Source organism: Pseudopodoces humilis, chromosome 4 (genome assembly GCF_049639895.1).
Source record: "Pseudopodoces humilis isolate 2021_Gansu_Grassland_sample_001 chromosome 4, ASM4963989v1, whole genome shotgun sequence".
NCBI lineage: Eukaryota > Metazoa > Chordata > Aves > Passeriformes > Paridae > Pseudopodoces > Pseudopodoces humilis.
In genome coordinates this window covers 38,232,308-38,341,198 of record NC_142203.1, presented here as the reverse complement: position 1 = coordinate 38,341,198, position 108,891 = coordinate 38,232,308, and the positions used below count along the sequence as shown (strand labels likewise).

Here is a 108,891-nt window from a genome sequence, read left to right as displayed (position 1 = left end):
AAAAAAAAAAAATTACTCATGTTAAAATAATTGTATCCCAAGGTCAAACTGCAAATACACTTCATAACTTTCCAAAACCACATGCTTAATGCTTCAGATAGTACATGTAGCTTCTAAAGAACTCCAGTGATGGATGGGATTAACATTGTGAGCTGGTATACAGAACTGTAGGTATTGGGAGTAGTACAGTGCACTGTGAGCAACTGAATATCTCCATATTTAACCTATGCTGCCCTAATGTACACATTATGTTTTGTGATGACTTTTAAGGGCCTAGCAGCAGAGTAACTTCTTTACATGGATCTTGTAAATTTTTCTAGTGCCAACTAATAGATTTTAGATAATCGGGGCAACACAAGAGAAGGAAGAGCTTAGTTGATACCACATCTGGTATTTTAACTGTAGTTACCAATAGTGTTTCATGTTGTAATAGCCATAACCACAGAGAAATTAACTTTTTCTCCAGATCCTGCTGCTGGAAGAGAAAATGTGCATATAGAATGTACCAGGCCTAAAGAGCTTAAAACACACTGCTTTTCAGTACACAGTCATAGGTATTGTGATATATTTTTAGAATAATTCATGTAGCATGTAAAACCAGTTCTAAAGTAATCATCTGAACTGTAGTGTCTTAGCAATATTAAATATGTTTACTTTTCATAGTATTTTGATGCAATGCTGCTAGCTTAATGTGTGTTTTGGTTTGACCCTGGCTGGATTCCAGGCACCCACCAAAGCCTCTATCACATCCCTCTGCAGCTGGACACAGGAGAGAAAATTTATTGAAGGTTCATGGGTTGAGATAAGGACTGGGAGAGATCGCTTACCAAGTACTGTCATGGGAAAAACAGGATCAGCTTAGATACAAAGTGAATGTATTACTGACAAAATCAGGGCAGGATAGTGATAAAGTAAAATAACCCCTTAAAAACAGCTCCCTGCCACCCCTCCCACCTTCCAGCTCTGCCTCCTACCCCAGCAGCACAGGGAGGCAGGGAATGGGGGTTATGGTCAGTTCATCACCCAGGGCTTCTCCCACTGCTCAGGGAGGGGAGGGACCCCTGCTGCACTGTGGGGTCCCTCCCATGGGAGCCAGTTCTCCGTGAACTTCTCCAATGTGAGTCCACTCTGCAAACTGCTGCAGTGTGAGTCCATCCCATGGGCAGCAGTCCTCCCAAAGCTGCTGCAGCCTGGGTCACTCTTTTACAAGGTACAAGTCCTTCAAGGACAGGCTGCTCCAGCATGGGGCCTCCCTTGGGTTCACAGATTCCTTTGTGCATCCACCTATTCCAGCGTGTGTCTCCTCCATGGGCTGCAGGTGGATCTCTGCATCCCCACGGACCTCCATGGGCTGCAGGGGCACAGCTGCCTCACCATGGGCTGTGCCAGGGGCTGTGGGGGAATCTCAGTTCTGGTGCTTGGAGCACCTCCTCCCCCTCCTTCTGCACTGAGCTTGGTGCCTGCAGAGCTGTTCCTCTCACATATTCTCACCCTACTCACCTCTGGCCACAATTACATTTGCACTTGTTTTTCTTTGTTAAATCTCAAAGGAGCGTTATCACCACTCCTGACCAGCCCAGCCTTGGCCAGCAGCATGTCCACCTTGAAGCCACCAGGGACAGGCTCTGCCAGACATGGTGGAAACTTCCAGCAGCTTCTCACAGAAGCCACCCCTGTAGCACTGCCCCCCACTCCCCCAAAGCTTGGCTTTGCAAACCCAATTCAATGCATTAAAACATTAATATTTTAATGTAGAAACAAGAAAAAGTTCTCTCTGAGAGTTAAAGGACCAAAATAATGAAACATGATACAACCTATAGTCATATCAAGTACTGCTTTTTACAATAAAACATACCTTTTATCACACATGACGTAAGACAGGAATTGTGAAAGGATAGGGAGCAAGGATTCAAAAGAAAGCAGGAAAAATACCTGTTCTATCTAGCTGGTTAGACTCAAGAGGGAAATGACAATTACAGAGTTTGAGGATAGTAAACTCTTTCAGAAATAAAAACAACTAACTCTGTACCAGAACAAAACATGACAAATAAAGATGAAAATAGGTATTCTACTTCTTTAAAGCCTGCACTTTAGATTATGGCCTTTAGGTAGATAATAACAAACAATCACACTGCATGTAATTTTATTATGTTATAATATGGACTTCATGTAAAAACCTTAACAATGGTAATAATATCTTTCATCTAAGTCTTTATTATCACATTTTTCAAGTTTCTGGATCTCTTTTCTGAGCATTCAGATTCTACTCTAGGACTAACATTCACAACCCGTGAGATTTTCACTGCTGGGACTGAGACCTCTTTGCAGTGGGTGGCTCCAGTGATCTGACAGTGCCCCATTTGAATCCCTACACACACCACACTTACACTGTTAGATGACCTTCCTTTGCCATCTTGACCCCACATTTCCCACACCAATGTCCCAGATACTGAGTCCTTGTAAGTATTTTGGTTGTGATGCAGCGACTCAGTAGCAGCACACACTGTTTCTAAGGAATCCCTGGGCTTTTACATGCTTACAATCTTTGTGCCCACCCTCTATGCCCCTTGCACTTGTCTCTCGATCCAACAGTGATATTTTGGCTGAGGTCTTCTCCTTGCTCATTGGGTCATGCAGAATCTCTAGGTGACTGGCCACCCCCACCCCTACCAGCTAGCACCACAGGTCCCTGTGCCCTTTGTTAGCAGAAGGTCAGTGCCTGTTTGTGGCTCCTTTGGTGGGGATCCAGACATTTGCTGCCAGCCAGGACATAATGTCCAGCTCACATACAAAGCTCTCAGCATTAGGTGTATTCCTCTACAAGTGTGTCAATCTTTGGTGATGCAGCTCTCTTTTTGGTTTAAGATTTCATGTAGATAGTTTTGCTTAGTAGATTTATGTTGCTGGAAAACGTATGTGATGGCTATATCCTCTAAGTGTTACCCTCTCTACCTCTTCTGGCGCCCTGCCCCAGAATGGCACCTTGAGCCATGTGATGTGTTTGGGATGTTTCTCCCTCAGACAGGAGAGATGTAGGCACTAGAAAATGAAATGTCCAGGGATGAGAAAGTATCTGTAAGAAAGATCAAAGACATGATGACCCTTGTTGGTGGTTAGGTACTTAGCTGTAAAGGTCAGAGAAACACCAGTTACTGTTCTCAATTCTGTATCTTGTAATTAGGCACTTTTGCACCTTGAGAAAAAGAAAAGAAAAAAAAAAGGAAAAATAAACAAGGGCTCTTTTGGTAAAAATGCCATATTCAATATCTGTACCTGTTAGGCAACCTATGTAGCATGCTGTTCTGTCCATGTGAAAAATCCACTTGTGGAAAGAATGTAGATGGAGTAGCCACTTAGGCAGGCAGCCCTCATCTTGATTTAACATGAGTCACTTGCTGCCAGAAAGGTTAGCCACCCATGCATAGTGCTCAAATTGTGAGATTCAGGCTTTGCATGTAAATAGGCAGTTGTGCCGAAGCCATCGCTGCTACTTTTTGGTGTAAAATTCCAGACACAACATTTGGTTACACGTTGACAGTAAAATTCAAGTTTTCCTTGTCTGCCTCTGTTGTTTGTGTAAGTATGTAGCTTGACAATCACACACTGGTTGCACATAGTGAAAAGCTGTGAAAGGAATGAGAAGGAGGTGTTTTTACAAACAAACTGTGGGCCTGCTGGTAGATAGAACAGTAGATAGGTGAAAGAAGCAATGGTAGGAACCATAAATTCCAGAAGAATTCCACTAATTGACATAGACTGTTACTCACCCAAGGCTGCACTAAATTCCTGGATTTAGAGAAAAAAAAATGACACAAAGAAAAGGGCTGTGGGGGAGAGGATGAGCATTAGAAGAGGTTCTGTATTAGGCAATTTGGGAAGTCTGTACCTCTCAAGTATCTAAGACAATGAGGAAAGAGAGAAGGAAAAGGGGTTCAGAAATTAGGATAAAAAGGAGCTGCATCCCCCAGCAATTTGAGAGTTGCCATGGGAAATTGCCCTGTGACCTCTTCTTTTATTAATGAATAAAGCTATGGGATTCCTCTGTCTGCTTTTTAGACATAAACCTGTGGCACTGTGGATTAATTTTCCTGACAACTGCAAGCAAAAAAGAGATTGCAAATTACTTTTATTTATCATGCAAGAGTTTTAATCAGTTTGGAGGCTGGAATCTCTTACAGAAATTTTGGTTTGATTAACAGATCAGAGCATCAGAAAACAAAGAATTTTTTTAAAGCTTTACATTAATTTTAGGAAACAGAGCAATACAGATAAAGACAAGATAAATTTATAGCAAACAATGGATTTGGCTGTCATTGTGGAATCTCTCTGAGCAGTTAGACTTTTTTTCTTTTGAGGCTTCATGAAAAAAAAGCCAAATCCCACAGAACATCAAATCTCTAATCTTACTGCTGAAATATTTCTGAATTCCTCGTATTCATCCCTCTCCAGAGACACTATGACCTTCAAAGTACCTATTAAAGCTGCAAGGACATTTCAGTGAGTGATGGCACTGAACCATGATGGTTGTCTGTTATCTTTCATAAACAGCATAATTTTGATTCAAACCTATATTGAATCAAATATTCATTTTTGAATAGAAGAATATTTAAATGAAAATATTTCTAAAAATTCTAAAAAACTTTCTGGATACAACGTGTGCCAAGGAGACCTAATGTAGATGCTGCAATTGATACCAAAAGGCTCCAAAAAGATCTGCAGAGATTTGGTAAGTTTTCTGATATGCTGTAGTAATGTGATGGTGTTAATGTCTTTCTCCAGATTAGTAGAGGACAAAATAGCTTTCCAGTTCCCTTTTCACACTGAAAACACACGAAGTTTCATCTTTCTACAAATCAAACCAACAATTCAGAGGCAAATAAGGTTGATCTAAGTGAACATTTCTCGTACAATATATTATTACTTTATCACATTATTGAAAATTTATTCATGAATTTTTGTTAATCATAGATTTTGCAACATAAGAACTGTGCAGAAATAATGATATTTTTCCTTTGTTGACTGTCACCCTGAAAACTCAGCTTCTGAGCTTGCTAACATCGTTTTCTAAGGACTTTCCCAGGACAGTAACTGTTAACATAGATATGTGTACATTCCTTCTGTTACACGTCTTGTGATGGGCATCTCTCATGGCCAGTGCAGTGAGAAAGTGTTATCCTGACCATCCAATCCCTGGCCGTGGTCAGGAGCCTATAAATCCTGGGGGAAAAAATAAACTTTCTCTTCCTTTCACCACACCTCGAGCTGTGTCCGTGTGATCTATTCATCTTCAGCGGTAACAGTTGACTTAAGTTTTTCTGTTTTTAATTTGAAGCAGTTCAGAGCCTGAGAGATTTGACTCAATTTACCAGGATTTTGTAAAGCTCCTTGCTAGCAGATAATTGCCTGAACTTACTGTCATTAATTCCATGAAAAACAGTTTGTGATCTCTTCAATGGAATTGAAACTTGAAAGAGCACTAAGTCCAATTAAATTCGTTTTACTCTGCAGTAAGCATGCCCTGCAAATGTGTGTCTACATGAAAGCCAGGAGAGATGCAATGAATATGTTCAAGGCTTGGAATAATCCGTAGAGGATATACACTATATTTTGTTTTACAGTGGTGTGCATCTATCAGCAGATGCACCCCAAATGAGAGAACAGGGCTGTCTTTAATCCTTACTTTTGAAGCATAGCAAAAATTCTGATTACAAGTTATTGTAATAACGATAAAATTTATTTCAAAGCAAGGTGCTATTTACAGTGAAGTTATCATGATAGAGTGTTAGTTTCCCATGAACTATCAGAATAAAGACAGTCTCATCACAGAAATCAAGACTGCGATCGCCATTCTTTGGGCAGTTGTGGCTGAAGTGCTAAGATTTTGTTGTTACTGATAAAAGAGGAACTGATATTTTGCCTACCCAGGTGCCCGTCCTCTGCGGAAAAAAGCAGTTGAGTCTCCTGGCATTTCACTGTTGGTCATATTTATTGAGAAATTTTTGAGACGGCAAAAGTACTCACACCTCGGTCCAGAGCTGTGGGCAGCCAACACGGCTCCTACAGGGGTGCTGCACTAAAATCTGTTACCGTGGGGGTTAGAGACTGCCCCACCCACGGCTTTGGCTGGACGGAGCAGCTCTCCAAGCTAAGCTGTGAATCCGTGCAGCGCTGCGAGTGTCAGCTGGTGGCAGTGCCACCGCGCGGGACAGCGGCGCTCGCTGGCGGGATGAGCACCACTCCTTTTCTCAGCAGAAGAGGCGTTTCAGACACTTTATGGTAACACGAGACTACTTTATCCTAGCGTGCGGATGCAGAGATACAGCAGAGCTACCCTTGGGAGCTCCCAGTGTAGCGAGCGCCTCTGTCGTTGGTGTCACTTGTTACGGGATGCAGGTTGTACCAAAAGACCCGCGGCGACACCGTTGTGTGACAGCACCACGTTTGAAGTGCTTGCTGCTAGAGAATGTCCCCAGACGGGACGGGGCCCGCCGGGACTGGGCGCCGTGCCCGCGCCGTGCCCGCGCCGTGCCCGCGCCGTGCCCGCGCCGTGCCCGCGCCGTGCCCGCGCCGTGCCCGAGGAGCAGCAGACGCGGCTGTGGAGCCACCGGGGCGGTGGGGCGCACACCAGGGGAGTAATAGAGTGGCGCACCGCATTGGTCAGTGAGTGTAATTGACAGCTCCGGCGCTGCACGTTAATTGGCCGAAGCGGGTCACTGGGGGCGGGGCGAAGCCTGGCGCCGGGATTGGCTGCTCTATTACTCGCCGGTCGCGCGTGCGGGCGGTGGGCGGGCTGGGCCTCGCTTATAGGGCGGTGGTGGCGCGGTGGCGGCGGGTGCGCTGTGGGCTCCATTGGCTGCCGGGTCCAGGCCGGGGCGGGGCTGTGGGAAGGTGCGCCGGGCCGCTGGGGCGGTGCGTGGGCCGGGCCGGGCCGGGCCGGGCCGGGCTGTGGCCGCGGTCGCGGCAGCTCGAGCCCGGCGTGCGCGTTGTTCCGGCCCCGCACAGCAGCAACAATCGGAGGGGAGTTGGAGGGGGGGGGTGCGGCGGCTGCCGGAACGCGGACAGGGGGCGGTCAGGGGAGGAGAGGCGGCCACGCGGATGATGACGGGGCTGGTGGGCAGCCCGGTGGCTGCCGTCATGCAGGCGTACTTCGCGGGCTCCGTCGCCAATCGCTTCTACCAGCCCCTGGACGACGAGTCGGACCCGTTCGACGTCCTGCGCGACGCCGAGCGCCGCCAGCAGCAGAAGAAGAAGCGTGACGAGGCGGTGGCCGCTGCCAGGAGAGCCGTGCCCGGCGGTCGGGCTGGCGGCGGCAAGAGGGACGCCCCTAAGGAGCGCAAGCAGCCGGAGGTCTCCCCTGGACTCTCCCCTGCGGCCCTGCCGCAGCCAGGTACGCGGGCAGCGCCTGGGCGGGGGTTTTGGGAAGCCAGGTACGGCGGGACCGGCGACCGGTTTTGGGAAGGAGGTTCCCGGCGCTGCGGTGCCCCGTGCGGCGTGGGTGGCCGTGGGCTCCGCGCTTCACCGACCCCTTGGCAGCCGTGGCGGGGCAGGGGTAGCGCTGTCATAGCAGGGCTGAAAAAACCCGGTTCCTGTTGTCAAACAACCCCGGTTCCTGGGGTTGTCGTGGTGAACGCACCTGAAAGTCCTCTCAGAGAAAGCAGTGACACTTGGACACGGTCCCGACACGACGTTGCGGAGCGCTCTCATGCTAGAAGGCCTTTGAATATGTAAACGAAAACTTCAGCAATATCCCCAAGAGACAAGTGCAAGAGCTTTAAGTACCACGCCACGGCATCTATAGCTTTCATGCTGGTTTAGCAGTCCTGTTGCTGTCTTTCATTACTTGTCACCCTGGACCGTATACGGCAGTGTCTGAAGTTTCCAGGCATGATTTCTCGGTACCTGTGAGCTTTCTGGCCCTTTCAGTGTCTTCAGAGTTCTGACTTCTCCAGAAATGCTTATTTTGCCTTGAGCTTGCATTGGTGGACCAGCCTTTGAATAAAACCTTATTTTCTGGGGTAACTCTTCAGCACGGTGTTCAGGAATGGTCAGCTGCTAGGTTTTGATGTGTAGTGTTGCTTGGGGAAAGAGGGAGTCAGTTGGCTTTTGTACTGAAATGTCTGTGGCAGTCCTCTTTGCAGTTGGAGGCTTTGTGGGCTATACCTCCTTGCATTTTGAGCTGATTGTTACTACTTACCTGGTATTGAAATTCAGGTTGCTGGATTCAATATCTAAAGTATCTGAGAACTGATGGATTGTTTCCAAATATTGAGAATATCTAGAGAAGATTCTGGTTTCACCCTCTTGAGTTGTAGATTCCCATTCTTCTGCAGGAAGCAATGAAGCCTAACACATAATCTATTATTAAAATATTTTCTTCTGGTAGTAAAAGCTCCTGTTAAACTGTCAGTAATTGTTCTGTGTGTTTTAATGCCCTAGAAAAAGGCCTGTGAACTGGGGTTGTTGCTCCATCAAGTCGATGCCAGTGCTACCTATTATATTGCTTAGGCTTACAAGTCTTACACTCTTCCTAACAGCAGTTAGTTAATGTATTTGTAGCAGTTTGTGGAGCAGAGAATCTGTCAATGCTAAATACATGCTGGATAATGAGCACCTTTGTAGAGGAAGGTATCAACAAGTTGTCACTGTCTTTTTGGGCAGCTATATGAAACTAGTCTTTTTGATGTTTTTCTGCAATTATGTGACCTTGTCCCCTAAGACCAGTACTCAGACTATAACAGTTTATTTTATTTAAAGGTTACTTTACTGTGGTTGTCAACAGAAGTTGAAGGAGTCTGTTCAGTGAACAGAAAAGTCTCATTCTTTGTTCTGATGAAAGAGTTCTTCAACAGGAACTGGTTGTTATCAGTAACTTACCAGGAGCATGGTGGTGTGTGAAGACCATCCTTTACCCCCTGCCTGCCTATAGGTGTCTTAATTCTTGGCAATACCCAGGGGCCTTGTGGAGTGTCTTGACTACTGTAATCTTGGTGTTAAGAAATCTCTTTTCTCATACAGAGACAACAGGCATGTGCACAGTTTTTCAATTTCCTGCTAACTTAAAATGGAGAAAAGACTGCAGACTATAGTATCCTTAGTGAAAAGGCATTAAGATCTATTTTAAGAAGAGTTTCTCTTCTATATTTAAAAATGCACTTTCTTCTTGAAACATAGCATCTGTTCTGGATTTTGTTTATCTTGAGCTTGTTAGGATGTAAGGATTACAAAAGTACAGTGCTTAAGATGCTAAACCAGTGTGGATAGTCAAGACTTGGTCCTGACTGTGTGTTCCTCCTTTGAATGTTCTGTCTTAGCAAGTCTGCTTTGAATTGCAGAGAACCCTCTGAGTTAGGGTAAATACACAAATGATGGTGTAGCTGACAAATGTTAAGCAAGTGGCATGTTCAGAGAAAAATCTTGCTGTTTTTTGGAAGGGAGGGGGTCAGCTCTTTATATGGGCCATACAAAAGTTGGTTTGTTACACAGGCTTCAGCCAGGAAACTTCTGGATTTTATAAAAGATTCAGGGCTCTATCAATTTAACAGTTCATAATGACTAGTCTCTGGGGAACATCCTTGTACTCCCACAGTTTGGCACAAAGTTTCTAATAACAGATGCATTGCTAGAGGAGTGCAACTCTGTTACGGGAAATAATTAAGCTTGATTAAAATGACTAAATTGTTAAACTAAGTGCTAAACTTTTAATAAAAAAAATAAAACAACACACCAAACTTAAGACTTTGTTTCTAGACTTCCGTAGTGATTTTTTTCTCTCTGATTTTGGGCATAACTACAACTGACTTAATTATATTTATTAGCACAAAATAGCATGTAGACCCATCTGAACAGCAGAATCAGATTCTGGTGGTGTTACAGTTGAGATGATGGACCTGTATTGTAGTGTTTTTGGAATCATCTTATCACAGAGCAGGGTTGAAAGGCCATGTTGAAAGGGACCTCAAAGGATGCTCTGGTCCAATCTTTCCTAGGAAAAGCAGCCTTGAAGACCTCATCTGCTACCTTGTCCAGTTTCATTTTGAAAGCCTTCTTTGATGGGGGCTTAACGCTAAGAAGGTTTTTTTCAGTGTAAGGTAATACCAGAAAGAAATTCTTAAAACAGATGAAATCTCTTCTTGCACAGCTTGTCCCCACTGTAGCCTCTCACCTTCATGAGAATCCTTGTGAAGAGAGCCTTCATTATTGTAGCTTTCCAAGTACCTGGGGTACTATGATGTGGCTTATATAAAGCCTTGTCACAGGGGAAGAGATGTGCTCCTTCAGCCTTTTCTTATAAGACAGACTCACTAACCCTTTCATAACTTTTACAGCCTTCTTTTGGATATTCTACAGCCTGATCCGTCTTCATAACCCTCCTTTGGACTTCTGTTTTATCTAATTGTTAGGGTGTTTGCCTGTTTGGACTACAAAAAGTCTTGTTAAGTTTAATGGTTTTTGTTTTATTCTAGTATTAATTCTTAAGCATATTGAATCTGTAAAACAGGGTCTTTAGGAAGAAGACTAGATGCACTTTGAGTCTATCTTGTTATATAAGAAGTTTTACAGTAGTTGGAGATTTTTTGTGGTATGATGTTTTGATTTTTGAGTGGAAGGTTTAGCCACAAAGTTCCGTAAGGTAGCTTTTTTTTTTTCTTTTATGTAGCTCTGCACTGAGTTTTTCAGAGCAGGTCTTACCAAATTTCTAGAGATACTTTCAATTTAAAGCAAACCTCCTGAGAGGACTTGGCCAGCTAATGCAATATTTTGACCTTTAGAATCCAAACTATTTATTATGAAATGACACAACTGTAAGGAGACAACTTTTTAAGCTTTGTTTTTTATGGAGAAAATGGAATCCTATTTCATTGTTTACCAAAACTATACTGTTGACCTTAAAGGTGTATTTTTTATCTTCTACTGATGGTTGTTTTGTGATTTTTAGACTGTATTAGCTGAGGATTTCAGTAAAGGCTGGTTGAAGGTATTGCAGCTCTTGTAATTGCACCACTTGATGTTAACTCGGTTCATTCTTACCACAGTGACCAAACTGCATTTGCCAGCTCTTTATTCAAAAGGCCTAGTTGCAGAGCTTGCATTCTTTACCAGGCCAGGAAAATTAAATTTGATGATCATGCAGTAATACTTTCTGTTCTTTTGAAATCTCTAAACTGTCATTGCTAATACTTCTAAAAGGATTTTTTCTTTCATGGAAAGATTTTCTGGCTTTTATGACTGTCTATGATGACTCTGGTAACATTTATATATGGCTCCTGAATACTGTGCTTTTGAATTTGTGTGGTTTTAAAATGGCATGGAAAGTTGCTATGGAATTTTATCTTAGACTGACTGTAATTTTCTTATTTTTAAATAGTTTATCCTGCTAGGATGCTTTCAACTACAGTGTCATAAGGATTGTCTAGAGGAAAGTTGTGGTAGGCAATTATGTAATTCAGTGAGTACTGGCACACATGAAAACAGAATGCCACAGGGTAGAGTCTAACTCCATGTGTCTCTTCGGTGTGTTGCTTGCAATAGCTGAAGCTATTTTTTTTTTGTGTTTTGGGATACTCTTATTCTTCTGCAAATAATGTGATTAGCTATGCTTTAATTCATGAAATTAATTGTTTGAAGTTTGGTATTAGAATCACATGGGCACACACATTTATAGGTGATAAAGTGAAATTGCTTTTGGGGTCTTAATTCTTCTACACTCTAAAATAGAGCAAAATAAGTGCCCGAGTGTGAATTGCCTTGTACTATTTACAGTTATGAAGTTGTTGTAAAGGAAGATTAGTTGCCTGTGTGTAAGTTATTAGAGAAGTTTATTCACCCCAGGCTTCCCACAGCTGAGTCTCCAACATCCAGTTTCTGGGGAAAAAACATTATTAATTTTGTGGTACTGAAACAGGGGCAGCTCAAGCTAGGTGCCTTACCGGGGGGACCCAGAACAAAGAAATGCCCGGGATTTTATACTCTTACAACCTAGGCACCTATTCTTTGCACACTTCACGCACCTTGCATTCACCTCTTACTCCAATGGTGATTTTTGTTTTGGGGTGTTCTTGTTCATTATCACATTATTTCTCTGTAGCTGTTTTTATCTGGATGGGTTGCAGTTTCTCATGACAACCATGACTTAATCTTTTAGTTTGCAGTGGTCTCAGAGCCTCCTTTCATTGTAGCTAAACAGTAGTACAAGACTCATTCAGCATTTCAAGGTGAAAGTTTGCAGCTTGTGGCCTAAAACTTCAGCACTTTGCTTGTGCTAAGCAAAATTTCTTAGACAAAAGAATTCAGCTAACTAAACTCAGTCTACAACAGTCCTCCCTTTGTTAAGCTTTCCCACTATTGTCAGAAAGAAATCATGAAGTCTTTCAAAGCATTAAATTCCATAATGTCACATACAGTGGTATTACAAGTAACAGGCATAATATCCTAAAGCTCTAACAGAAAAATGAGGACATAGTAGGATGGTATATGACCATTTCCATTTAGGTTCTAATTTGGATTTCTGTGAAAATACCTTAATTAATACTTCAGTAATACCATTTACCATGGGTTTTTGGTTTTTGTTTGTTCTGGTTTTGGTGTTTTTTGTTGTTGGTTTTTTTTTTTTTCTCAAAGCTTTTTTGCATTTATTTAACACATTGGGTCAACCACTGATCTCCAGGAGGCTGGTCCTGAGTGTAATTGTTTGCCAAGTACTAGTCTTGTATGACAACCTTAGATGTTGGTGAGGGCTATTTCCCAACATTGCATAATATCCCAGAATACACTGCTCTGAAGCTTCAGGCCATTCATTATAAACCTATCTGACTACAACCTATCTGAGTTATTTTGCATATATTTTGCATTTTGTTGGAGTCTTTTGTCTGATCTCAAGAGTGTACTGCAGGAATTTCCCTTGGAAGCTTAATAGCTACCAACAGATAGATTTAAAATCCATCAGAAATATGATTTTTCTGCTGAAGCAAGGGACTTTTTTTTTTTTTTTTTTTAATGGCACACTCCAAAAGCTTACTTAGACTCAGTGTAAATAGTGGTGCTTGCTGGTCATGTCACTGTAATGCTGCTTTTGCTAATTCAATTAATTTGGCCTCTTGGGCAATCAGCAGGGGCTGTAGAGGTTCAGTTTCAAGCACCTCAAAGTTTCTCACCAATGTATAGCCTCTGTGTGTCTGTTTACATAGTATGATGATCCATTGGTGAGCAGTATTAGATCTAAGGTCTCTAGAGGCTGATTTACAGTATTGTCCATAGCTGGCTGGTGTGAAACACCTTGTAGCAATCATGATGCGGCTCACTGTTGGAAAGAACAAATAGCAGAATTGCTGACTTCAAAACACGGCATCCTTTTAAAGTAATAATAATCAAATTAATAATTTCAAATTCAGAGAAATTCATGTTTTGACAGGACAATCATATTTATCATATTGTTTAAGAATCAGTTCTACTTTGTGTTACACACACAATTATGTGACCTATAACCAATATTCCTTTTATGGCTTGGAATATCCTTTCTTGCTTCAGACTCCAGTTCTACTTCCTCTGGCTTGATAACTTCTTTCAGTGGTTTACTTAACTGCCCTAGCCCTGGTAATTGGGGTCTTCAGTACCCTACTGTACCTAAAAAATTCCTCACAATTGTTTTCTTTGTTGCTTTGTTTGGTCAAGGTATTTCTACCAAAGCTTTGGACCTATTTTGGGAACTTTGTAGTTTTGAAGTATACTGGGAAGAAGGATAATTTTTCAAAGGTGGAGGGGGTTTCCTCCCTTTTTTTTTTTGGGGGGTGGGGTGGTGGTTTTTGTTGTTTTGATTTTTTTGTTTGTTTGAATGGGTTTTGTTTTGTGTTTGTTTACATTTATTTGTTTTTGGTTTTATTTATTGATCCAATCCCAAGTTATCAGTTTCAGTAATCAATGCTGATCTTACTCCACAGCTTTGTGGCTGTGGTTTTCAACAATTCTGGTATTTTTTGCTCCTTTTGTAAGCTTTTGGTGATCGCACCCCATGCTATAATGATTAGATCTATCCATTCAGGCAAAAAATGTAATTCTGCATCTCTGATTTGTCAGATGTCTCTTTTTATGCTGGGGAGTCTTCTGTCAATGTGACCTTTCCACAAACACTCTTTTTCCCATTTGCTCTTTGCAAGCAGTTACCTCCCTCAGCTTGTGAATTGCATGCCAGCTGCCACCATCACATCATAATACTCCTTACACTGGGGAGCAGGAGAAACAGCAAGGTTTCTACTTTAGCTTATAGTCATTGATAGCAGTTGCAAGTTGGGCTCCTTGTAGTATTTGTCCAAAGTCAAGGCTTTCTACAGAAAAACTCTTCTAAAACAAAAAATTTTAAAAAGTCTAGAGCACATTCTCTCAGTACAGGTCAGTGAAGAGCCACAAAACTTAGAGAGAGACCTCTTTCCAAGCAAAAGTCTCGCTTGTTTGAGGATAGGTGATGAGGATAGACGATATGGATGGAGAAACTTGTAGAGAGCTAGACAGCAACACTGGAAAGGCAGCTACATTTTGCTGTGTTGTTTTAAATCTGTCTGTTAATACATAGATATCCAGTGTCTGGGAAACCAGGCAATGCAGCTTATAAAAATACAAGTTCTGCTTTTCCATTTGCAAGTTCTGTGTATATACTTACTAAAAACATTTCTCTAGAAAACCTTATTGAAGTGCTGTAGTGTTAGCAAAACTAATACTAATAGTGAAGTGTTATTGTGGGGAAAGTGAGAACTACTTGCATGTATTTGCTCTGTATGATCTAGAGTTTTAACAATATCTCATGAAATGGAGCTTTTTTTCTTTAGTACTGTCTAGTTCTAGTACCTGGCAATTCTAGTATTTACAGATCCTTTCCCTCTACTAATACTTCAGCTGCTTCTTCTCAGAAAAAAAAAAGCTAAATGTGATGAAACACTTTAAACATCAGATTTCTTTTCTGATTCCTCAGTTTAGAAAATAAAGTGATAGTCAGTTTAGCCAACAGACTGGGCTTATGCAGTAACAATACAGGGAAGCTGTGGTGGACAATGGTGGGACACATATTCAGGTGAATACAGACTACAGATATAATTTTAAGACACAGAAAAACCACTTTGAACTGGCTAAACTAGGTAAATAGGGAAGAGTGATCTTCAGTTTTCAGAATTGTGTTTGTAAGGCCCAAAGTAGATGACCCACTGAACTCTAAAGCTTTTTTTTTTGTTTGTTTGTTGTTTTTTTTTTGTGGTTTTGGAGAAAACTGCATACCAGACTCTATATACAAGCAAGCAGACAAAATTGGGGTGCACTTGGTGAGGTAGTTACTAAGCAAGCATTCAAAGTACCCCAGTTCTTTAAGTTATGATGTCAGTGATATACATGATGGCTTATGCTTTGTCTTGATTTTGTTGCTTTGGTTTTTTTGTCCTCAAAAGGGTAGGTGGCCCTTGAGCTTTATAAATTAAACTGAGTCTGTGTTAAAGCATACACGTAGCAGAGGACTAAATTGTATAGCTTATCCTGTCACTGCTGCCAGGCTTCAGTTTGGTTTGCACTTACATGCAGAGCTGAAAGTCGGGCTGTTTTTTTGAACTGATTCACAAGCAGGTCACACAAACTTCCGCCCTGAGGGTGACTTGTCCTACTAGAGAGATACAGGTGCTGAATGCTGCTTTAATCCACTACTTCATGTCTGTCAAACCAATTAAAGATGTTTTTATGGCACTTACTACCTGTATAAAATAGTCTTTCTAGTGTTTAAAATCCATCTGCAGTAAATGAAGCCACCTGTTAGAATCAAAGTGAAATAGCCTGGCACTGAAATTGGAGTAGAACAGATGTCTCCATCCAGCATGCTCAGTGCTGCTGGCATGTAATACACTGACATGTCTGGCAAGAAGACTTGTTTTGATGTACTTCTAAGCAGTACTGGATAATAGAATGAGACACTATATTTTTAAAATGTCTTCTTTTTTTGGTACTGTTTTGCTAACTCTAAGGAGGTCTTTGAATCTCAAGGTGAAATTGAGGTTAATACTAAGTATGTAGGGATGGGTGTCTGACTACTGCATTTTTGACAAAGGAATCTTTTTAGAATAACTGGTGCTTCTGAAAGCCAATGAGAGGATCAAAAATAACACCATAGTCTTCTATGCATTGTTGTACATTCAGATCCAAACAAAATAACTAAAATGAGGTCAGAAATTAGTAGTAATTTTTTTCCACAGCAAGATTCCAATTTAGAATTAACACTTACGTAGTTGGTAGTGTAGTTGAGATATGTGTAGACCAGAAGTTTCCCAGCTGCATGTGCAATTCTGTATCTTTTATAATTTTGCTTTATGTTAAAATGTCTTGTTCTGAAAAGCTTACTCAGAAACTGATTTCAAAAGTTGTCATTTATCCAGAGATTATATCATAATTTGGGTAATGCAAATATGCTTAGTGTTCTAAGGATCGAGTAACTTAAAACCTTGAGAAAAGAGAATTACTGGAATATATTATGTCAAGTGGTTTGTAGTTTAAAGAAAAGTAAAGCTGGAGTTGCTTCTGCACCATATATAAAACTATCTTCTCTGTACAAATATGACTGTTCTTATTGCATAACAAAAAGCTTTATTTACCACTTACTCACCAAGTGGATAGCTCTTTGAAGCTTTCTCTTTACAAATGGTATTAGACTTCATCCTTACCACCTAAGCTTTGATAAAAAATTTTCTTATATAGGCATTTCTATGGGGCTATGAATTTATTTGCATCTTAATATTGCGACATAAAATAGCCTTTTTTTCCTCTCTATGTTCTAGCAACAGAGGTACAATAGCCAGCACTGTCACTTGTCCACTAACCTGAGTACAGTAATCTGCTCAGCATTCCACAGGTACTTGTGGAAACAGTAGGTCAGTTTTGTTTGAGATCCATCTTTCTGTTCCTTGATTAACTTACACTATTGGCTGAAAAAGGTGTTGGTTTAAATACAGAGGCCTAGCAGACAAAAAGACTTGCTTGCTTCTGGAGAACTTGGTCCCAGATAGAGATCAGAATTTGGGAAAATGGGAAAGGAAGGACATAAAGAACTTTAATTTTCTGCTACATGTATACAGGTTGAGTGTAAAACTTCAATTCATTCTATTATAATTCACAATTTCTTTCCATTGTCCAACCTGATCCTCCCCAAACCCAGCATTGGCTGAACAAAACTCTAAAAAGCTTAAATATATTTTATCTTGGAATATGTTTATGTTCTAGAATTAGTGGTGTTAAGTAGTTCTACTTACTGTTTGGGTCCGTGCCACCTGAATTCAGTGACCTTTACTGTTGTTGAATGCTGCTTTCTTCCACAGAACAGCAGTGTGAGGAGATAGCCTTGTGCTGGTTGTTTGATACTGTGGCCATGAGTTTAGATTACCTCGAGGCTCAGGCTTCTAAACTGAGCTCATCTGCAGGAGGTGTGTTGTTTCACAATCAGCACCTGTCTGTAAAGGGTCCTTCTCTTTCCCTCATCTTCATTGCTTCTGCTGCTATCTTTCGATTAATCTTTTCCACTGAAGCTTCTCCACCTCATCCTGTACGACACTTTGATGATCCTTGAAAACATGAGAGAAACAGGTTTTGTTCTCCTTGTGAGCAAAATGAGATTTTTATTTAGACTATGTTTTCTGGAGATCTCTGACATGTGTCAAAACCCATAGTACTTTGCAGGTTCATCAATACAGAAGGTAAAATAAGTATGTGTCTTTTAAAATTTCTGGCAACATTAGCTATAAGGACTTCTCATATTTTGGTGGACTTGGGTTTGGAGGTATAACCAACTCACCAGAGTCAGTAGTTTGGTAACTGCAATTGTGTTACTGTTGAGCTGTTGGTAATCCCTGCCTGTGTTTGTGTAGGCCCAAAGCGAGCACCCAGGCAGGGAGAACGACAAGGGTCTGCTAACGGAAGTACAGAGGGGAAGCAAGACAAAACTGAATGGAGACCATCTTTCAGGGAATACTGTCCCTATGGAACACAAAGACAAGTGGAATTCTCAGTGGAACGGTATGTATCCTGCAGAGAAAACTAAGGTCTCTCACAGATGATCTGTGCATTATTTGTGTGCAGGTTTTTTGCAAGACTACTTACTTCATGCCTGTTGGAGCTGTAGTTTCAGCTTCCTTGGGGTTTGAATTGGAACGTTTTTGTTGAACGTTAGAAATATAAGACAAAACTGAAAAATGTAAAGATCTGAAAATGTACCCCCTAGTCAGCAGCATATTTATAATGTTTGTTTCTGAGCTCACACAGCAAGCTTTGCAGAACATGTGGGAGGTTCCAAGTTGGAACTTGCTGCTTGGACAGTGAATCCATATTGATTTTGCTTTCTTCATAAGTACTAGAAGATGCCACCTAAACCTTTAATGCTTCAGAATGTGGCTGTTCTTACTTTATACCATGATAGTTGATGTTTAACAAACTGTCTGGAATTTTTAGCAGTTGCATATAAATATGGGTTTAGATATTATTGCTTGATAAAGTTGTGAAGATTTGACAGTTTTATAATGTTTTCTTTAATTTCTGTAATGTTTTCAGTGTTAATAACTGATGATCTTTCTGTTCCTGTGTCCTGTAATTATTCCTTCAGAGTTCTGTTTATGTCCATTTTTAATGACAAAACCAAAACAGCTGAAGTGTGTGCTGTATAAAGATGCACTCTAAAAATTGTGCAGTAGCTGTTATATATTGTGTCCCACAGCTGCACAAATATAACAATATGTTTTTTTTTCTTGTTAACGGTTCTATTAAAAAAAAAAAATCTGACTAATTATCTTCTTTTTAGACTAGTGGAAAGATTAGACTATGAAAGACCAGTAAGAGGTCGTGGTGGAGGAAGAGGCAGAATGAGAGGCAGAGGAAGAGGTCGTGGATTAAATGGAAGTTCTGATAGATTTGACCAAAGAAGAAAACGGGAACCTGTAAGACAAAGTGGGCATGATAAAACGTAAGTGTTCTGTGTGTTGTTTCTAACTTGGTATACAAGTAAATAATAATCAGCACTGCAGTACTGTCTTTTAGGTATTCTGTTCCCTTCTGTTATATCCAGGTTGGCTGTCAAAAAGTCAACGGTCATTAAAAAAAAAAGGAAAAAAACCACTTAAACTCAGAATTGTTTTCCTCTCTAGAGGAGTGAAAGCAGATGACAAAAAGGGTGGAGGTGGAGCTCATAACTTCAGAACAACTAAAGATGATATGAGATATGCCATATACTTGTGCCCATCATAGATCGTATTTTTCTGTGGCCTATGTTAGATCATAATTTTCAGCAGTTTCATGTCCATTTTGAGCTTTAAAAGCATGACTTTCTATTATTGTTGTAATTGATGTAATTTTACAGTTTTTTTAACTTGGCTCCTTCATGATGGTGAGATTAAATTGAAGCAAAGGCATTATGATGTTTGTTCACTGAAGACTACCAGAATCTTTTGAGTGGAGCTGAGTTGTCTTTTAATGGAAATAAGCTATTACTTTTCTCAATAGTCAGATAAGTGGGACTCTGGTATTTAGTGGAATTGTTCCAAAATGCTAAGATTCATACTCTGTTACTGGGCTTTAAATCCATTCTCTTTTCTGGAGTTTTATGGATAATTTCTAATTTGCAAAACTGTAGTACTATTCAGTGTGTCTCTGAAGGTAATCTTGAGCTGACTGTACCACTGAAGTACATTTTAAAGTGCTAGAAAAACCAGTAGCAAAATATGATTGGTGGCCACTTTGAGGTAAAAAAAAAAAAAATCAAGAATTTTCCATTCAGTTCTGTGTATCTCTTAGTGGTACTGGTTTCTGTTTAGATTTGTAAAAGCTCACTGATTATGTCGGCTTTTGTCTATTCTTTGGACCTAGCAATACATTACTCTTTCCAGTAGCTTTTGTTCTCATATACATCTAGAACTCTTTAATTGATGGCTGATGAAGGATGGAGAAAAGGCAATGCTTTGAACTTATAGCAAATATCTTTGGCCACATACCCATTCATTGACAAAATTGTTTTAAAAATAAAATTTTATTTTAAATAAAATGAAGTTTTAAAACTTAATGGATTCAGACAATCATGCTAAAAGTTTGAAAAATACAGCCTTGGTGTGTAATAGTTTTTGGGTCTTGATATTCCAAATTCTTCTGAAAAGTTATACTAACTTCTCTCCCTTCTAGAGAATTTCATATTACAAGTAGATTGGTTAGGTAATCTGGCTTTTCAAAGGATCAGCTAGGTTACATTATTCTGAACTGATAGTACAAAACTACCTAGCAGAAAATTATCTTCTTTAGGATATCAGGGAAGGCTTCATGAACTTAGAAGGTATTTATTGGCCCTTACATATTTTCTCCCTAGTTAAGGTTTGCTGGTTTTTTGGTTTTTTCAGTTCACTAGCATCAGAACTTATATCAATGTTTTTTTGTGTGACAGAGAATTAAACAATTTAAAAAATTAAAGCTCTCTGAACTGTTCTAAAGCATGTCTGTGCCCTAATTGTGCTAATCATGCATTGAAGCTAAAAGGTTTTAATTTTAAATGTGTGGCTGCTACTGCAGTGAATGATGTCATTTGACAGTGAATTAAAGTCTGTATTAGAGAAAATGGAAACTTCAGTTCTTTAAAAGAAGTAAAAAGGCAACCCCAAATGTCAGTGTTATATTGGCAACTTATACTAATCATGATTAGTATTCATTATTGAATTATTTCATCTTCATCCGTGCTTTTTTTTTTTAAGGAAATAGAAGTTGTCTTTTCCTAATATTACTCATTTTGTTAGTTGCTCAACTAGTCACTCAATACATCTTTCTGATTATAATCAAGGAGTTTTCCCTTTTTTTCCTCCTTACCAAGGAATTCTGGTAAAAGTAATGTATTTATTATGTTTTTTCCAGTGTGACTCAAGACTGTTGTTTTGTTTTGTTGTGTGTTTTGTTTGCTTACTGTTTCAGTGGGACAGAACAGACTGCATCTATGGAGGAGACAGTGGAAACTCCTGAACAGCCAGGGACATCTGAAGGAGAGCCTCTGAGCAAGTACAGTTAGACAAATATTTTCTTTCTAGATGCAAAGGAAACAATTAACTCTTAGGGATGTATGTGTATTGAGGGGCACACTTGAAATGTGAACTGTGAAGTTTTGCTAGTGCACATATTTAAAAATAGAAAAGCTTTGTCTTTGTAAGTATGGAAAATGTGTCCCTAATTCTAATTAAAGCTTGATTTATACAGTTGGAGACAGCATTTAATTGCACAGTGATGCTTAACTTCCTAAGATTTGGTGATAATTTAAGGAGGAGCTACATATTATATTTTACCTTTTTAAGTTGTCTAATTTGTAGAAACTACCATGCTTTTTGATGTTCTCTGAGAACAGGTATTCAAGGTGACCATGCAATCATACAAACACATTTAAAATATACTGAGCTACTCTAAGTTTGTATTCAGCAATCACTAATATCATGAAGATATCATCTATTCATAAAATTCCACAGCAGAACTTGGAAAAACTTTCTGGAGAGAAGGAGAAAAACTGAGAGAGAAATGTGCCCCTTGTCTTCTGTCTTTCATTCTAATCAGTGTCACAGTAAATAAATGAACAGCGGCTTAAGAAAAATAACTGGATAGTCTTTTCTAAGTAAGAGGCTTAAAGAATAATTAAATAGCATGTGGTACATATCTCCTAATGAATGAAAGATGGTCAGTGCAGTATGTCAACCTCTTCTGTTCCTGTGAAGCCTTTTCTACCTCACGCAGCAGCTCCAGATATTAGTGATATGGGTTTATTTCTTAATTATAAGGCTAACTAGACTACAAAAACTGTTTTATATGTTCAGGTTGTTTAACCCTGTAAGAATCAGTTGATACAGCTTTGATTCTTTAAATTTTAGAGTAGGTTTTAATATATAGCTAAAGGTGTATACACATGGGGAAGTCTGTCTTTGAATGACTTATGACTGAAAAAATGTTTCTAGGCTAACTTGAATTGGATGGGCAGTGTAGATACACTGGCAAAAATGCCCTGTATTAGCTAAATATGAAAACAGTTATTCAGCTTTTTAAAAATTTTGATTTAGTCAGTTGCTGGTACCTTTACTTGTTTCACACTTGTACTTGTTTCTACTTCAATTCAAGCTCTTTGTAGATTTGTCCCAGTATCGGTTCATTTTTGAGCTTAAGGCATGAGAAGTGTATACAGTGGAGAAATAGCCTCTGGTGGAATCTGGCTGTTATCTTTAACTCTTTCATCTTTCTTAGAGATCAGTAGGTATTCAGTCAGACTGGGAGCCTTTCTGGAGATTTTACTCTTGTTTGTATTTTTTATTTAAATGTTAATTTAGGCATAATCCACTGAAATTCAAATGATTCAAAAAAGCGAGTAACCTACAAGTACATAATTCTGCACTGTGCACTCCTTTCAGTGCAATAAATACTGTTCCAAGGCTTACAAATCTATGTATAAAACATGAGTTACAAAAATCTCCCTGCACTTACCTTTTGGGGGGGTGTCAGCTTGGTTACTGTATGTATTTTAAAACAGGAGACATTGTGTAAATAGTGTCTAGGTCATTAGGGATGGTTGTAGAGCATACACCTTAACAAGATAGAATTGTTGCTATTTTAATGTTTACAGCAAAAGCTGGTAGGATTGTGTTCAGGCTTCAGGTTGTATTTAAAGGCTTTATGTGCTTAGGTTGCTCCTGCTATCCAGCTAACACAAATTAGGTTACCTTCCGCTTTTGCTACAGCCTCAATATTATAAATGGCTGTGTGTTTGCTTGGACTGCTGCTAGGGTCTTTCTCGTTTTGACAGTAAAGTGACTGTGAGGAAACTGTTTATTTTCTACTGCTTTATTGCAATTCTGTGCTTGCATTGAGAAGGAGATTGGGTTTGTTTCTTCTCTCATTCTCTTTCTTGTTGTGTTTCCATTTAAAATTACAAGTAAAAAAATGTACTTTTGAAAGTTGGGAATAACCTGTCTGCATGAAGATGGTGTGTAGCTTTCTGATGTGGCACTGGCTAATTTCTATGCAACTCCGGAAAAGAAGTTGTGTGGGCTTCTGTGAATTATGGGATCCTGTCTTTAGGACACTGTTTTGCCATTCCTGAGCTTCTATTTGCAGAGTATTGTAGGATAAGCAATTCTTTAATACTTGTGTAATATAAAGTTGTTTATTCCCATACCCTCAAATCTTCTTGAGTGTATCAACAATGTTTAGTTATATAATCCCAAGCTGCATGCTAATATAGCATCTCTTTTTCACTGCAAAAGGAAAACCTAACCTTAACTCTGTATAAAAACCACAGGTAGTGCAGTAATATAAACTTTCCTCACAGCTGCTTTCAGTTGAACTTTCCTTCACCATTCAAACAATGTAACACACTTGTGTTGACCAATTCAAATTAGATTTTTTTGTTTTATTCAGTATAACAAATGGGCTAATCAATTCCTTTTCCTAAAGGGATTTGCAGAGCTTATATTTAATCTTGTGAGGTTTTTCTCACATGATAGTTTTCCTTTTTGATGGGGCCATATATCATTTTGGTTACACAATAGGAAGCTTTATCAATTTATCTTCAAGATTTTTCAGCTATTTATCTCATTTGTTTATTTGTTTTGTTGTTGCTTATTGATTTTTGTCATTGTTTAATGGTGACATAAAGTTATTCATAGATCAGGCCAGAGCTTTGTAAGTATTTGATTCCATGTTTTTCTTCCAAAGTAAGTTTGTATAATTGTTTGGTCTTACCTTGTTTAACTTTATATTTTTCTATAGCTGGTGGTAATGCTCTTGTAAATTATGTTTAGTGGAAAAGCTTCATGTCATTGACTTCTTGATAAAAGCTGGCTAAACATTTGCTTTGTGCAGCTGAACAATACAAAAACTGATCTGAGAGAGACCTGCTGTCATTATTTTTAATGATATGAAAATAATAGCTGAGCTAAATAGCATTCCTTTCAATCTGCCTTTCTTCTGTTAAAAAGAAAAGATATTTTGTTTACTGTCTGCACAGTAATCAAGGCATAGTTAACGCATTATTGTCATCTACTGGAGACATTGAAGCCAGAGGAACCATTACTGAAGGCTCTTATTTAGTGATTGGGTAGGACTTCCATTGTGAATTCAGTTTGTTCATGTCCAGAGATTCTGCTTAGTTGTCTGGCAGTGTTTTGTAAGCATGATTGCTGGTGTGCCAAGGAGCTTATTAATTTGATTACTGAAAATGCAAACCAAGCAGTTACTAAAAGTGTGTAAGGTTAGAAGGTAGAAAGTAATGCACAGAATGCACTTCCATGATGGCTTGGTGCTCAAAATAACTTGCTGCAGTTGAGTTTCTGTCCAAAATGGGATATGCAGGTTTCTGTTGCTGTGCTTCACTCATAGGTGTTTCCCCTTGGGAGTCTTGACATCCTAAAACAAATTTGTACTGCTAATAACCTAGCAGTTAAAACCATCCTTTGGAATGAAAACCAAAACTGTACTTTGCAGTTGAAAAACTAAATATTTGCAGAGTAAATCCACAACTGTTTCATTTGGAACTGTCAAGTGAGTGTTTTTGATGTATGTGTACTTTTCAAAGCAATAGCTGTTTGCTTTTTGAGAGCTCAAGTTGCTGTGTGGTCAAATGTCCTCATAGTATCTTATGATCATAGCAATTTAGACCTGAAAGGGGTCTTTCAGGCCTGAGGCACGACTAGTTTTCATTGTTGCTTCTCATACCTGTCTAGTTGATTTTAATGTACTCTGCTAATGGAAAAACTGATGTCCCCTGATGTTCTTTCTAATACTTAGAAAAATAGAAGCTGCAATGTTAGTTTTTTTTTCCTCCTGGATGTCTTGCCTTAATGTCATGGATATGCAAAACTTTTTTTAGCATTATGTATATTTCCTTTGCACATCTTTAAAGGCTTCCCATGTACATAATGTGTTTTAGACTTGTGTCTTGCAGTACTATTGTGGATTTCTCACCTCTTCCCACTCAGAAGACATTCAGTTGAGATGTCCCACCCTACCAGCAATAACATCTGTTCCAAACAAAACTGTTGATCTGGCTCCTTATGATATATAGTATGTTGTTGAAGAAGGAACAGATACATGACTGCAGTGCTCCTGCAGTCTGGGGAGTTCGGGTCCCTCTTTCAGAGCTTCCGCCTTACTAGTGGCTCTTTCTGTGTTTGGATGGCTGATACTTTTGCCTGAGTGTACTTATTTCTAGTTGGTCTTGGGAGTTTCTGGTGATTGTTGTTTTGGTTGCTTGTTTTGAAATCGCTGGGTCACTTTAGCATCTTGTACCACTGAATGGTTAGCCATTCAGTGTTCTTGAATACTTGCACTATTGCCCTTCTTTTGTGCAGTCTTTGTGCCACAGAAAATGCAGTAAATAATATTTTACACTGTTAAATGGCCACTCATGATTCTTGGTTTTCTTTTGCAAATTGACATATTGATAGCTAGTTCTCAAGTAGTTTTTGCTATCAGTTCTGCATCTTTCTGCAACTCTTGCCAAGGACTGAAACATTGTCTCTGGAATGTGGTGAAAAGTTCATGGGAGAGGAGGAAAAAAGACTTCCTAAAGTTCAGATATGTAATTTACTGAGGTAGTGGCTTAGGAAAAAATTAAACCAGTATAATAGAGACACTTTTATTAGTTATGTTTCTCTTGAATTCCTCTGAGTGTTTACCACTAGTCTTGTTTTTCCAACACTTATTCCCAAAACTGAAGCTTCAGATAATTGATCAGCAGTTACCTGACTTATTACTCTTGAGGACAACAAATTGAAGTATTTTGGGTGCTATGTGTTCTTAGTGCTCTTACAGCTGCAACAGTATCTGTTGCTATTTTTCCAGAAGTAGCTGCTTCTTTCACCTGTATGCTTTTTATGTTACTCAGTAAACTGTTTATATTTTACCTAACAGTCCTTCTAATACAGTTCCAGATCATAATGAGTGTGGAACTACAGACTGCATATTAGTCTTTTAACCTTGAATTTCTGGTTGATAAAGCTGGAATTTTCAAAATAACAGGGCATAAACGCATGTCAGAGGGCAGGCATGTAGAACAGGACTTCTGTATTTGTTATTCTTCTGTGAAGTTAATTTATAACTGTGTTAATCCTAGAACTAAAATTAAGGGCTGCTTTAGTGTTCAGTTATGCATCTCCCAGTCATATACTGGGTGTTTAGAAAAATACTGTCTAATTTTGACTGGCAATAAATATGAATGCTTTGCTGCAGAATCAGGTAAGAAGAGAGACCAGGCCTTTTCCTATATAGGCTAGTTCTGTAATGTACAGAACAGTCCAAAAAATGTGTGTATTCCAGTGGGTTGCTTGTATAACTTTAAAAACAAAATACACATAGTCACTGATTGTCACTTGACTCTGCATCTTTCCATGATAAAAAAATTCCAGCTTACACCTAATAAAGTGTATATTTACATCGTAGAAATTATAATTATTTGGTAGGACTGTGGAACTATGACTAAATGAGAAAAACCAAATCTATCGTTCTTCCACTAGACAGGTTCTAATGAAGGGGCTTTCCAGAAAAGCCATTGCTAGGGAAATACTTCGTCAACTCCAACTGCTATCGTAACACATAGCAGTTTTCTGTGTAAGGAGAAATGGTATCTCAAGCATCTTAAAGTAATCAGTGTGGGCTTTCCTGTAGTTCACGGTATTTGACCTGTTTATGGAGCAGACAGTTATAGTGATGTAGGAAGTTGTGCTCCCTGTATGTGATGCTGGTTAGTAGGAAATAGCTTTCTGTAGGTATTGTTAAATATACACCTGCAGTGTTCTGAAAGCTGCTGTCCTGGGCAGGCCTGTTGTGGTCAGCAGAAGAAAAGTGGCAGAAGAGTACTCAAGCAGTGTTCAGTGGAAGTTGTTTTTTTTTGCTTATGTGTCTTGTCTTTGTGTCTTACAGACATAAAACCTTCTGTCTTTACAGTTCAAAAATATGCAAGGCAGCCTCTGACATATTCCATGTTTTTCTAGGACATATCTTTATTGTACTTAGTGACAAATGAAAATTTGACTAGGATTATCTGTTTTTGCTAAGTGATAAATAGTGTCTGCTTGTCTATTACTACATCTGACCAAAAAATTCAAGGAAGCATCTTGTGAAATTAACAAAGGAAATGTTAATAATCACCTGGAAGATCCCATGGTGTTATCATCGTATGATGATCATTTTTGTTGACTGAAAGTTACACTGAAACTTGAATTAATATCATATTGTCCTTGTGCAGCATAAGGCAATGAAGGAGTGTTTTAAAACTGCTCTGAGTGTTTGGTTTTTTTTACCGTGGCTATATTGGCAAGGAGTAGATCCACTGTTAAACCGTAGGGTTAAGAATATGCCAGATCAAAAGGCATGATTTTATCTGGAATCTAAGTGCTTGAATTCAGGATGAGACTGGATGAGCACTAATACAGGAGGCTGCAGACAGCATTTGTTCATAAGATTAATTTCAAAGAGTACATAAATATATACTCTAAGTTACATTAAAGTAAAACTATCACATGAAGTTTCTGTGGAGAGTAAGTGAAATTGGAAACAACTTGGTGAAGAAACATTCTAAATGTTTTGTTTAGTATTACTACTGTGGAGATAAGTGCTCTTGTTTATCCTGGAATGTTGCAAGCTAACGTTTTTTACTTTAAAACTGTAAACTTCTAGAGCTGCTGAAAGAGAGCCAATGGAAGAAGTGGTTCAAGAAATGACATTAGATGAGTGGAAGAATCTTCAGCAACGGAATCGACCAAAACCTGAATTCAACATCCGGAAGCCAGAATCCACTGTTCCTTCCAAAGCAGTGGTTATTCACAAGTCAAAATATAGTGACGATGTAAGCACTGCCTCAGGCATTCTATGAACTCTCCTTTATGCCCAGGGTTAGGAAACTCACTCTTTTTTTCTATTAGCTAGTATAATCTGAATAGTCAAGAAAACAGTATCTAAGCTTTATCACTGCAATGACATGTGCCCCAAAACTGGCTTTAAATTGTGTGTTCATTTTTTTGTCTCAGATGATAGCCCATATTTTCCATGCAAACATGTAATATATCAAGTTGTTCTACCTTATGTCTCAGCTGCTGCCACTTGTATAGGTCTCCGGTAATGCTGCTAGAAAAACTTGATTTATGAAGCCTGGTTTACTATACACTTCCTTAGTTTGAATCCTGTTTAGCTTCCTTGCCAGTATACACTTGCATGTATCTCATTGTGCACTTGGAAAAATTATTTCTTTTTTTTTTAGGGTGTGTTTTTTTGGGTCCTACGTCTTAGAACTAACCCTGGAGAGCTTGTGGTGCTGTAGCGTGCACTCCCTCCCCACTTCCTCTAAATTTTACTCCATGATATTATTTAGATTGAAATTTCAGGGAGAACTACTGGTTCTGAGGAGAGAGGGGAAGCTTCTTTCAAATTCTAGCTGACTTAGATTTCAGATTTTGGGAGTCACAGAAGCATGTGCATATAGTCTAGCACTTACTTTGATCCTTGAAGTCTACATGCATTTATGAATACACATATTTTCTCTAGTTAGAATATTAACAGCAAAACTTGCTTAATCACTTCAGATCATTGAGTCTGCATTCTTTTTAGTGAGACTTTTTTGGTCAGGGTTGCCATTATCCCCTCTTTCTTTTAGACAGGTAATGGTAGGGGTGGGGTGAGCATCTTTCACAAACTCCAAAGAGAGAATACAGATGTGTGAAGAATACACACAACTTCCTCTTCCTTTTACCCAAAAAGTTTCTGTTCTGGTAGTGTCAAGAGACCTTGTTAAAATGAACACAGAACAGGAGGTACAGGAACTGTTTTATAGGCAAGTGAAATCCCTGAATGAGACACTGAATAAGTGACTCATCATTATAAAGGATGAGTTAACATATACTTTATTGCCCAGCATAACTTTAATAGGGACTGTAGTAATAATAGTCTGACATGCACTAGCTATTAGAAACACACAGTTAAAACCACAGTAATCTCATAGCTGCAGGCATGTAGATGAATACATTGATTAAGTAGATTTGGTATGGCCTTTTATCCATTACTTGGAGATAACTGTAGGAATAAGTAGCTGAGGTCTGATGCTCTAGCTCCTTTGAAAACCTCCTAGATTATATTTCTGACAGACCTCTTCAGTGTTATGGAGTTGGTACAGAAGCTTTTGTTGCCAGGAATCTCTGAGCCAACAAAGAACTACCTCAGGCATCTGAGAAGCTGCAATTACCTCATCTATGTTAAAATCCTGTACATGTTAAGGCCTGTCTTCTACTCCAGATACCATCTTGGTTTATCTACTGCTACACTGTAATACAAGTGTGAATGTGTATTTGGGAGGGGAGAAGCTCATACATGGAAACTGTAGGCTTTAACCAGATCTTCTCTTTAGTTGCGAAAAGAAGACTTTGAAGATGATTCTCATGTCTTTCGAAAACCAGTGAATGATATAACTTCTCAGTTGGATATTAATTTTGGGAATCTTCCTCGCCCTGGCCGTGGATCAAGAGGAGCACGAGGTGGTCGTGGTCGTGGCAGAAGACCTGAAGAGACAGGACCTCGACCAGAAGTAGTGGTAATAGATTTTATGTTTGGTGTTGGGTTTTTTTGTTTGTTTTTGTTGGGTTTTTTGTTTTGTTTTTCTGTTGTTGATGGTGTTTGTGTGTGTTCTGTCCTTTTCTGTGTAAAAGTTTGATTTCTGTAGTGACAGAGTTGTTTCTAATTCCTGTCTCATAGTATGTTATCCTGCATACTGAGTTCCTGGACCATATTATGTTACTTGAAATTAAATACTGATTCAGGCTCACAACTCTCAACACATTTAAAAAGGTCTGATTACTAGATGGTCTAAAGATTACTAGAGGAAAGGATGCAGTGAGTTTTGATATAAATTGAGAAGTAATTAAAATAACTAAAGGCTTGTATCTCTTTGAAAAAAAATCTGTGTGATATAATAATACTTTTATTACTGACAGTGAGGTCAGTAAATCTGTGATCCTACAAATTGATTTGAGTGTTCAATACAACCATTATAAAAATCTTCCACTTACCTTTTCCTTCGGAAAAAAAAGCATTTGCACACTAGAAAAGTGACATCTTTATTCTTCATACTAACAGAAGCTTTACTGTGACTAAAATGCTTTAAGACCAGGAGCTTTCAGAATAATATAGAAGTGTTAATGCATTTGTTTCATCTGGAAGAAAAAGTTTCTTTATAGTAACAGATCAGAGCAATTAAAACTACAATATGTTCATTGGTTCTCGAATGTAAAAATATAGTAATGCTGCTTCTAAAAATATGCAGTATTTTTCTTGAGACTACTTTACTTTTTTCTTTGTTCACTGTTGCAGAACTTGTGATCCTCTGGTTCTCTCCAGGCAGCATTATAAAAACATTCACACTGAAAAGAAATTATAGTAGTCACAAGATCTGAGATAAAAGTTTGTGATAGAGATGGATACAATTTGAGTAGTAGTAGCATTTGAGTAGAAGAATGAACCCTTTTGAGGGTAAAATACATATACATATCTGTCAGATACTTTTGAAATGCATTCATTTTTATAGAACTTCATTGCTTCCTTTATAGGTACAGCTTGTTGCTCCAAATCCTGATGATCCTGAGGATTTTCCAGCTTTAGCTTGAAGACCCATTGTGAATGGTGGTATCTCAAAGTTGCTTTGTAACTATGAAGAGACCAGTTCTATGCTGGTGTGGATTAAGGAAGCCTGTTTCCTTCTGAAAAGTTTTTTGGTGTTTGGTGTGGAATGATTGCAGCTGTCTGCTGATAGAGTTGGGTTCTGGAAACATGGGTGGACTGGGGTCCTGTCACAGGTTCCAATGTCTGCCTCTATTTGTGAAACTTATGGGAAGGCTTACAGTACTTCCCTATTAGGCTTCAAGTGAAGTTAAAGGGAAGAGTGTTTAAAAATGTACATATAGAGATTATATCAAGTTCTCCATGACACCATGGTGAAATGTAAACTGTACAACATGATCTACAACTGGGACTTAATTTCACTGTACATTTGAAAGCTGTTTCCTTTGGGTGAAGTGTATATTTCAGATAGTTGCAAGTTGCAGTTCTTCAGAGTCTGGCAAATAAAGAGAAGTGCACATTGCTTTGGGTTTGAGGTATTATTTTAAGAAGTTGGAGTGGTAGGTGGAAGCTTTTGCTATTTGGATGTAGTCTGAGGGAAAAATAGTGGGGGGGGGGAACCCCAAACCCTAAACAGCAATCTGTACACCAAAAAAATTGAACATCTCTCTAAATTGAAGTGATCTTTAAAATCAAAGCAGCACAGATGCTTTGAATTAACACCTAAGTCCTACTTCAGTAACAAGATGTAGTCTGCAATTACTTTGAAGATTAAATAAAATAAGAATATTGATCTAAAGACAGAACTGTATTATTAAGAAAGCTTTTAATTTTAGCAGGGGCAACTAAAATGTTTCATGCCTTATCAAGAAATATGTGATGATGGGGATGAGGTGCAATGTTCTTTCATTGCAGCTTTAACATACTTGAGCCAGACTTTCTGTTTACTGTCCAAGGGGACACTGAGAGTCATTCTGGGGGATCTGAGAGAAACAAGAAAATGGTGCCGGAGGTGATGACAGAAAGCAATGAGAGCACAAGCACACTGGACCTTTTGGAAGTAGCTGTCAGCCTCAAAGGAGTCTTCAAATGCCTACTCAACTTGAACACATTCTTTCAATTTACTGGGAAAGCAGATGACTATAAACCTTTCACTTTCCCAGTTCTGTGCCTACTTCTAAGCAGTCTCTGAGATCAAATAGTGGATGACACTTAGAAGAAAAGAAAATTTTGCTTTGGAGTAAACTTTAACAGTACTCACATTCTTAAAAGACTTTTCTTACTAATAAGGCTTTACTCAAATAGGATGTAGTCATCCTAGAAAGACTCTTTTCTAATTGCTCCAAACAGATGGTCAGCAGAGTAGCTCAGCCCAGAGGATTTTTTTTTTTACATTGTTAAATTACTTACATGACAATTTTCTGTTACATGAGATTTTGTATTCTGCAAGTTTATCGTACTGGCACACAGAGATGCTCTGACTTGCAGTAGAGTAGGAAGAACATCCAAAAGCAAAGTGCTGGTGTTAGAGGAACCCATGCTGCTGCTATTTTGAGTAACTGAACTGGATGAAATAATGCATGACTACTTCACTTTGTAGTCACAAATAAGTTATTTGAAATCATTGCAGTTTAAGATTTACCTGATGCTGCCCATTTTACAGGTGTTGTGGGGTCTTGGAATCTTTCACTTGTTCTTCCCTTCTTGTTCCCATTTTCCCACTGGACAGGGAAGAATGTGTCTGAATATTTATTTCTATTTTTACTTGCTGGGGTGAGTGTATGCATAGAGATGTGGAGAGCTTCTTTGCAGGGCTTCCTTCTATTTCCCATCATGTTTTGAATGTAGCCTTCTATTCTACTAAGACCTCTTCTTGCTAAGGAGAGTGTTCATATACTTAAATGTAACCCTCCCTTTTTTCAACTAAAAATTTAGATCTTTGCTCAATCTGCTGTGATGCATTCAGTTTAGTTCTGACTGTTCTCTGGGAAGGCTGAGAGAATTGCTTTATTTTTCAATCTCCTTCCTGCTGTTGCAAAGTTACTGTTAATTCCTCTAAATCTGATCTGCCTTTCAAAACAGAATGACAAGTAGGTCCTTTGGGGAATGCTTTAAAGGACTTGTGAAAATCTATCTGTATAATCCTCTTTTGATCAGCAGATTATTAAACTCTTGGTTAAAAGGAAAAAAAGGCTGGTTACAAGACTGTTCAATTAAAACTAGAATAAACTAACCAACCAAAACTAAAAGATACAACCCATCCAATCCAAAACTTTGTAAGAATGAGATTTGGTGTAATTAATTACTGCTTAAACTGCAGGTTTCTTGGAACACCTATGTGTGACAATTTTATTTTTCAGTCTGTCAGACTTGAATATGGCTTAAGAGTTTCTCTAGTTGATGGTATATCCAAGTGTAGAAAAGAAATTATTAATTTTAAGTGATGACAGTGATGCAATTTCTTTGCCTTGCTGTGTTAACAGAGTTGTAAATCTGTCATCTGTCATATTTCAGGTACCAAAATAGCTGTATCTGTTAAGTACAGATTTGCTGCTGTCACTCCTGGTGTAGCTTTTACTCCTTCATGTAAAGCAGTTGGCAGCAGGTGTAAATATATACACACACGCTAGTAGAACATGGCATGCATATTAAAAAGAGATTAAATTGTGTTGCAGATCTTAGTCATGTTATTCTTTAATGCACTACTACCAGTTACTCTTTGGGTTAATGTACTGAATGGCCTAGGAAAAACTGCTGCATTTCAGGTTGAAATTTTAGATTCATGCAAGTCACAGTAAGTTTGCAAAGAAAGGAATTCACCTCTCTCCATGACTGTCATTTATGTATGATAGTCTGTAGTTCAGTTGAATCATATGCAGTACTATGGTTTAGGATTGGCAAGCATATATTAATATGAAAGTGCCTTTACAAGTTAGAGGACAGAAATGTATGTGCTTAAGATAAGAATACCAAAGAATGATTAAAGACTCAGAAGTAAAAATCCCTGAGTTGATAAGTAGGAAAATTGGGCATTTGAGCCTATAGGAGATGAGCTTTCAGCTGGTTACTGAATTTTTTGGTATAGAAACAAGCCTTGTGTGCTTTGGGCCCAATCGCAAAATTTATACCTCTAGTATGCTTATGCCATTAAGATTATTCTTAATCCTGTATTACATAATTTTCATATAACTTTCCTTGTTTTTTCCCAGAGCTGTCACAGGCACATACACACACATTCATATAAAAAACTGAATATATGCGTGTATATACACACATATATATATATGCAGTGTTGGAAGTAATGCTGTGCTGACTCATTTTCAGTGGATCAATAATTGAATGTGAAACATGATTATCTTTGCATAAAAAATACACTTCCATTGGTGAATAATGGGCATGAAATCAAAGGTTGTTCTCTCTGAGTAGTGTACGCTGAGCAAGTACTGAACAGTTCGTGCTTGAATGGGGGCAGCCTTCAGTCTTTGGAAGAAGTAACAACTGTTACACTTTGGTTGTGTTACTTAGAATTTAACTTGAAATACTTTCTTTCTGGCGTTTTAATTCTCTGAAAACAAATGCCTTTTAAAATTTGTGATACAAGTGTTGCAGATAGCTGTGTCTTCAGTGCAGCCTTATATACTGCATCACATTTAATGATAGTGTTATGTTGGAGATGTTCCAGCCTTAAATAAATTGAGTTAAGTTTCTGATCTCCCTGTTTAGGTAACTAGTTACTAGTAAAATTGGTGTGACTTCATAATCTGTGTTCTGTTGTCTCTATGATGTTTTACAGCTAGTTAGCAGGCCTCAATAAGCTGTTGCTTGCTTTTAGCAATAGCAGTTCCTCTGTCAAGATTTGTACAGTATGTTTGAATGAAAGATACTGAATTTTGTGTACTGTGAATTTGTTCTGCAGTTGAATCAGCAGGATAGCTCTGCCAAAACATAAAAATAACAGCAAGATACAATTTTTTTTTTTCTCATGCCAGAAGAGAATAATAAGCTTGTCAATATACTCCGATCCAGGAATTCTGTATTTGTTACTTGTTTGGTTATATTTCTGTTGCTTATGGATTGAGTGCTGCTTTTCAGAGTTTTTGCTGGCTCTAGCAGAGACTTGGAACCTTAGAAGCTATTGTGGGAGAAGTAAAACCTAGTAACCTTTTTAGTGAAACTGCCACCAGAGTGAAAGAAGACCAGAGGCTGGAAAGGCCTGATCAGTGGGAGGAAGAGATAGAACTCAAAAAAAAAAATCAACCTTTAACAGCAGTTCACTTTACAATAGGTATGATGCTGGTGTAAAGCGATGGACAAAAAGCACCTAAAAGCATGAAAGCAGAACAAATACGTGTCGTAAGTACTGCCTAGAGATTCAGTTCAGTGAGCATGCCATTTTGGGAAATGATCAATAATAGCAGAACATGAACTCAGGAAGAAATGCAAGGAGGTCTAGAGAAAAGCTGTGTTTGAAGGAGGGATAATGAGGAGGCTGAGCCCTTCCACTGAGTAGAAAACAATGGAATTATTCTGTCATCTTAAAAGATTGGCATCAAAGCACTGACAGAGGCAAAAGCAAGCTCACAAGGGTAAGAAGAGATGTTTCATTATTTACCCTCCTGCTGTTGGCATCACTCTCTGGATTTTCTTGCATTTGTAATAGCTGATGCCAAGGGTCTGTTTCCATTGTGCTGTCAGGGTACAAGGACTTTAGGGTTTGCCACTTTATCCTGTTAGTGCTGTAACTGAGCTGCAGCAACTGGCATGGTTGGAAAAGCTGGGAGGTGGAGGTGCTAGTGACACAGAAGAGCTTTTCATTGCTGCTATGCTCTTATGCAGCAGGGCTACCATGCTGATGTTGAGGGATCAAAAACGCCAGTGGCTGCTTGGCCTGTCTGGACTCTTTCAGCCTTAAGAACTAGGACAGATTTTGATAGGGAGGACATGGACCAGGAATGGAGTTGTTTAAAGGACATACTTTTTAGCTGCCTTCTCCCACCCCTTTTGTGATGGTCCAACACTTGACAAGGCTCTTGGAAATGCCCCATGGATGGAGGGTGTCATATTTAATACCAGATTTACTTACTTGAAGATGGTTCATGTCATGTGGCATTTCTGGTTTAGAATGACATAAAGTGTACTGAAAACACAAAAACATAGTATTATTCTTAATGTAGCAATTGCAGTACACAGATCAATCACAATTCAACTCCCTTTACCGGTCCCTATGAAAGACATCCTCATTGTCACCATGTCAGGCGTCCCCAGGTGTCAAGAAGGAATGGGAGGGTTGATCAGTTGAAGCCCATTGCTCACTTTGATATTCCTATGGCGGTTGTCTGGCTTTTATATATTCATACATAATCCTTCTCCCCATAGTGGCCTGGTCTTTATTCTTACTAAGGAAGTACTGGTTGATCCACTCAAACTTTGATAGTCATTTGTCCAAAATAAAGGCCACCCTATGTTCCCTTCGAGTTGAGATAAAGTCATCTTTGCAACTGCTTTGGTCCATCACTCCCTGAGCTTCCAAAGCACATCACCCTTGTCTGTGTTCTCTTTGCTTTATTCCATATTCAGGACTTATTAGTCACATCCATATGAAACCAACCCCAAAACCAGAAGTGCAGGTAAAAAACATCTCTTCCTCAACAAACCCTTGGTAAGGTAGGTTTAAAGCATAGGTTCTCTATAGAACCAGATTCAGATTTCATGTATAACAGTGCATCCTTTTTGCTATAGCACGTTTTTGTCTACTGTTACATAAGCAATGTAGAAACTGGATTGCAAAGGAGGCTAAATAGACCGAAACTGAAGTTACTCAGAACTACTGTGAACAGATTATTCTTGCAGAACATTAACTTCTCAGTGGAATTGTCTCAGGCCCCTGCTCAATTTTTCTCTGTGGGATTCTTTTAGTCCTCTGCACTCCCCTGCCCAGTGCCAGTGCTCCTAAAACTGCTAATGATGTGATAGGGGTTAACTGTGTTTTCCTGTGGGCATCACATGCATAAATTAGTGTTCTCCCAGTCAGAACCCATTGTTCACGCTTCATCAGGCAACCTGTTTGTCAGGAAAAGGTGCTTAAACATTCATGTAAATTTGGAAAGGTCGCCTTACGACAGAAGAACACAGATTTTCCAAATATCAAACTATCTTTGAGGCAAGCAGAAGTTTACTTGCTTGTCAAACTGGCTCTGCTTGGTGTGTGCGAATTCTGTGTTTTCTAATATGGGTAAGGTAAGGGCGATAAGTTTTTCAATTGGTCACTATTTTTTGCTTTTTGGTATTTTTTAAAAGACTAAGCTAGGGCCCTCACCAGTGCTTGTGCAAAAATCAGTGTTCCTAAAGATTTCATTATTTTGGGAGGTCTTCACTGTCATGGTAAGCAACAAAGCATATAGTATTTAAGATGCTGCCTGTTTCTAAAAATTAATACTATATAATCAGAGATGAAGGAGAAATAATCACTAATACCACGCTGCTCTGTCTTACTGTGCTTTTTTCACTGTGTAACAGTATCCCAACAATTCAAATACGTGTACTGTTTTCCAATGTGAGTTCCCAGAAATGTAGAGCCAGAAAGTCTCTATTTTTTAAATTTTAAAAATGTGTTTTAAGAATCTGTTTTAATTAAAAGGTTTTCAGGCAGCTGAGTGTGTTGTGTTTTTTTTCAGTGCACATAATAGTCAGTCTGGTACAGATGGCTTTGTGATCATACTGGAAATAAAACAGAAAAAACCCTTCTAATTATTTTTAATTTTACACAATTCATGTTTACACTTCTCACTATTCAGTATTTTCTATAAAATGCAGTCTGCAGTATTTTCAAATGACACAGAAATGCATATTGAACTAATTAATATTACAAGATAATATGAAGCTTTATCTTAAAAATACCTTCAGCAAAATAAACTTTCATTCTGTCAATCCTAATTAAAAAAATATTAGAAATATACAGTTTAAAAATAATCAGGATGAACAGTACTGATTAGTCAAAAACTTTTAGACCTCGATAGTCTGTGTTTACCCATGTTTATATATGACATATGACAGTCTGCAAACAATTAATATAAAAACTGCAGTGCAACAAACTGGTGAACATCACATGTATGTTTTGTTATTTTTTTTTTCTATCATCTCTTACTGTTTTAAATCAGCAGTGCTTCCTCTACTGTCATACTGAGGCAAAAAGACAGGGTCTAGGTTAACATCTGAGTGTTTTTGATGCTGTAATAAAAAGTAGAAATTTCACCCAAGATATTACAGCTTTTGAATATGTAGTATATTTTGAGTTAATAGATTGAGGGGGAATCCATCTGTCACATTTGAAAGAGAATTTCTAAGCAGAATCTCCTAACTGCTGACAGTACAAACAACTTCTGTTGTACAAAGGTGATGCAACTACCACAACATATTCAATTTTGGCATGTAATACTTCACAATACAGAAAAAAATCTAGAAACCAAAGACTTCCTCATCCATGCCCACTCTTCATTCTTTTACCTAAAACACCTCTGGTATGGTACATTAAAAATGTTATACAAGGTAATGAAAGTTTGTAACAAACTAAACAGTACAATTGGAGGGGCACAATGAAGTAATAAGTTAATTTTCCATATAAGGCTGTTTGGAAAGTTAAAATGTAATATCCCTTTCACATTTATGTGTTTTTCACCAAGGTACTGTGTTGTGGATGGGGTATCCTGAAAAAGACTGATGCCAAACATGTAGTTTTGGTTTAGCTAGAGTTGCTATTGTTTGTGCACTAACATTATGCACTAACATTATAAACCTAGAAGTGCTAATGACTCTGCTAGTTACTTTAAATGAGGCAAATTTTGATTTGGAATTTGGAAGGCGTGAGATGGAGACAAATTAGTTTTAGCTTAAAAAAAGGATGCTAAAACAAGCAGCTCAGCTGAGAGAAGGGCAAAGCCAAACACAGAAAATATTACTGAATCTTTATTCTGATTCTCACTTCACAATTTGCATCCTTTTTGCCTTCCAAGACCAGAATTTTGTTCAAAAATGAACAGATTCATGTTTGCACAACAGACCTACTATTGTGGTTGCCTGTATGTAAGCTTTTGCACAAATGCCTAACTAAAAAGACCCACCCAACCAAGAAAACCAACCTGAACCCCGACTAAAAAACCCTGACCAAACAAACCAAACCCAAAAACCTCTAAACTGCAACAACCCCCAAAAAACCAAATAACCTCCCCCCCAAATCAACCAATCCCATTCAAACCCTAAGGAATTTTAACTGCCTTATCAGGATGATCAGTCTCTCTCTTTTAGAAGCTTTTTATCTACCAGAAAAGGGGGTGAAAAGGGAAGTTTAAGAAGAAAACAAAAAAGATATTTTCAGTCTGAGCCTTCAATGATCCTTTATTTTGCATTAACCCTTTTCTTTTTAATTTGTATTCATATTTGCAGATTTTTGTCTAGCTAAGCACATGGATGTTACCTGTAAGCTTGCTTACATTTCACATCCTGTTTCCTCTACAGTTCATGATTCAAATGTTTTAAAACCACTGTGTGATGTTCATACTGGCACTCAAAAGTCATCAGCCAGCAGGAAGCTTAGTTTCTATTTAAAAGGATGTGGATTAAAACTAGCCACTGCACATCTACATTCATTGAAATAAATTTCCCTCTCTCACAGACATAATATGCATCTTTAAAAACTTCAATTATTCCAATACTAACATTTCAGATTTCTCCATTTCTTCCACTTTCTATTGTAAGAGTCATTAGATCAACTGATTTATATTTAAGGCTATGTGGTACCAGCCCTCATCTGAGGGATATGCAGCTATAACCATCAGCTGGTGGACAAGGGTACATCAGTTTTGAAATGTCATAATGTGAAAAGTAGTAGGAAAAAAAAACCCACTGTAGTCCTGTAGGGAATGAAAATTTCAGTCTCAAGCAGATTCCTCTAAAAATTACACTGCTTTTTAACAGAGATAAATTGTAGTTCTTAAAGCATTAGCTGTCAAAATTTTTACCTGCCTCTGAATTCTACTACCTCAGTTGTATGGCACCCTTATTTTCCCTTCTTTTTGTGTGCTGCATTCTTTAAGTGTCACAAAGTAAAAAACCAGCATTGTCCAGGTTACCAGGTGTACCAATCAAATCTGGGGGGAATTCTTACCTTTCATATATAGTAATTTAAAGTTTCACCTAAAGGACTTGACAGGAAAAGAAACAGCAATGACATTTCAATATGGCAGCACTGCTTTAAATGGTAGTGTTTCCTCCCTCTTTAAAATCATACCAGATTTAAAGCAGTTATAACTATTTCAAAGAGCAATTGGTTGTGAACAACTAAAAAGCTGTCACTATTACAAACAAGTTAATCACTCACAATTATTTTTTCCTAAATAAACCACACAACCTTTGACAATAAAGCACTCTTTGGTGGACAATAGTTACATTGTGTACTCAATACTGCAGCTTCATAAAAAACTTCATACAAAGTAAGAAAGAACAGCCAATCAACACAGGAGAGTACCAATACTGTTAGAAAAAAAAAGCTTTTGTGGTTGATTCTCAGACTCAAGTGAAGACTTAAGCCCAGTCTGAATGCAGAACACAGATTTATATACTTAAAAGCTCCCACCATCTGGTGGTCAGCAGCTAAGTGATTGCCATCACAATTCATACACATGCATCATATATACTGGCAAGCCCTCTTTATAATAGAGAGCTTAAAATATTTACACCTGAGTCTGAATGTATGTAGATTTTGTTGGTTTTGAGAAAGTGTTAGGACGGTAGAAAAAGGTCTACCAAACATGTTGACAGTTCATTTTATTCTACAGGCAAGAAAGAGGTTGTTCTATTTCATTTTTTGCTGAAAAATACAGCCAAAGTGATCTTCCTTGAATTGCATCAAGTCCCTTCTATATCCCCTTCACTCCTGAATATCCTCTTCAAGACTGGTGGCTTATTCAAAATTCAGCGCAATACTGTTCTAGTCTTTGTGATGGATTGGCTGTTGAAATAAAACGTATTTGAGGGAAAAAGTTAAAAATTACCCAGTATGTATTTCAAGCAAGCATTTCTGGCAAGGTAAAATGAGCAAATAGTACTTCAAAGAAAGAAACAAAAAGTAAAATCACTGCATTTAATAACACAGTAATACTGATTGTCAAGAATGCATAGACTAATCTGATCATAGACAATACGAAGAAAATTTTGTTCCATATAGAAATGCAAAAGGGGATTCAAAATACCATAATTTCATTAAGTGCATTTGTGTAAAGCATTCCTTTTCTTCTTCTCCCTCTGAGGTATCAGACCATAGGAAAAGTAGGAAGAATAGGACAGAAACACATTTTTTTAAAGCTAGGTTTAGATTATATATAGAAAAGTTCTGAAATGATGTTTTTTAAGTATTTGAACAAGAAGGCTGCTTTGTAATATCTGGCAAAGAAAAGGCATATGAGATTTTTAAAGTGTATTCCTCTTTGTTAGCTTTTGTGATATTCCTCTATACTCCATTATAACTTTTGTTATATTTTGTAGTAACTTTAATTGCATTCCTTTAAGCACCTCTACCCATCAAAATGCCTTTACCACTCAAGATTTAATTTCTAAAATCTATACTACTTACTATAAATTTAATTTTAATTCTGTTCTGTGTGGTAACATGGAAAAGACCATTTAACTTGTGTCTTATGACTCCGCTGGTTTGGATGTGTTCACCTTGTTAAAATACAGACAAGAACTTCTTGGTAACTGGCAAATTTACAAGGAAGATGTCTTAACTGGAGAAATAAGGGCATCCACAGAGAAATTGTGTGTTACAGGCTAGCAATGTCATTTCCTGCAGTTCAAAAACAGTATTAATTCAATCACAAGTTATATGTTATGTCCATCAGTACTTTCTTTTGTAGAAGGCACCTGATGTCTAAAGATGTTCCACAAAGGAAATGCAGTGAGTGTTACAGATGGAATTGAAATTCCCTGCACTTTCTTTAAAATGCCAGAATAGTGTTTTAGCTGTAAATAGCTGTTTTGGCTGAAAAATCATTCTGGAGACAATCCATGGTAATGTCTCTTTAACAGTCTGAAGATGAAGTGGCAAATTAATTCCCTAGCTCTGCAGATTATACTGCATTAGGATGGGTCACAAGCGTGTTTCACATACAGAAAGAATTGGCTAAAGTGACATAAAGCAGAAAATGAGATTGATGTAAAAATGGTGCAAGAGTTTTCCACTGGAATGTATCAGAAAGAAAATGAAAGAATAAGGATACATAGTAATGTCAGAAGTTCAGTGAAGTAAATTAAGTCTTGACAAAGACCGATGTTGGTTAGGGCAGGATGTCAATATTGTAGAAAAAATTATTCTTCACCCTGCAATCCACTTGATCTGGATTAAGTTCAATAAATCTGAGCACTATGAGGTAACGCAAACTGCTCATACTTCAAGAAATTACATGAAAAAGCATGCTTAAAAAATGCTATAGGAAAAATAAAAAGACACCTACAAGACTAAGAACAAAGTACGGCATTCTAGATCCATTAAAATTATTTGATCATACCAAAACACCCTTCAGAGGGACCAGCACACAGTTAGCCCTCTCAGATTATAAAACAATTAAGAACTACATAACTGTGACAGAAAAAGGACAAATTTGATTATTGAATGTAAATGTAAATGTAACTGAACTTTTCAGACCTCCAAAGTCAGAAGAAAAGAAACGGTATATGGTGAAGTATTTGGGGTAGAAGTTTTAAAAAATCCATTAAAATATGAAGGAAGTAATTTGTGAAGTTTGAGATCCACCTGGTCCTTGGCCTTCAGAATCGTAAATCTGGCAATACACCTAAAGGACTTCTTAAGAAATTAATGAAATCTTCTGTGAACTCTATTTTAGGGATGCTGTTTTCTCCTAAGGAAAGGTATTTACATCTCACACAAAACAAAGGTCAGCTTGGAGAAATGACTTCCAGGAACTGAAAATCTCTCTTCAGATTACACACATGCATGAATGCAGCTACAAAATGCTGCCAGCAGGTTAGGTTAAAACAAGGAGAAGCATGAAGAATTAAAACAGCAGGCAGAATCCCAACAAATCTATTTGACCAAAACTGATGTGGTGAAAATCAGGCAAAATGGAGAAAAAAATCCCAACCAACCAAAATAAAAACCTGGAATAATACTATTGATTTTTAGTAAAATACCTATTTCAGAAAAAAAGATATTATTTTTTAATATGTTGTTCAATAAATCAAAACAAAGTCACAGCTAACAATTGTCTGAATAAAATTTACTGCAGTCTACTGACTATTTCCACTGATTAACAGAGCAAATTTTTCATAACTTCACTACCTTCAAGGTAACAGAATGAAGAAAGAGAAAGATGAACTCTGTGAGGAAAAAGCTGCAAAACAACTTAAATTTTCAGTGATATTTATAAATCTAGCCACATAACATAGGAAGTAGTTATGTGACATCTTTTACTCTTTCCAGTCAAAATCTCTTCAGCACCTGACAGACCCATTTGAAAATTTTTCACTAAGAGTTTAAGACAAATTCCAGTAAATTGCAAACAATGGAAATTGTCTGGATATTGTTTTAAACTATGCTCTCAGGCTCATCTTTTAATGACCTGGAGAGTTGCCACAGAGGGGTGTGATCACATGCATAGACAAAGATACATAGCAGTAGTCTGGCCATATGCTTCTGGGCCAAAAGGCACTTTCAGTCTTGCATAAACCCATTAGAATTTAGAATTTCATTAAGCTTTATCAAACAGGTTTAGTTCAGATTATCAGCCATGCTCTCAGTAAAAAAAAAAAATCTCATACCAGTATACATAAGCTTTTTATACACTTCACCTTTCCACAACCACTGCATTTCAGTTGTCTATTGAATTTTTCATAGTTTTGACTTCATGCATTTACTAGTATTTGACTTAATGCAGTGAGGAATCTTTCCATCTCTTACTCCAGGCAGAAGGGTTTCATCATGTTACCAGAATCCCTCATCTTCAGTAATTCTCACTCACATTAGGAATTCCTACATAAAATTCTCAAACTTGGAAGACTGAGCAACATAAATAAACTACCTAAGATGTAAGGTTCCAGATATTTTCAGTACACGACACAAACCATGTAATTGTTTCTCACTTTCCACTGCCAGGAGAAGGAGCCGAAGTATGGCAAAGCTCCTGCCAGCACTGGATACAATAGTTCAATGTATTTGCCTAGAAAACGGTTACAGGATCTGTAATGAGGGTAACTCTCACCTTTTTAAACTGTTTTTTCTTGCAGCAGACCTGGTAGTTCTTTTAGTAATGTCTGTACTGTCAGAAATGCTAGGTTCAGAGGTTTTATTTTTCTGAACACTGGACTGCAGAGTTACTCTGTAAAGAGTAGGAAAAAAGAAAGATTATATAATTGGAAAGTTTCTAAAACCACTGAAAGTAGGGTGTTACAGTTGCAATAGGGCAAACAAGTATCAGCTGGCTTCTCACAAATCCTTCCACAAAGCAAGCTCATCTGCCTGAAACATCCTTCTCTTTCCTAATATCCCTGTTATAATTAGGGTAATGTGATTTATTTTTATTAGGAGCATACTGATTTGCTTTGCTAGTTGGTTTTCTTGGGCTTTTTTTGCTTGGAAAGAATCAATCAAATTAATAGTTTTGAATTTTGCATTAGGTATTTGGAAGACAAAAATACCCAAACCAGCATTTTAAATTACGCCACAAATTACAATAAAAAACCAAAAACCAAAAAATCAGCGTTAAAATCTGAAGTATGCAACAAAAACAAACATTATTTTCCAGACTGACATAGAACATACAGAATAAATTCAGAATAAAACCCAAGTAATTCAGTTTGTGAAGATCTAGCCTAATCTCCTTCAATTAACCATGAGATATCCCCTTTCAAATAAGAGAATCATTGCAAATATTAGCATTTTGCTCTTAGAGGGAATTCATGCATTTGAAATATTCAAAACTCAGCTTTATATGCTGGTTGTGCTCAAATTCTTCTCTAAAAGAATCTAATGCAATATATTAACTACTTCTTAAACAGGCAGATAAATCCTAGTGCTGTTTACATTAAAAAAAAAAATCCAGATTGTGAAATGCAAACAACTATTTTTATCCACCAGACAACTGGTTCACAAGAAAATGAAGTATTTTCCTATATGCTTGTAGTGAAATTATGATACTATGCAGACAGAATGTGACAACTGGTCAATGAAGTCCATGGATATCTATCTATATGCTTCATTTTATACATCTGTTTTCTATTCCAGCTGTGCAAGGTTCCAGCTATGAAAGTATGCACCATTTTAGAGATTCTGACCTAAGAGTAACTTAGATACTACTCTTTATTCTTCTGCTATTATCAGACCCTTAATTTTCAGTGGCTTCATTTCAGTCCAGTTGTATGAGCAGATTACATTAGACTGGAAATCAAAACCTTCATTAAATTGTGTAAGTTAGTCTGGTCGCTTAGTACTCTGAAGAAACTGCTTTCACAGAATCCTATATATGAATACTGAACTCTAACTTTTGGAGCAAAAGTGAAGAGGAATGAATATATGGGGAGAAAATACACATTTATATATTCATGTAACATACTCAACAGAAACAGAAATGGAAAAAAACCTCCAATGTTTTCATTGTTTTATATCGGCTTGATTTCAGAATTAGAACATGCATTTGAGATAACACAATTTCATCTAAAATATATTCTTTATGCAGTAAAACTGATCAGCAATGTTATTTTTACTATACACTTCTTGATTAGCAAACAAATGACTAAATAACCACAAATTTCAATTATTTTTTGTACTTGAAAAAAAATCTCTCGTAATAGTTCAGCTTTGCAAATTATTGTCACTCAATTTGCAAATGTTCAAACAAAACTGCCAGTTGCCCTGAGGTAAGATTCAAGGTTTCTAGTACTACCAAAATGTAATGCAAATTCTACTGTAAACACAGGACATTCAAAGCTGAAGGAATTGCTTTCACAGGAGGCAGAAAAAGCTACCCCCTGATACCTTCAACCTCATATCATACTTCTTCAGATAGAACAAATTATTTTAATGAAAATGTCTTCCTTGCATGCCCAAGGTGAAAACATTTAAAACCTGAAAACTTATGCTATAGTTTCTATTGTGATTGTAAAATAGTTTTAACAGGTTCTAATATTAAAATTCTTTCTTCAGTGCCGCAGTAATCATAGAGAATGAACAAATGCAGTCTACCACACTTTCAACCAAGCACTAAAAATTACAGCAGTGGTGAAATAAGACTTGCATTATACCTTTCATCTGGTCTGATAGAAACTCCTAGAAATGAATGGAAAAGCACAAAGTCTGCTTAACCTCATACCATTTAGTCACTGAAACAGAAACAAATCATAGCACATACTGGTTAAGTAGTGCTCATGCAGCCAGAAATATGGAAAAATCATCTTTTCTCCTTAAATACATACATTTGGTCTTTTTCTGCATAAAATGCATGCAATATACATATAAAAGAAAGCAGAAGTTATTGGAATGTGATCTTTGTAATCTTTCTCTCATAAACACACATTGTTTATAGATACCAGAAGTAAAGAAAATTGGTCCGTGTGCATGGCTTAAACCCATATACTTATCTAACATGAACTGAAACATGAGCCAACAGTGTGCCCTTGTGGCCAAAAAGGCCACTACTGTTCTGGGGACCATCAGGAAGAGCACTGCCAGCAGGTAAGGGGAGGTGATCCTTCCCCTTTATTCAGCCCAGGTGAGGCACACCTGGAGTGCTGTGTCCAGCTCTGAGCTTCTCAGCACATGAGAGACACAGATCTGCAGGAGAGAGTCCAGTGGAAGGATATGAAGATGATGAGGGGACTGGACATCTCTGTTATGAGGAAAGTCTGAGGGAGCTGGGTCTGTTCAGCCTCCAGAAGAAACGACAGAGGGGACCTCTTCAATGTCTGTCAGTATCTGAAGGGGGTGTCAAGAGCCAGGCTCTGCTCAGTGGTGCCGAACAATAGAACAAGAGGCACTGGGCACAAACTGATGCACAGGAAGTTCCACCTGAATGTAAAGAACTTCTGAACTTAACACCTGTACTTCTTTACTGTGCTGGTGACCAGGTGCTGGAACAGATTGTCCTGAGAGGTTGTGGAGTCTCCCTCACTGGAGATTCAAGAACTGTCTGGACGCAGTCCTGTGCAATGTGTTCTGGGATGACACTGCATGAGCAGGGAGCTTGGACTGGATGACCCACTGTGGTCTATTTCAACATTATCCATTCTGTGACTCTGTGAAGCACTATGAATTATCAAGATAGCGCTTTGCAAAAACACTTAAATATTCATCTTTTCAACATATCATAAGGTAGCCTTTACTTCCAAGAGTATTTCATCTTATCCATTCAAAACAAAGAAAGAAAATAAAAGAAGCTATAAATAGAAATGTGACTTAAAATAAAAATAGCTACCATGAAGCCAAAATTACCATAAAAACATCCTTGTAAGTTTGCTGCATTTACCACAGAGCATTACCATATTTACCTCAGAGCCAGCTGTGAGCAGGTAGAATCTTTAACGTCATCTGCTCTTCAGTTGATATGTCATTTTTACACTTCACATACCTGCAACTTTACTGGCCTACTCTACAGTAAAGAATAACTGAAATCACTGTGAACAGAACACTTGCTAAATTATCACACAGACATTTCCAAATCAGACTAGAATTCTAGACTTTCAAGGCTGATAGCACCTCAAGGAAAACAGACAAGGTACCATTTACACCGCTGTCTGACATGTTGTTACAAATAAACACCCAGAACTGCCTTTGAGCCTGACAACTGTCAGCTGAGAAACAGCAACAGTGCTATCACAGCTTTCATTAGAATGTTACTGCATGTATGTTAAAGGTGAGAGAAGAAACTAAAGTATGGAATTTTGGTTTAACACAATTAGACTAACAGCCTTCCCTTGACAGCAGGTTCAATAGATAGCTTTTATAACAGATGTGAGATAAAGCCACGGTAGAGGAAATCCTGCCAAAATGTCAGCATGAAAAAAATATCCAAAACTATGTTAGAGAAGTCTAAGATCTCAGGACACCTACCTTACTGCTTTGTAGCTGTTGACATAAAATATTATGTCATACAACTTTCAGAAACACCAGCAAACACATCTGATGTACACAAAGGTTTTCTAACTCAATGGAATATGATAAAAATGAAAAGAACCACAACCAAACACAATAACAAAAAACCCTACAAAAACCAAAAAAGCAAAAAACCACAAAAACCCCCCAAACCAAACCAAACCCCAACACCAGCAACAAAAACACCAAAAAACAACAAACCAAAACCAAACCAACAAACAAACAAACCAACCAAAAACCCAAAAAACAAACCACCTAAAACCTCAGGCTACAGGATGCTGTAATAGTCACACTATTAAACATACATACTAAGAATTTTTCATCTCCAGTTCATTTGCAATGGAAACATCACTTGGTAGCTCTGATCCTAAATACATAACACAAATAGCAGACTAGTTTATTCATTACTTTCTTATTCAAGCTAATACCTTGACCTTTAAACAAATAGAAAGTTGTTTAAATGAAACACTGTTTGTGTCAGTAGCAGCAACTTTTAAATAACTCACAACTTTTTTCAGCATTTAACTCAGTGCAGGGTGGAACACAGGCACACCACCAGGACACAAAAACCCAAAATCCACAGCCTGAGACAAAATCCACAAAACTTGAATTGCAAACAGCACAATACACATTGGACAGAAATCAAGCCACACAATAAGCTTCTTTTAAAATATGTGATTGCAATATCCTAAGCACAGATAAAGAAAAGAGAGGTTACACAGATGCATGTCTTTGTCTGCAAAAGGCATTTTAGTCTTGCCAACCAATCTGGGCAACCTGTCTTACAAGGTCTGTCAAGTGCAATATTGCTTTCTCCTTCATCACCTCATGATTTTTAAGAAAATAGACCTGAGACCTCTACCACTCTTCCAAGACATTAACAGGCGACAAGTGACTCATAACTCCTCAGCATATAAGGCTCCAGCCAACACAACTTCCAGGCTAGCCCAGATTGATCCATGATCCTTGCTGATAATTTGATCTCTTAAAACACAAGAGATTTTAGCCACAGAATGGAAAGTTAGGCAAGCTTTTAAGAAAAGCCTAAATGTTTTCCCTCCCTATACTTAAACCAACATTGTATGATTGTAATCTTGAAAATCAAGCAGCAGCACCAGTAATTGGAAATTCACAGCAAATGGGAATAACCAAATTGCTTGCATCATATCACATCAAACAGTCTTTTTTCCTCTAGCAAGGAAAAAGTGATTCTAGTTTTTTGACAGAACACACACACAGTAAGAGAAAGAAAGGATGACAGTTGACTGAAATTGACCTTACAGCACAGTACAGCAAAACAAAGCACAGATTATTTCACCTCTTTAACCTGTGCTTTAAGTTTAGCTTTTTAGTATGTGCTCAGAAACCTGAGGTCTAACTCAGAGACCACTGAGAAAAGAAATAGTGCTTCATACAGTGTAAAACTTAGAAAATATACATGCAATGTTACTTAGAATAATGCTTCTCAAGTATCTTATTTGACAAAGTTAGGGAGAAAAATTAAGCCGAAGTGATCTTCTTCATCATTTTTTTCTCAAAAAGAACAGATTAAATTGACCTCAGTGAAGGTTAACTGAATAGCTAACCTGTCCAAAGTCTCCCAGTTCTTGTTCTATAGTTATTCAGTAGGTTAGCAGAAAGAGTTTCATGCTTTTTAAAAAGTGCAGACAAAAAGTTGCAAGGCCAAAGGTAAGGATGACAGAAAATCTCAACCTTCATACCTTGTCAGGAGAGAATTCCTATACTTACTTAGTAAAAGACTTTCTGACCATTTTTTAAATCTGAGAGCACCAAGGCTTCAAGCATTCACCCAAAGTAACCATTCTACTTTGGGAGTGGTGATGACAGAGGAGCTCCAGGGAGACTCAAAAACAAGGAAAAAAGTTCATTTGCATTTCCTGGCAGTTCTGCATGCTGTTGGAATTTTTGTTTGACCAAAAGATGTAAGTTGTCATTTGATGAAAACACTGCACCTTTTAAGTAGAAGCAAGTCACAGAAATCACTACAGCTACTCTGATGAAAGTGAAGAAAGAGTGGAAATTGAACTCAAGGAACTGATGTTATTAATGTTTTCTCAGCTGCTGAATACAAGTAACAGAATAAAGGAACGTAAGTAGTCTCCTAAAGCTCTAGAAAACATAATTGTAAGCAAAGGATGATGAAACCAGACTTGCTGGGTAAACAAGTGAGCATCGTCCTAACACTGCAACCTGACCCATCTTCTCTTCTGTCAAAAAGGTAAAGGAAGTCATGTTTTATGCCATGGCATATAGTATTTGATCTCTTTGTAGAAACAAAGACCTACTGACATTTCTAACGAATTCTAATCCTTGACATTTTATGGGAATAAAAGAATGTGTTGGGAAACTAGCCTACTTTACAAGTTCATGAACTTCAAAGTAAAATTGAAGCTAACATCTGCATCTGCAATATGCAAAGGATAGGATCGTATTTTAAAGCAGTACTTTTTCTTTCTTACAGATAATTTTGCTTACGTACTTTTGCTTATCTGCAGAGAAGAAAAGCTTCAAAACTAAAAATTATTTTAACTATAAGAGCTCTTTGCCTTTGTATATTGCAAGCCAGCCATAAAAATCACTCAATTATTCTACAAAAATATACACAAGAATGTAACAAAGCCAGAGCAGTGAAATTCACTCTTGCAATAAAGCAAGTAAGAAATATGACATGAAAACATGCAATTGTGAGACATAGTAGACAGAAAGTGTGAGCTATTGTAGAGAAATGGAATGGGACACTTACACAGTGGCTCTCTTTCAGGGGATCCTGATGGTTACTATGTTCTTAAACCATCTAGACAGAATAGCAGGCTGGGCAGAAGGGAGCCACAAACAATCCACCAGATGACAATGCTACACAGTGTAGACACCAGCATAGCTAGGAGCCATCTAAAAAGGGATTGGAGGGGGAGGTAGAGATGAAAAATAATCAAAAGCAAAAGCTATTGGTGCATTTTAGCTTGTTTAAAGTTCTTCAAAAGGAAGAGGCTCTAAAAGCTTTATAAACTTTGCCAAGCATTTCTTACTTTCTATGACTAACAATCCATGCAGCCATAAACTGCCAGTGTAGTACCCATGAGCTGCTGGAATCAAAGCAAATCTTCTGAAATCCTCACCAAAGTCACCTATTTCAAAGAAAGTCTGTATCACTCTTGGAAATAAGTGCACACATCTCTGACCACTTGCAGCCATCTCTAAAGCAGTTGGTTTAGCCTGAATTCACACATCCTACTTCACAATCATACATTCTGATAGTAAAACATTACATCAGAGACAGGTAAGTTTGCAGAAACAAACAACTTATGTAAAAAAGTAGATGATGGGGTGTATTACCTTTCCATGTAAGAACCAAAAGCCAATTCATAATCCTTTGCCTCAGGATTAATTAATTAATATTGCTTCTCAGAACACACAAAACATCCAGTCATCAGCGCATAAAGAATTTATACAGCCAACTTCAATACACAGTCTATAGAAATCCCTTGTGACTTGAAAGTAAATAATGCCTCCACATTTTAAAGACTGTAACTGTCCAAACTTCTGGTGCTCTTACTTTGCCCTCCCACCCCGCTTCTTTTTTCCTTGGAAATAAAACTACTTGGAAGATTTAGAATTTTCTTTTTGTTTGCTTAGATACAATTTCAAAATTAATTTGAAATTAATGCAACTTCACTGCAAGAATAATTATTTTAACAGACTAAACTAAAAAGGAAGGAGATAAACACCTCTTGTAGTAGAAAAAACTTCTGACTCATGTAAGGCAGCCAAATATTCCTTGCAATAAAACAACAGTAACACAAATAAATTTATGAATTTACACATACATTTTTCACCAAAATTTTTCAAGTTGCAAACCATAAAAATAACTCAGGGGAACAGAAAGAGGTAAATTGAAATTCCTTGAGCAACAATGCACAATGTAAAAACCAGACATAAGCTCCAGGTCAATTATTTTAAGTCTATACAAGTACCAGCTAATTAGAGCGGACATGTTGCATAACATTTCATGAGCCAAATAATATTTTAATAATAGATAGGTCTTGTATTAAGAAGGTATTAAGACTATGGTTCTGAATAGATTACCACACAGTCCACATTCATCATATGGAACATATAGGAAATGTGGGGCAATTAAGTACTTGACAACTAAGGCAGTTCTCTGCCTTGGAAATGAATCTGCAACATAGTCATTTTTTACCGTGCTATTTGAGGTAACTGAGGTGATGTGTTTTGGCATTTTTTTAAATGTCAGCTGGGCACAGTCATTGTTCTGAGTATGTTGTTTCTTATATGGCTGTCTGTATAAATGATAAGCATGAAGAGAAGACAGTAATTTAAAAGAAAAGCAGAAATCAGACATAGCAATGTGTGAAGGTTTCCAAATATATATTCCTTTACCTTCATCACATTTTTACTACATGCTTCTCACTTTTTCTAAAAGTCTGATGACAGTGATGATCTTAAAAAAGAATTAAAAAGGAAATAAAAATGCCAAAAAGGTAGCAGCATCATATCCTACAGAAGGACAACACAACAAAAGTCAAGTTGACTGTAGCCTGTGACTTTGGTGATGTGTCATCTGCAGAAGTCTGACAGCCAGGGGTCACCACTCCTTTCCTAGCAATCAAATGAGATCCAACAAAGTTTTGCAAGTGTTGCATTCTCTTGCAGTTTAAGGGCAGATAGAAAGATTTCGTACCTACAGTTCCTACAAGCTATAACAGATGCAAACTGTCTTTTACAGGTGGTGTTTCAGGAATTGCCTAAAATGAAGAGACTACCAGTTTCACTGACAGAAATGCACTTCATTGTTTACTGAAACAGTGACTACTCGACCTTCCAGATCTAACAGACATTATCACAAAGCCACAGGACTTAGGGAAAGTTTTTTTCCAAGGGGAAGAAAATGAAAGGAAACTAAAAATCCTTCTTTCAACTCTTTTAAAGTAGCTGACTACTTCAAACACCAGCATGTATCTTATTTGAGCCAATCAAACAAAACCACTGTCATATTCTCTCATTTTTATACTACCACAGAAAAGGGACTGTTTTGTGATTAAATTAAAAGTAAAGCATCCAGAAGTGCTATAGGAGCTTGTAAAGTGCTGAATACCAGGATCATAAACTATGCAGAAAGCTAGAAATTCAGTCATGTAGTTCTTCAACCAAATTGTTCTGCCTCCTCAGCATTCACCAAGCCTTCAAAGAGATAGTGAATCTCATGTTTGTTTCAATGGAGTAAAAGCAGCATTGATAACAAACATTTGGGGACAATGGGAAGTATGCATGAAGAAGAGGATAAAAGTGTTTCTGGCATTTTATATATTCAGAAACTGACTTACCCTAGTGGAGATGCAGTTGGAGCTCTTGCTTGCCTTCTGCTTTTCAGAGCACGAAGCTTATCCCCTTGTGTTAAACAGTTTGTTTCATCATCATCACTGTACTGGATAAGTGGAGGAGGGAAAGGGATAAATCAAGATTAAATATAGACACTTCGATATTTAAGAATTAACCTTATTTTAAAGTTTAAAATTAGAATTATCTCAACAGGATAAAGTCAAAGGAAATTCACTTGCATAAATATAGTTCTGCTCCTTCCAGTTTCCTGTTTGCTGCTTTTGAAGCTGTAAACCATTAAGTGGTGTCATGAATTACATGCATCAGATTATTGTCTGAATATGTTTAAAGCATTAGAGGCAATATATTATAAAATCTTTTCTTAGGTACAGTATGCTCTTCACTAAATACAGCATTTCCCTCCTTCACTTGCCTTTTCAAAACAGCAGTACTGCCTTTTCCAAAAAGCACCATTAAAAGGTATTACGGAAGTTGCAATTACTTAGAAATTAAAATGAGAAAAAAACCTCACCCTCTCATCCCCTCCCTTCAAATACACACAATGAGGCAACAGACAATCTAAAACGAAATCAGTATTTTTGATTGCAGAATGTGGGTAATTTTTTTCTATTATTGACCTAAAACTACAAGACTAAAGCATGATGATGCTCCTACTTCACCTGTGTTCTGAACTCCATTTTTCATAATTGCTGTCCCTAGTTTTTCCCCCCCATATTCTTTTATACAAAAAGGGTGAACAGAAAAAAAAATTGATTAACAAAGTTTTAGTGTACCCACAGGTTTTTTCAAAACCTGAGAGATTCTCAACAGTTCCAACTTTTACAAGAGCACAATATTTGGATGGTTACCAGTTCAATGTCCTTTTGGATGGTTCTCCTGTTTCTTGTGTTATTAATTGAAATATCATCTACTCCTGACAGAATTCTTGTTACAGCAATTTTATGGTTTCCTTTCAACTTTGCACGGAAAATATCCCCTTCTGTCCAAAGTTCTGCCTGTTTGCTATCATAACATGGAAAAAAAGGCCCAAAATACAACAAATTAACACTGAAGATTGTTAAGTGTACAATAGAAGAAGAAGAAGAAAAGACATCTAGATTTATTTTTGGCAATAATTTACACTCAATCTACTTACTCCATCAGGAAGTGCTGCTGTGGTCCAATCACAGAACCAGGTCTATTTATCCTGATCCAGGCAATAGTTTCAGCAGCTGTCATCCGATAGTGCTTCATGATGTAACAAGCAATAAGTGTGCCAGTTCGTCCAAGACCAGCTGTGTAAGATAAAAGAATGGCTTCTTTTATATATCCGTCTTCATCTGGAATCTGCTATAACTACAGACCCTATTACTTGGACCAGCCTAATTTATCAGAACCAACCTCTACTTATCAAATACGGTAAGGGAAACTTACTCTTCAATCTTTTTCTTCATATACGAGGCTACTAACACGCTGTTCATATTTTTTTGAGTGAGTGAGGTAACTTTCCAAAACCAGCAAATTCACAAATGTCAAGTAAGTTTAGCTAACTTTATTTACCTATCTATCTATGAGTATATATGAAGGTATGGGAATGTTTTTAAGCATGGGATAAAACAGTTGGTTTTTATTTTTTTTTTCCAGAATTCTCCCAGCACCTTCTTGCAAACTAATCATACATTGCACTGAAATCAGATGTTCTTCCAGCCCCTCCTCTAATGAGTCTCTTTAACTCTGAAGAAAAAGGCAAATTTTGCAATAAGCAAGCCTGACCACTAGCTAGGATAGGCAAGAAGTACTCCAGAGTGAGAAACCTTATTTAAAATGGCCCTCAAAACAGTTCTATTTACCTTGGGAAAGATGAGAAGCAAAAGAGGACAGCTCCAGCTAAGTGGCGTCTCTTGTCAATCACTCGCTGTACATGCAAATCACACACAACCTTCTCTCATTTAACAACTGACTGATCAACACCAGTGGTAAAATCGTCTGGATAACACAACACAATCACAACCACAACCACACAGCACTTTCCATGACTTGCTCAGCTTTAGAAACAGCCTACAAGCATTCTACACCTCCTCAAGAGTAAGTGCAGGCTAGACACCATTAGTATGACATCTACCAAAGAACCCCTTGAGTTGAAAACAAAGCACTTGTATCATTCATAGTCAGCATTCTGGCATAACCAATTAAGTGATATGCCTGAATTTATCACCTTGGTGAAGAATAAGAGTATGCACTTGTTCCCCCAGAGTCAAGATGCTGGTTTCAACAATTCTCTCACTTTCCAGTATAATTCTGTTAAATGCAGCAAATGGATGGCAGAAATAGGAACAAAAATGCAATCTTTGCAAGTCCAAAGCAAACAGGTTAAGAAAAGGCCCTTCTACTTCAACCACAGCATTATTAAGTACACTAGTGATGTGAAGTTGTGGAGAAGAAATGTGTGATAGACTATTAAAGATAGTGTTTGAAGGGAAACATACTGCCCCTAGAACCACATAAAACTGAATAACTATACTAGCTGCATTGGCCAGGCTCTTAAAATCTTCATAGTCAAACTCTGTAGGAATGGATATTCAATGCATGCCCAAACTAGTATAACAAGCTTCTGAGGGATAACGGTTTTGCTGGTTGTAGAAGAACAGTCATATATTTTGAGGAATCTCCCCAAAATGCTGCACTATTTCCAAAAGTTTATGACTTGGCATATTTAAACATGTATTTTCAGAGAGAACTTGACAGGACTTCAAATGCCTATCCAAAGCATCCTCTGAAAGTACTAATACTTTCTAGCAGAAAGAGCAATTAATATTGGAAATCTTACTTTCTCTAATCTTATTTTGGGAATAGCTGGGAAGATTTTTCTGGAACTTAACAAAATTAGAAGATGAAGTGCTGAACAGAACCATAAAAATAATTTTAATAGAAAAGTAGCAGTTTGACAGAGATATCAATAACTAGATGTAGTAGAATTATACTGCAAAATACCTCAGGAATTGTAATTGTAAGCATTACTTGTAATATAAACTGTTTTTTACATCATACCTTTGCAATGAACAGCTATTACACCTTCAGCATTTTCACAAATATTTAGAAATGTTTTAACTATAGTATCACTAGGTGTGCTTCCATCAGCAAAGAAGAGATCAAAATGCTCAAATCCAGCATCTGTAAATCGTTTGGCATCATACAATTTTTTGTTGAGGCGTATTATAGTGGTGACCTTATGTTGCTTGAAGTATGGGAAATAAGCCTCTGGAGCATGGTGGGGATAGCCTATTTGAGAACAGAAGATAAAAAAAAAGAGAGTAAGACTTAAACTGAAGAAATACAAAAAGACTAAAAAACAAGATAAGAAAACACTTTGAAAATAGAGACAACGTAAAGAAATAGACTTCCATAAAAATGGAATTTTAATACAATCACCTAATCAGATACAATTAAACCAAGCATTAAAATTTTACTGCCGGAGTTCTTATAAAAGGAAAAGAGCCAAGGAAAAAACACACTGTTTGAAGAACAATTTTTAAAGCTTGTTCTTACTGATAACAACCAACTAAGAAAGCAGTGGGCTTGTGCTCCCCACCTCCTTTTTTAAGCATACCATTTTCAATTTTACTTCTTGAATGAGGTCCACTGAAGGCAATGAATTTGTTTGGTATTATCCAGTTAAAATCTCCATTTTCTGCTCTCTGTCAAGAGAAAATGCTTGGTTTATCATTATCCCTGTATTTTCAGGCTTTTCCTTATTGTTTCAAAATACATGCTAGTTAGAATTGATGTATAATTTTTGTCAAAGGAAGTTGTGTTAGTTGCCTGCTTTATTTTTCATCATGAGGATGACAGATGCTCTCAACCTCACGTTTCTCCCATGTTCCTGTCTTTCTAAATCAGAGTTTTAGAACAACGCAACTGATGCCCTTCAGATGAAGAGCAACTTCCAATTTTTTATAGGATTCTAAATTTGTCTTACCAATTGGTCTTACCTCTGATCACAAGTTAAGTAATGATTTTTTAAGCTCCATTTAATTTTCTCTTTACAGATATCTGGCAGCGTTGCATTTCTGAGACTGCATGCAGTCAAGAGTTGCAGTCCTTCATTGTCACAATAATTTCCTATGTCCTAAAGCAAATTTTATGCACTTGGAGTTTCCCAGCCCTGTTTCCTTCTTTACCTCAAAGAGCGTTATGACATTTTTGCCATGTGTTCTCAAATACACACTTTGATTATTCTCTAGCATTCAGTTAGACTTGAGCTTGTAAGCCCTTTAGTTTTCCATCAAGACTGCTCAAGAATATCCAGGGTTTCAATAATAGAGACTCACATTTATTTCCTTTTTGGTTTCTGCTTTCCCCCATGTTTGAGCATAGTTATGCTTAAATCTGAATTTAGTATTCTCTCTCTGACCATGAACCTTTATTTACCTATCACAACTTAAAGAGAAAAAACAGAAATGGAACTTAATACTACAAAATAACAGCACAAATTATAAGCAATCATTTTAGCATTAGTAACAGCAAACAAATCAAAAGATTGATACTGAACACTTACTTCATAATGCTCATATTCATTTACATCAAACGTACTAAAATCCAGGAAACCATACTGCAAAGCCTAAAATTTAGAACACAGCTCTTAACAAAGATGCCTCTTCAGTGAGGACAGTTTATCACTCTTTTTGGTTACATAAAGTCCTATAATACACACATTCTCCTCTTTCTTCACATAATTTAAGAAATACAGATAAACTCAATCTTGCTTCAAAACAGGTTTGTAAATTTCAGTATAAGTTAGATGAGTAAATCAATTATTTTTGTTTTCACCTAATCACTACAAAAATCCCAGGTAACTGAAGAATTTGGTCTTTTCATTATTGCTAGATGCACAAAATAATAAGAAAAGTAACCAGCAAAAAATATCTATTCAAGCTATGAGTAGCTTCTAAAGACTGCATTCAAGGACTGGAAATATCTTTCGTGAATAAATGCCATTTGGTAGTATCTTCACTGATTTCAAATCGTTTGCAGTCACAAAGTCATAAGTAGATATTACTGTGAGTCCATGATGTCCCATATTAGCCAGAACCATAATACTTTATAATACATAACAGTATAAAAAATGCAGTCATTTGGGTAACTAAATGGTATATCCACTTGTTAAAACAGGAAGCACAAACACAGATAAATCCCGTATCTCCAGATATTAAAAATACTACATTCTAATTTTATCTTTTACTACCTAATCTTTTATAGCTTTCCTTGCTGCTCACCAGCAAGAATAGCAATGCACTAGTCTTGACATACAAGTGGCCAATTTCAAAATACCCAAAAAAGCTAAAAAATCACTAACCTTCAAGAAGCTAACTTAACCAGTAAAAACATCAGTATTTGGTAGAGATACCCATAATGTGAAAGACAATAGTACAGTGGAGGGCTGCAGAGCTCACCATTTCACTACATACAGACTAAAAACAATGTGTTTTGATTATCCTATCCTTCAATGCTGCATTACTTCATTGCAATATTGCTATAAAACCTAGATTTTATAATTTTATAGTTAAAAAAAGAAGCATCTACCTCCTAACATTTGTTCTATTTCTACTACTAAAGCAAAACTTGAAATCATTAGCATGTGCTGCAAATGCCTGAAGAGCAAACCCATTCAAAACCACTTTCAAAGGCTATGTTCAGCCTAATATGTAACACCAGGGGACATATAATAAACCTAACACACAGCTTTTAGGATTAGAGGTGAATTACTGTCCTGACAGATGACACAAGTAAAACTTAAAATTCCCTCTTTAATATCTTCACTTGTTGATTATATAAGGTCTTGGCTGACTTCTATGAATGCTGTATCTACTTTTGTGACAATGCATAATGCATACTAAACTAGGCAACAATCAGCAGATTTACTACTTCACAGCTCTAACTGGATCCTAGTTTCCTAAGCGTTCTTCTTCTGATGGGCAACATTTAGCTAATTTTTTGCAATGTGAAAAATATTAGTTTACTGACCTTGTTTATTGCATGAAAACAGTCCAGTAATGTCAGATGAAAACTGCAAGTACCAAAGGAAGCATCCCTATAAGATACGATGACCAAAAGATAATTATTGCATTTTAATCCAAGTGAAAGAAATTGAAGATACTTCTCTAAAACACCTTTTAAAAACACTTCAAAATAGTGATTATCAAACTGAAATAATTATGTCAAATGATTATTTCATTTCCCATACCTTGAATCTTACAGGAATAACAAAACAAAATAAGTTATGTTAACCGATACAATAGTAAGATTACTCCAGCTACAATTTTTGTAAAGCTGAAATGTTCAATTTCTGACATGGACTGTTAGGATAAATGTTTTAGTAAATATAATAAAATATCTTCCCTAAGATGCATAAATAGTTAATGCTTAAACAAGAGGAAAAAATGGTTTCTTCAATTACAAGTTTCTTAATTCTGTTGATCCAGGAATTGCATGTTCTCAGTATGTAACCATTATTAAATTTCATAAGCACCACAGAGTAAGATTTCTACAGGAATACTATAGTGAAGTAAATAAATAAATTTAACTGAATCTACACCAGAGAATATTATGCCTTGGTAGAACACCTTGAGACCATGCAGCCCTTATCAGCTACTGCTTCTAATAATTAAAAAGCATATAATGTTTGAATTTCAGCTGAGAGGAAGAACCTGGATTGCTGCCTTTAGTAATTTTTTCTATCCTTTCTTTCCTTATAAATCAGTGTGAAAAGAAATTAGCAGGAGACAGAAAAAATAGAACCATATTCAAATAAAAGGAAAGACACATAAAGGTGATGGTGTAGTAGCATGTGTCTCTTAGACCATCTAATGAAAAGAACAAATGGGTAAAGCCTTCTACAGACAGATAGAAGCAGCCTCACATTCTCAGCCCATGATCCTCACAAGGAACTGCAACCAGTCTGATATGTGTTGGAGGGATAACACAGTAGGGCACACTCAATGCAGAAGGTTCCTGGAACACACTGATGACAACTTCCAACTTGTCAAATATGTGCAGCAATCTGCAAATACTGTCTTGCACATAAAGAATGCTATTAAGTATTGCAAGCCCTCTGTGGTGGATGACAGATATTTTGATATGTTTAACTATCAGCTACTGGCACAAAATCAGACTGTCAAGTGAGAAGCAATGTAGATCATAAAGCTCAATGAGTGGATACAAACAGTGGGGCTCCTTCACCTTCTGCTGGTACACTTCAGTACCAGCTGGTAACACCTCTGATTCACTAAGCACCTAAAATTCGGACAGTGAGTGTGTCCCAAGTAAAAACTTCAACACTTCAACAATTAAAAAAAAAATCCAAACCAGAAAAACCCCCAAGGCTAACAAAAAACCCCACAAAAAACAAACAGAAAATCCTCAAACAAACAAAAAACCACCCCAAACCAAAACCCCAGAAAACCAACACAGCAAAAATTAGTACTGAAAAATGTTACATTCTTCAAAATATCAAGGTACAGAAAGTTCTATCAACTTGTTATTTACCTGAAAGGAAGGTATGAAACACTTCCTGACAATATAAGCCGGTACACATCTTCTGGGGATTCTCTCAGGTATATTATCTATTTTTGGAAAAAGACAGAAAAGGAAAAAGATTATTTTAAGACAGGCTTCAATAATTTCAAGTCATTTGTTTACTACAGAAGGCATAATTAATTATCACGGAACGTAAGAGTGCTGGAAAAGAGTGGCATCAAGAAGAAATGTTTGCACGTGTGCAACAATAAAATGAACATAAACAATAAAAATCTGGTCAATATAAAGAAATATAGATTTTAAAACAAACTTTATAGATTGGTGCAGTTGTTCAATTATAGGCTACAGTGAAAAGGCTCCTGTTCATCTGGATTCTTCCATTTCTACTACAACTCCGCTTGACCAGTCTGTAGATTTTTTTTTAATTAAACTTTTAAGATGCAAATCAAAACATAAAAGCCTGCAGAGATATCAGCAAAACTATGAATCATCTGCTACACAAACTGTCGGTACACTTAGCAGACAAGACTAAAACAGTTATTTATGTATGTTTTGATCTTCCTACATCAGAATCAAAATTTGGTACTTCCTCCTTTGCACTGCTGAGGCAATATCCAGTAACTAAATCCAGATGCCATAAAATAAGAGAAAACAAAACAAAACTAAACAAAACAAAAAGGAAATCTATAGCTTCAGAAGCAAAATACTAAGAACAGAATGAACTTTCTACTGTCAAAAACAGTCAGAAAATAATTCACAAAGGACCAACTTACGAGAAATATCCGTATGGTCTTCCATCACAACATGTCTGATCCCTCTTGGATAGCCTTTAACACTAAGGTCTCCTTAAAGAATACCTAAAACTCCTCTTTTTTGCATATCTCTTCTTCACATACCATTAAACACCATCCCCAGCATGGCCAGGAGGTAACAACTGTTAATAACAAGTTGTCATTAACAGGTCAATATTCAGTAATTTCAAGTTAATACGTTTTCTTTGAAATTGCTTTAACACTCTACAGAAAGTTGTGATATTTTCACTAATGCTCAGTAAAAGTATTTTTTTCTTTTATACAAATGGCATTTTCCCTCAGAGTTACTTGGAAGTAAAAATCCTCATGAGTATTAATTAAATATCTTCCAAAAATCAAGGCACTGTGTATTTACTTTCTGTTGCTTTGGACATTTTTTCTTTAAAAAGTTGGCATTGCCTTTCAAGTTTCTTTGATGCTGCCGCAAAGTCAGTTTGAACAAATGACTTAGCATACCTTAAACATCCTCTCTCCACACACACACAGAGAAAATGAGAGTTAGAACAGATGTTGCTAAAAAAACCCAACAAACAAACCCAGCTTGAAACACAACCTAAACAGACAGCTAAAACAGACATGGCCAACAGGTGACCCCTTTGATTTTCCTGATTCAATTAGTGTGTTAAGTATTTTCTGAGCATTCTTCCCTCGAAATTGGCAGAAGAAAACAGAAAAATAAATATTTCTTGAGACATAGCTAAGTAATGAAAACCGCATGTTCTGTGTGTGTGTTCTTTCACTTGGGAGAGATAAGCAACATCTGCATTTATATTTGCAATTATATGCCCAAAACTAAAAAACACACTTAAAAAGCCTCCTCAAATATCATTGAATAGCTAATACTCCAACAGCAAAATTAATTTTCTGTTCTGCAGGCCTGATTTTTTTCTGTATTGCTTGATTGGGATGCAAAGGTTATCTTCCAAGAAATTTCAAATTGTGTGCTTTGATACAGTCCTAATTTGAATCTTGCAGCACAGCAAACACATATTGCTAGAAACTATACTAATCAAGCCCTTCATTTTTATCATGAAAAGAACCCTGTCCCTGAAAAACTTACAAACCTGAGACACGAAATGGAATTAGAAAACAGATAATAATTAGACAGAGTTTGTAGCCAGAAATGAGTCACCTGAAAAAAAACAGGACAACAGAATCACAATCAATTAGGCTGGAAAAGATCTCTGAGATAATCCTAGTCTAACCTTTGCCCAAACACAACCATGTCAACTAGACCATGGCACTGTGTGCCACGTCCAGTCTTTCCTTAAACATCTCGTTCACCATCTGCCTGGACAGTCCATTACAATTTTTAATCAATCCTTCACCCTTCCTGTGAAGAAATTCCACCTAATGTCCATCTGGACTTAAGTGCTATCACACTGGGTAGTATACAGAGTACTAATTGTACCACAGGCAAACAGAAATGCAACTAATACTGGCTGATTTTGTAAGCACATATAAAAGCTCAGCTGAGGTATGAGAGAAATCCTTGGCCCTTCTGAGCTACCAGCTTCCTAAGGGAAACAAGACTGAATACAGAAGCTTTTCTTTACAAGTGTAAAAGCTGCAAGAGACAATTTTTTTCCATTTCACTGTGTTGTATTAAAATACGTTAGTTAGTTCTAATATCTTACTTTCAAGCACAGATCCTCCTTCTGAAATTACATTACAAGTGAAACTGCTAGACACATCTTTTTAACATACATGCATATAGACTTTTCCTAACACAGCTACATAAGAACACTTTCCTCCATACAAGGACATTTAAAAAACCCAATCTGATTTTGCAAAGCAAAAATACAACTTGTATTGTACAACTGAACCAAAATACAGCATATTTACTTAACAAGAAAACTTACTGTGAAAAAAAGAGATCCTGATACAATCAGCTGTGACACTACTACACACAAAAGACACAACAAGTGAACAGCTGCAGAGACAGCAGTTGATGAAATGGTCAGATGGTGTGCTCAGTGAAAAGTGTTTGCAAAAAAATTAGGTTAGTATGAGAATAGCTGGATGAGTGCAATGGTGTAGAGTGCTTCAAAGGGGAAGAATGGCATTCACACTGAATGGGAAAGACCATAAAGAGATAATTACTTCACAAGTATCCTGTGAGTAACACGAAGCTGTGATAGCCAAAGTACAGACAGGATCAGCTTCTGTCACAGTTTAAGGGAATACCCAGCTAGAAATTCTGGGTGTAACCAAGGGTGGAGGAAGGCTGAACATGGGTGGGGCCTGTTTTTAGGTTGGGGTGAACCAAACTCCATGTAGGTAACATGTAAGGCTGAAGCAACAAAGTTCAGAGAAGTAGCAAATATCAAGGCAGCAGGGGCCACACATCTGCATTCAGAAATGGTCTGCACCAAAAGAATTCCATCACTAGACAGAGAGCCACCACTGAAGATCTGACATCTTCACCATATAATTCCAGCAGCTTTTAGGCTTAACAGCTGGGTTTAGTCTGGTCCTGTGGAGAATGAATGCCCATTATTTGTTGGGATTGCTCCTACACTACTCCATGAAGTGAACCAAAATGCAGTCATCAGTGTTTAAGGAAAGATTCCATTCAAAAAATATTTCCGAGACATCTGTATCTATATAAAACTAAATATAATACTGTTTCTGACCTGAAGGAGGCCACTGAAGCCTTAAAGATGAACAATTTAATTGGAAAGATGTGAGTGAACAAAGGACTAAAGAAAGCAAATAAACGGAAAAGAGAAAGTAGTACTGATCAAATGTCTGTAGCAGACAGAAGTGTTGAAAGAGAGGACTTTCCAAGGTAGCAAGCATAACTGAAGTTTTAGAAAAGAAGAGAATGGAAATGTTGATCTGATTAATAAAGAAACAAAGATATATCTGTAAATTAATGAGGTATGTGCTGGGGGAAGGAGAGGAAATGAGAGAAGACAAACTCCAGAAATCAAAATATACAACAGCTGAAACTAATTTGTCCAGATGCTGATTACAACTTATGTTTCTGCTGTGCTTTCTAAGATGGTGAAACTTTCACAAATAAAGTTGTTTTCTTAGGTTAATACCAGTAAAGCAACCAACAAAAATGACTACTAAAAAGATAAAAATATTAAAATAAATTTCAAGCAATGTTATTAGCTGTTATTTAGCAGAAAAAGGCATTCTCTGGGATAATTTTAATCCTTTTGTGTATATATAAATGAAGAAAAGACTATTAGAATTTTAAAATTATTTCCCAAGAGGCTCCTTTCCTGCAGTTAGGGAAATATTTTTTTAAAAATAGGCCTTCTTTCAAAAAAATTTAGTCAATGCAGCATACATCTACAAGTTCAATTTTTAGAATTTTCCTAGTCATTTGCAAGCACAGATAGGAGTACATACATATCTATACACACACAAACAGAAAAAATCTTAAAATCTTTTAGAAACCTTCTACTTAAGTACCTTTCAGGAAAATTGTTACTATAAGGAACTGATATCTTTCAAGTCAAACATATAATTTTATCACAATCTGCAATCATTTGTGTACACAGACCATTTAGAAATTTCCTTTTATTATGCATACAAAAAATATCCTACTGAACTTCAACATATAGCCAGGAATTTGCTATTAGCACTTGAACCACGAACAATGCTCTATCATCCTTTTCATTTAGGACATCTATTTCTAATTAAGGAACTACAGGCACCTCTGTGAATGGCCAAGAACCATCCAAACACTGAACACTGGGAAAGGTGCACTCAGGAACTCCTGCTACCATTGCTGTGCAGTCAGATAGCCACTTTCAAGTTCACTCAATGAAATACAAGGGTTTGCAGGATTAGGTGACCCACTCTTTATTTATGAGCATTTAAAATCAACTAAAGAATGAGAGCTTTTAGTAAGCCATGTTTTCATCTGATTCATTAGTGTTTTCAATCCATCCTTATTTTTTAAGCAACCATTTCGTAGACTGGAGTTACAACCACTGGAATGGTATTCACAATAGGATGCAAAGTATTCCTGGTGGAAAGGGAAATGAGCCTCTGGTTAAAAATGGCATCTTAACTTTCAATACATGGCACCGCCAAGTGCAATAGTAATGCCGCATAAAAGAGAAAACATATTTAGTAATAATAATCTATGACACAACTTGTTGCTGCTTCAGGAAAATTAAACAGGCTATTGAAATAAGTTTTAGTGTTAGAAACTATATAAACTCAAGCCTGTAAACAGCACTTTAAATTCATATCTATGAAGTTCTCAATGCAATCATATTTATCCACCCTCAACTGAAAAATCTGCTTAAGGCTATTAAATCATACATTTTATCAACCATGCTGACTTAGAAGCCAGAAAATAACGAGACAATTAATTTTAAACTGCTAACAAGCAACTTTTGTGTGATACAACTATGTTCCAAAAATGCCACTCACCCAAGACAGCCTGAAGTGCTGTAAACAGCAAATAATTGAACCCACCCATTCTGAACAAATGCAAGTAATTGCTGTGTGTGACCAGACTCAAACACAAGATCATACAGTTGGTAAACTTTAAAGAATTAAATATTTTATTTCATTAAAACCTCAATTGGATATACTACTCAGTCAGTAGATTAAATTTCTAGCAATATTCCATAGGACAAAATGTTAGATGTTGCAAAATTAAAACACAAGGTTATTAGAATAAAAAGCTTCCCGTATGGATTTGTGTTGTAGTGAAGAAATGTATGTGATCGACAGTTTTGTCATGGGCAGAAACACAGTCATTAAGTGGATAAAAGTGACAGAGAGTGAAAAACTGCCTGTCTCTGGCAACTCTCTTTGTTCATCATAAACAAAAGCAAGAAATCTCCAATTACCTTTTACATAGCAGAGGGAAAGTATAAAAAGTATAAAAACCCTGAACTGACCAGACTAGGGACATCCCTACTTCATGCCAGGTAAGAAAGCAACCTATGACTATGAAATGAGGGACCTCCAAAAGAACAACCCTTCTTCTCCTATGGAGACAAGCAGTTTTGTAGGAACATCCTGGAGTAAAATCTAGTACAAACAGCAGGAAAAGATGCTGCCGTGAAGATTAATCGTGATTTTCCAAATACAACTCAGAGAAGGTAGCATTTTGGAGGACACAAACTCAGAGACAGCTAAGACTCCAGGCAACTTCTGCTTAAATGAAAGGTCAGTATTTTGTGCATCTTGTGTCTCTGCCACTTGCTCATGAAGCACCTCTCACCAGAACACAGCTGAGGGTAAACATGGTTTACCCACTCTAAATCTAAGCACTGACACAGCTACCCATTCACCACCACCCAGTCTGGATCACTAGACAGGTTTATCTGAGGCTTAGCCAGAGATAATTCTGCAAGTGTCACAGTAAGAACAGAGCAGTTCAACATCACAACAGTGGGTTCCAATTGATCCTCCAACCTCCAGCTTCTACCCAGCATTAGGCCCACAACTAGGAAGGACACTAACAAATTGAAAAGGCAAAAAACCAATACTATGGATTAGAACGGATGAAGGAAACGCTGCTTACCCTGAAGAAAGAAGATGAGAAAATAGACAAAGTACAGAGATGAGTCCTGGAGAAGGTGACCTGAATTACAGCAGTTCATGGGGCGGTACCCTGGGAGGGTCACCCTCCAAGTACATAATTAGTGCCAGGCCTGAGAAAAAAAACACTGTTACTAAGTTAATGTAGCCAAGGGGAGAGGGGGGAGCTTGGGAATTGGGTGGACAGAGCACAGAGGGTACATTTTCTTTCGTAATATAGGAGGAGCAATGATGGAAGAAGCAGACTTTCCTCACCCACAGCAAAGTCCTGGTGAAAATCAAGAGAAGCCACTGTAGAGATCAACTCAGAAGATCACTGCTGCTTTGGTAGTGTGGTAAGGCCTGAATAGTGCAGACAGCTTTCAAGGAAAATATTTTTCTTTAAAAGGTGAAGAACAAAAACTTGCCACCCCCCTCCCTTCTTTCCCTTTTCCCCCTCCACCCAAATAAAGTGTAAACATTCAACCCCAACACTGAATTCTGGCTACCTTTTATGTGGCTGAATGTGCCAAATTTTTGCTAATCTACATATCAGAATATTATTCTCGTTATGTCTGTAAAAATATAGAAACAAAATTCAGAATTAAAATAGATGAAAGATGAGCAATAAAGGGAATAAGATCTAAATTGTTAAGATTTACTCTAAAAAAATACTATTTTATTCTAAAACTACATATACAACAATGTATTTGTAAACTTAGTTCTTCACTCTTAAGGCTATGTTATACTGAAGAGCTTGAGTTAGGCTGTGCTGTCACATCAAAGTACACCTGGAAGGAAGCAGCAGATGCAGGATGGGGGGAGAAAGAAGTATGTAGTCTGGAGAGTTGATAAACTATCTCCACTGAAGAGGAAAGAAAGACAAGTTAGATGAAGGGGAAGGAATGAGGGAAACATTAAAACACATCAACTGTGAAGAAAAGACTGAGAACAGACTTTGCTTGAAAACAAGAACACTAACAGCTACCCTTACCACATCACAATTAATGAAGACTTTCATAATTGCCTTAGTAATCCAAATGAGTATATCCCCACACAATATATATACACACATATACATTTGAACAAAATATGACAAATTATAAATCATGCTAATATATCCAAATTCCTTTAAGCAGAAGTTATAATATTTGGATTAAGAATACAAATTTGAGGTCAACAAGCCTTTGAAAAGACATGCTCAGTAAAGTTGAATGTTTATGAGGACACAGAAATCCCAGAGGAGAACTAGTCATATACAGTTTATTACAGTTTTATAGTTCAAATGTAACTATGTTTAAAAAAAAAACAAACCAGAAATCACACACTCACTGTGCCTTGCTATTCTTGAAAATTTTGCAGCCTGTTATTCCTAACAAGTAACTTGTAGCACCTGCACCTACAGAGCAACTTGCACCCAAAACTGTGCTTAAATTATCAAACACCTTTCAACACAAGTAGACAAGCATTATTTTTTTGTCTAAATCTGCAAAGGCCACAATCCTTTTCTACTTCCTTGCTCTTCCTTGAATGAAGCAGAAGTCCCCCAAAGTAATGCACTGCTTATCTACAGAGTTCCTCAACCTAAGGTAAACTGTTGAAATGGGAACCTACCATGAAGCTAAAAAAAAACAGAATCAAGTAAGAAAACACATTCAATCCACAGAAAACAAAACACAGTATCAACCTACAACTTATCCTTTAAGATCAAATAATTATGACAATCAGCTCAAGCAACAAAGAGTATTACCAACACGACGCAGTCTGATAAACTAAAATTACAGAAAAACTCACTAAAAGATTTGACTAGTATCTTCCTTCAACAAAAAGCAAGGCATTCCAAACTAAAAAAGGGAGACACTTAAGCCTACATAAGAAGAAGCAATCAATATTTCCTTTCAATCAGGAAATATGTTTATAGACATGTTTATCAGGCATTCTGAACAGATCTTGTATCATTGCTTGCTCCACAGAGAACAATCCAATTACCCCTTGCAGAAAGCAGAAATATGGGACAAGTATGTGTGAACACTTGAGCAAAGAGCTCTGAAATTAAGCTTGCCTCTTCATGAAAGATCATCAAAGCATACCAGGGGGGAAAAAAAAATCTCAGGGGCATAGTTTTTCTTCTGTGATCTTTCTTCAGTGGAATCCCTCCTACATGAAATTGGGAAGAAACTCTACCCTACTGAAAAGAAAAAGCAGTACCAAAGCCAAAATGTATTGCACTGGGAAGAAAATCAGCATCTAGCTAGAGCTAGCTCAGTATCTTAGACTTGCAAATTTGCGAGATAGACATACTTACATGCAAGGGGGTGACTGATACTTCTACTGTGCTTCACTCTCCCCTGGACCTTTCAGGGAAACTGCCAAAATACTCAATGTGTACAATACAGTAACTTAAGCACTCCTCCAAACTCTGAGAACTATTGGTGGTTTCGACTAGCCTCTTTCATGCCATATGCCATGTCTCTGCAACTAGCCCTACCACATTCCTTGGTTAGGCAGTCATCTCGTATCATGGATCCCTGTGAGCACCCTTTCTTTACTCTGCAACTCCCACTTCCTTCACTGCAGCTCTCTAAAGCAAAACCAGCCTACTCATCTGTACAACAGCCTCCATTTTTAATTATTGTGCTTTGGATTGTCATAAGCCATACGTATTAATCCTACCGCTTTATTCAAGACCGTTGAAGCATTCACCGTCACCTGCATGTTATTACTGCAACATGGCAGGGCTACCAGGTGATCAAAAATAATATTTATTTTAGGTTTTCTGTTTATTTTGCGTAGTCAACCAAAGCATTTTCTTATTAGATTGTTTTGCCATTAGTTAGTCTTCTGTACCAAAATTCTGCTCAGGATGTCAACTTCTGTGCCAAACAATGCTACTACTACAAATATTTAGAAGAGCATAGGAAAACCAAGACCCACTTTTTTCAAACAATGGCTGATAACTGAAGCCAGTCTCCACTCGCTCTCTGAGCCTCAATTATGATCAAGTAATTAGGAAGAAGCAGTTCTCCTAAAAGCTGCAGCTGTTTTGTCAACATAATCCCTTAATGGCAAACAAGCTTAGTAACTTATATTTCCAGTCTCCATGTGGCTTCAGAATGCACAGGACTGCAGCAACATTCCTAAGTACCTGTGTTTCAAATACCAAGAGTGACACATTTTGAAATTTAGTTCTCAATTTGTAAAAAGTGCTATAGAATATAGACAACAGAGAAACCCCAGGGAACAGAAAATTAACATCCTGCATGATGCAGAAAGGCAGCAAGGAGACTGCCTGCATCACAGAAAGTGCTGTGTATGTAGCCTTTGCAGCCAATAAATAAGAATAACCTAAGGCTACATGAACTTCAATCCCTCAAATCTCCAACATCAAAAAGTGCATAGCTTCTCATTTCATTTTATTACTCCATAAACAAGAGAAATGTTTACAACCAAGGTGTGTTACAAGTCAAATCAGAACATGAATATGGTTTCGCAGCTTTCATCCTGAAGTATTCTACATTTTATTCCTTGACTACATTTTTGTGTACCAAATACATGTAGCTGTGATGTAAAGCCAGTCCTTTTCCCCTCTGCAGCCACAGGCTTGGCTTAGTACCTTTCCAGCCACATTGTAGACCTTATACAAGCTCTAAGCCCATCACATGCTCTCACTACTTCTCCCAGGTTAACTGAAGAGATTACCTTCTATTGGAGAAGAAGCAGTGGGAAAGGAAAGGCTTATTTAAATATGCACTGGCAAATGATACATGATACTTTGTGCAAGATACTGTTTTTCTATTTTAAAAAAGAAGAAGAGGTTGTGTGGTCGGGGAAAGGCAAAATTTGAACAAGCAATTATTTTTTCTAAATGAAAATATTAATACTGATTTTTTTTCAGGGATGCTCTTACTTCTTAAGAACAGAAATGGCAATAGGGAGGTAAAAACCATAAAATCATACAACTTCACTCACATACCTGACAGACTTTAGAAACTCTTTTATTATGTGATACAATATTCTAATTACATTAGTAGGTTGATTGTTCAAGCGAAAATAATTGTTTTTATCTTGAAGTTCTAAAAATTGAGTATGAAAAGCTGAACACAGTCAGCAGTTGATGTAAAAATTTAAATACTTACTGCGTAGGAGCCTATGAGGAATGCAGCGTTCGCTTGCTTTTTCTGATCAAAGCCAGTATAATGAATTATTTTCTTCCTTATCAATGAAAATGACTGTATCAAGAAATGAACAAGATTATGATTTTGCATTTTAGACTTTTTACATTCTCTTTTATAAAATCAGAGGAACTGAAGAGTTTGTTTACCTCCTTTCATCCAGCTGCAGAGTACCAAAAATGCTGTAGAGTAGTCCCTCAGAAACTTTGGAAAACTGTATTGCATCCCTACCTAGATTTTTCCAGTAGTTTGCTCAGTATCCAGCCTAAGTAATTTTTGATAAAAATTACAGAAATATTTTCTTTTTCTTCTTAAATGCATGTGTATTTTTAGTTAGCATTTTTGACTTCAAACCTTTTGTAACAGACAACCATTTATGAGAATATAAAGTGGCATTCTCAAAAGCATCACAGGTATATTAAAGTTGCAAAAATTCTACAGAGTTTACACCTTTTCATTCATTTTTCAAACTCAAATGCAGATAAACCCACTAGTATTTGTTTCTAAGGATTAGAATCATGCTTAGATTAAATTTGATTAATTTTGAAAGCATTTCTAAACTTTATTATAAATAATTTTTAAACAGTCACATTGGCTTGGCATACAGTTTCTCCATTTATCTTAGAAAGTGGGCGGAATGACATTTTCCATAGAAAGGACATATACATGTGTGGTGGCAGTTATCCCCTAACTGGCCCTTGAAATAAATTCTGATGTGCTTGAAACTACACACTTTGATCAACTGCTAAGCTATCATAAAATGTCATTTTCTGCATTTAAATAGCAATGTTACTTGTTCAAGATACCAGATCCAATGCATTCAAGACCAAAAAAAAACCCAGATGAGTAGCAGAAATATGTTCTCAGAAATCCTAACGTGTCAAACGCAACACAAGCAAAGGGGCTGCAACATAGCCTTATGTTGCTTCAGAGCATCCTGTATACAAAAATCAGAGAATCTCATCTCTGGCAAACCACAGTTACCTACATGGAAGTTTACCACCTCCCAGCCTGGACTACTAAACAGGTTTATCTCAGGCTTAGCCAGAGACACTTCTGCTTGTGCCCCAATAAGGACAGAGCAGCAACATCACACCTGTGGGTGCCAATTGCTTCCACAATCTAAAGAATAATAAAGCAAGTCTGAATTATGCAAACTATTATCTGTGACAGACATCAAGGAACGAAAAAAGATTACACTCTTATTCTATAATGTGCTACATATTTCCCACTTTTCACAGTTCAGTGGCAGTTTAAAGATCTAAGTAGTTTTGAAGAGGCAAACTGTGATTGACATTAACAAAAATAAGCTTTTTTATCTGCAAAACAGATTTTATACTCCAACATCTACTGAAGGTCAACTAACTTGTAGTCAGTTGTGTTGATTAATTTAAGAAATCCACTTTAAAGACACTATGCTCTATCAAGAGCCCAATCCCAAACATTACTGAGCTTAAGAGAAAATACTCTGCAGTGTGAGCAGAGCAGCCTCTGTCAGGCCAGTGCTATCAATGCTACTTAAGATCAAATGTTGTTCATTACTGAAGAATGCCAGCATAAGAAGAGAAGACCAAGTCAAACAAAGAACATTTCAAATAAAAACATAGCACTACACCCTCGAGCTCACTCAATATTGGCAGATTGCCAATAAGATAGAATTCCAAGAAATAAGCTTTTCCTATAAAAGAGACTGTATTCATTTAGCAACTGATTTTCTAGAAGCTTAATGATAGTTACTGCCACAGTTGTGCATCTTCTGATTCTTAAAAGTAAGTGGATTTTCCACCTTGATCCTCCTCCTCCCTAAATTCAGCTCACTGAAATACAGCATTCATATTCAGAATTCAGCTGGATTAGGAAAACAGGAAAGCACCTGAACAATAACAACAACAGTGAAACAAATTTTGACCCATTTGTTTTTCTTTTTTAAAAAGCCAGTAATATTGGCTTTTGAATAAAAAACCCCAAGCATTACCTTTAATTTCTTATTTAGCTTGCAGCAGTACCTGTAGACCATGGCAAGATTGAGCGGTCCGAAGTCTGCATAGAAGCTGTTAGAAGAAAGGGGGAAAATTGTACATGACCCCTGTAAATGCCTTTTTTTTTAACAAGATGCATAAAGCAAGGAATAATAATACGCATGTGATATATATGTACACCATTCTAAAAACAAGCATGCTTTCTTACATAAATACATACTGTTTTGTTGGAGGAATGTTTTGTTATCTTTAAACATGGACTAAATTTTTTTTTGTCTCCACACAGCACTATTCAAAACCAATACCCAGATTTTAAGAACTATTTTTCACTACTGTATCACTCTGTGACAAAAAAGTTTTAAACTCAATTTTAAAAGGAACTCATAAGCTTTACTTTAAAAGGAGGCAATTCATAGTGCTAGAGGAAAGGAAACACAGATAATAAAGATTGATTAGTGTGTTAAAAAACAGCAAGCATGCCCTTGATCAAAACCATCTGAAGAACTAGCAACATTCCACATAATGTAAAAGACAAACAATGGTCACTACAGGGGAAATAATATATCCATTGTCAGCTCATAAAGGCTTGAATTGACTCTGCCATTTTCTTCTATGATTCTAGGAAGTTCAGACATTCCACTTAATACATGAGAAACAAGGACACCCCTTTCAGTAAGGCAGTACAACGTGCACTTCTGAATTTATATGGCTGCATCATGTTTCTGTGTCTTCTAACAGCAATAGGTACAATGAAAGCTTCTGCTTTGAAAATGTTTTTAAGAAATCCTGATGGGAAAGCAAGAAACCCTTCAGAGGCCTATAAATCATCATGGCACGTAAATCTTAGAAGACAAAACTCATGTAACTAAATCTCCAATGAGACTGACTCCTCACTGTTGTTGTAATGACTAATTTATTTCTGTAAAAAAACAGGGAAAAAACCTAAGTTGGTACTTACTTCTCATACACAAGTTCATCATCTATGCAGAAATAATGGGTATTTGCAGCTCCACTCTTTGGCTTTTGGTACAGAATTGCAAAATAAAGGCGATCTGAAATGCAATAAAATTAGAAGCTTTTACAAACATCATCTTTTTTTGCTCAAATTTTGAAGTGCTACTTGTCAATGGGATAACTTTAAATGGTTTCAAATTAAGAAAATCTTTTAAGTTTTAAATTAGGTTTTATTATTTCTCCAGTGTTAAACAAACAAGGCACACAAAGATCGAGGCTTTTTGCTCAGCGGCATTCCCATAATCTGCAGCTCTTTGGTGTTCTTTCCCCAAGTGTTCCTTGTTTAATGACTTCACAAAATAGCAGGAGCCTGACTTTCACCCACACACACAGCAGACACCTCCTTTGGCAGGTTTCATTGCACTTCAAATACCAATGCACACACACCACCCCCAAACTAAACCACAAATCCCTCTGCACTTCTGAGCACCTACGTTAAAATAAATGATGAAGCACACTCACACCAAACACAGGCACTTCTTTCTGTTAAGTCATGATTTTGACAGTAGCACCATGCAATTAAAGCCTGCTGGTAACAGACTCGGGAGAGATTCAGCCAAGCAACCCATGCTGTCCATGGGAGCACCAGCCAAGCCTCCACCTGGACATCTCCAACTGACTTCCCATCCCCACCCCAGCTGCCCTGTCAAAGCCTGTGCGCCTGCAGGCAGGAGATGTATTTGCCCTGGCTTCCTTTGTTAAGCTTTGTTAAGCTGAGGGGAAAAAAAATCTATGTGGTATTCACATAGATATAAATTACTTTTATGGCCAGGGAAGCTGAAGCCCCAGTGAACTTTAAACACTGACTGTGCTCCTGCTATAAATTGCAGTGTTTGCGATAATTGGTCAATAAAAATTGAGGCTAGCAGCACCACTGCAATACTTGTCTTCCTCCTGCTGAGAAAATATTTGGATTAAAATTCAGACCTAAAAGGAAAGCTTTTTTTTTTTTGTTTTTGCAAATTAGTTCCCTAGAATAGATATTATTTAAGTATCAAAACAGATCACATGCATGTATTATTTCAAAACATGATCTGTGATGAGGAAAAACTGTATGTCAGTCTTCAGACAGAAGGAGGGAAAAAAAAACACTTTAAGTTTCAAAACAACATCATCCATGACCAACACTTAGAAATCATTACTTTTATCTTGAAAATAGATGTCCAAGTATGCCATGAAAGGAGTTACCATATCTATATTTTAACAGTCACATGCTCATTGCTCACCTACATACACTAGTATCTCAAGGGTGAAGGCAGACAAGTACACCAAAAAGTGCACATTTTCTTAATGTTTTTTTCAGTAGAACAGTAGCCTGATCTGAGTGGTTTGGCTTAAACATTTACAGGTCAGGAGCAACAGTGGGATTTATAGTACCTCCTAAGCAAGTCAGGCACTTACTTCCTTACTCTCTAGCAGAAGCAAGGCACCCAACTTGCTTATTTAATTTCTAATAGTCCCATCCTGTAAGCAGAACAGCTGCAAGTACTAGATGTGAAGCGCATTACCTGCTTCTGCACCTCCCAGCATTTACCAAAACATTCCCAAATCATAGAAGTCAAAGGATAAAATTTAGAGTAATGTGTGCATTTTTAAGAAGTGACTAAACTGGCCTACAAAGTGAATTATGTGTGGAGAAGCAAGTGCACCAATACTCTAGCTGAGTGCTAAATACGCTATGGGGAAAACTGCTTCAGAGAGAGGCAGTCCTGGGGGTTCCCCACCCCTGTGTTAATCACTGAGCTGTGTCAAGGTGGATTTGCATGAATTATAAACTGTAACAGGTATCCCTGGGCAATATCAAAAAAAAAGAAAAGAAAAAAGAAGAAAAAAAAAGGAAATAAGGAAAAAAAGGAAAATAAAAGAGAAAAAAAAGAAAAAGAGAAAAAAAGAAGATACAGAAAAAACAGGAAAAAGAAAAAAAAGAAAAAGGAAAGAAAAAAAAATAAAAGTGGAAAAGAAGGTAAAAAGCTGCTTTGCTTACTTCCCTCTGCTCTGAGAATGAGAGCTAACGTGTGCAGGAGAACTGAGGGAAGGGGAGGGAAGAGAAAGGAGAAGTGAGAGGATGTGATATCTAGGGATTGTGTTTAAACTGGCATTGCTAGATTAAACACATGTCACTGCAGCCCCAAGCTATAATTTCACACCACTTCTAAACTGATTTAATGGCTAGCTGCCACCAGGTTCCTTAGAGGAAAAATCCTCTGAGTTAGCTCACTAAACCAGCCTGCTGGGTGTTAACAGCAGGAATATGCAGCCAAAATATGCCCTTCATGGCATCTGTCCTTAAGTGCCAGTCTAACTATTGACTAGGCAGACTGAGCTCTCGCTCTTTATTGTACGAAAACAACCACATCAAGGTCTGAGAAGAATGGCAGTAGTACTCAAACTGAGCACCTCGAGTACTCAAATGCTACCATTTTGCACTTCAGCTTCTTCACAGAAACTTTGCTTCACTTTTGAAAATATAAAAGTACTTTGCAAAGAGCAATCCAAAATCTTCAAATACAAAAGGAGAACAAAAATGAAAAGAAATATAATTTGCATAGGTCAAAGATCTAAAATAATTTAGCATTTTGCTCCAAAACAGGATTTGAAATTTTTGCATCTTCAGTGCTTGTACTGCTACTGAAATGCTTCTGCAGCTTGCAAAAATGTCCAGCAAAAGTAAGAACTCCTATCTTGAGTGAGCAGTGTGTATGTGGCCTTCTGAATTGCTGTTGGCAATGGTTCTGCTCTGGTATCTCTAAACTGTGTTCATTGTTGCCATTCTTAAAACACCTGAAAGAAACTTGAGTTTAATGAGTTTACAGAAGTACCTCACAATAAGAGCAGTGTGTGTCAAATGCCAATAACCTGACAAGCTGTCCATTCCTGTGCACTGCTAACAATTACTCCCTATTATGTAAACAGCAGGCTCCATCATCCTATGGGAGATTTTAGAATGAAGACATTTCCTGTAAGTGTATTTACCCTTTTACTGATTTACCAGTCCGGCATCTGACAAATGCTGGTATTACTCACCATGTCTGTTTTTACCTGTTTTTTTCAAACACATTCCAAGTTCTATTTAATCAAGAATTAGTGTGCTGGGTTTTTTTAATAAAAATTAAGAGAGAGTTCCTTCCTTAAGGATCTGGTTGCAGGATTGAGATTTTATACATAAAATACACTCAAGCATTGATGATTTCATTTCACTAGTATTCCATAAATGCTTAAGGTTTGGACTGCCAGGAGCAAGGCTTCTCTTTATTATCTTCATGTTTCCTTTGCTAATTTTAGCTTTTTAGTATTTCGTTTACATATAGTGCACTTGAGCACTTCCCAATTCCTGCAAATTTCTGATAAAAAATCATCCTAAAACTATCAAAGAAGAGCAGACCTTTCTAATCATCTCTCAGAGGAATGACAGAGTAGAGCTCACTGCCTTACAGGCTGCATCTGCTCTGCAATTAGGAGATATGGCTGCAACATGTTAGATATTCTTCAAATACACTTAATTTTGTCAGCCTTATATAACGAAACAGTTAAAATACATAAGCACGGACGTCACTGCAGGCAATTAATTTGAGTAAGCACCCAATGTACAACAAAATGAGCCTATATACTCCTAACTGAGGCATAGGTTACCAGAGCTGTGTTACTGCTCGTACCTCAGCTAGTGAGACTAAAGCTAGCATGAGCATGACTGTCCAAGCTGATTGCAGAGTGTTACAGAAGGGAAAGCACTCTGCTTATTTATAAAAGCCACAGTGTTCTGTGGAAATAGATGTGTAGAAAACAGAGAGGTACCATTTCAAAATCACATTAACGTGAATTTAGAGACAAAAAAATAATTTTCCTTTACTCTCAACAAGCCTGATGCTTCTCAGGTTCTGCTACACAGGCCTTCAATAAAGAAATTCCATTAATTCAAGAATTACAGTTGGACTTGTTGATCTTAGAGGCTTCTTCCAACCTAAGTGACTCTATGACTTTAAGTGACAACTAAATATCAAACAGGCATTAGTGGCAGGACAAGTTTGCATACTATCAGCAAACATTATTTAATACAAACAGAAATTCCACAGTTCTGTTGTTAAATAGATGCTTTAGATGAGAAACTCAGCAACTGACAGTATAACAAAACCCAGTGTTAGTCTACTTGAATGACCAGGAATGTAACCAAAGAGTTTTTACTATTTTAAGAGGAGTGCATTTCTAAATTCAGAGTTGGTATATGGAATTTCGTTGTGTTTGACTTAAAAAACTTCAAAATATTTAAAAGACATAAGAGAAAATGTAAAAGGCAAATCCTGAGAAAATGTAAAAGGCAAATCCTGTTGCAATGTCAAGGGAAAAAGCAAAATTGTTTAAGATTTTCTTTTTAGTCTCTCTAGCTTTGAAAAAATTTATTCAGTCATCATCCCTATGATACTTTAAATTTAGCTAATGATAGAGTTGGCAATTGGAACAACAGCCTGGACTCTGAAAAAGAAAATGAAAGAACATTAAAGAGATAAAGGAACTTTTTTTAAAACAAAATCTATGAAAGCATAATTTTCAGTGCTATGTCACAACGGATCCAACCCGGTTATCTCACACAGAGTACTTCCACTCTGCTGCTCTTGATCGATACAAGAGACTACATATGTTCATGTACTTTCAGTGCTGGATAAGACACTAAAAGCCTTAAACATGTATTTAAAATCTTGACTTTGGAAAAGGCTCACAAGTAAGCGGTGTCATATTGATAAAAGGATAAACAGTTTTTGTACTGAGATAGATGCATAATAAAAATGAACTGAAAGTGTTGACAGTAAAAATATTGTAAGCTTAATGATACTTAGAAGTGTCCTTAGCGTTCTAGAAAAATACATTTTCTATTGGGTACATAAAGTTTATAATGACAAGCCAGCACTCCTGGAAAAAGACAACTTAATGGTTCGAAAAAAAACAACAAACCACAATGTAAAACGAAACAAAAACAACCCACATATCAAGGAATACATTAAAATTAATATTTAATTAACAACTCCAACTGACAGTGTAAGCAGAATTATTCTCAATGAAGGAAAAAAATAGATATATACACTGTAGCTTAAAGCATCATATAAGATGTTACATTCTGCAAACAAATTAGATGTACATTCAGCAGGAAGAACAATCAAATGTTAAGAAATTACCCATGACACTGTATCACTTAAATTTAATTCCATGTGTAGTTACTGTAGTTATTTAATTTTAGAATTAACTACTCAAAATAGATGAGAAACCCACACCTTTTGCCTGAGGTTAATGCATTATAATTCCACCTCTCCTTTAAAATGTTTTTTAAAAAATCAGAGCAATGAGAAAGAAAAGCAGCTGAGGAAAGGAAATGAACAGCTTTCAAGCGTCTTACAGAGCATTGCTACATTTTATTTAGATCATATAAATTACTTCTCTCAGAGATCAGAAGGATATGGGAATATGCTTCTAAAAAACAGAAGAAATGCATTCAGTTTCACCAAATTGAATTCATACCAGCAAGCCTCACGCACTAGTTGACAAAGAGGAAATGATGAAGCTTACCATGCAGCTTAACAGACCAAAATAAACAACTTTTTAAAAGGACAGCTTTCCTGAACTAGTCTTACTCGTTAACAAGAATATTTAGACAGTTCTAATTAACAGTTATTCTGACATATGGCTTATGCATGCAATTAATTACAAAATAAAGATTACTTTAAGTAATGATTACTGTAAGTATTTTAGATATAAAATTCCTAGAGTGGATTTGAAACTTTGGTGTTTATGAATGTAACATCACACAACAAAAGATCCATAAACCTTTAAAGCAATCTGGGTTTATATTCTGCTTCTGTCTTTTGCAAAGATGAAAACAAGGGTAGCCTGCAACGCTCTTAATAAGTTTGGCACTGTTTCTGTAAGTAAATAAGTGAACAGATCTCTCAGCCTTTACAGTGGTTCAAATATTTACCAGTATGTGCATTTTTAAGAATAAAACCTTATACTTTGTCTCCAGTCCACAACTATTAATTAACTTCTCGGAACTGCATTATGAGAAGGCCGAACCGACATTTCAAACCTTGGCATAACTTTAAAACTGCTGAACAAAAAGGTAAGCCTGTTAGCTTAGTCCTTTAAGATTTCTCTTTAAGAAAACAAGTATGACATAGCAGCAAACTAAACATTAGACTATAATACGAATCAGAACTAAAAACTGGACAATAAACAGCAGCCACTGTGCACAGCAAGATAAAGACAAAATGAAGTGTTGTTAAATATAATAATTTAGTGCACTTTAATAAAATTTACTATGGTAGGTACTGCTGCACATGATTAAATCCCACTGAAAAAAAAAACACAGGTCAAAGCCTAGGTGTGCTACTGAATTTAAATGGGCGAACACTTCCTTGAAGGAAAAAATACAGTAATTTAATGGGGTTGTTGATGCCAGACACACATTACCAGATCCAAGCAACTGCTTCATGAGAATGGCTAGACAGATCTGTTTGCTGGAGATGTGAGCTGGACCAGGCTGCAAGGTAATCCAGGTAGTGACATAACTTTGATAGCAAAAAGTCATAATCTGTCACATTAGGGGTTTCCACAACTGACCTTGAAATCATACTACCATCATGTCCTATATAAATGGTTGCTGCTACAGAAACAATACACATGTGGAGTTACTGGAGACTAAGGGTTCTATAGATAAGTACATTATTATGTTTCTTTGTGTAGATCAGGCCTAAAATGCTGAATTTTTGGCTGGAATATTTAGGATTTTACTTCCTGACAGTACTAAAGCTTTTTAAAAAGAAGAATCTGGTAAGTTCTGGCAGTTTACATTCTTTCTACGTTGCTATGTCAAAATTTCAAAATAAAATCTTACATACCGTTATCTAGGAGACACACTAGTTAATATAAGGAACCATGCTTCTTGACACAGAAATAAAAGGGTGCCTTTTCTGGTGCATTTTCTGCATGTTTGCTTTTTATCTTTTTGCTTGCTCTGTCCACAGATATTTCCCGTGCCCTTCACAGAGATGTGCCGGGAGATTTGTTTCTTGCTTTTTATGAGAAGTTAATACACTAAAACTCTGAGATTATGACATATGACTTAAAAAGTAATTTCTGTTGTTGTTGTTGCCTTTAGGCAAACTAAACTTAAGGCCATCTTTTAGCTGGGGAACTCAAACCTAAACACAGAATTTTCTGGCTGTGATCCAACAAGCTTCTTAAAAGAGGCAGACTCGTGCCAAAACAAAGCACAGCTCAGAGCCTGGAGTCACGAAAAGGAGGGACGATACTGAGCAATCCTGCCTGCACAAGCTGTTGGCACTTGCGTGTCAAGAGGAGGTGCGATGTGTGCCCATTATTTTACCCTTTAGCCAGCAAGCAGAGTATTACGGCATCAGGAGAAACAAGTATCTACATCAATCTATACACATATATGCGTGTGCGTGCATGTGGCGTGTATATACATATTCCCCAGATACATAGAGAAGTACGCTACTTTTTTTCCCACCCCACTACGTGTTGAACGGACAGAAACGTGTTTAACGTTGTTTTTCCGTTTCCTCTCTCTGGCAGGCAGAAAACGCCAGCACGGAGGCAATCGGTGCTGGCTACGGCTCGGGCTACCGGGACATGGGCAGGATGAGTTATCCCGCTCGACGAGCGGTGCAGTTCTCAACACACTTCGCTGAGTGACGCGCCAGAGCTCCGGGCTCGGGGACTGACCGGCCCCCCGCCCGGACAGCAGCGGCTGCCGAGCGCGCCCGGGTCCCGCCGGGAATCGCGCCGACGGGAAGTTTTCCTGCCCACCCGGAGCCGGCGCGGCGCCCACCGCCGGCGGGACGGGACGCGACGGGACACCGGGACACCCCCGCCCCCCGCACACCCCCCTCACCCGCGATCCTCAGGCAGGTCTCCAGCCCGACGGGAGGCAGCTGCCGCCGCCGCTCCGCCTCGCCCCCCGCCGCCCCCCGCGCCGCCGCCCCCCGCCCCCCCTTCAGCGGGGGCGGCGGCGGGGCTGCGCGGCGCCGCGCCTCGGCCCAGGTCTTTCGCTTCATGGCGCAGGCGACCGCGGCGCTACGATCCCTTCATCCCGCGGGGACCGGGCGGCCGGAGGGAGGGGAGGGGCCCCGGCGGCGGCGAGGGCGGTGGCGGCGGCGCCCGACGCGCCCCCGCGCACACCGCCCCCCCCCGCCGCACCTTCGCCCCGCCGCCCGGCGGAGCGCCCGCCGCGCCCCCAACGGCCGCCCCTGATTGGGGCGCGCGGTGTGGCGTCACCGGTGCGGAGCGGCGGGGGGGTGACGTCACGGCGGCCGCGGTAACAGGTGGGCTGGGGCTCGCCCCCCACCCCCTCGCGGCCGGGGTGCCGCCTGTCTCGGCTCGCGGCCGGCCCGCGCTGCTGACGTGGCGCCGGCTCCCCCCGGGATGGGCGAGCGGGGCCCGGGCCGCGGGGGCTCCGCTGCCCGCCGGGCAACCCGCGCCCGCCCTGCCTGCTCCAGGAGCCCCGCAGCCCCCGGGGGGACCCCCCCGACGTGTTCCAAGTGAGGGGCCCAAGGACTTGGTATTTGGTAAGGCAAACTGAAAACAGTCCGGTGCGTACAGGCTGCTGGTCTGAGCGTTAAATGGACTTATCTGAAAAGTTTAAGTAACTGGATTTGAATCTGCCTTTTAGATACGGCGGTATTTTAAAATACACGGTTATTTTAAATAGCCGTAGCACTAAACCAAGCTAGTAGGTAAAACAACTTCTGAAAACCACTCCCTTCCCACCTCCGTCTAATTGGCCATGATGAAAGCCCTTGAGGAAGCATTCTACCTTCTGCTGAGTGTGCATTTTTATGGAGGGAAAAGTACTAGTTGCCATTTTTTTACACTGCATTACTTTAAAAAAAAAAAAATCCTTTCTAAATCACTCTGGAGACCTAAAATTCTTCTGACACTTCAGAAACAAATTTTCCCGAGGATGAATGTGGCCAGCGTTGTTCCAAATCCTTATGAATGTGGGAGTCATTATGTTGCACGGATTAAGCAAACTCTCAGTCTGTGGCCAGATGCAAAAGGCAGGGCCGATGCCCTGATTAGGACACTTCAGCTCTTCTGCTGAGTCCTGTTCCTCCCTTGTTTTGTTTGTCTGCAGTTTGTGAGTCTTTCTGAAGAAGTGATTTTGCTGGGATAACACAGAGGTTGTGGTATGGTTCCTGTCAGTATTGAAATAGTGAGAGTGGATAACTTTAACCTAAAGAGCTATAAAACTGCAATTTAATTCCAATCTCTTGTAATAGTCTATAGTTCTTTTAGCCATAGTTAATTTTGTAAAATGTGCTTATTAGGACCAGCTTGAACATTTCCTTTAAAATCAAGAGCACCAAGAACGACTGCAAAATCAAAGAGGAACGAGAATCAGTGTCCTCACTGTGACTATCAGGTGAATGAAGCAGTGGAAGCACTGCTGTTTAAGTAACATAAGGCAGAGGGGCAGATGCATTCCAGAGTTCCTGGCATGCTGAAAAATATCGTTGAGCTGGGGGAGTGCTGGAGGGAGGAGGCAGCGCCTTATTTGAAACTGCAGGGGCAGTATTTCAAGAAAAGCAGACTTCACTCCCCTGTGAATCTGAGCTGCCTGTCCCAGTCTGTTACGCCAAGTTCGAGGAAGCCTCTGGCCAGCCCTGAAATCACAGGGGTTCAGAGTCTGCACGTGACTACCTTTAGCCCTGTGCCGAGTGCTGTTTAGTCAAAGCAGGGAACTGACACCAGTATTTTTCCATTAATAATATCCTTCTTCTAAACACGTAATGTCAAAATAGGGGAGTAATGAATAAGTTGCTAAGGCATAGTATCTTTAACCGAATTACATTGTTCAGTGTTATGATGTTTCTTAAGCAAGCCTTTTATTTTTCATCAAGGAACAATGCACTTAATTTCACATGTTAATGGTGTAAAGCTTTCCAGGCCTCGCTCTGGGCCTGCCAGTGGCCTTAATGGATGCAGCAACAAACATCTTCACAAAATGCCATTTCACAATTGAATTAAAGCTTAAAAAGAGAGAAAATCTGCAGTTGAGACATGTATATATGGTAGCATTTTACAGTGAAGGGCAAAGATCAGAGACTGCAGAGAAGGATACACTCCTCCATAAATCTTGGACAACCTTTATTTTTTTTCCAAATTGCTAAAATGAAGCATCTCCTGGATGAAAGAGGGCATGTCTACTTTAATGGAAGCAATAGATGTTGAACATAAACATGTGCAGATAAATGGATGATATGAAATATGCCAGAACTGCAAACCAGAACACTGTTATGCTTACTTCAGTTGTCTAAGGCAGAATTAATTTAATTAATTAAGAACAATTTATTCAGAGACCTCTTGCTCTGAGAGAAAAAACATACATACAGAAGAAGAACATTCTGCTGTAAATCTTCATTGGAATACAAATAATTTGGCGAACTCCAAAAAATGATAATCTGATCAGATACAAATTTAAGACACACCTCTCTCTGGGCTTACATACCCATGTTTTTGTATTACACAAAAGAATTGCAGGAAATACAGGATGATGTATTTAAAATATTTATTTGAAATTGTGAAATGTATTTCATAACTTCTGCCCGTTCCAGATGCAAAAGTAGGCATAAACTGAAGTCCACATGTTCAAAATTGTGACTTTTCAGGGTGTATTTCAATACAAAACTGTCATACAGTGCTGGAAGCTTTAAAACAGTGCTGAGAAGTCTTGGATTGAAAGCCAGTGTTCTGTGGTCTGCTGAAGGCTAGTTCTTCCTGAGCATAATCTGATTTCTTACTTTAGTGCACCTTGAACAATGATTTTTAAAATGTATTAGTAAGATTGTTTGATTTTCCAGGTTTTTTTGCAATCAGTCTCAGTTGTGTTTTAGTTTTTATTGTCTTATACTCAATGGATATAGCACTTTTGTATCCATCTCTAATGCCAGGTAGTTTATTCTATGCTCCAATTTTCTATGTAAGGTTTCAGATGTCCCACAAAGACACAACAGAACCAATGCTTGTTGGAGTGCACTGGAGAACTGTTCTTGTAGAGCACAAATTTTTAAAAAAGTATATATTACATGAGTGTCATATGTCAATAATCTGGGGTTTGTTTGAGAAATTCACTGTTTTAACTCCTGCCAGGTGCAAAATTGTATTAATGGGAACATGATCCAGCCTGTTTCTATCGAGGTGCAAAAAATGAACTTCATTGCCTGGAATGAGAATAACATGTAAATTACTGAATAACATATTTATTTATTCAAAGATGTAAGTGAATCGAAGCAGCATTCTGACTACCTACCAGTTAATGTACAAATCTGTACTAGTTCTGTAGACTGCACAATATACTGTATTTTAAACAATGACAAACGATTTTTTAATTATGTTAAAGAAGCAAGGAACATTGAGACAACCAGTTTAAATCTGCTGTAGCATGATATTTCCTAATAATGTGATGACTATCATGTTGCAATTCCCCTTTCATGCTTTCTACCCCTCTGCTAAAACCACATTAAATGACTCAAATTAAATGCGAAAGCAGAATGTAGGTAAATACCATAATGTCAAGAAAAGCCTCCAAACTTTGAGGCAGTTGTTCCATCACCACTCCAAGCAATTTCTGCAGGGCTGTGATCAGCTTTATGCCACCTCTGTGGGAGATGGGACTACACAATGACACTCTGCAGATTTCTTCACTTGACAGAAATCATCACACAGTTCAACACAAGACTGTCTCCTGGGGACTCACAGGGACAGCAGGCGAAATGGCAACAAACAGCTGAAGGAGACAGTTGTAACTTTCACACAAAACAAAGCAGCTCACCTGGGCCTATAATCAGAGCTCCTCCCTGCTGAGCAGGGTCTCCTTGAAAATCAAAAGCTGGGCCAGTCATTGCTCTCCATACACTCCTAATGCTTCCCAGAAGTATGTTTGATTTGACATGAGGGCTCCGAACTAAACAAAACCACAAAACACTTGTTATCTAGAAATATGAAAATGTGTAAGAACAACAATGAACAGCTGCTATGAATAGTTTAGAGATTCCTGATTACCAGTGTTTTCACAAAATGTAGCCTACAAGAGACAGTCTGGTGGGTAACTCACTTTCTCTTTACATTGTGATGATATGATTTTAACCAGAGCATATTTGTTTTGTTTGTGAAAGTCTAAATAAGGTGAGAAAATGATTCTTACCTGTTACTTTATTGCCTTCACCTCTTTTCATGCCAAGTATTTTATAAATTTCCCTTTGTGGATCTACATACATTTCATGTGTATACCCAGTTAAACTGCAAAAGGGCTTCAAAATACAGCAGAGACAGAAAAAGAAAGTAATATTTGTAAGGTTAAGGCAGTAGCTAGTTAGGGTCTACTGACAACAGTAAAATACTGACACCCTGCCAGTTCCACACTCCCCCTCTTATTTGAAAACTGTGTATTTGTTAGTTACCTTAAAGTGGAAATTTTTTTAGTCTCAAAGCTTCTATTAAAACAAAGTTTTCAGTAAAATCAAGAAAAAATGTTTCCTTAGCAACCCCTGGTGTTTTTAAGCTGCAAGTTTTAATTATTTGCTTTAGTCATGTATTACAATTAGAATTGCCTCATGAATACTATCCTTTTTCACTGCTGTTGCAGAGAATCACCTTTTCATGCAAACCAAATCCTCAATGCAGACCATTAAAACATAATAGAAGATACATTGTATTTAATGACTAATTTATTTACCTTGATGTGATGATATGATGACTGTCCAATAACTATAAGCCTCACATTCGATTCCTAGGACAGAACATGGGTATTGAAGCTGTAAAGAGGAACTGGGTGTTCCTATATGACTTCAAAGCATTAACAGAATCTGGTGTGCCAAGTTAGTGATTGCAGTGCACTGACTTAAAATTATTTGAAGTTAACATAACTTACATGTTTGGAGACTGCACTTTTGTCTATCACCTGCAGTTAGCTGCTACATTAATTTATTAAGTAAAAAATTATTTTTAAAGATAACTTTTAAATTACAGTTGTGTAAACTTTGAGTTTTCTGTAGCATTGGTAGGATTGTCTTTTCAATTGATTGCAACATGCTACAATTTTGGAAACTCAAAATTTCCACTCAGTTACACCTACATCTAAAGAAGCAGCACACAAATGATGGTGCCCAAACATCTGTGATGTACACAGACGGACCCACTGATAGATATAATAGTGTGATTACACACACTGCTGTCTTTTGTAGGTGCAGCCTTAGACCCGAGTCTAAAACAGAGCCCAAAACTTAAGTTCATTTAGATATCAGCAAAAGCAGTTAATAAATATAAGGTGGTTTTATTATATATTTGTCTTTCCTATATAAAATAATTTCCCATATAAAACAGTTTTGCTTGTTATGAAAAGAAGCCCTCCTAAAACCATAATATTTCAACTAAGAGAAGCGTGGACATTTTTGACTTTCTATATACATTTATTTAAGGAGTCAAATTAGAAGAATGTCCTTTTGAGTAACACTGATCAAACAGTTTAGAAATATCTGTCCTGAGACGGGAAGCTGACAAAGAAATAGCCCCTTTTTGTACTCTCAAATTCCTAGTCCATCTCAGATGGACTTAGGTGGAATTGCTGTCAGCAATGACCTGAGTTTCTGTCACTGGCTGTGCTGCTATTGGGAGTAAAGTATGACAGAATTTCAATTAGAAGTCTAGAAGAGACAGATTGACCTTCCACATTTAGCAGGAGATCATTGTCTTTTCTGGTGTCTCCTACCACCCAAAAAATATGTGTCGACAGCAACTCCCTGCCCACTCTACTTCTCTTTTCTGTCACTGTCATTCCTATTTGTGCAGCTGCCCTGGAGAGCAGGACACACTACTAATGCAGCTTACAAATCACCATAGAAAAAGATACTATTTTTAATCCAGATCAATTTTCTGATCTTGTTCCATGCACAACCATCAGTCAGCCCTACTAGCATAATGGAAAGGGCAGTAGTTAGTCAGAAGACAGCTGTCCAGGCCACTGCTAATACTGAAAGAAATGCCTGTCAGATGTTGTCTAACTGTTCTGAACACAGCAGTAAAAAGAGCACCAAGCTAATAGGGCAGGGAGAAATAATGCTGTTGCAACAGAGCATGTAGTGCCATAAATCCTTTCCTGTGTCTCCTAGGCAGATTCATTATTGCTATTGTAGCAAACAATGAAAGCGCTTCTTCTGAGCATTTTTTTTTCTTTTTTTATTCCTAGAAGCCTTATGTAAGCCTGTAGCTGGACATAAGAGATCTGCTTGACTGCAGCCACAAACACATTTAGGGCAGAGTACTTACTTGTAAAAATGCCTTGGGGACTTTTGCCAGATCTTCTACGTACTCCTTACAGGTGTAACACAAAAAATTCTGCAACACACCCAACTGAATGTGTCAGAAACCGATATAATTGCAGACCTATGAAGCAGCAGACTTCAGGCATACACAACTTTGGAGGTGATCAGGAACAAGGAATAGGAAAGATTCCAGCCCCCAGTTTTGGATTAGGATACTGGTTTAATACAAGCCTGAACAAGGACCCTGGGCCTGCAGCCTTGCAAATATTTTTATCTCTAGATATTTTAGGAATGTGATAGCTGGCTCGGCAGCAGGGAAATCAAGGAACACGATACTTGTTTCCCTGAACACGCGCCTGAAGTATTTCGTTTCTGGTAAATAGTGTTTCACTTTACCAAGGAACAGGGGGGTCTCAGGAGCAGTTCTCCCCTTTGTGCTCTCTTCCCCTCCGCTCCAGGCCAGCCCCCGCACCCCCGCCCTCCCACAGCCCCGCCGGGAGCCGGGCTGGGCCCCGCGACGGCCCCTCCTCACCCGCACGAACAGCACGATGGCTTTCCGCTCCGCGTACAGGGCCTGGAAGGGGACACCCCTCCCGTCCGCGTCCAGCACCAAGCAGCGGGCGGCCTCCCGCAGCTGCTCCTGCTCCGGCCGCCGCCCGCAGCCCCGCGCCCGCCCGACCTGCTGCGTGACCGGGGCCGCCGGCGCCCCGGCCATGGGAGCGAGGAAAGGAAAGGCGGAGCTGGAGCGGAAAGGAGCGGGGCGTTGTGCGACGGCGAGGAAGAGACGGGGCCGGGATGGAGCGGAGCGGCTCGTTCCCGTCCGTGGGAGCGACCTCGGGCAGCCGCGCCGTGGCCCGGGAGGAGCCAGGGGGCTCGGCTGGAGAGAGCGAGCAGCCGAAACCGCTGCGCGTCCGTCCGCCAGAGCCGGGGTGCAGCTTGTGCCCGGGAAACATAGGAGAGTCACCCGGAGCTTGCCAGGAATGGTGTGCAAGCAGGAGCAGTGACATGGTCATACGGCCTCGAGGTCGGCGTTCTTTTTGTGGGAGGCCGTAGCCTTGCAGAGGGCCCTAAGGAGATAAAAAACTCCTCGAGGAGCTATCGAACTGCTGTATCAGACAAAAACCACACCAAACCCGGTGTCCCTACTCTTGCAAAAGCAGAGCTTCACAGATTGTCTTGAAAATCAATAGCAGAAGATGCTCTAGTGCGCGCAGAAATGAGTGTACATTTCTTAAAATAAGAAGAACATTAGGTCGTTGAAGAGCGTTGTAGTCCTGTAGATTGTTGTGTCAGCTGAAAGCTTATGAGGGTGATGGTACTTTTATTTTCTTAGTGGGCAGAGGAAAAAGAATTATCAGAGAGAATAGGACTTGGGGGAGTGTCTCCAGAAGATACTCTATTTTGTGAAAATCTCTGATTGAATTAATTCCAAAGTTTCTCTTGGCAGACTGTCCCAGGCTCTCTATGTTAATGTGAATCAAACTTACATCCCCAGCACTTTGAGTTAAGCCACTGCTTTTATATTACCAGGAGTAAGCACATAGAACAGGTTAAGTATTGCAGTTAGGTATGTCTTCATAAGGACTTTGATTTAAAAGTTGATGAATTCTAATTAGTAAAGGTTAGTAAAGAACTTTAGAAAATTGTGAAACTTATAATTCTCCTGGATGCAGTTGGGGCCAATGATTTTAATGATCCTTTTTCAGTGACCAGTATGCTGTTCAAGACACTGCTCCCACTGGCAGTTCCTAAACCAAACTCTGTGCTGTGCAGCACCGCCCTGCAGCTCCCTCAGCAGGACTGATGGGAATGTGCTGCCTACCCTTGACTACTGCAAAGCAGAGAACTGACAGCTTTTGACAGGCTTTGGTCTTCATCTTGAAGCTGAAGGCCATAACCTCGTTGTGTTATGCCTGGAGTAAAACCGGGAAGCATTGGGCACCGGAATCAGGGGCACGACTCAGGATTCCATCATCAGTAGAGCTTAAACCAGGGCTTTTGCCACTGAAGCTGGAAATCAGAAGAGGCAGTCATATCACTGTTGGGGATCTGCTGCCGCAGCCTCTGACTGGGAGCACACATTGGGATGAGACTGCTGATGAAAAGAATCGGGCATTGTGGTGTCACAAACTCAGAGGACACTGCTCCAGGTCAGTCTGCACATAGCTGACCTTGTGCATCTAGAGAGCTTGTTCTTTCTTGATTTGAAATGAAATCTGAGGAGCCCAAGAGAAGCACTCTGCCTGTCTGGGAGAGGTGGTAGTCATTCCTACTTAGCCAATGAAGATTGTCTGCAGACTTTGCTTTATTTATGTAATTTGGTCTCCTTAAACTAGCTGCAGATGCACATCCTTAACAACTGGTTTCAGAAGTATACAAGTGAGGAACAGCAACTTTCTTCTGGGAATATTTGCCAAAGCATTCTCTAAAGCCCCTCAAGCAGCATGTTTCTGACTTTTGCGAGAGAATCTTTAATCTTTTGAGAATACAAATACAAATTGCTGTCACCCCCACTTTTATAGAGAAAGAATAGAAGTGAAGGCACTTGTACTCTGACATGATATCTGAAAGAGGAAACACTCAAAGTTAGCAGTCACGTTTTGAAAGCTGAAGCTTAAAGTATTTCATTAATACATGCTTAATAAAAGTGGAGACATAAGTTTCACTTGGGAAGAAAGAATCCATATCTGCTGATACTCTGGACAGTACTAACTGTCAAAATGTGCAGTCTACTAAAACCACATAATTCTTCAATGTGTGCTGTGAATAGGGAAATTTCCTTTTCTTTCCCTTCCCCTCTTTTCTATATAGCTCACAAATATAGAAATGTGGATAACTTAAAAAACCACATTTGTCAGAGTGATGTATTTTTCATTGTCCTAAGGAGAGACAATCAGTGCATTTACATTATTAATTTTGATTCAGGATGCAAGTCACTCTCTTCACTGAAGTGCAATTTACAGTTGTAGAGAGAAACTTAGCTAATATTTAATTAATCAAGGGTTGGGATACTTTGTACTGTGGATAAGAAATTCAAATTCCTACCATTTCAAGAGGGAAAACAATAATTACACAAAGATGGTGGGTAATTTATTTGTTCTGTATTGACTAGTGAAACAAAATACCATCTGTAATTATGCAACCTTAATTCCTTTATATACCGCAGCTGAATAAAATATTTGACCAGAGGGGTGGCCTGTATCAATACCATAAATGCACTGGCTAAAGTATATGGTGTTTATTTGTAAAGCAATATGTTATTATCAATTTACCACATGATGTACTGTTTATTTAACACACGGCTATTTGTTCTTGTTAATCTAATGTTGTTTAGCTAGAGATAACAAGGTTATTACTTTTCAGCAAAAATAAATTAGTGTTTACAGTTCTAGGGAAAGACATCATGCTAAATACCAGCTAAGAATTGGTTGGTTTTAAACTGCTGTTGTAATTACAAAGGAGTGAAAATGTGTACTGTCCTGTAGATAAGACAGATTCTTCTCTGTGTGGTGAGAGAAGTATCCCAGAGAAGTTGTGTACTCCCTGTCGCTGACAGTGCTCAAGACCAGGCTGAATGGAGCTTGGACCAGCCTGGTGTAGGGGAAGGTTCCCTACCCATGGCAGGGGGGAGAACTGGATGATCTTTAAAGTGCCTTCCAACTCAAACTGTTTTATGATTCTATGATAACAGTCTTTTTTCCTTATGTCTGCCTTTCATTGTTCCCTTAGTGTCATGATATCCTGGGGGTATGCTTGAATAGCATCATGGAGTGATTCTTCTGGCCAGCAAGGACAGTAATTTGCACCTTAAAAGTAATTTTGCAAGTGGTGGGTTCATCTCCACTTTTGCTTTCTGCTGTGTGTTCTCATCCCGATGTTATTTCTCATTAGTTTTGCTTCCTGTGTTGTGTTTTGTGGTTGTTTTGTTTGTTTGTTTGTTGGTTTTTGTGTGTGGTTTTTTGTTTGGTTTGGTTTGTATTTCTCTGTTTTTGTTGGTTGAGGGGAAGTTGTTTGTTTGTTTGTTTCCCTGAAGGGGGAATTAATGTTTCAAAGCTTGCCTAAGTTTTGCTTTTTGGCTCCCTTTAAAAGTTCAAGATTATTTACCAGACTAAAGGGTATGTCTGGCTGCAGTATCAGAATATCAGTGTGTGTTTTGTATTGACTAACTGTTGTTTCACAACACAGATAATAGAAATGTAATTTAAAATTGACTCAAATATTTCAGGGATTATAATGACATATGGAGAGAAAATATTTAACAGACAGACTTTACTACACAACAAAATAGCATTAAGTGAAATGTGCACATTTTATTTAATATAGCCCCAAGGCAAAAAGAGAACTTTAAATGCATTTCGTAACAACTCACTGAATTTCATCTATTTCTGTTTTGCAGCTACCTATTATCTGTGCTGCAAATGAGAAACAAGGATGACCATCTATGTGTCAAGAACAGTAAATTATGTGTGAAGATACTGTTTATTTACTCTAAGTGCCACTGGTTTGAATCCTTTTTAAAAGAACTAAGAGGTAGCACAATACTACATAAATGGATGAGACATGGTCAAAAAGTGAATAAAAAATATGCTACAATCCAGACATGCTAAACAGAATTGTCTTATATCTTGTTAGCAATAAGGCTCTTAGAAAGTAAGCTAATTATCATTAGTGTAAACCAGGTGAGAGGATTAAAAATAAAGAATGTGAAAAGAAGCAGACATGATATCATGAAATGTTCAGGGAAAATTAAGCCTTATGTAAGACTGGTATCCTGAAGGGAAAATAAAAACTTTTTTGAAAATTTTACATATTGCTCCTTTTTTAACTTCTCCCCTTCTCCCTGCCTTCCTTGCCCGCCCTCCCCCCACTCTCAGTTTTGCTTATATGGGAAAGCATATACTATTTCCATTTTCTATGTTCATGGAGAGTTGGATGTATAGTTAGCAGTAGATTCAGTTCAAATGGCTCTTTTATTTATGACAACATTGGCATTTAGCTACAGTTAGGAATTCCCTTCCTGAGACCAGTGGATGGTATAACATTTTCGCTGGAGGCTAATAGCTTGTGCTAATTATAGCACACACTTGAAACAGATCTCATTTATTTCTTGGTATATAATTAAGAGTAGCATCACTTTAGCATCAGACATATCTCTTGAGCCTCTTTACTAGAGGGATCAATTAGAAACCCAGGCCAGTTCTCATAAAGAGAAAATAAAAAATAAAATTAAATAAATTATAAAAATTATAAAATTAAATAAAAAATAAATTTGATTTTTTCACAAGCTTGTCTGACTGCTTGTATCCTAAGGACTACAAATCCATGACCCATGTTCACTCTCCTGCCTGTCAAAATGGCTGAAAAGTGTTGACTCTCTTAATATTGGCTGACTGAGGTGATAAATGTGCCAAATTCTGATGAAGTAAGCCGCAGTTTTCATTTGGTGGGTACTTCCTTAAGAAATTATTTAAATAAGAAAAGGAGTTTGAAGATAAAGTGTCTAATGGACATGTGAACCCTTCATCAGAACCTTTAGACATTACAGCTTTCCAGCTGGCTCTCCTAGGAGTGCCTTTAAAATCCTCTCCAGTGGAAATAATGTGTTTGGTTGGTTAACAATAAAAGCTTCTACTACAGCCGGTAAAATTCTTGCCAGATCTGAAGTGGAGGGCCTAGCCCTGAAAACCTTTTAGATCTGGAGTTCATATGGACCCTGGTGTGAATCCTGCACTTGGATGATTGTTGGCTTAAGGCTCAAAAATACAGCCCCTTCAGTGTTTAAAAAAGAAAGCTGTTTTTCCTTCTGTTGTTTGAACCTTAATTATGTTACTTACTTCAGCAAAGATGTCAGTCTGCTCCAGATTTTTCTTTCTTAGTGAAGCTATTTATTCTTTTTCAATTGCTATTTTCAATTATCTTTTTAATATATTTCTATTGCAGTCATTCGTTTATGCACAAAGCTAGCAGTTAAAGTGAAGATCAGAATAAAAAGGTGAATATAGATACATTAAATATACTTTAGTTAGAGACAACCATAAATTAACATATATTAATATATCAGCTAAACCACAAAATATTTAACTGGAATGTCTGTAAATGTAGACCAAGTGTTATCTTTCTTTGCATATCGGTGAAAGGCCATTCAAATGAATTCAAATTTATATAGTGTTGTTTCATTTCACCCTCATCTTTCATATTGTAAGTTAGAATGTGCAATGTCCTTCTGTCTGCAACATTTCACATGTAAAAGTTGGAGAATAAAGTGCACAAAACCAAAATCTGTTAAAAAAAAAAAAAAAAGAAGAAAACAATGGAAAAGGAATGAAAATTCTCTAAGCTCTATTTTTTATTTTCCTCATTGTTCCTCTGTAAAATGTTTGCAACTTTGTTTTCTTGGTGCTGATGTTTATGCATCAATAATTTGTTAAATGCAGCTACTGACATTTCTGCATAGTATGACATGAGTCATACTATGACTGAATGACATGAGTCAGGTTTTATTTCAAACTGAATTGACTTGTGCTGTCTCCAGAGCATGACCAGCATCCCCTGTTTAAAAACTCTTAAAGCACTTCAGCATTCAAGCCATGGCCCTGCCATGGTTTCCAACATATTGACATAGAACCCTAGTGCTTTCAGTATCAGTTTGACCATACAAATAAATTAGCTATATCAATCAATCATATCAATCAATCTGCAAAACATATGTGTTTCTATGTTGCTCCTATCATTAACTCTATGAAGGGAAATCCTTTAAAGAAGTAATAGTTGTTGTTTGAAAATAGCAGAAGGGAGAAAATACCTGGCTTACAGTCTGAACACTGACTTAGGGATCAACACAACTGTGTCTGGAATTGCTGTACCAGCAGGAATCTCTTCTTGCTAATGTAATTTGTGTGTCCCTTTCTGAGTAGTAATTGCTCTGTTGCTTTTCTTAAATGAAAAGCCCGTATGACAGACAAGAATTAATTGAAGAATTGAAGAATTCTTATTCCTTCCTACGGCTTAGTGGACTGCTAATTGCTAAAGCAGGTGAGTTGAGGCAGGGATTGTTTATATGTATTTAGTTAAACAAATTTGTAAAATAAATTTTGATTGTCTTGGTCTATGGACATACTTATCTTACTCTAAAAATTACTTCAGGAGGTATGGTCCTCTTGAAAATACATGTATAATTATTCTTTTCTCCATGATACATTTTGGACTTGTGTGTGTATCTGCTTTGGAATGCTGCTTCTGTGGCCTCTCCCCTGTGTCTTGTGGCAGTGACTTTTGCATAAAAGCTTTGATAAAGTACTGTTTAAAATCATACCTTTTAGTTATTTTTCCTTCTATATATGTGTAGCTGTATTCTAAACAGGTCATTGTAATTCAGCCTCTGTTTCTGACAATGTTATAAGGAGATTATTCACACTTGAAAGTTAATTCTGACTAAAGTAGATGTAAATTTAATTTCTGTAGCTATTGCTGAGTAACTCCACTTGTGGTTGTGCTTATTTGAACTCTGCTTATCTGAAATAACTTTCAAATAATGAGACTAAATAAGAATAAAGAATGATTCTCTAGGAAAAGACACGTGAAAACATGAAGATGTTCAGAATGCCTGTAACTTATACTGTGGACAAGCTGTGAGAAGTCTTCAGTGGTACATGCTTGTAGCTTTTTTTTGGGAATTTCATGTCAAAAAAGTACCTTGAAGTATCTTTGTTGTTATCTCTGATGTCACTTAGATAAAATTTTTATCTAGTTTGAAATTTGCCTAAGAATTCTGCTTCCTTTGAAGGAAACTGGTGACAATTCTTTAAAACAAGTTATTTACTGGATTTGAGTTCCAGAGAAAAAGATGATTAGGAGCAGGGAGTCAACAGCTGGCGTGCTGAATGGTGGATGCACCAGTCTTTACACAAAGAGGATGATCCAGTATGTCTGCAGTTTTACACACAAATTTAAATAATTTATGTAATCCAAGAAAGATTTTATGCCTTCCTCAAGTTCTTAGAAAGAGGTGTCACACATAAAGTGGAAGAACTATCTGCTGTGGGTATGAAAATTCCATTTTCCTGGATGCACTGTCTGCTTCTGTACATTTTTGAGGCACTTGTGGGGTCAGAACAGTGGTTTTATTTTAAGCATAGCGTGCCACAATACTTGCACTGGAAGACTTGTGAAAAATGGAGGGCATGGGAAAATAGTGTGTCATGAGAGCAGAAGTCTCTATTACAAGGTCTCTTGACTACTTCAGCAACATGTCAACCTGGAATAACAAGCTTTCACTAGAAAGTTGCTGGTTCTACTTCTGTAAAAAGTAGAAGCTTGAAAATAATGACCATGAATGTAAAAATCCAAATTCTGCTCAGAATGGATCATCAGTGTGACCTTTGCAGAATCACCTTTGAAAAGATTCTGCATCAAAAGCAACATTTACTTAAAATTGGCAATACTGAAGTTACCACTGGCTACCACTTCTTAATGCTTTCTGTAAATGTTGCAATGTCTAGCCTGTCCCACTTCAAATTAACAATGCATGACTTGTACTTCTAGGGGGAAATGTAGCTGTTCCACTCTTCTCAAGTCTGTGTGAAATAAAAGCTCTTTTCTCATTGAAGCTGTGGCATGACCTTGTTGAGCACTTCTTGACATGTAGGGTTCTAAAAGAGTGCACAACTATTGCACAGCAGTTGAAGACAAGAGGCAAAGGAGTGTGGAGTATTTAAACAAAAATGGTGTGGAAAATTTAGTTTGACAGAATGCAATTGCAAGAATGTGATTTAGTCAGAACTCCAGGGAAAAGCTTGTTCACAGTGCAGTGGGGTTCTCTGAGGACCATAAATACTTCAGATATAAGTTTAATACTGCATCTAAAAGACAGTGAAGCCAATAATTCAGCCTGACATCATGCTGGCATATTATTTAATACTACATCTTAGAGGTAAGAATACTACCTGTGAAGTCATTAGTGTTAATGCCTGCTATCTAACTTAAACACAAGTGCTATTTGACAGTTGCTTGTTACCTTAAAAAGAAGAAATCATACAACATATATTTTATGCATAATAAACTTTCAGATTTAATAGTTTGTCAGAAGATTGGAGTATATAGTAGCACTTGGAGGAAACAAGTATTTGTGAAACTCTTAATTCTAGACCTGAAACAAATCCATTATGTCTGAGTATGCAGAAGGAGCTGGGGTGGGGGGATTTTCATGTACCTCTCACATGATTTCTTGTAAGATTGTCTTGAGCTGGGGGGATTCCATTCAGAGACCATTCATCAGCAAAACAGTCACAATATGGGGAGCTGGAGTTGGGGTTTTGTACCTAATGTTTTCTTTCTGCCTATCTTTTATCCTTGTTTTCCTCTGCCCCAATGTGGTTTATACTCATGTAACCATCTCTTTGGGAAGTTTCTGCCCTGGCATATGTTCTCTGTGAGTCAGTCCCTTTGGAAATGTCTCACTGCTGGTAGTGATCATCTTTGGCCTGTAGCTTTTCAGGCGTGTCCCTACTCTAGTGTGTATCACTAGTGGACCACAGTCCCTTCACCCTCACTGTGGGCTGCAGTCCTTTCAGAGCACCTCCCCTGCATATGGAAAACATCTGAAGAGCACATCTCCATCCTTGCCATCAACAAGATCCCCATTATATGTCTTATCTGTTCATCCTGTCCTGGCAGCTGTCACATTTTCTAAACATGTCTGAACAGAGGCATCATGTGGTTGGTTGAAATTTTGGTGTGGGACATGGGGTGCACAGTGGTTGCAGAGCCAGCTGGAAACAGCTGTGACTATATAGCACAACTGGTGAATTTCTCCCTGCAGGGCACCCTTGTGGCCCCTAGGTACAGAAACCCCCATATTTGTTCCCAAAACCATCTGAGAACTGTATCTTGGCATGGCATGCCATGCCCCTGCAAGACTTTTTTACTGAGTGGATTCCAAAGACATCCCGGGGTGTTTCAGTTCCTACCTAAATAGTAAAATCTGATTTGTTTTATTTATTCTGTAGTTGTGTCTTGTTGCTTGATATCTATTAAATACTTAAAACTGTAATGGAAATTAGTTGCACTTTTTGTTTGTTAGTAGAAATGTCTCTTTGAAAATGGCTCCTCCTTGGAGATGCTAGAGTGTCCACTGGACATAGCAGTTGAAAACAGAGGAGAAAAATTAAAATAAATCAAATTGGAAGTGAGTCTATTCAGAAATTATATATGATAATGATGTGTTCATGACACCGACTTTGTTTGAAGAAAGGAAGTGCCTTCGGTTTCCAAAGATGAAGTCTTGCAAAGCAACACATTAATATGAAGAATGAGGAAATGCTGATCATCACTGGAGCAAAGCTGCTGTAATGATTTATATTTGAAGCTGATGACAGACACCAGCTTTATCTGGTATAAGTGCTACAGGTAATTTCTTTTTCCTAAACAAATACACTACCAGAAGGTGCTATATCTTCCATGATTCTACGCATGATTCTACATAGTCTCTTTTTTGACTTCTAGTATCCTGTAATCAAAATTATTATTTTTTTATTTGTTTTTTTACATCTTGATGTGAAAGATCAAAATGTAAATACTGTAGTTAAAAAGCTCTGGGCAGATGAGAAAGGCTTTTTGATGAAGTCATCTGACTGGAATAAGCTAATGGATGAAACAAAAATTAATTTAAACTGTAATTTGCAATACTTGTGTGTCTTTTTTGTGTGGGTTACCGCTGATAGAATTAATATAAAGGTTAAAAATTAAAGAAATCTGCAAGAAAATGGGAATTTGAACATGGTTGGTTTAAATGTCCACTGAAAACACAAGGAGTTCAGGGTCCATTGTGAAGCATTCATTGAATGACCTATGAAAATGCATAGGAACTGTGGTGATGGCTGCATTACATGAAGCAGAAATAAACATAATTGTACTCATTTTAATTGTTAATTAGACATAAACATTTAAAAGGAAAGTGGATTTTTTTTTCCCTGAATGCTGATCACAGTTAATATGAGCAGTTTTTTTACAGCTGAGAGAGTCTGCAGACATCTGGGTCTCAATAATCATTACATTTGGGACACAAATTGTTTCAACAAAATGACGATCATGCTGGCATTTGTTTTGCATTTCTTCTTGGCTGGTATGTTTTGTTTTCTGGCTGGCTTCTCTAATAGCAGTATGGGAGGGATCAAGTCTTTTACGTCAGGCTTGGGTTTAACTTGTGTGGGGCTCTTTGGTGTTGCTGTGAATTAGCTTTTAAAATTGTAGGTGTTTTATTTCACAGAATGTGCCTATGGGATAGGATCTTTTAAAATACTTAATCTGATTTATGAATTGAACACTATTTTGAGTATGAATGAAAGAAAATTAATTTGAAATAAAAAGGGCTGGGGTGAAGTGAAAATAAAGTTTAGGTGCTGTAATGTGGCTTTCTTATGAAAGACCATCCTAGGACGTGTAATGCAGCCGAGTGTTGTCTGAGGATCATTGGGTTTAAAAACACCTTTAAATACAACTTCCTCTGAACAGCCCTTTGAGGGCTTCTCAGGGGACCGACAGAATGCACCTCTACAGATGAACCACATGGTGTCAGGAAAGTGTAGCCCAGCACAGCGCAGGTGTTGAGATTGCAGTCATATGGCTAACATTGTGCAATCTTGTTTTTGTTATGTGGCTTCACTAAAAGGCTGGCCCTTCTGCTTCTTTATTCTTACTTTTCTTTCTTTCTTGTTTTTCATTCTTTAGTTTTTCTTGACCCGTCCCCCGCTCCACTACTACAGTCCTTATCTTGCCATTTAGCTGCATAATTTTTTTTTTAGCTAAAGTGCTTGTATAATGAAGCCCTGCTGGTGAAATAGAATCCTGCTGGAATACATTTGGCAGGAGTTGTGTGCAGGCAACTCAAGCCTTTCCTGTTTTTTTCCCTGTGCTCAGAATTTTTTCCCAGAATTGCAGCTTGAAAGAATGAGTCTTTAAAATAAGCTCTCTGGCTTTAAAATTATTTATAAAGGGCAATAAAATGGTAGGTTATACATCTGCTCAAAAATCCCCATTATTTTGATTAGGGAAAAAAATGTTATAAATTGAGTAAACATCAAGGAGAGCTAGGTAACAACCTGATTTTAAAAAAGGATTTAGATTGCTGGCTCTCCCTTCCCCTCCCTTCCCTGATACATTGTTTCTAAGCTTTGCACATGCATTCAGCAAGGTACTGATCCACTCCGTCCCTCCGTCTTGATGAACATTTTGAAAAGCCATAGCAGCAACAGTTTCAGTATCTCCTTGCAGGAAAAAGCACAGTTCTTGTTGCAGACTATTTACCTGCCACTGTGCTACTTTGGGTATGGAAGGATGAAAAAGAAAGTAAGGAATGGTTCTGATATGCCAAGATGAGAATTTAATATGGAAATGTGGACACATTTCTAGCCAATAACTTCCTCTCTAGAAAAATAGTGTGCTTTATTTAATGTGTCTCGAATTAAAATAGAGCCATATCTAATGTTATTGTCATCTAATACCAGGTATTTTAGAGTATCTAAAATCTAGCTGTGTCCCTAGACTTAACATCTTGTGTTCATGTTTGTGTTGGAAAAGTATTACAACTTCTTAGAAGCCCTTGCTCCTCCTTCAGACAGAGCAGAACTTACTCTGACACCAAGGTTGCCAGGTGCATATGTTTTTGTTCCAATACACTTGGTAGAGAATTCACAGTTAGGTTTTGTGCAAGTGTCTGCTGCAACAAAAAAAGAAATTTAGGTTGTGACTGCCTTTTCAAGGAAGCATTTATCAGGAGATGTATTTGTCCAGTAATGACTTAATTTTAGACTGGGGTTTTGTGGAGTGGTGATTTGGGGAAGGCGCCCTCTGAGAGAATAGGGGCACAAAGCCAGGATGGAGTAGATCCATTAACTCTAGTTTGCCACAGCCTAAAATGAATACTGTCTGAATGCTGGTTCTTTCAAGCCACAAGAAACCTGTCAGAACAAAACCCTCAAACAACTGAAAAGGACCATAATGCACTTTTGAGTTAATAAATGGAAGCTGTCGCAAGCTCCAGAAAGTGGAGTCCTCAGACTCTACTTCTGATTGATGTATTAGCTGGGGTATTTTTCAGAATATGGAAGGAAAAAGTGATATATGCTAGTGCAGCTGGTACATTATGAATGCAGTCTTTCTAGTTATGTAAAGAATTGGATGTTTACATCGCTTTCCTTCCTATTGCCTAGCTAAAGCTTCCTAATACTTTGGTGCCATAATTCTCTGAAATCTGATGCAAATATATTTAGAACGCAAATATGAGGGTACAAAGCATTGTGGCTTACACGGAATTTCCATATACCACACTTTTAATGAAGCTTCTTATCCCCTTCCCTTATGATTCAACCGATCTCCCCAGCCTTTGACATGTTTTCTAGTACATGGCAGCTTTTCCTTTTTCCTAAATAAAAATTTGCTTATGGGTATAGCTTAACCATTTTGATGTGGAAACCTTATTTTCTGTCCTCCAAGGCTATGAAAATAGCCTTTCTCTCAGATTTGGAAAGAAAAAGTCTTCATGAAATAAAGAAGAAGGAAAATGAATATATAAAGCTACAGTACAGTTTGTACTTATAATGTGCTGTGTCCCTGTCACTGCCCTGACTCTTTACACATCCACTCTGAATTAGCTTAAATAGTCATTAACATTCCACAAAGTGCAGTGTGTAATAGGGATTGTGATGGTGATTCTTCCCAAGTGGCACTGTGAACTTCAGGGGATTGTTTAATATTCATTGTACACACCTTTTACAGTCAGGACGTGTTTTTCAACTTTACTGCACATCTGTGCATCATTGCATATGGTAGCCACTGAACAAGCTGGGCCAAATCTGCCATTGGTTATAATGTTAAAAATATGGATAAATTATATTCTTTTAAAAACAGAGATAATCTCTTTACACCACTGTTGTGGAAGACAGATCAGAGGTCCACTGCTTCTTTTTGGCTGCTGTGATTGGTTGATGGTCTGTGTTTAATGATATTACAGGCCTACGGTCTCAATTCAATTTTCTGTTTTTAGACTTAACTGTTACTCTTATTAGGAAGAAATTAAAAAAACAATAAAAAAGAAAGAAAGAAAGAAAGAAAGAAAGAAAGAAAGAAAGAAAGAAAGAAAGAAAGAAAGAAAGAAAGAAAGAAAGAAAGAAAGAAAGAAGAAAGAAAGAAAGAAAGAAAGAAAGAAAGAAAGAAAGAAGAAAGAAAGAAAGAAAGAAAGAAAGAAAGAAAGAAAGAAAGAAAGAAAGAAAGAAAGAAAGAAAGAAAGAAAGAAAGAAAGAAAGAAAGAAAGAAAGAAAGAAAGAAAGAAAGAAAAAGAATAAAAAAAGAATCCCAGCCTCTTCTGCTTTCAAAAAGGATCTTTTGGCAGAGCCTCCTGGTCTCCATCTTCTACAAGCACCTACTCTCTTCAGGAGCTTTTCTTGTCCTCCAGGTCAAAGCCTTAGATACTCTCAGATTTTCTTGGCTATAATGCTGGATTCTAGGTAAAGGTTTTGTACTGTTGTGTATCAATGTACTTTGTCTTAGATGCTACAAGATCACCTCTTATTCCGTATAATCTGCTGTGTACCCTTGCTGAGTGCTAGAAATCAAACTAGCTCTCAGGTGACAAGACATACCACTGCATACAGATACGTGACAGGTAGTCCAATAAACTGATTTTTGTTTTTATTTATCCTGAGTTATGTGGTTCTGGCTGTTTTTTTCTAATTTGCTTAGTCTATGTTACATAGCATCAGTATAATTGTTTTTGTAGCTATAGAAGTTTCAGGGTTAACTTTATACTGATCTATATTCAAAGGAAACTGAGATGTACTAGAATGTTACTGGGATAAATGATTTTTCTTTGTTCCTGTGTGGCTACTGTCAGCAGAAAATACACTAATAAAGCATGTATGAGGTAAGATTCTTTACTTCATAGTCCATAGTGTATAGAATCAGAGCATTTCTGAACTAGCTGTAATTATGGATAAAACTTTAGTGCCAGCTGTCATTGTTAACTAGTTCACTGTATGAGCATAATGTATGGTGGTTCCAAGAGGTGTGTTGTGAATGTGCCAAAGATATATTCTTTGTTAACAAAAGTTACAACTTTTGGAATTGGGGGAATATATTGAATCACCTTTATACTGGGAAAATGACCTAACATATTTTTCTAACCTTTACCACCACAGTTTGTAAGAATTGGAGTTTATAACACTTCATTTTGAATCACTGACATTATGTATATTGTATAGTATATATATTCTTTCATTGATGTTGGTAACAAAATTGCTCAGTTCATAATGTAGGTTGTTGATTGATCCTACCTGCCAGCCCAGTCTGTGACTGGAATTATGAACATTTTTTTCTTAATTTCATTGTGCCCATCCTCCTCAGTAGCAATGATTATTTTAAAGAAGGTATATTAGGAAAAAACAATTATATTACTTTCTTCTTGGGGCAAAAATCGAGGAAAAACACTTCAATAAATATTGGAGTGTAAAGCACTAAAATCATAGAAATATATAATGCAAGACGTAGTTGTTCTGTCGAGAACTGCAATCAGTGGGTGAAGTTTTGCCTAGAAGTTTGCTGTAATTTAGATATGCTTGATATGTCAAGTACAGGTAGCTATTAGCATGTGCTTCTGGCATCTCTGTTTATGGTTCCTCTTCTTTCTACTTACGTGAAAGCAACTGAATAAACACTCAGTAAGAATTTATTGATTGTAGGTGTATTAAATGTAGCCTGCAAACTCTTCTTCACAGCCATTGCTCAAGTATTACTTCTTGTCAATCCAAATCTGCGTTCCTTCTGCTCAGTGAATAGTGATACTCATGTTGTTTTTACCAGTATGCTGGTGCACTCCTGACACCTGCCTTCCTGACACCTCTGATGACATCACCTCGCAGCAAAGAATGACTGTTTTTATCCATTTCACCGGTGGTAGTCTGCAAAAAAGGCCACAACCACCAATTAATCTGTTTAATCTCTAAGTTGAGCAGTGCATACTCTGTGTTGCACTGATAAAAAGTGGGTGTCTTCATCTTTGCCTCATCTTGAAGGTATCACTGAGTTACCCCAAAGCTATCTTTTGAGGTGTAGTGGATTTATTTTGCTCCTTTCTTCTCACATTGCAGCCACATCTTCTTGCTCAGCCAAACCATGTTAACTGTCTAGAGATCCATTTGTCTCACTTCCATGTGGGGATGATTTTCATCCTACCTCACATCTTAAGTTGTGTTGACCACAGAGTAGGCTGTCCATCAACTTTATTGTTTTGGGGGTTCAGCTTTCATCAGCTTTTCAACAAATTGTTGATTTAAGTATTATGAAACCACTGTGTGGATAGCCTTCTTAAAAAAAAAAGTGCAGAAGAACTTGCAATCTCTCACACTGTTCCTGCCTTTGGCACAGCTGTGGTCTATCAGCTGTTCCAACTGATAATTTTAATAGTAATATTGCTAGAGGGTGTACTGGGCTTTTTTACTTCACAGTTTAGGCTTTAGGGCTAACACTAGTTGACTCAGGAGAAAAGTGAGTTTGCAGTTTGGAGGTTGTTTAATACTGTATCAGGAGGACAAAAAATTCCTTAATCTATGAGTTGACTGTATACAAAAAAATCCAAAGAAACTAAAATGGAAGTGGAATAGCTAGCTGAAAATTGCTCTTGATGATGAGAATAAACAGACCAAGAAAATGAAAGGCCACAAAGGAGTAAGATCCAGAAGGGCTAGGTTTTTTATTTCCTCTGTATTATGGTGATATGACTCATATTTCTGTGGCTTGCTTTATTTGATCTTGATTGATCACTCCAAAAAGAGCTCCTTGACTCATCTGAGCTTGTTGCAAAATATCTAATTTTTTCAAAGAAATTTCATGTTTGGAAACTAGCTGAGCTGACAAAATTGTATGTCTGTATCTACAAATTGCTAGTTCTTAAGTAGGAGAGCTTCAGATTTTTCCCCTTTGTCCCACTGTTCTTCAAACCTGCCCCAAAAGCTACACCTTTCTGAACACAATAAATGTTCAGTCACCCTGCTTGTTGAGTGTGGTCTTAAATGTGAAACAGAGCACCTTAGCAGTTATATACTTCTTGTAAAATGGAAGAGACAAGTGTGTTTATTTGTTTTATTTCTGATTTGAAGCAGTGCTCTAAGAGTGAAAGGTTTTTTGTCTTACTTCCCAGCTAAGATATCCCAACAGAGATTCAGCAGGCCTGAACTGCAACATTCTATCTGGCAGCGCACTCTGCACATAAGAATATCTGCTGCTTATACATCTTAGAAAACTCTTTTTATGTTAAACATCCAGACCAGCTCTGAACAGAATGGTTCTCGAATAAAGAAAACCTTTGAGTCAAGCAAAGGCTTCTGCAGCATGCTCTGTCAGGGAGGGCTCCACAAGATGGCAATGTGTATCCAGAATTTGTTTCTTTCTGCTTTAGATACAGAGATCTTCCATGTGCATCAGCAGATTTTGCTGGTGGAATAAAATATTTAAAAGTTCCATATGACAAAACCTCGATTTAATTAAATAGTTTTGATTATTTTGCTTAAATTAAAATCATTGTTTTAATGTTGCTAGATTAATGTGCAAAAATATAATTGCTTTGTAAAATATATTTGTTCTTTCCCTGACACATACCATATAATAAAATTTATCCTTGATCAGAGAGTATTATTTTATTAAGATAGATGACTCTGTATAGAAAATACAAGTAATTATGACCATTCATAATTCAAATAATACCTTTTTTAGAGATGGAGTCATTGCAAATTAATTGTTCCTGTCTTTGTACCACTTTCTCTGCTCAGCTTAGTTGAAGATTGCTTTTGAGAGCATCCTGACTCATACACATAAATTGTAAATGACCAGTCAGTCCCTTACAGATAGGAATGTGTTTGTGGGGCAGACAGGTGAGCAGAGAGGAAGTTCTCTTGTCAAAAGAGGTAGGCAGATAATACTTCCCTGGTGATGAAAGACAGGGAAAACTCCCTTTCAGCCTGCACAGAAGGTAGTCCTTGCTCCTTTATTACTGCTGGGCTCTAGTGCCTTCCTTTGCATGAAGAAATGGATAAGCAGAGGCTGTTGGTCCCAGGGGCTGGGTGCAGTAATACATGGGGAGCAGAAGGGCTCGGAGGCTGCATTTCACCACAGAAGCAAAGAGGAATCAGGGTGATACCAACGGAGGCCGTTTTAGCAGTTTTTAAACAGTTTATCACCGACACACAAAAAATGAAGCTCATTTGTGAGACAATGAAAGAAGAGGGAGCAGGACTGTGAGAAAGAGGGGGAGAGAAAAACAGTTCCTCCAGAAACTACAATGCTATTAAGACCTGGTTCCCAGTGGATGACTGTGCCTTATGGGGTCTAATAGGTATGAGCTCCAATCTAATATTGGCTGGCAGTTGGAATATTCAGAGGCTGCTGGGGAACACCAAGTTTCTCTTTCTGGGGATATCTCAGGTGATTAATAATGTCAGAACGCATGCCTTAGCCTCTCCATCTTTGGGTTGCTAATGCAGCCTCTCTCTTTTCCTTGCCAGCCTATTTCCAAGAAACTTCCTTCGAGACTCCTTTGTCTTATTTGGCTGAAATTGAACATAAAGTTCAAATATTGCCAAAGGGAAAGAGACTGGCAGAAACAGACTGAGATATGGGCACATAGCAAGAGTATGTAAAAGCAAGTTTTCATCCTTCATAGTGGTGGTGGTGGTAAAAACAGAGTGAAAAAATTGAATTTCTGTTCCTCAGTTTTAACTTTTGAGGAAGACATAAGGTCAGTACTGAGAAAATGAGGCCACACATGAAATGGTATATATTTTAGCAATGATGCAACTATTTTGGGAGATGGATGTTTGCCTGTATTGGGTTCCGCAGAATATAGGGACATGCACTTTCAATGCTGGTGGGCTGCTTGTCTCTCCTTTTACTCTCTTGGTCTCCTAAATTGACAAGAGCCTGCTAATTTTCACCTCTAGAGTGTCTGAACAGTTCTCATTGTACGTGATCACATGATTTCCCTACAATAAAGGCAGCTCTGTAGAAATGCACATTGCTGAGGAAATCCAAAATATTTGTTTCTATGTAACTTAATGCATGAGTTCTAAGCAACACATTAAATATTTCATTCTGGAATGTTGTTGAATTTGTTTTAATTACTTTAGTCAAGTAAGAAACTCTTCACACAATGTTGTTGTTGTAATGAGGCTGGCCTGCCACATTATAGTCTGTCTTTAGAAAATACCTAGGAATTTTGTAGTATATTGACACACCTTAATTTTCAATTTGCTGAAAAAGGTCAGCACTTTCTCAAAAACATTTCAAAAATGCATCTTTTGTTAATATAAATGTGTGAGGTAATGTGTGGTCTTGTGCAGATATCTGAACCACCAAATGAAAATGCCTATTTATCCATGCTTCTATCTGACTGGTAACACAGGTGATTTGCATACTGCTATTAGACTGGCAATACGATTCTCATTTCCTGACATTCTTTGGGTCATGCAAACCTAAAGTGACCCCTCCTGATTCTTGCTGTATACACAGAAGTTGAAATTTTGACTTCAGTGAAGTTAAAACAATATTCTTACATACCTCAGTAGAAACCCAATAGTATGGTTTCAGGCCTACTGTCTGAGAAATGTATTCTGAAGGACTTAAACCTAACTAGGCAAAATGAGATTGGGTTGGGTTTTTTTCCATTTCTTTGTGTTTTTTTGATTGTTTGTGGTATTTGTTTGGTTTTTTTTTTTTCAGTCTAAGGGCGGGTAACTGAAATACAAGGAATCTTAGTGGGTCTTTTTAGAAAGTGCACAGCTGATAAGCAGGAACCTGAAAACTCTAAGAAATGCCTGTGTATAACACCTGTTTGCCATCTTTGTCAGTGACATGGGCAGTGGGATTGAGTGCAGCTCCTGCAATTTTGCTGAAGGCACCAAGCTGCGTGGTTCAGTCTACTGGTGATGGAGGGAAGGGATGCCGTCCTGAGGGATCTTCACAGCCTTGAAAGGTAGGTCTGTGCAAATCTCATGAAGTTCAACAAGGACAAGTGTTTTGAGAGCCCGGGGAGAAGGATCTGGGGGTGCTGATTGATGAGAAACTCTGCATGAACCATGACTGTGAGCCTGCAGCCCAGAAATCCAGTTGTTTCCAGGGCTGCATCCAAAGCAGCATGGGCAACAGGGCCAGGGAGGGGATTCTGTCCCTCTGCTCTGCTCTGCTCTGCTCTACTCTGCTCTGCTCTGCTCTGCTCTGTTCTGCTCTGCTCTGCTGAGACCCCATCTGGAACCCTCATCCAGCTCTGGGGTCCCAGCACAGGAAGGACATGGAGCTGGCTGGTGTGGATCCAGAGGAGGACCTTCAGATCCAAGGACTGAACACCTCTCCTTTGCATAAATATCAACCCAAAACTGAAAGGCTTATTTAAAATTAGAGATG

At 38.0% G+C, this 108,891-nt stretch overlaps 3 protein-coding genes across 12 annotated transcripts; 1 reads left to right on the top strand and 2 right to left on the bottom strand.

Moving 5' to 3' along the window:
* Window positions 1–7,053: 7,053 nt before the first annotated feature.
* On the top strand, window positions 7,054–31,129 carry HABP4 (hyaluronan binding protein 4). 2 transcript variants are annotated; one of them, XM_088054531.1, is made up of 7 exons: window positions 7,054–7,387; window positions 17,880–18,027; window positions 18,806–18,967; window positions 20,950–21,033; window positions 27,682–27,850; window positions 29,402–29,581; window positions 30,597–31,129. In XM_088054531.1, exons 1-7 carry the CDS (start codon window positions 7,096–7,098, stop codon window positions 30,651–30,653), a joined length of 1,092 nt encoding a protein of 363 aa, XP_087910657.1. In that variant the 5' UTR covers window positions 7,054–7,095; the 3' UTR covers window positions 30,654–31,129. The 2 variants fall into 2 exon arrangements, with proteins under 2 accessions (XP_087910657.1, XP_014107733.2); XM_014252258.2 differs by having other exon boundaries at window positions 29,402–29,584.
* CDC14B (cell division cycle 14B) lies at window positions 13,070–82,188 on the bottom strand. 9 transcript variants are annotated; one of them, XR_015772425.1, is made up of 14 exons: window positions 82,026–82,188; window positions 74,073–74,166; window positions 73,111–73,186; window positions 71,100–71,192; window positions 60,659–60,735; window positions 59,138–59,204; window positions 57,672–57,734; window positions 56,724–56,811; window positions 56,165–56,395; window positions 54,273–54,411; window positions 53,986–54,139; window positions 53,122–53,222; window positions 17,268–17,576; window positions 13,070–13,297 (listed from the first exon to the last, which is right to left on the bottom strand). XR_015772425.1 is itself a non-coding variant. In XM_014252255.2 (14 exons), the coding sequence occupies exons 1-13, from the start codon at window positions 82,186–82,188 to the stop codon at window positions 35,701–35,703; spliced, it is 1,389 nt and encodes a 462-aa protein (XP_014107730.2). In that variant the 3' UTR covers window positions 17,011–17,576; window positions 35,690–35,700. The 9 variants fall into 9 exon arrangements, 8 of the variants coding, with proteins under 8 accessions (XP_014107730.2, XP_087910655.1, XP_014107729.2 ...); XM_014252255.2 differs by lacking the exon at window positions 13,070–13,297 and adding an exon at window positions 35,690–35,743 and having other exon boundaries at window positions 17,011–17,576; XM_014252252.2 differs by lacking the exons at window positions 13,070–13,297; window positions 17,268–17,576 and adding exons at window positions 37,343–40,609; window positions 50,523–50,668.
* Window positions 82,189–84,687: 2,499 nt separating this feature from the next.
* On the bottom strand, window positions 84,688–89,401 carry PRXL2C (peroxiredoxin like 2C). The gene is made up of 6 exons (XM_005522736.3): window positions 88,985–89,401; window positions 88,457–88,525; window positions 86,868–86,921; window positions 86,337–86,442; window positions 85,965–86,096; window positions 84,688–85,353 (listed from the first exon to the last, which is right to left on the bottom strand). Exons 1-6 carry the CDS (start codon window positions 89,165–89,167, stop codon window positions 85,226–85,228), a joined length of 672 nt encoding a protein of 223 aa, XP_005522793.3. The 5' UTR covers window positions 89,168–89,401; the 3' UTR covers window positions 84,688–85,225.
* Window positions 89,402–108,891: the final 19,490 nt, after the last annotated feature.

What these genes read in the sequence shown, in the direction of transcription:
- CDC14B (XM_005522614.3), bottom strand. Translation starts at nt 82,188, where the DNA reads ATGAAGCGAAAGACCTGGGCCGAGGCGCGGCGCCGCGCAGCCCCGCCG. An exon ending in GATGAACTTGTGTATGAGAA is followed by an intron (nt 73,187 to 74,072) that starts GTAAGTACCAAC and finishes TTCTTCTAACAG; the next exon opens with CTTCTATGCAGACTTCGGAC. An exon ending in GTTTTCATGCAATAAACAAG is followed by an intron (nt 57,735 to 59,137) that starts GTCAGTAAACTA and finishes TCTAAATTTTAG; the next exon opens with GCTTTGCAGTATGGTTTCCT.
- HABP4 (XM_014252258.2), top strand. Translation starts at nt 7,096, where the DNA reads ATGATGACGGGGCTGGTGGGCAGCCCGGTGGCTGCCGTCATGCAGGCG. An exon ending in GTGGAATTCTCAGTGGAACG is followed by an intron (nt 18,028 to 18,805) that starts GTATGTATCCTG and finishes TCTTCTTTTTAG; the next exon opens with ACTAGTGGAAAGATTAGACT. An exon ending in GACCTCGACCAGAAGTAGTG is followed by an intron (nt 29,585 to 30,596) that starts GTAATAGATTTT and finishes CTTCCTTTATAG; the next exon opens with GTACAGCTTGTTGCTCCAAA.
- PRXL2C (XM_005522736.3), bottom strand. Translation starts at nt 89,167, where the DNA reads ATGGCCGGGGCGCCGGCGGCCCCGGTCACGCAGCAGGTCGGGCGGGCG. An exon ending in TCCCCAAGGCATTTTTACAA is followed by an intron (nt 86,922 to 88,456) that starts GTAAGTACTCTG and finishes GTTCTGTCCTAG; the next exon opens with GAATCGAATGTGAGGCTTAT. An exon ending in TGAAGGCAATAAAGTAACAG is followed by an intron (nt 86,097 to 86,336) that starts GTAAGAATCATT and finishes GGTTTTGTTTAG; the next exon opens with TTCGGAGCCCTCATGTCAAA.